The sequence below is a fragment of the Balaenoptera ricei genome, chromosome 3 (genome assembly GCF_028023285.1).
Source record: "Balaenoptera ricei isolate mBalRic1 chromosome 3, mBalRic1.hap2, whole genome shotgun sequence".
Classification (NCBI taxonomy): domain Eukaryota; kingdom Metazoa; phylum Chordata; class Mammalia; order Artiodactyla; family Balaenopteridae; genus Balaenoptera; species Balaenoptera ricei.
In genome coordinates, this window is record NC_082641.1 from 152467350 (window position 1) to 152611528 (window position 144179).

Consider the following 144179-nt stretch of genomic DNA (forward strand, 5'->3'; position numbering starts at 1 on the left):
CTCTAATGAGGGTGCTGGCTCCTGGTCCCAGCTGTTCACCACCAGACACTCAATGTGCTCCCTGACCTATCAGAGCACGTGTTCCTCCGGTGAGGACGCAGGAGCGATTTCCTCACCAGGGGAAGAACTGATGGCCTTGTGTTTGTTCGACTGATGGAACCAGTTACGCCCGCTTTGTTAGTGAGAAGTAAAAGCCTGGGGGCGGAGGGTGGTGGGAAGGAGTGTTCACTTTTGTTGACTATAACACACAATCACACAATCACACACACACACACACACACACACCCTGAACCTGTCAAGAGTTAAGGCCCAAATCTATTAATAAGAGATTCCACCGTAATCTAGTAATTCTTGTCTTTCTCACCCTGTTGTGCCTGCCAACCAGCGTGCAGCTTGTCGGCTATGCAAATAAATCCTCCGCTCTGAAGTCCCCTGATAAAGGGATTTATTTATCGGCCCGACCTGAGTGTCCCATTTGTTCCTGCAAATTTGCTCCTCCCTGCTCTTGCGCACTCTGATTTAGAGCCATGGACGCAGGTTCGCCTGGTTGATCAGGAGCCGGGACAATCTCCCCACCCCCTCGAAACCCCAGGTCCGGCTTTGAACCCGAATCCTCTTGCGCCTCTGGTCTGCGGAACTGCTCTGGCCTCACCCAGCAGGACGGCGGAGTGGGGGAGCGGCGGGGGCCCGGAGTCGCGCTGGCCTTCCCGTGACACACTGGAGCAGGGTCCAGCCGCATTCTTTCTGTCCAGCCCTGGTGCCAGCCTGCCGAGGACTCCGCCCGGGGACATCCTGATGTGGCACATTTTCCAGCCAGGCGCTGCTTTTGTGTTTTAAAGGAGGACGCTTCCTCTTCTGTTTTTTTGTTTTGTTTTGTTTTTCTCCCGTTTGTTTTCAAAACTTTTATTCTAGGAGCTATTTTTTTAAAATTGAAGTATAGTTAATTTACAATGTTGTGTTAGTTTCAAGTGTACAGCAAAGTGATTCAGTTATATACATAAATTTATTTTTTTCAGATTTTTTCCATTATAGGTTATTATAAGATATTGAGTAGAGTTCCCTGTGCTCTACAGTAGGTCCTTGTTGTTTACCTATTTTATATACAGTAGTGTGTATATGTTACTCCAAGCTCCTAATTTATCATGCTCATTGTAGAAAAGTTAGGAAAAACAGAAAACTCGCCATTAAAAAAATCTAAATCCCACTGCCAAGAGACAACCAGCTTGTATACTTCCGTTTGGGGTATTTCCTTCTGATCCTCTGTACCTGTGGCAGAACGGGGTCTCTCAGCCAGTGAGAGCAGTCTGGCTTCCTCTACTTGTGAAGCAAGTGCTAAAGCAGGATGGAAAAAAACTGTGCTGTATTTTAAATATTTACAGGCAACAATCAGAGTCACATGATATTAGCAAGAGTATATCTGTGACTATGTGCGAGTATTCAGAGTATCCCTGTGATTATTTATAGAACTGCATTTAGAGATGATGTCAAAAATCTAAATCTGAGACCTTAGGTGGACATGAGGCGCAGTCAAATAGCTCTCCTGGGTCCCTTACCCCACCCCCATGGGTCTTGTGTATGTGCATTTGTGCTTATACCATATTTGAGATCATTCTACCTTCACCTTTTTATATTAATATGACTTTGGTCACATTTTTACAAGTCAACAAAATTCTTCTGCAACAGGTTTTGATGGCTACTCAGCATTCCATTATGCAAACTTACCATTTAAGCTTTCAGCCATTACTGTACATTTCAGATGATTACCTTTTTTTTTTCACTCTGATAAATAATACTGCATTGAACACCTTTATATGAAAATCTTTGCAACTCTCGGGGGTTATTTCCTTTGGCTGGACTCCCAAGAGGAAAATTACTGGGTCATAGGGTAGGAACATTTTAGTGTCTTGTTTCATGTTGCTCAGTTCGATTCTGAATAAGTGGTACTGATTTACCCTGAAAGAACATTTTCACCGTTTTAGTTAACCTTTAATTGCAGAAGTCATTCACAGCATACACGCTCCTTGTAAAAAGATTTAAAAGGTAAGGCCTGTATCTCTTATCACCACTTCCTCCAATCTCTGAACCCCTCAAAGGCAGCCACCGTTTTCAGTTAAAAAGCCCTTAATCAATGCATTTAATTAGTTATCTGTGTGCTTATGTAAAATGTATATCTATGAACTAATAAGAACTCTCATATCTCTGTAACTATAGAAAACATGGTGGATTTTGTGTGTGGAATTTTTTTACGTGAATGGTATCATATTGTATGCGTATTATGTGACTTTTTCCCTCAGCTATCTGTCTCATAGCCTTTACTGTGTATATATAAATCAACCTTACTCTTTCTAACTTTCCATACATTTCTATGGGATAGATTCAGCCTAGTTTTGACAGCCGTTCATCTATGCATAAATATTTGGGTTGATCCCCACTGTTTTTCATTTTGACAAAAAGTGCTGCAATATACACCCTTTTACACAAGCAAGTGATTTGAACAGGTTTTGTCTCTACAGTAGGAACCAAGAAGTAGAATTTCTGGGTCATGGGATATGCACACTTTTTATTTTAATAGATATTGCCAAATTGTAGAGGACATTTTAAATTACTTTAACTAGGGATCTTCTAGAATGCCTTGGATTTGAGCTTAATTATCAGGATGTAGTTCTGAAGTATCCTATCAGGTAGGATGTCACCCGAAGGTCTCTTCATGTATTCATTCACTAGCCTAGCCATTTCTGTCTTCTGAGGACCCAGCATGGCCCCTGATACATAGTGCAGAGTCATTAAATGTTGGTTAGGTCCTCTCCTGTGCACCAGCCACACCCTCAAGGGGCCTCAACCCGACACCCGATTCCTTTCCGCAGCTGCCAACCCCCAGCTCAGCTTTCCAGACAGCTCTCAAATATCCCCTCTTCTTGGAAGCCCTCCCTGGAGCTCAGGCTGAGTAAGGCAGCTTCTCTTCCGTGTCCCCATGGCACCCTTATTTATTGGCTTGTCATGCTTATTGCAATTTGGCATTTAGTCACCTCTCCCCTGTTATACTGGATAGTCTCAGGATTTCAGTGGTGCATGGTATTTAGGCATCACCTGATCAGTGTCTGTGGACCGCTGGCAGCACAGCAAGCATGTGTGCACGGCAGTCTGTTGGCTCTGAAAGAGAGGGGGCCAAGTGTGTGCAGCAGTCTTCATATCGAGCTTAACAGAAAAAGGCTGTAAAAAATTAGGTGGCAAATATTTGACCCTTGACAGTGATTATGATGTTGATAAAAACGATGAATGATCGGTAAGTAGGGTAAATCACAGACTCTCGCACGCACAAAAATTTAGAACCACATCATTCACCTCTTGGGAAAATGTTTGTAATGCTCGTCACCAATATTTCTCCATGAAGTCTAGAAGTTTCTTATGGAATTTATCTTTTAAAATGCATCACGGGGAGTGACAAACAGCAGCCAGAAAGCTGCTCAGATTTTGGAACATGGCAGCTTATTGTCATCAGTCTCTGGGTAGGATTTCAACTCTGAAAAGAAACATATGAAAAAAGACTGAAATAAATATATCAAAATGTTAATAATGGCTTTACCAGTGGAATTAGAGTGATATGTGATGTTCTTTTCTTCTTCTTTTTACTTTTTCTAAAAAACCTTTCGGATTATGTTACCGTGTACATAAATTCATTTTACATCAAAAAAGCAGAAATAACCAAAATCATTTCTAGCAATTAATGAAGTTGCTAAGGAGACAATTTTAAATTATCTGTGATGTGTGGACATCTATGACAGAAGATAATTCCAAGGGGACTAACCTGAACTATCAACTCTCAGGTTAGACAGTCACTCACTCAGTATGAATTGGGTACCACAGCCGAGGACTGTGCTAGGGGTGAGGGGATAAAGTGTAAACATCAGGTACACTTCCCACCCTCACGAAGCTCACAGGCTACGGGGAACCACAAACTCAGCACTAATGGGGGTCAGGCAGCAGGGAGAAAGGAGTGAAATCCACCAGCAGGCCCACTCCTCATATTTTGCAGGCCCTGGGAAAAAGTTGAAATGGAAGTCCATCTACCAGATCCCTAAATACTTTTCAAGCTATAAATCGAGTTAACAAATTGAAGTAACTTCTAGTCTCCTACCCTGACAAATGTACCTTTATAATGACCTGGAAGGCCAAGTTCAATGTAGAATTCTCAGACTCCTCAGGGTTCCTTACCTGAAGATGATGGGGAGAACTGGTCCCCAGGCCAAGGGCTTCCCCACCCCGCTCAGCACACCGTCTGCTCTTCTTCTCTTCCCATGCCTGACTCCATCCCCCACAGCAAGGAACTCTGTACAGGTGGATGGACACCAGGGCCTGCACATTCAAGCTTCAGTCCCTTCCCTCCCTCCAGCTTTGTCTTGGCCACCCCTTGGGCATGGGGTATACTCCCTAGCAGTGCTATTCGCCCTTGGGAGAACTCACTGGGAAAGAAGTCTCTGCAGGCTCTCGAAGCAGGCTTGGGTCACGTGGTCAGGGAATTCCAGGGCCCAGCAGCATGGTCTAGAAGAGGCAGTGCAGGCATCCCTTGGTTGCATGGGGTCAAGGGCAGGGGCCCCACTTGCCGGAGTCTTAGGGCAGCACCGTCGCCTTGGGAGTGTTGTAGAGCAAATGCCCCATCTTACAACAACAGCACCTACTCAATGCCAGCCCTAACTTGCCATATGTGGGGAATGGATTCAGATGGCTACATCTTCCACTTTTTTTAAACAGAGAACACAGATCTGGGTTTTCCTATGCAACTGCATAATTTTTACATTAGCAAGTAATAATAATAATGAAAAAAACACAAAAATCATCCAGCTGGCCAAATTAAAAAATATCTGTGAATCACTGTGACCACTATGAAAGGAAAGAAAATTAAAATTCGATTTACAAGTTGCCTGATCACCATTTAGTTTTGAAAATGATATTCACCAATTCATTAATGTCACTTAAGCCCATAAGTAAATGGTATGTCTCCACTGCTGTATATACGTCTCAATTTCATGCACTTTCTCCTCCCCAGCAGAAATTCAATTTACTTGGTACCTCCTAGTACTGATGCATGTCCCCCATAAGCTATCAGGAAAGGCCTGATTTGGGGATCTGCACATTCTTCTTCCCTGACACTGACTTTCATCATGTTCTCCTCTGGCCTGCCATAATAACCTGGGAACCTACCTCTCACTGCACTTCCCATGTACCACTGTCATTCACTCTGTACACGTCTGTCACTTCAAGAATTACCTCCATGTCCCCAGGGCCTACCACAGAGCCTGTCATATGGTAGACACCTAGCACATTTTGTTTGTTCTGGACTGAATTTGTTGGTGGTTGGTTCTCTGTGATGACCCACATCTCCCCAGTCACAAATGACTAATAATCATAGGTGACATTTCTTGGATGCTTGCTATAGGTAGGCACCATCCTAAGAACTTTACATGTATTACCTATATAATCCTCTCAACTAACTGCTCAACAATATTCTATCCCCGTTTTCCAGATGCAGAAACTGTGGCTCAGAGAGACAAAAAGACCTGCTCATGAGTCATTCAGCTGGCAAATGTCAGAGGTGGGACTTGAACAAATCTTGCCTGATTCAAAAGGTACGTATTACTCAACCAGTAAGCCAGGCTTCCCTAAAAGTGCCACCGATGGTAAAGACACCGAGATGTCTTTAGATGGCACAGAAGAACTCTTATTTCTATTACTAGGCATTTGCTTGACTCATTTATTTTAGTGTGGGTTAGGAAAAAATAAATGACAGCATCCATTTATAGCATGGTGTATTGATTTTTCTATTTACATTAGTGATAACAGAATTTTTCTTTCCAACTTATTTAGTTAAGTTCTAAAAAATTGGGTCCATTTACAAATAATGTTGGGTGGATAATAAATAAGATAGGTCATACAACAATAAAGCAAAAATTATGTGTCTGAGATAACAAAAAGAACTAGAATTTGAAAAACACTGCCTCATCAATTGCCATATATGGATTAAAAAGACATACACACACACAATGAAACTAATTTTTAAACTCACTTGCTTAAAAAAACACATCCCAGAGCCTGCCTAAGAGGACTCCAACTAGCCTCTAAACTTCTAAATTTGAAGCGTGTTTCTTCTTCCTCTTTCTATTTTTGGAATTTAAATAGCCAAATGGATTTTTAAAAAAAACAAAAAAACCCCCTGCCTCTAAATAAGAAATGAGCTAGGGGCCTGGAGCTCTCCTCTGCCTCATTTCAACTCCAAGCAAATGGTGAATTACAACACCCCTGGACATAGTGGTTTATAACTACCAAGCTGCCAGGCTTTTAAATAAGAGCAGCACAGAAGTGCGGCCATAATGCTACCTATTTCCCTTGCTAAATTATTTATGCATTTATTATACTTTACATGGGCTGTTGAACCTGAAGGTACTTCTGTGGGGGCCAGGTCATTTCAAGAAACCCATTACTGAGAATTAACTCAGCTATGCTAGAAACTGGCACATCCAATTGTATGTGATATTGCTCGTTAATATTACATAATTACTGCCTCTGCCATTGTTTTCAGGTGGTGATAACTTTGTGTGTGTGTATGTGTACGTGTGTGTATGTGCACTATTCAATGGCTTCAAGGCAATCCACTTCATTAACAGGCTGTTTAACACTGAGGGTATATCAATAAAGACTAGCTTTATGCAATCGTGGAACTGCACCTAAGATGACTTGGCCAAATGAAGCTATTACCCTGTACAGTGTGTTTTACACAAGACTGAAAGGGTTTACTAAGTTTATAAAGCCACTTGCCAGGATTTACAGTGACTAATTGGCCAAAAGATCAGCAGTGTGGTAGAAGTTTTATGCTATGCCAATAGAAACTTGATGTACGCTATTAGGAGATTCCCCAAATTTTCCAAGGCTTGTTGTTAAAGTCAACCTACCATTTATTACTTCGACTTCCTTATGACTTGTATATCAAGAGGAAAGAAAACTGATTAATTCACCCTTAATTCAACAAACACTCATTAAAGGCCTACTGTGTGCTGGGCATAGTGCCGGGCTTAGGGGATACACAACAGAAAAGTGCCTGACCCGGAGGAGCAACTCCACTGGGTGGATCTAAATAGCCAATTACATAAATAATCAGTTATGTGGCCAAGTGTCTGTGCCAACCTGGGAGAAGATGCCCACCTCTGCTGGGGGGTCAGAGAAGGCAGTGAGGGTGCTTGAGTCCGAGCTCCCCTGGCAAACGAGATAGTTGTTCTTGGCAGACAGACATACACTGAAAGGCCTAAGAAAGTTGTGTGGTGAGCATAGGACACACTTGCTGATTCCTCCAAAGACTTTCCTGCTCCTTCGCTAGCAGAATTCTGATTCTGCTTGTTTCACATTGGGGTCCTTTGGTCTCAGGGAAGGTGGGCCCAGGTCTCGTCTAGATCAAGGCATGTGACCCCATCCTGAGCAAAAAGATATAACAGGAAGTGTGCTTGGAGGGTCCTTGAGGAAGACCTTTCCTCCCTGATCAGAGGAAAGCTCGTGCTCAGAAACTCTCAGCTCTTTGAATCCCTCTGTGTCTTGCTTCTGAATGTCATGGTGTGATGACTGGGGCTGTGGCAGACATCTTAAGACCCTGAAGGTGAGGCCAAGAACATCCAGAGATTCCAACCCACAGCCCTGTCGTACTTGACCGGCCAGCATCAGCAACTGCTCACCTCTAGACTTCTTGATGTGTGAGAAAAATCACCACTTACTGTTTGTCACTCTTACTCATGCATCCTGTTACTTCCAGCAAATAGCATTCATGACATTGTAAGTTCTTGGAACCTTAAGTTTTTCAGAATGGTCGGAACAGTGCTGTCAGAGAGTGGCAGGAGATGATGCTAAAACGTTAGGCAAGTGCCAGTTCATCAGGTGCATGGGGTACCACATTCAGGAGTCTGGCAGTGCTTTCCAGACAATGTGTCCCTTCCCAGTGGGGTATATGAGATACTTGTAGGTGGTACACAGACAAGACAGTATATAATCTTGAATCACACAATGAGAAATTTCGCTCCTTTTCCATTCTTTTTCAGGCCTTCTCATTATGTAAGGATGACCTTTCCAGGTTGGGCTAGTGTCTTTAGCACCTCTCTCTAACCTTATTAATCTTCCTTTTTAACAAAGAGAAAGAAAGCCTCAGACTTAGGGCCTGTGATATACTTACAGGATCCAGGAGCAATTCAATACCATAATTTTGTTTTCATTATTTTAAATGTGATAATTACCTTTTGGTTATAGCATTTCAGGTGGCTAATCAAGTTGTCTTGACTGCATATTTATTTGTTTGTTTTTAAAAGATAAACCAGTTTATAAAAAATGTTAAAGGAATGACAATGCAGGAACTACATCTATATGGCAAAAACTGGGATGCTGGAATGAAAATCACTCAAGTTTGAAAAATAGAGTTGAATACATAAGGAAGCCACTTGAAAGTATTTAAGCAATGGAGTAAGGTCTTTAGATTCTCTATTTAAAAAACTTCAGTGAGCAAGTCCAGGAAGGAAATCCAAAAAAGAGGGATATGTGTACGTATAGCTGAACAGCTGATTCACTTTGCTGTACAGTAGAAACTAACACAATATGATAAAGCAACTATACCCCAATAAAAATTTAAAAAAATAAAAGTAATAGGGCAATGAAAGAAAGAAAAAAAAAAGAAAGAAAGGAAAATTCTTGGCTCTACCCCATACCTATTCAATCAGAAATTCTGGTTTAAATAGTCTTCCAGGTGATTCTGATGCTTGCTAAAATTTGAGGACCACCGAGTAGAGGGAAGAGTTTTGAGTCAAGATACCTGGGCAAAATAACTGAGTTATTTTAGACAAGGCCCTTCCCTGGGGCCTTGAGTTGAGTTTCCTCAACTGCAAAATGAGGGCATTGACTTGGCTATTAGACCTCAGGTAGTCATGAAACCTCTCTGGTCTACATGCCCCACCCCCAATATCCACCTCCCTTTGCTTCTTTGATAATAGAATATCCATTTTTAGCTTAATACATAAAGCATGAAATAAAGACTATACTTCCCAACTTCTTTTGCCATTAGGTGTGCCCATATGGCCAAATTCTGGCCAATGAGAAGAGAACGAAAGTGACGTGTATGTCTTCTGAAGTTCCCTCAAAGAACGGTTGTGTCCTTCTTCATCTTTTTCTATTTCCTGTGGTCTGGAATACAGACGTGATAGCTGGAGCTAGATCAACTATCTTAGATCCTAGGTAGAAGTTGAATTCTGAGGAGGGAAAAGCAATGAAATAAAAGGAAACTTGGTTTCTGATGACTTCTTGAAACTACCCCACCAGCGCTATATGGACTCTTGCAAACTTCTTTCATGTGAGAAAGGCACTTTTTTAGGCATCTTTCATTTGGATTTTCTGTGCTTTTGCATTATTATGAGAAAATCTTTAGTACCTTATAACTTTATGAGAAAATACTATGAGAAAACAATCAGAATATCATGGGGGCAGGGTCTGGGAATTTGCGTTTGATGGGCTCCCATGGGGACTGCATGCTAAAGTTTGAGGTTGGATGCTTACGAATCAACTCTTATAATTGTTCTTTAGTTATATATATATATACTCCAAGAATAGGGGAGCAAGAAATTTGGACATAAAAGGAAAGGACCATCTTTAGTGTTTTTTTATATAGATGACTTTCTTTGAAACTTTATTGCTTACGGGTTCCAAAGTGAAACTCCTTTGGCAGTAAAAATTCTGGCTGAAAGGAAATCATCGGACAAACTGGACCAGTGCCTGTGAGTTCAAGGCTATGTTGGGGCTAAAATTTTGGTCTCTGACTCCCAGATCTCTGATCTCTGGACTCTGCAGCTTCCCTGTGAGCTCCAAAAAGCTCTTCTTTTTCCAGCATCGCAGGTGAAGATCCTCTAGTCTAGCCACAGAGTGTGAGATGGCAGCTGTTTGGCAGCCTGGCCATGGTTTTGATACAGGGAAGTGCAGTGTGTCCAATCAAAACAGCCAGGGGTAATCTAGGTCAACAGCCCATCCACATATGTGGCTGGAACCACAAAAGAATCCAAGTCATCCCATGTGATACATGTCACAGTTTGGAAGGTCAACCCTCCATTCCAGCTCACCTAAATCTTTGCCGGGATATGGCGAAATCAAGTGAAGCACGTCTCTGTCCTGGACCTTTCCAGACCTTTTGTTCAGTGACATTGCGTTGGAAGAACTGACTTCACTGCTCCCCACCAAAATGGGTTGTTAACTATGGACTCCATGTTAATGACAACACCTTAAGTGGGAAAGCAGGAAGAAAACAGTATTTAAAATGCAGAGGGCTTGTGCAGGTTATAAACAACAAACAAAAGGAGAAAATGTAACCCAGCAATTAACTGTAAAAAAAACCCAATGGTGCTTTCTAAGTAAATGTGCCTGCTTTCCAACACTGAAACAGGGTGAAGATCAGAGGTGGGTTTAATGAAACCTGCCTTCAGGACGTGGTTCTGTTTCTGTCTGTCTTGCCTTCTGGTAGTGAGCTTTCGGGTAGTTTTGGAAAAGAGGATATTCCAAAAGTAATTCCATCTTTCTCTCTTCCCCTACCTTCACAAGACCTGCTTTTGAATATTAATATTATATTTTTTTCGTTTCAGTAACATATATATTCCTCTACTATATTAGAATTCTTATTAACGCTGCTAAGCAAAATAACTGCTGGGTATTAATCTCTTAGGGGACTGGACCATGTACTTGCCTGGACTTGTCTTCTCACTACAGCTCCCCACCCAAAACAACACCAAGGACACGGTGTCCTTCAGTTCCATTACAGAAAGCTCCTGGGCCACCAAATCTAAAAAGACCAACTGCTTTACATATTTCTCCATGTGATGAGCATGTGTTCATGTAATTTATGGTAGTACCTGGTGGCTTTGTGTATGAGTGTCATATTTCCATAATGTGCCTCGGTGTCTCATGGAAATGAACTAAAGCAGGGCCACTGCATTGTGCAACAGGGGGATGGGCATTCACATCATAGTCTGTGGTGCCTTATGGAGTTGCACAGTGTACAACCTGGGCAACGTTGGGTGGTGGCCCTGATTGCTAAAGTCATTAGACAGGCCCCTGGGGAGCTTGGGTGTGTGCTGTTGGGAGAAGACAGTGTGCTTCAAGGGCAGTGGTGGAGGACATTAGCTAGCGAGGGGAAGAGTTCACTCTGTGTGATTATGGGGTGAGATTTATATCGCCTGCCAAGCTTTAAGAGAGGCTGATGAAGGAAATATTAGGGCCCTGCTTCCTGGGAGGCTCCGACTTTGGGGTGTGGTTGACCTCAAACCCCAGAGGGGGCTGGGCTGTAGCCAGCAGTGTCCATTCACTAGCCTACAACTTTTCTGAAGGTGTGTCAGCCCTTAATGGACAGGGAGGGAGGGTTTTTAAAAAAATCTTTTTAATTAAAAAAAAATCTGGTAGCACCTTAACGTTCAGGGAGAGCTTGCTTTCTCTGCAACCTGAAAGCTTCCCAGTGAGCATGTTTCATGGGAGGCGCTCTCTTCTGCCAGCAAAGTGTTCAAGCCAGCACTCATCTGCAACTGTTGATCTCTTTGGAAATCCTAAATAGAGCTGCTGAATTGTTGTCATGGTTACCTGGGACAGTTTCTGAGGCCAGAATGTTTTCAAGGAGGGCAGCCCTAAGCTGGGTATCCTGGGTTTCTGAGTAGGCAACTGACTCAAGAGAATTGCTTCCTGCTTCCTTCTCCCATGCTCCTAATCCCTAGCCAGGAACCTGATGTCTGCAGAGATCATTTTAGCTTCAGCCCAGCCCAAACCTACTGCCCATGCTTGATTTAGCCTTAAAAGATCAGGCTGACCTAGCAGCACCCTGACTATGGCTCTGGTGTGTCTCCTCCCTCTACAAACCAACATAGGTTCCTGGATTCACTCATGCATGCAGCTTCTAGGCAAAAGACACTTGAGAAGTGCTTCTCTGCGCTTCATATATTAATAAGGAACTGACATTTTTGAAAACCTCTTATGAGCCCAGCACTTCACTTGTATCTCATGTAATTTACCACCTCCTAGCCAGGGAGGAATATCATTCACATTTTATCTATGAGGAACCAGGGGCTTGTAGAGGTGATGCCCAGAGCTCTACAACTAGGAAGTAGCAGATCTGGGATTCAAATTACCTGTTTGGTTCTAAAGATAGCCCTCTTTCCTTCAAATACGGCAGCCATTTTAGTCACTAAGAATTGGCAGCCCCAAAAGACTCTCAACCATCTACTGTGCATTGAAGATTCATTCATTCATTTATTCAGTAAACATGTCCTGAGTCTGCTCTGTGCCAGACCCTCTGATGGCCACTGGGGACACACAGATAAATCAGACACAAGCTCTGCTTGCGAAAAAACTAACTCACTGACAACCAGCAGTGAGTAAATGAGAGGAATCTATAAGATGCTACAAAAAGGAGCAGTCAGGGAAATCATTTTGGAGGAAGTGACACCTAACTGAACCAGCTAAGTCTCAAGGTATGTCCAGTTGTGGGGAATAAACAGCAGAATCAGACCCAATCCCTAACACTTAAGGAACTCAAAGTAGAGTTACAGAGACAAGACTCATGTTCATGACACAACGAAAGACAAAAAAATCATCGATTAAGGTCCCAAACAGGTGTTCTACATGGAAGTATGGGAGGATTGATAAACTCAGGCAGCAGAAGTTGGGGCATTGAGGAAAGGCTAGGGAAATGAAATGGAAGCCACCTTTTTTCATGAGATTCTTCTTAAAAGCCTTTGATCTCTCCCTTTTTTATTCCCTACTCTTGCCATAGTCACTTGTGGCTCTCCTCTGATTTCTTTTCATTTCTCATTTTCTACTAAAGGAAAACACTCACTTATTCAACATCTTTAGAGCGAGTGCTGAGAGCAAGGCATTAATCTAGGTCCTGATGGTGGTCATAGTGGTGAGAATGTACAAATATGAACAAGACATGGAGCCCTTGAGCAGCAAATGAATAACCTAAATGATTAAAGTTTGAGAGATGTGAGTCCCAAACCAAATGGCATAAGGAATGAAATTACGCAGATTTGGAAAAGGGACTGTCGTTCAGGAAAGATTTCATTGTAGTTGGTTTGTTCACTCATTTCTTCAGCATTCATTCACTGATGACTCCTATCTACAAGGTTCTCTCCTCAAAGAGCCCACAGTTGACAACAGGTCCAGGAGACATAAGCAACCATTACAATAGAGGGTGATAAAGAAGCATGAGACGTGCACTGGGCCATGGATGTTCGCAAGAGGGAACTCGGAAGACAGAGTTGGTAGCTTTTGAACCGATTCCTAAAACTAAATAGGAGTTTACCAGGTGGAGAAGAGAGGAAAGGGAAGGTAAAAAGGCGCTGAGATTATATTTGGAGCACCTTGGTGTGTGGCGGTTGGAGGGAGACGAGGTGTTAAGATATACTGCCCCCAGAGTGGAAAAGCCTTGAACACCAGACTAAAAAGTTTGGTCTTTTTCAAGGAGGTAGTGGGCAATCGCAGAGACATCTGAGCAGGTGAGGACCCTGACAAGCTTTTCGTTTTGGAAATGTTCCTCTAGTAAGCGGGAAGGGTGCACTAGAGCCGGATGGGGATGAGGGCTCAACCACGGACGTTTACAGCAGCTGTATCTTTGTGCCTGAGACTGCACCAGATGAGAGCCTAAACCAAGCAGGAGGAGTGGGGGTGGGGGAGTGGAAGGTGAAGGCAGAGTCCCGCGTGAGGGCTACATTCAGGACAAGGACATACGCAAATCCAGGCACCGCACAGCTGCCGGGAAAACCCGCCTCCTCTTCCAGATCCCTCTGGGGAGGAGCTCCGGTCAAAGCACGTGATGCCTGGGGAACCACGTTTACTATGGGCAGTCCTCCCGTTCATCAGCGGTTTCAGGGGTTGCCCCACCGATCTCCCACACCTGGACTCTTTACCGCAGTGCTAGAGGAATCCGTTCTCTTCCACGCGTCCCGCTATACTCCTCCTGCAGAGCGTGGTTAGGTGAGATAAACAGCGCAGGAGTCCTTTGCCCATACTAAAGATGGCGACCAGTTGCGCTCACTCTGGGTCGGGGGAGCGGGTTCCAGGCGCCAGGCCTCACTGGGCGAGGCGCAGACGGAAGGGGCGTCTCTCGAGATAACTTTTCGACCTTCCTGGGAGGGCGCCTGAGCCGAGGGGCGTGGCCTCATCTGAATTCTAGCATCTGATTGGCCTTTCGGCAGGTGGGCGGGGTGTCTGCCCTAACCCACCCCTCCCTCTTCGAACCGGAAGTGTCTCTCGGTCTTTCCAGCTGGTTGTCATTTCACTCGGCTCGGTCCTGAGGAGAAGGACTCAGCCGCGGCTGCTGAACCCGGGCACCGGGAGGCGGTGGCAGCGGCGGCGGCGGCGGCGGCAGCGGCGACAGCAGAGGAGGAAGGAGGAGAGAAGAAGAGCCAGGCGGAGTCCGCAACTACGACAGCGGGGACTGCGGGACCGGGGTAAAGCGACGGCGGCGGCGACGACGGCCCAGCAACCGTGAGGAGAAACAAAAGCCTTCTAAATTACAGTTTTTAAAAAAATCTGGGGGAAAAAAAGAGAGAGAGCGAGCAAAGGGGGGAAGGCCCTTCTCTTTTAGAGTAACTACGCTGGTGGGGTTTTCCTATTTTTCCTCTTTTTTCCCCCCTGCGGAGAATCGAACTGAGAGAACTGAACAAACCGCCCCTGGGTCCCATGAGGGAAAAAAACCCCGGAGCCGCAGAGAGGGGTAGAGGCCGAAACCGCAGGACCTTCCAGGTCGCCCCCTTGGTCCCCGCACCCCGGGGCCGCCAGCTTGTCCTCGTCGAGTCTCGCTAATCCGTCCTGATCGCGACACCCCCAAGAGGGAGAAACGGGTGTTTCCAACCCATTTCATGGGGGAGAGGAGGCCGGGGGGAGCCCCAGGAACAGCGACCGCAGCAAGATCTGCACCCAGAGCTTCAGGAACAGCCCCAGAGGCCAAAACTGCACCCCGTGAAAGATCAGAAACAGGACCAGGAACAGCAGAAACTTCCCTGCAATCATCTTTCCATTAGTCCATGCTGATTTCCTCTCCCGCAACCAGGAATTCGCCTCCCACCCCAAATAACCTAATATAATCTATATATATAAATATATAATATATAATGTTCTTAAATTATTCCTGAATTTTTTTAACCAAGCTGCCAAGAAAAGAACGTATTCTCCCCTTAGCCCTATTCTAATTTTTATGTGAGTGAATCTAAACTGCTGAAGAAGACCATATGTGATTGTTAAATTATATATATATATATTTTTACTCCGCGCAATGCTTATTCTTCTACATCCATAGATGCTTGAGAAGCTGTGTTTTTGTCATTCATGTACGTTTTCCTTTGGAAAAAGAAAGCGCCTATTTTACTAACCAAAGACTTGATTTTTACCCTCTTCGTTTTTATTCCCTCCTAGAATAAGTTGGATTCATGTCAATGTTTTAAGACATTTTTTTTTTTTTTTTTAGTTTTTTTCTTTTTTCTTTCAGAGACCAGAATTCCAAATCTGAACTATTTAGGGTGATAAGCTGCGATCTTTGAGCTAGCTAAAAATAAGACGTTTCAAACAAACAACTTAAATTTGGGGTAGAGGATACAAAGGCGTGAGACATCAGGTTGTTGTTTTTTTTTTAATCATAAGATTCTGGGCCTAAAAATAATAAATGGGGGATTACGGGTTTGGAGTGCTAGTGCAAAGCAATACTGGGAATAAATCTGCTTTTCCAGTCAGATTCCATCCACATCTGCAGCCTCCACACCATCACCAAAATGCCACCCCCAGCCCCGCTGCTTTTATAAATAATAACACAGCTGCCAATGGCAGCAGTGCCGGGTCAGCTTGGCTCTTTCCTGCCCCGGCTACCCATAACATTCAGGATGAGATCTTGGGATCAGAAAAGGCAAAAAGTCAGCAACAGGAACAGCAAGACCCTTTAGAAAAGCAGCAGCTCTCCCCCAGTCCAGGTCAGGAAGCTGGAATACTGCCTGAAACTGAGAAGGCAAAATCTGAAGAAAATCAAGGGGACAATTCTTCAGAAAATGGCAACGGGAAGGAGAAAATAAGAATCGAGTCACCAGTGTTGACAGGGTTTGATTATCAAGAAGCCACGGGGCTAGGTACTTCAACCCAACCCTTGACATCTAGCGCATCGTCTCTTACTGGTTTCAGTAACTGGTCAGCAGCGATAGCGCCTTCTTCCTCTACAATCATCAATGAAGATGCAAGTTTCTTTCACCAGGGAGGGGTCCCGGCTGCTTCGGCTAATAACGGTGCTCTGTTGTTTCAAAATTTTCCCCATCATGTCAGCCCTGGCTTTGGAGGCAGTTTCTCTCCTCAGATCGGGCCTCTCTCACAGCACCACCCTCATCACCCTCATTTCCAGCATCATCACAGCCAGCATCAGCAGCAAAGGAGGTCTCCTGCCAGTCCCCATCCCCCACCTTTCACACATAGAAATGCTGCTTTTAACCAGCTGCCTCATTTGGCGAATAATCTTAACAAGCCCCCCTCTCCATGGAGCAGCTACCAGAGTCCCTCTCCTACACCGTCTTCTTCCTGGAGCCCAGGAGGTGGTGGATATGGTGGCTGGGGAGGTTCCCAAGGCCGAGATCACCGCAGAGGGCTGAATGGAGGAATAACGCCCCTGAACTCCATCTCGCCTTTGAAGAAAAATTTTGCAAGCAATCATATTCAGCTCCAGAAGTACGCTCGCCCCAGCTCTGCCTTTGCTCCTAAATCCTGGATGGAAGATAGCTTGAACAGGGCAGACAACATTTTTCCTTTTCCGGTAAGATTATGTTCCATTAATAGATTAAGATGAAATAAGGAAACAGCAGGGTGTAATATCTATGTAACGAAGAGAGTTTGAATTGTCTGTATTCATATCAGAGCTCTTCTTAGAAAATTACCAGACATTATTTTGGCAGGAGAGGAGTATAATTTGGAACAAAATAGTCAGCTTTTTTTTTTTTTTTTTTTTTTTTGGTAAATTTCTAATTGTTATCTTCCCTTAGATAATCGTATAAATTAGCATAATTATGAATACCAGGTAGCTAGTGATGTCATGATTATTAACCATAATACCTTTCCAGCCTGCCAAGAGAATCGTGGTTGGTTTTTCCCTACTTATTTAAGTGAGAATAAATAATGTAGATATAAATATATTTCATTGTGGAAACTGATGAGCATTTTCTACCCATTTGCATAACTATATAACCTCGCAAATTAATTTTTCTCCACTGTAAGGTAGTGATTCACTGAAAACCAGCTATTGAATTATAGTTTTCTCACTGGTTATATTTTAAACCTGAAACCTCTCTGAACCCTGCGGCCTGAACAGTTTGAATTCATCAATTCGGCAATTCCTGTTAAACCTTTTTGCAAATTCTGGCCTGCCTTGTGTCAGTAAGGACTGCTAGAGAAATGATCTAAATATTTTCTTCATCCCCAATTATTTTTGAATACTATGAAACTGTTGATCTCAGAGTGACTCTTTTATGATGCCTTTCACCCATTTGTTTATTTTCCAGTGTTAACACTGGGGGTGTAGATAATTAAACCATTCCTAAAAATAGATCCAGGGAAAGATCACTTGTCTTTCTTGCCACCAGTGTATCCTTATTCTGCAAGAGTCACATTGTTTCATGTTTTTTAATTAATGAGCAGCCAGTCTAGTTGATAGACATAGGATAAAGGGAATTTCATAGTTAATTGAACATCAGATGCCCCACTAAATTTGTATACTTTGGGGGTATGATCATTTATATGTGTTTAGGAAATTTATATGGGTTATAAGCTAACATTGAATCAGTCCTTAGAACAAACCCCACAAGATAAGTTCTATTATTATCCCCATTTTAGAGATGAGAAAATTGAGTATCAGCAAGATACAATAACTTGCCCAAGAGCACACAGCTGGTAAGAGTACAAACTCTAGGTTAAAAAGCAAGGATTAAAAAAATGCTACATACATGTGTACACATACACATGTGCTATATCTAGAGGGTTATTTTAGAGATCTTTCGGCAAAGGCTCAAACAGATTTCAAAATAAGTGCAATGTCTCCATATATGATGTCAACATAAGTAGAATTATCTGTTTTAATTAATAATTTGCTCAGAGGGAGGGGAAGTTTGCTAAGAGAACCCTGTGTCATTCCAAGGAATTAAATATCCCTTCTCTAAGGATTCAGGTATAATGATTAGGATGTATCTTAAAATATTTGGTGAAATCTAGTTTAAAAAAAATTTTTTTAATAACTTTTTTGCCCAGGTGTAAAAAAAGCTGTTGGCTTTTGTTTTTAGAAAGGGTTTCTACTCAAACTGAAGAGAGCAGTTCTCATGCTTTAGTGGTCAGGTGAAAGGCTGTTGAAGACATTGGCAATCCCATGAAGTCTATTTTTAAAAAGTTGGTTTTGATATTCCTTTGAACATAAATTTAAGGGAAATTTAATGCAAAGGTAACTTTTATGAATTATTTATATATTCCTAATTGAAAAAAATCTAAGACGGCATTCTCAACATTTTAACTGGGTTAAGATTGGCTCAGAATTAAAAATACTTTTCTTTTTTATTTTGCTACTTATAAAGTGACAGAATGAATTTATGTGACCTCATAGTTTGTTTTCCATTCTCAGTTTACTGACTTTTGATAAAGGTTTGCTTTGGGAAAAATAAAAATTTCAGAAAATGAATAAACTATATGTATATGCACATTATTAATATTTTTATGGAGCTAATGGGATGTGTTTAACATGTGAAATTTTTTTAACCAGATGGTTTCTTAGAGAATAAGCTGGTGTATGAAATAATAGTAGACTAAGGTTGATACTAAAAGATACTGTTACAAACTAACTCTTCCCTTAGAATTGTTGTCTATTACACTGAGGATGGAAAATGGATGAGTCAATATACCTGGCTCAAATTTGGTAGGATTAGAAACTAAGTTGTTGATTTCTGTTCACCATCCCCACCATTTTTAGGAGAGTGTGTATATTTCTGTGTGTGAGAGAGTGAAGAGAGAGAAAAAGAGAGGTTGGGAGGTAGGGAGCTGAGAGCAAGCATTGGGTTGAGTTGAAAGTCACAATAAAAATAAGTGATTTGAAAATAATCTTTATGACAAGAAATTCCTAATAGGGTTTTGAAAATATAAGAAGTCAGTTAACTGAGTACCGTGGTGCTTACTTAAATGAATGCAGTTCTCTCTGTGTTTGTGTGTGTGTGTGTGTGTGTGTGTGTGTTTTAGAGACTTATTCTTTTGAATAATTTTTTGGCAAAAATACTGTTTTGAGTTGATATGAGTTACTTGGTTAAATCTGATATGAAAAGATTTGAAGAAACATTTATTTGACTGGGAGCCCAGACACCTAGGTTGTGGGCTTGGCTCTATCAGTGTCATAGCATTTGGGGACCTCAGTTTCTTCATAAAATTGGGGGTGGTGGTGACCTAGGTGATTCCTAAATTCCTTATGATTCTAAAGCAAGCTACTGTGAAATTTAAACTGCTGCAATCACAGTCCATACTTTTTTCTAAACACTGCTATCTTATTTAAATTTATTACCTTAAACACTATTAATTTTAGGAAAGACATTTTATAGATTAGTAATTCAATTTCCCTTGCTTTTAGAAAGAATTCCTTAGTTGTTATAGAGGGATCTTAAAATTTACCACAGAAATTACAGGATAGAATTTACATGGCTATATTATAATATTGGTATTAAATCAAAGGCTAGCATGGAATTATTATATTAAAAGGAAATAATTTACCTGAAATGTAACTAATACTGGGCAGTGTTTATTTTAATTTGAAATGAATCAGAATGGTTTTTACATTTGTTTAATACAGGTTTGGGTACATACAGTGAATTAAAATTCATGATGACATTTTAAATTAATTTTGGGGGCCAATCTTAACCTTCTCTTTTATCCATGTTTATGGAGCAGGAGCAAAGATTCCAAATATGTGAATAATCCTCTAAATAACTGATATGACAGGCATTATATTTTGGGATTTTCTTTGTATTAAAATTTGTTTTTAAATTATTTTTGCTTAGCTTGAAGTTTTCATTATGTGAATGCAGATAACATGCCTGAAATCCAGTTTTCAGATACAAGTAAACTAATATGTATTTAATAATAGCTAACATGCCTATGATAGTCTAAGTGTTTTACATGTATTAACTCATTTAATTCATTCAACAATCCTATGAAGTAGAAATTATTATTATTATTGTTATTATTACTATTCACACATGAGATTTGGCTTTTAACCATTATACTACAGTGTCTTTTCACATAGACATGTTACAGATGGGGGGTGGTAAATGCCTTCTGGAAGCATGTAAGATGAGAGAAAAATTTTTACAGTGAATCATTGATACCTGATGATCAAAAGCTGATTATAAAGTTTTAAAAGTGGAAACTAATAGAATATATTTATCAACTTTAAAATATTAAACAAATAATATTCAAATCAATATTTTTTTGTTTTATTTTAGTACGTACTATATACTAGGTAGTGAGCTAGGTGCTTTCACATATGTTATCTCACTTCGTGTATAGGATTTCTCAACCCTATGAGGCTTAGTTTTATTGTCTTAATTTCAAAATGAAGAAACAAGGGCCACGTTTATGTGACTAAAGGCATGATTTGACCCTTACATTAAGGGGAGAAAAATCCTACCCATCCTGCCAAACACATCCTGGAATCCTGATGTCCAAACCAAATAATATATTGGGGCACCTGCCAATAATTAATTTGAATATAGCATTTCTTTGGAGGGGTGCCTAGATCTTCTGTCCTTACAGGAATGTAAAGGAGAATTGTATGCTATATATCCTAGTACTCTCTTATATTCAGCTCAGTTACGCCCCCATCTCCATTAGCTAAGAACCAAGAAGTAGACCAAAAAGAAAAAAAAAAAAAAAGAAAAGAAAAAGGAAAGGGGGGAGACAAAATCTGTTACAAAGATGATCCTAAAACTTGATTGATAGGGAGGCATTTTAGGATTTGGAGCCCATTTGCTCTTACTTGGTCACCATGGATTTGCTAAGTTGTCTTAACCAGGCAAATAATTTGTTACTTTAATAACTCTCCTTGTGTTTTCAGTTTATTGATCCTCAAAATTATATATGGCATCTTATATCTGAAAACAGAAAGTTACTGCATGGCTTCAGGTCTGAAAGTAATGGTGAATTATCAGTATTAAAATTATCTAAAGTGCAACGTTATTACATTTTTTGTTTTTTTCATATAGTCCCAAGAGGGATATAGGAAACATTTTCTTTGACTTTGTATTAATCTATGTTAGAAGACGGGAAACTAATTTTTTTTAACTGTAAAGTATGGGTTGGATGGTTCTGGCTCCAGCAGAATTGAAATATTGGAAAAGTTTGGGAAAAGGCTACCAGATACCATTTTACACCTTTTTGTAGAAAGCCTTTTAACTAGGTTTAATTGCTTTTCTGATGGAATTGAAACTTGGGCAGGGTAGTTTTTTGATTTTTTTTTTTTTTTTTTTTTTTTTTTTTAAATTATTATTTATTTATTTATTCATTCTTGGCTGTGTTGGGTCTTCGTTTCTGTGCGAGGGCTTTCTCCAGTTGTGGCAAGAGGGGCCACTCTTCATCGCGGTGCGCGGGCCTCTCACTGTCGTGGCCTCTCTTGTTGCGGAGCACAGGCTCCAGACGCGCAGGCTCAGTAGCTGTGGCTCACGGGCCTAGTTGCTCCGTGGCATGTGGGATCTTCCCAGACCAGGGCTCGAACCCTTGTCCCCTGCATCGGCAGGCAGGTTCTCAACCACTGTGCCACCAGGGAAGCCCTTGATTATTTTTTGATGTGTCTTCAGGGAAGCCATGGAATATGATCAACACACTGTTCCAACATCTTTCAGGAAAAACCTGGTTATTGCAAGCCTAGTGAATGCGCTTGTTGCTAGTTGCAACTAGAAAGATGCTGTTTAGTTCATGAGTTTATGCTTTTGAGAATAATTTTTGTTGGTGTTCATGAGAAAGAAATGGAAAAGTAGTCTTAAAGTTAACATATGCCTATTTTGAATTTTACAGTCTAAATCTATTTTCCTTACGACTTTCTTGCTCTTTCTATTAAGGAAAATAAGCTTGAGGTTCCATTATCACATTTTTTCAGCACTATAGTTTACCTCAGTTTTTGGTCCCATCACAGATGAGATAATGTATATAATGCATTTCTCTTTAAGGCAGGGAGCTTGTAACATGAGCATTCATTTTAATTTTTCCTGACAAAAGTCATTTTGTACTTAATTGTTCGAAGAAAATTGTTCTTGCGGAAATTAAAGTATATTTTTAACCATGATAAATTTATAGCAGTATAGAATTTTTTACTTCAAAGTTAGCGTAGATTCTCATCATATTGTATAATATGAAACAGAAGGACTTACACTTTCAGGTTTTCAGAAAATTCTCAATAGAAAGATAAAGGATCTATAGATCCTGTTTTTAATCAGTTTCTGAAGCTGACACTTGGATAATTACTGAGAAAGGCTATTATTGTGTGAGGCCAAAAATATAGTAGACTGAAGCACAGGCCCTGGATCCAAACAGACTTAAGTTTGATCTGAACTCTAGTTAGCTGTGTGACCTTGAGCAAGTCACTTAAATTTGAGAACACAGACCTAGCAGTGAAGGGTTATTGTAAGGTACTTTAAGTATGTGGCCGTATTAGGTAGCTTACATTTTTTTGTTTAATTTAAAATAAAATTAAAATCTCTAATATTGAGTAAAATCAGGAAATTAAAATAACTACAAAAAGCTTGGGTATCTATGAAAGATTTTGAGCAGTCCTTAGTTTTGCTTATCATCATATATGCTCCACTTCTCAGAGTACTACTTTTAAATAAGCTAGATGCAACCCAGGACAGATAAAACATTTAGCAGAATTATCAGTTTTCTTGAAGAGAAGTTTTATAATTGTTTATATACCTAAACTTTTATTAGCATTGGCAGCCTGCATCTTTCAGTAGTTTGAAAGATTTTGTCTATTTTTAAGAAATTTAGAACATTTGATTGTTTTTGTATACATTAAAGGAGACTGTACTTTTTTTTTTAACATCTTTATTGGAGTATAATTGCTTTACAATGTGTGTTAGTTTCTGCTTTATAACAAAGTGAATCAGCTATACATATACATATATCCCCATATCTCCTCTCTCTTGCGTCTCCCTCCCACCCTCCCTATCCCACCCCTCTAGGTGGTCACAGAGCACCAAGCTGATCTCCCTGTGCTATGCGGCTGCTTCCCTCTAGTTATCTGTTTTACATTTGGTAGTGTATATATGTCCATGCCACTCTCTCACTTCGTCCCAGCTTACCCTTCCCCCTCCCTGTGTCCTCAAGTCCATTCTCTACGTCTGCGTCTTTATTCCTGTCCTGCCCCTAGGTTCTTCAGAACCATTTTTTTTTGTTTTTTTTTTTTAGATTCCATATATATGTGTTAGCATACGGTATTTGTTTTTCTCTTTCTGACTAACTTCACTCTGTATGACAGACTCTGGGTCCATCCACCTCACTACAAATAACTCAATTTCATTTCTTTTTATGGCTGAGTAATATTCCATTGTATATATGTGCCACATCTTCTTTATCCATTCATCTGTCGATGGACACTTAGAAGGAGACTGTACTTTAATGAAGAATTTATGATTTTGTTGGTTAAAAGACAGGAAAAGGTACCATAGATTTGAATTGAATATATTTTAGCTTTTATCCTGGAATTAAGTTCTGTTTTTTATATTTTAATTAAGTTATTTAGCATATATTTATTGAGCACCTGCTATGTTATGGACTAGGCATAGGTAGATATCTCATAAAAATTGTTTTGATTTGATTCATAATGTATTTCTGACCTGTGCTAATCTTTGAATGATACTGAACATGCATTTTTTATCATTGTAAACAAATTAGCAACTAGCCCAATAGTTATATTTCATTTTAATCCATGAGCTGTTTAAACTTCAAGGCAAACTAACAGGTTCAACTTTAGGTATAACAGAAACAGTGTGTAAATGACAGTTCCAAATATTTTATTAATGGTCACTTTTATAAATATACACCTGTACACAACATGTGCTTTTCTAAGTTCTGTGACAAAATGGTACTACAAAAGGCAAACTTTAGCCTGTGGGTCGCAGAATTTAGGTCTCATTACATGTCAAGGAAAAAAACTCCATCAGTCACTTACAGGTCCTCCCTCATGTTTGCAAACTGAATTTTTAAAGTTTAAAGCCTTAAGCTAAAGAAGTACTTCTCATATTATAGAGTATTTAAATTGGGCAATTTCTATTTGCTGCATATTTACCAGATATATCCCAGTCATTGCTTTCTTTTAGCTCTAAAATAAGTTATAGTTAATTCCTCAGTATTATACATTTTAAAGCCATATTTATATTTAAATGTTATGCAACATACTTTTAATAATAGTTTTCCCAGGTGTTTTTGAGGAATGTATCTCGTGCTAGTCAGTAAAATAACTGCTGTAGCCTTACTGTCTGTAAGAACCTTAAAAAGAACCAAACAATGTAAGAACAGTTGCTACTCAGAAAAACCTCCTAATTATCATATGGAAGTCAGATGATCTGAGTTGATCTGAGTTTCAGCGATGGCTCTGCCACTTACTAGCTGTGTGACCTAAGGCAAGCTCCTCAACTTTCCTAATCCTTCATTTTCACATTTCTTTTGTCCAGTGTTTTTGAAGTAAAATGAAATATGCCTAATATTTGGCTTCCAAAAGATTCTGTTGGTATAAGAAAGTCATCAAATAGAAATATTAATTCAAAATTTTGCAAATAGCACAGATTCTTAAAAGGTGCAAACCATTGTGTAACTGGTGTATGGTAATTTGAGTTTAACTCTAAAGAGGAATTTTATAAGCTCAACTATAATTTTGTTTAATAAACTCAGTGTACTTAATAGTGGGAATCAGCCTAGATGATGCTCCCATTTTCTTGAACATTGCTGGAAAATTTAGTGACCAACTGGTTTTTTTGTTTGTTTGTTTGTTTCCTCTTTGGATAAAGGTTTTCCCCCCAGGTCTTTTTCATTTCTTATTATGGAAAAATTTAAACATATTCAATAATAGAGTAGTGTATAGCAAACTCCCATGTACATACACGTCACCTGGCTTCTAACAATGGTCTGCTTCTGGACAGTCCTCTTTCATCTATCTTCCTAACTGTCTCTTCCTGCTTTCATGTTATTTTGAAGCATTTCCCAGGTATTGTATCATTTCATCTGTAAATGGTTTAGTATATGTCTCTAAAAGATAGTCTTTTTTCCCCCTTAAAAACATACAAAAATATCTTCTAGTTGTTTTTTAAAGAAAGATAGTGAGAAATTGAAGCAAGGCCCACATTTCTGTTGTACCTGCTCAGCCTGTTTCACCACTCAACCTGGTGCTAATCTCTAAAGAAACCACTATTGGCCGCATCTCCCTTCTAGGTCAAGAAGGGTGCTGGTGGTCACATGGCCGTCAAAAAAAAAAAAAAAAAGAGAGATCCAACGAGACACCAAAACATCAGCTGATGACCACAAATTTGGGAGGAGATTGTTCAGTTTTCCTCTCTTCATTTCAGCCTTCTCCTGGGTTCAGGCTTCTGTGGACTTGGGGCAAGGCTCTCCAAAAGGAGAGAGAACAGGACAGGACTGAGAGCGTTTTGGTTGTATTTTTGTTTGTTAATGTGTTTTTGTTTTTCCGAAGGGGAATTTAAAGGTTTGGGGTCTTTTGCAGGCCTTTGGGCTGCATCACACTTTTTTTCATCTCTTGCTCTTTTTCAACCCACAAATGTTTGATGCTTTCAATGGACCGTGTGCTAGGAGTACATGACCAAGGCAGACATGCTGCTCCTCGTGAACTGTACAGTCCGGTGACCTCTCGCTCTGTACCTGCGTGTTGAGAAGTGCCTTCTGCACTGGAGACTCTGGAGAGCTAAGGATGTGGGGGCGGGAGCTGTGAGGGCCCAGAGGCTGACACTGGGCACAGGCTGCCTTTTGATGTTGCTGTCAAGGCTCATGAAAGAGAAGAGACATTATGGATGTTATGGGTTACAAGATACAAGCCTCAGTTTAAGAATAAAGAGTGTGTATTTGGGTGACCGTTCTCTCTGCTGACTCCGGACCCTGATCAGGCCCAGCAGACGTATAGCAGAGGACTGCTGACTGCCAGTAAGCAGCCAAAGATAGAGGAATGGCCAGAGGGTCTAAATGACTTCATTCCTTAGGGCCTAGTTTTCGTAGCTCTTCCCACTTTCCTGAACTAATGACCTCTTGCCCCGAATAGCTTATTAGGTAGGAAATATCTTTTTTTTCCCCTTTTTTGTTTCTCTATGAAAATGAGCTACAGGAAATAGCACAGAACAGCTGAATTATTCAGATACAAACAATACCTAATTTAATATGTTAGTTTTGGGCTCTTTTGCCATTTCACCAGAGAGAGAAAGGGCAGAGGGAATGTTTATTGAGAGGATCTCCTAACTGGCGGGCGTGGTGCGTACCTTGTCTCATTTCTCCTCACCCCAGTTTTATAAGGGAGGTGCAATCCTTATTTCCATGATGAAATCAAGGTTCAGAGACAATGCAGTGTCAAGATCAGTTGTCTCCTAAGTGGTGATTTAAATGCAGGTCTTGGACTAGATTTTAATTATTTCCCTCTGCCAGGCAAGGTGAAAATGAACACATAGTTAACAAGAGGAAGGGGTCTATTGATTTAGGAACTGACTAATCAAGTCTAGAATGCCAAGTTGTGTTTTTAATACAGTCAAGTGGTGACAAAAAATATTTACCACTTTAAGGATTGCTAATGGTGAACATGAATGTGGTTTATTTAGTGAAGGTGGGGTAAAAGAAAATTTTCTCAAAGGCTTTCTGGAGAGATCAGATTCATCAGTTCATGTGGAAGAAAATGGAGCTATTGATCTAGTCAGGGTAGTACCCCAAAGACATTGATTCATTTTGTTACAGTTTATTATTCTATTAGGAAGCACTTGGTAGCCCAAGATCTGGAAGACTCTTTGCCTCATTATAAAGCAGTCATAATGAGAAAGCACTGACTGAAGAGGGATCCTGCTAAGAAATATGAGATGCTATTAAATGTGGTTTCTCCCACTTCAGGTAATTACCTCTTTCACTTTAACCTCTGACACTTGTTCTCTGCATTCAGACCCTGTATACAGTGAAGGATTTCATACCTTGCAAGTGTTGATAGATTGGAATTTCTAGGTCATGACAAAGCTCATTTAAATGGACCACTTTTCTGAGCTTCTGCTCTGAAGTCAGACTCCACCACTTACTTGGTGACTTTGAGGGCAGGTAGTTAACTTCTCAGAACTCATTTGCCTAAAATGGGGGTGATAATTGTATCCACTTTACACGATGGTTGTGAGGAACTAATGTACATAAATCATACATCATTCATCTGAGACACAACACAGAGCCAGGAGGGACATGTTAGCCACTTTAATGATGATGGTAACGATGATGAGGGACTTAGTGTACGCTGCACAGTTGCTACAGTCTGTGGCTGTGGAGGTGAGTGGAGCTCGCAGTCCAGTGGCGGAGGGGGTGGGTAGCTGTAACAGAACTTGTCAGTATCATGTGGGCTGTCAGCGTGCTAGGGGGATATGGGGAAAAAGGGACTTTCGCCTGCACAGGGATGGAAGGGTCATCTGGTAGTGGAATCTTGAAAGCTGACTATATTGCCAACTTTTGATATCTGTGGCCTTAAATACTTAATCCAAGAAAAATATTTACATTTTGGCAAATTTTGGATTAAAACTCCCAGAGTTACCTTTGATTAATTATGGGCTCTGCTGGCATCTCAAACTTCCTGTTTATTTTGGCAGCTGATACACTGGCATAGACTTTGCCTTTCAAACCAAAATATTTTCCTTTCCCTTCTTCACCAGGGAAAGTTTATGCCGGAAAGAGAAACTTCCATAAGCTGATACAGATACCTAGCAGTCCGAGAAGTGATGCTCACAGTAATGTATGTCTTTATAGGAAGACAATGAGTAAAGGGAGTAGCTGAATTTTGGCTTTGGTTCTTAATAATGTGGGCATGTTCAATTTAGTACATTTTGTGTTTTAGACCAGGTCTAGTAATGCTAAAACATACTAACTCAAGTATAAGAAGACAGGAACAATTAATGGAGTGGTCAAGGTGGTGGTTCTGTTGAAATTGAACTGAACTGTAATCTTTTTTCCAATTTATGCATCTTAGAGCTTGGAAGAGAGGGCTTTGATTTGGGTTTTGAGAGCAAAGCCCTTCTCTTCATAAGGAAACCTTAAAATGGTTGATGTAGAATGTTTTAAGCTGGACTGCATCACAGCTGTCAACAGGATGTAAGCTACAACTCACCCCCCCAAGTATCTAATGAAGTTAACCTGTGGAATGGAATTGCTTAACTCAGTGGTTCTCAAAGTGTGGTCCCTGTCTTCACTTGGAAACTTGTTAGAAATGTGACTTCTTGGACCCTACCCAAACCTACTGAATGAGAAACTTGACGGGTTGACCCAGTAGTCTATGTTTTGACAGGACCTCCAGATGATTCTGATACACTCTTAAGTATGAGAAACACTGGCTTACATTATCCATCTGGATTTTTTTTAAAAAGCTACAAAATGATAATTTTGGTTTGTGGCATAATTGCAATCTGGTTGTTCATCCTGATTGTAATAGACCAACAGGTTCACGTGCTTCTTGTGACTACTCTGGGATGTTATAAAAAGACGTGTCATCAGTTCTTTGCTGATGTAGGTCTTCCTATTTTGCTGTGGCAGTCAGGATTATTCAGGTGTATATTAAAAGGACAGGTCCTGCTCTTTGAAATACTAATTTGTTTTGTCAGAAGGTTATTTTTATCAACTTTGATTTTCATAGCGGCTTGTGTGGTTTTTCCTTTAGAAATTGTCCTGTGAAGTAGAGATGATAGAAACTGAAACCAACAAGTTACAACTCAATATATTAAATACAATTAATTTTTACAAAATAAAAAGAGGTCTGCACATTGTAATCAAGTTTGCTTTGCTGAGCCTTGAAAATAATTGGTGGTCTTTTATTTTCATTCATGATTATTAAGCTCACATGTTCTAGAGTCAGAAGGCCTGGGTTCAAATTCTGCCTTCTCCATTACCTGACGTTGGTAAAGTTACTTAATCATGCTAAGGTTCACTTTTTTCATCTGTGAAATGGAATAATAACTTAACACTTAATTGTATAGGATTTTTGTGAGGAATAAATGAGATTATGCATGTAAAGCATTAGAGCTTGTTAAACGTTAGCTGCTGGTACTATTATTATTGCTATTACTACCACTTCTGCTCCTGTGGTTGGCCGTAGTTAACCTAGAGATGCATTTGTGTTAGGTCTTTAATTTGTGGACCACATCTATCTGTCATCTCAACAGGAAGAAGGAAGATAAGGCTTCTTTATCTCTTCTTATGTTTTTAGTATCTCCGATATTATCCTATATTACTCTTATACATACATTTTGTTCTTTCTTTCATTTATTGAGTTATATTTGAGTGCCTACTGTTTGCCAGGTACTAGCCAGCACATTCCTGCCCCTAGGACCCTTATGGCAGAGTATCTCATTTATTCTAATATATATCTTAATTAGTGTGGTCTTTTGACTGCCATGACCATTACTTTACCCAAGGCAGCCCATTTGCTTTTGGGTGAAACTTGGGCTTGCATCCTGACTAAGCTGCTGAACTAGGCAGTAACCTGTCTGTGCAGTAAACTGTGGATTTTCTCTAGTCTTAGTTTTTGTCATTAAAATGAGAATAATACAATCTAACTTAAAAGGAGATTTGAACATTAATTAAGACAGTATTTAAACAGTACCTAGAATAATGTCAGGTACTCAGTAGATGCTCAATAAAGGGTAGCTCTGCTTTTCTGCTTTTTATCTCTGTAGTCTTCCAAGAGAAACTGGCAGCAGTGGGTTGAAGCAGATGGAGTGTTTTTTTGTTTTATAATAGAGTCTTTGAACTTTTATTGGAAATCAGGACATCCCCCTTCAACAAATTGTTTTAAGTAAGTTTTTTGGAAAATGCTTGTTATTTTGCATTATGTTTAGCATAATGAAAACGCAGTGACTGTCCTTTTAAGACTCTATAAGAGTTCATTTTCTTATTAATCAGTCATTGACCCCCCCCACCTTTTTGTGGGCAAGAAGTCATAAACTTTGATCAGTCATTCTTGTTCACATCTTTGATTCCTTCCATACTCATCATAATTTAAACTGCAAATCTTGAAAGAGCACAGACTATCTTAGGATATCGGAAAGCTAGAATACAAGTGTATTTTGTTTCTGGGAAAGGAATATTAGAGATCTAATCAAACTCTTTCCTTTTTCGGATCAGGAAGAGGGTCTAGAGGATGAAAATGTCAAGCTCACATGACACTCCAGGCTTCCTAGTGCCTAATGCTCGGTTCCACTGATTTAGGCTGATGTTCATATTTTGATAATCAGCTCAAGTTCAATCAAGAAGAGCTGTCACTTAACAAGGTTTCTATTTTATAGTTAGTTTACTTTCTGGGAAATGGATTCTAGAAAATAGGTAAGTGGTTATGATATTTGGCCCAATTAGCAAGCCAAAAAGGAAAAATCGAAGAATGAAATATAGAAATCAAAGCACTCTTGACTTGACACTTTGGTTCTTGGGCAGGAAAACCAACATTGTTTGTGCTGTTCTTATTCCTTGGGTTTATTTGTGTCTGTACCCCTCCACCTACTTCTGAATGACACAGACATTTACATTTTGGTCCTTTTTGTAAAATTAGATACTTAAAATAGACAGAAAAATGTCAGTGAGGGAGTAATCAAGAATAATAAACTTTGGACCCTCTCTGAGAACAGAATGTTTACTTGACAAAATATGTGGCTTGGAACTCTGAATTACCATAGCATCATAAGAAACAAAGTGTTATACAAATGTAAAGTAGTTTATAATAATTGTAATTGCGAATAAGGTTGGATCGTGTGGAGGAGTACATATTAGACCAGGGTTGGCAAAAATGTGGTGCTTGTGCCATTGGGTCTGTATCTTGCACTTACAAATGTCTGTTGAGACACTGTTTTCTTCTAATTCCATTCAGAGCCTGAAAATTCTTCTCAACACATTGCATCTGAGAGTCAGTACCAGTTGATCAGAGTTTGTATATTGGTATTTATTTATCATCCTTGTATTAAATCGTGACAAATGAAAGGAAAGCTAGTATAAGTGTAAAAAGGATAGAGGGTTTTTTGTTTGTTTGCTTTTTAATCCCACAAAGCATTACTGAAAATTTAAATATTCATTTAGGATTTTAGTTTTAATGTACTGTACCAATTAGAAGTCAGTGGTTATTTTAGCAAAAATCTTTATATTCTAGGCAATAGGCTGGGGGGGCGGTATGAAGTGGCTTCGCTAAATTATAGGTGAAAAGGAGGCTTCTTACTGGAAACAGCTGTCATAAAACAAACAAAAACACTGTATAATATTCTTTATCGACTGATTCTCTTGGGTGCTCTTGTCATTCAGTGATTGGCAAAATGCAAGTTCTGGAAGTTCACAGGTTGCTTACTACTTTAGTTGCATTAAAAAAAAAAAAAAAAAGGCTGAGGTCTCCTCTTCCATCTCTCCCCACCACCATTACAGTTATTTTGACCCAAAAAACCCCCTACAACTCTATAGCCGGAAAGGGGATGTATAAAAACAAACCTCAAGATAAGGAAATAGGAGAAAAGAAATATTTTCAATATTTAAAATAAATTACTTGAAGGAATTCATTCATTCCTCAATTGAGGAAACATATGCAGGCTTTCTAAGCTGCCAGGCCCTGTGTGAGGCACAGTGATAACAGATATGTGGAACAAGGCTTCTCAACCTGTTTCACATCATGGCACGCATAGAAAATGATAATATAGAAATAGAAATCATCTGCCAGGGAGTTCCTGCCACATCAGGCCCTCTGGGCAGTCCTGTGGGTTGAGGAGATGATATCTTGGCACACCATCACCCTTTGGGAGTTATAAACATTGGGAACTTTTGATGTAAGACATACTTCCTACCCTTGGGAAACTGACAGAGAACATAGGCAAGGGAACAGACACTGAGCATTAGTGTCTCCAAGACTGGTTTTGTTGTGGAGAAGAGATAGTGGCTGGGCTGATTTTGAGTGTGGTGCATAGATTGTTGGAGGGAGGACAAATCCAGCTACTGCAGAATGAGATAGCGGAATTTTGTCTTAACTTGTTTCTCTGGTTATGCCTCAAATCCACGTGGCTTCCGAAAGAATGTGCAATAAAGTTTTGATTTAATTCAGGGCTTGAGATGAGGAAGGATAAAAACAGAAGAGTTTTTCCTTTTTGTGAACACTAACCTTAGAAATTCTCATTCTGGCCACCTGTCCTCCTGCCTCTCTATGGACCGTATTGAGAAGATGAGGACAATGAGGAAAGGATCAGGAGGAAAAGTGGGAAAGATATTCTGGAAGAGCCATACCAGTTTGGAGCCGAAGAGCATGTTAAGGCATCTACTCCCCTCCTGTCTTCATCCCCCACCACCCTGGGGAAAAAAACCTCTAATACTCTCTACTTTAAATGTGGATTGTATCCCAGTGTAACTGCCCTTGGACCCCTCAGGTTGCAGAAGTAAAAAAAAGTTTGTATCCTAAAACAATTCAGTGAATATTACTGGATATCTGTGTGGTGGGTGGGGTCAGGAGGAGTGGTCCCTATTTCATGGAAGGATAATAATAGTACAGGGTGAGTAGTGTTATGGAAGGACAAAGGAGAAATGTCAGGATGAACGAAAGATAGAGGACATGCCCTATCAGCCTTAAAGTGCTAGAGAAGCTGGAAGGTGGAAAAATGAGATCCCAACAAGTGTGGAAAAAAAAAATAAGGGATAAAATGAGGCGAATCCTTTTACAAAGCCAAAGCTTTGAGTTAAAAAGTAATGAGAGAGAAAATATAATAAAGAGGGCTTTGGAAGCCCCCTTTTCTTTAATACCCTTGCTGTGGTCTTTATATGTGTTATGTGTTTGTTTATTCTTAAGGTGGGTCAGAAACATGTATTACTTCTTCCCCTTCAGTATTTAATTTGAAAACTTTTTCATCTACTTTTCATTATCAAGCTAAACTTTAATTTTAGTTATCTCTAGTACTTTTTATCCTGAAGAATGCCCCAGCAGTTGGGGTGGTTTTATATTTTCAGATTCCTCACCCACTCATGAAGTGCATTTCGTTAAGCCGGGGTTTAGACCAGCAGTGTTCTCCACACCCTGTCTTTCCTTTAATGGCAGAAAAATCAAGAATACTTTGCCACTTAGTGGTCTTTCAGACATTTGATGACTATTTTCAGATCTTGGCTTATAAGTAAATATAGCTATTCTGAATAGCACATGTAGATGCCACCTTAGTAGATTACTGCTGGAACAAGTTTGGGAAGCTTTGCCACATGACTGCAATCTTAAGTGACAGAGAAAGATTATGAATTCTATTTTTACATTTATTTAATATTCTTAACCATATGAAAATTAGTTTGTTTTTGCTTTGTTCATGAAAGTTATGCTTTTATTGAAATTATTATTAGAAATCAAATCAATCTTTGCTGAGCCCTGGGTACCTAACTTTTGTGGTTTTGGTGTTTTGTAAGTGTTAAAAATAAAATGTAGTAATAATGTGCCTTATACAGAGAGGGAGGAAAATTGCCACTTTTTGATGTGTCCCATCAAATACAGCTTATTATCCTCTTTTATAATTAAATGCTGTTTTAAAAGTGGTTTGTGGCTGTTTGTGTTTACAGGATCGTCCCAGGACTTTTGACATGCACTCACTGGAGAGTTCACTCATTGACATAATGAGAGCTGAAAATGATTCGATTAAAGGTAATTTTCCAAATGTAACTATTTGATTTTAGTAAATAGTTTAAAATGTGTATTATCTATGTAACATGATGAGCAATATGGCAAATATTATAGATTCATATTTTATATCCAGTCAGTTCCATCAATTTTATACATGTACCTCTTTTTGTTCAAAAACAGACATATTTTATGTGCATCCACTGTAAGGCCTTCACAATACCAATTAAGGGAACTACCTACAAGAGTTACTAATTGCTAAGGGAGGGCAGTTAACTGGAAAGATAGGAACCATACTCCTAATTTTTTTTTATCTCTCAGGCAAAACCTGCTAAGTGCTGCAGAACCTTCATGTCTGTTCACCAATGACAGTGCCTGTACACTAGGAAGAGTTCAAATGTTGATAGATTTTTTGGCCTAGTTTCATGTTTTTTAAAATGGCCAACAGTTTCAAAGTTAAAATGAAGCTTTGTAGTTCTTGAAATACTTTTTCTGTATTATGTTAAAAAAAAATAGTGCTATTCCCACTTGGATTCTGGTCTCAATTCTTTTACCCTGAATAAGATATTGCAGTTTGACTAGGCCTCAATTTCTTCATCTTTAATAGGGGACTTAGAACCACTCTTATGATAAGGGACTTAATAATGGGAAGCTTTAAAAATACAGGTGCCTGGGCCCCATCCCAGGTGTGGGGTGGGGCTTATGATATTTTTTAGTGTCTCACGTGATGTTCATGTGTAGCCAGAGTTGAGAATGAACAGATTAGATGTTCTCTAAGGGCCATTCTAGCTCTGATTTTGTGAAAACTACCCCACAAAATAAAATATTTTTCTGCAAAAAATCTCGTTTTACTAGACTGAAGAGTTTTTTTGTTTTTTTTTTTAAAGACATTTGGGTTGTTTGGTATATTTGGTCCTGTCACAAGTTGTTTGTTCGTTTGTTCATTCATTCATTCATCCAATGTTTCTGAGCCTGCTTTGTGCCAACACAGCTTTGCGCTGGGATCAAAGGTGGCAAAGAGCCTGTGACTTCAAGTGGTAACCAGCTTGGCCTAGTTTTCCTTTGAGTTTGGTTTATCATATTACTGATGCAGTAAAACTATTTTTCAGCAAACCTATAACAATAAATTTTTTTATGAGGCATTTTTTTGAGGTCTGGAGAGATGAAAAATAATATGTGAAAAAATATGTGTCCATCTGATGAACTAACTTTGAAGTGGGATTATTTTGAAGGTCTTTACTGAATTCCTCAGGGAATTCTGATGGCCTCTAATCTGATTGCATACTTTGTTTCTGAGGAAAGAGGATCTCTCAGAATTGGCTTTTTTTTTTTTTGGTCACTTTTTAGCACTCTGACTTTGGCTAGTCCTTCAGCCTCTTCGAACCTTTGTTTTCCCATCAGAAAAATTAGGAGAGTCTAAGGCCCTTTCTAGCACCAGAAAAACTGCACACTTTAAAATAAAGTAGCTAAAGGAGAAATCTGAATAAAGTCTGTGAATTATACAGTCTCACTTTCCTGGTTTTGTACTATAGTTATGTAAGATGTTCCCAGTTGAGGACACTGGAAAAAGGGTACACAGAATCTCTCTGTACTACTCTTTGTAACTTGATGTGAATCTATGATTGTTTCAGAATTAAAAGTTAAGTACAGAAAAAGTTTCTAAAGGACATTTTTTTTCCTTAATTGATTTCCTCAGCAACTTTTTTTTTTTTTGAGAGCCTCTTCTCTTACGTACTAGATAATAGGGATAATAATTAGAACTCATTTTCATGATAAGTGCCTATGTCTTTTATCAGAGAAAACAGTTTACAAGTGGCAGCAGTATAAACACTTTATTATGTGATGCTTCTAAGAAGTAAGCTTCTAGCTAGTATTTATGTAAGAGTTTGCACACATTATTCTAATAGGATTAACAACATTTCCTTGGTTTATCGGATACAGTGAGGACAACTCAGGTTTATTTTTTCTCTTCTAGTTTGCTAAGTGGCTCATTGTGTAAACTTCTGCCTTTATTCTGTATTCCCTTTTAAATTTCTTCTTACCAATTTTTACCTAAATTAGGTTTCTTTAGGCTGATTCTGTAGAGATAATTAAAAGTTGAGTCTGGTGACAGAAAAAATTAACTCTGATTGACCTAACGTGGGAACACAAATGTTTTGTGAAATTGTAACATATAAGAGGAAGTGTGGCAGGATGGAAAGAACATGGATTTTGGAGTCACACAGACCTGGATTTAAATTGCCATTCTGCCACTACAGTTTTGTGGTAGTTCATGAGGATTAAATGATATCATGTGTCTATAAAATCCAGCATACTGCCAGTTCATTGAGAAGACACTCAATAAATGGTATCGAGTATTACTAAACATCTATTAAGTCTGTTTTCTTGCTTATCAAATGAGAAAACCGGTTTCAATATGACTGCCAAGGTGACTAAAGCATATTAAATAAACTTTGTGTATTTTTTTCATTCTAAGAGAAGTAAGGAATTCACAGATGAGTTCATGGTCCTAAAATGCCAGACTGCAGTTATGCTTGATTTTTTTTTTTAAACCAAGATGATGAACTTTATACCATTGTAGTCTATCGCAATGCAGTTTTGCTCAGGGGAATACTTTATTTCTTGTCAAACTCTCCTCTGATTTAGATAGCTATTTTAGGAAAACTATGTTTGATTTTAACAGTGGTTCTATTGTGAAATTTTGTTTAAAGGTGATAATAAAAGCTGAATATCTTTAAAAAGTCTAACACATTGTCCTTTTAAAGTAAGTATATAAAACTGCCTGTCCATTTTGAAAATGAATAAATAGCCTCTTCATGTGCTCTGCTTCCTTAGAAACAGATAAAACAGAAAATGGGCATTATTTCTATGAGACTAGTATAGAATAACATGCCTTTCAAAAAATTAATTTGAAAATTGTTTTTAAAAAACTATCATATGGAGGCAGATTTTATATTTGGGTTCATTTTATCTTAAAAATAACTTTATAAAATATATTATGAATGACTTCATTTATTTTTATTTTCATTTGCAATTCCTCATAGATATGTGGTTTGTGTGTATGTGTTTAAATAATGAAGCCTAAAATTGATACAAGACCTGTCAATTGAATGGAGTCGTTAAGGCTGTATTATTTATTTAAATTAAAAAAAAAAAACCCAAAATTGAATTTGCCTTTTCCTTTTGGGAAAAAAAAAAAATCTCCCTTAATGAAGTGGGTTTAAAATTTTATTTTATTTTTGCCATCAACAGACAAGATGTTAATATGCCTAGGAACTTTCAAATATAATTTTTGAGTTTATTTTTTATGAATGTGCTGTTGATTCCAGTTGGCTTGTTTAGCAACCTTTTTTTTTTTTTAAAGAAATGTGCAAACAGAATAGCTAGCCTTCATTTCATAATTTATATATATATTTTTTTACAGTTCATTTAAAAATAGTTTTTCTAAGAATTTTAAGGCTACTGTCATTTTCTCCATGTAGAGAGGTTTACCTCTTTGAGAAGAAAAGGGTCCTCCCTCTGCCTTATCTCCATGTCCTTTCACTGATGAGCTGGCATGTCTGTCTGTAGTATTTTTATCCACGAAATTATGTATTGCCTTCTCCATAACTAACACCAGTGACAGTCTGTAGCACTTCTTCCCCAGAGAACGATTTCATTTTCCTCACTGCACACCCGGTCTTACAAGCTAAGAGCCTGCTCTGTAGACCAATCTTTGAATTTTGATCTCTGAGACGGCAGCTTGTGCATTGCTACTATAATTGTTAGGCTTATCAAGTATTTTCTTCACCTGGACAGGAAAATCTTTTACTATTGTAGATGCTGAGATGATTATTTGGGAAGTATTGTATCTTACTGTTATTTATGTTTTTTCCTGCCTGTGAAATTGGTACTTATTGTTTAGAAATGGAGCAGCATGAAATAGATTAAAAACACGTGCGAGTGCATCTGTTTTCAGCCCTTATGAAGCATAGTTTGGACACAGTGAAATAAAGATTCATGAAGTGGTATTACATACAGTGTACAGTAGGAGAGACCTCTAAAAATTAAGGAGACTTTTTAAATTTTCTTTCCTGTATGTGAAGGGAATAAAGGAATATATGTATAAACCAAGAAGCAGTAGTTCATTGAATGGAAGCAGAGGGAGACAGCACTGGAATAAAGAGACAAAAACTAGTATTTGAAAATTATCAGATGTCAGAGTAGAACAATTCACAGTTTCATAGTAGTGGTTGAGTGTTTTAAATCCTATATATGAAAACAATTTAATATCCAGTTTGCTTCATTTCACTAGAAAGCCAAATGAGACAGCAAAATTATTGAGAGAACAAAGGCAATCTGTAAATTGTCAAAACATTATATAGTTGTTCTTCAGATATTAATTAACTAAATTATGAATCAGAATATCATTTTATTTTTCCTCAGAATACTGTGAAATTAGAGTCTTCCATTCTTCATATTGTTATAGGAAGTATCTTGCTTCCAGTTTTTGGAAGGGGAAGCTCAGCATATCTACCCCAGTCCCTCTGAGTTTCAGGCATTTTAAATACTTAATTTGCATGTGGGCAATGATGATTGCATTCAGAAATGCAAGTTGTTTAAAGTGCCAGTCTTTTACATATTCCCGTGGTGCCCGAGAAACCTATTGCATATGTCAGTCAAGTAAGTAGTGGGAGTGTGTTAGACCTTACTGCCTCACTTGCCTCATGCATTAATTTAATAAGAACTTATTTTAAGAGCTGGACCTACTCCAAAAATGCTATGCATTTAATTCCAGACTGCTGAAGGTACTGTGACCTTGCATTTTAAAATACTTCTGAGATTTTTCTTTCCTTATCTACACATTAAATTAGGGGCCCTCCCCAAACTATTTTTCATGGCTGTGAATTTGTTTGAAACAAATGCTTCAGCGAGTGGGCAAGTGATGATTCCATCTGTGCCTCTTTTCTTTGCTGCTAAGCAGAACCATTTATTATAATCTCTCTAGAAGAAAATCATGAAACTCAGTTGAAAGTTTAGTACATAAAGCCAGTTTTGTTAATTTTCTGTAAGATTTTTTATGTCACTGTGGGAGAGAGTGACTGTTGGGATAATTATTTATATTCTGTATCTTTACAGCAGGGGGAAGGAATAAAGTTAGTGCTGCTTTAAAAAGATATCATAAATAATAAGCAGAAAACCTTAAATTTTCCTTCGATCCACAATTCTTTTAATATTCCTATACTCCAAATTGCAGTCACTTAGCTCAGTATTTTCAAGAACAGATGTTGTATACCGATACAGATGTTTTGAACAGATATTGTATACTGACTTTGTGTACACCGAGATAGCTCTGGAAACCTTCCATGAGAGTTGCTGACAATAGGACTAAATTTAATATCATTCAGTTATAAATTTGAGTTTCAGAGTAAATACAGTTTTAAAAAATGAAAGGGACTTTTACCGAATAAGTTCTCTTGCTATAATATTATTTAAATGATTTATTTGAAATAGTTGTGGGGAGATGTAATCTCTTACAGTATTTAACCTTTTTCTATTTAAATCAGTTTGCCTGTGGCAATTTGAAGAAAGACAACGATGCACTGCTCTGCACCCCACTCCCCAGTCACCTTTTTAAAGGATTAGATGGACGTTTTTCTTCAAGGGATATTTAATGGGCCATGATACAAAGTACCATAAAGAAGACACGGATAAAGCAAAACGGCTAAATTTTACTTGGATTCATAATCAAATTTCTCCTTCCTAGCAAATTACCATTATGTGGTATCAAATGTCTTCTGGTGAATTGGGGGATCTTTAAATATTACAAGTGTTGAAGATTCCGAGTCGTCCAGGCAGCTGCCCTGCAAACCTGGCTGGAGCCTTCCTGAACTCGGCTGGTTCTTTCTTGCTCTGCTTGGATGATACCAAGTAATTCAAAGCAGCATAGCAGGGGAGTGGCTGAGGTCTCTGGGGAGCAGAAAATTGCCTTACTTCTAGAAGCTTCATGAGTAATGGAGTAAGGCACACAGCAAAGAATACAGTTCATAAACTTGGCTACAGTTGAACTTCGCGTGTGGCTATTAGAAGTGAAGTGGTTTCCTCTCCTTCCGCACTCTCCCTTTCCTGACTTCTGAAATGGAACATCCTAAACAGTCTTTCTCTTTTGCTTGGCTTAGTTGTGCCGTAGGATGGGACCTGGGCTTCTGTGCTGAGGTAACTTCCTTTGTGAGGAAGAAGGGGGCAAAGTGGTGGGGCTTGATTTTCTGTGTATTACTGGTGCAGGGTGTATTCGTAATTCGGACCCACTGTCTCCTTTCTGGTTTACTGTTGGTCAGGATTTTTCTGATTCCTCACAGCACAGTGTAGGCAGAGTTTACAGAGGTGTCGGTTTCAAACTGTGTGACTACTTTTCCACGTTGAGGATTGCTGTTGTTTTTGGTTTTGTTTTATTTTGTTTTAAATTTTTCAAGGGGAGGAGGGGAAAGGGAAATGCCTGGGAGGACAAAATGTGATGTTTGTGAACACGGATGTGCTCGTAGCCTTGGATTGAAGTCTTCCTTACTCTAGGCTCTGAAGTGAAACCAACTTGGTTGATACTAAATGCTCCTGTGCCTTGGCCAGATCCTCATCTGCCCGATTTTTTATATAATATGTACCGGTAAGTACAAAGTAGTGACCCTCTGTCCTCTGCCCTCCATGTGTTTGTGATAGAATATTGACCCTTGTTCTTATTTGTTCCGAAAATCACACGAGCAGTTGTCACAAAGGGGGAATTTGTCTTTTGCCATCCGTGATGTGGGCCCATAATTACTCAAGCAGTCCCTTATCTTAATCCTGAACATTGAGCACAAAGAGTCTTGAGCCCAGGAAAATTGAGTAGGCATCTTAAAACATTGTTGCAACTCTGCTTGTACCTGGGTGAGAGATGAGGGTACAGGGGGGCAGAGGGGAAAGTGACAGTAAACTTTTTATGCTATTAGAAGGTTGAAGAGCCTAACCATTTCTTTCAAAGATGCTTTTAACTCATTAACTTTTTTTTTTTCCTTTACAACTGTATTAAGGCTCACGTACTTTATGGCTGTTGTAACTTGATTTTGTTAGACTCACATTCAGGGCAGGGATTGGGAAAGGAATAAACTATATGTGACAGTTAACACTTAAAAATACCAAATCAAAAAACAAGCAGCAGTCAGGTAGCAAATTAGTGAGTGCTTTTCAGTAATCTTGTACATTTTCACACTAAGTACTGTGTACAACTTAGTAAGTATAGATATTACCATGTGGACAGGCAATAACAATATTATTTTCCATTCAGAAGTGAAATCTGAATAAATTTAAGTAGTAAGGTTTTCAGATTTTGTCAACAGTTTGTCAGTGTCAAATATTAGGGCCCTCCCTATTGTGTAAAAAAGTAGAAGGAGGTCCAGAACATTTATAGAGATCCGTTTTGTTCATGCACCATGTCCAAATTAATAATATATTGTACCTTTTGATAGTGTCACTTATTATTTTTCTGTTTTTTCCTTCTATATTATAAAATTCTGTAGAGAGGTGACTTGCTGTTTCATTTCCTGACAGCTACTAGAACAGCCCTATATGCTAATAATTTGCATAATGAAAGCCCTTTTGATTATGGAGTAATACAATGGTGAGTTGTCTGTGAAGGTCTTAAGACTTTCTTTAATCCTGTTATATAATCCTGGAATATGTTATTTGCTGACTTTAAGGGAGTTGAAGCAATGCCACCTGATTCATAGCTGTCATAAAAATATGCAGGATTCTCTTTGCATTCAATTTAACAACAGGAAGCAGAATAGTTGCACAATTGTGCCACAAAATTATTTCTTCCTGACAGGCATGGAATTTCTACCTGAATATTGTAGGCAGTTGATTCACTTAGCAGCTGTGTATACCTGATTTGTGAATTTCTTTATTCACTACTCCTTATTTTTTTCCCCTCATGTTGCCACTATCCTCATTACCTAAGTTACAGGAGGGAAAAGAGAAAAAACTTGATGAATTTGTTGCTGTTCAGCAGTAAAAATTTGCAAAAGGAATACCTTTTAGCTAGTTTTAAACTAGTTACTACTTTTTGAATCAGATATGGAGATGACTAGGCTGCCTCTGGGCTTCATTATCTTGTCTGATAGACTGAGTCTGAATTCAGCCCCACACTAGCACACTCTGTTCTAAAAGCAAGGCTTTGTTTTATTCTGGGTGTTACCTGGTAACCAGTCAATTAAGAACATTAGTGGAACTCTGAAGGGAAAGCAGTTCCATAATCTCTTTGGAATCCAGTTGGGCTGATGCCAGTTGTTATACATTGGGTAAGAGAAGGAGGAATCAACCAATTAGAGGACCCTTTTTTAATTCTTGAGAAACCAGCACTAAAGTGCAGATCTTCATTCTGAAGAGCAGCCATGATTAATTAGTGTTAATTAGTATAAAGAATCTAAAAAAGAAAAAAAAAAAATCTAACTTCTACTGGCTATAGTATTCCAAATAATAAATGTCTGGCATGGTTAATTAAATGGAGATATTTAAATCAGCCACTTGGTCTCTTTATTGTAAAAGATCAGAAGTTGTTAGCTTATAATAGACTTTCCCAAATTGTTAGAAATAAAGAGAAGCATTTAGGAGTGTATTAAGACCTGGTTTTGCCATTAACAGTTACATGGCTTAAGTCAGTCACTTCCCTCTAGATCCTGGTTTCTCTACCTGCAGGAGGAAATGGAGGGATTGAACTTAGTGATCTTTAAGTTGCTATCAGCAATTCCACGCAGTCTCTCTGGCATGGTATTTCTCAGTGACAAAGTTGAAGGTTTTTATAGTTGAATGACTGAAAGTAACATACGGATTTCGTGTGAGTTGAGGTGTGGCAGCATTTAATATTGAGTAGCTTGTAAGAAGGGCTATAACCAGAAATCAATCAAATTTTTTCAGTTGAGTGAAGGCTTTGTTTCTAGACTGCATTTTTTCTTTTTGAGATAGGCCTAAAAATACTATGTCAAGGAAGCAGTTGTTTAAACTTGGCTTGATGTAATGTTTCTGTTCTCAGTTTGTGGACTACGGGCCTCTTCAGCCATGGGAATTATTTGATGGGGTCTAGGAACCTATTAGAACCAAGCATTCTAGTTAGATGATAGATTTGTCATGTATGTGTTGCATGATTATCTTCCAGAAGCACGTGGATGCTGATGTAATACAATGAAAATATATTTAAAGGTGTTGCTGAATTCATAGTAGCCTTTCATTATTAAGGGTTTTTGTTGTGGTTGTTTTACTTGTAGTATCCACTGGCGTGGGGCTTGAGGGCTTCAGGTGTTATGGTGGGGAGCCTCTCTGAAATATTTTGATTGAAGTAGGTCTTAATAATCACGGAAGGTTATGAAACACTGCTGTAGAGAACTTCTCTAATTGTTCCACTTTAAACTCCTACCATTAGAATGTTCCCCATAACCAAAAAAGAACATAACAAAAAAAGGAATTTAATAGAGGAAATAGTGAGGACGAGGACAGAGAGGAGTGAGGAGGAGTCACTTACCCCATCCTAGATTATCATCTCCACCAAATAGCATTTTGGAATGTTGTCTCTGGCATCTGAAGCCATCTTTTTGCCTTTTGAGGCATGTCTAGGAGTGTGGACTTGTCAGGCTATATCTGGCACAGTGCCAGGGGGCAGGGGGAGCCCTGTGACAGGAGGGGTGCACCCTGGAGTGGGGTAACATGGTAGCCCTTGTTAGGAGGGGGAGATGGCTTTCTTCAAGCCACATGGCTTGGAAGTACCTTACATTTTAGCTTCTGCTTATCTTCCAGCTCCACACACATTTGAGTGTATTCCATGTCCCGAGTAGTAGTAGACCACAGGACACATTTGATGCTGAGCTCCATATTTCTTTTTTGAGGTGGACCTGGACATTCTGTATAGGAAGCAGTGTTAACAGCCAGTTTCAAGTGAAAGGGCAGTTACTTCTGATACCATTTCTCTGGCTTTTATTCTTTGCCCCTTCTGAGAATTATCTCTAATTTAAATCCTTATAATAACCTTCCATGTGAGTTTTGTGATCTCCAATTTACGGCTGCAGAAACTGCAGTTCAGAGAGATACAACCGCTTTTGTAAAGTCACTCGACTAACTGGTGCCTAGAGAATCAAGATAGGAACACATAGCCTCTGGCTTCTGGTTCAATAGCTTAGGTATTTATTGTGTAGCATTTGTGAGGGAAACAAACATTAAAAAAGTTTGTCTTAGTATACTTTAGACAGAGAGCAGGCATTCAGGTTTCTTAATTTCTCTGTAGGAGACTGGGGACAGAATTTAAAATCTGTATTTTATCATAATCTTCTGTAAAAGATTCAGCTCTCACACCTGCTGATTTCTTATTGAAGGGGGCCTTTTGGCGGGTGGAGGTCAAAATAGAATCACTTGAGGGAACTTTTCCAAGCTGGCTTATTCTTTTCGCTGATTCTGATTCACCAGGTCTGTCATGAGACTTAAGCATATGTATTCTGGAAGTGATTCAGATAGACTCTCTCCCTCCTCACCCCTAGCCTCACTCTACTTTGAGAACCACTTTAGATACATATGTAAAGTCTGAAGCTGTGGGAGGTTGTTCTTAAAACAAATAAATATCAAGCACTATTTTAGGCTGTTGGGATATATCAGGAACTAAAAACTAAGACTCTTGGCCTCATGCAACTTATCCTCCAAATAATTTGCAGATATCTTTGAACAGCCTGTTTTTTAGTTTTGAGGGCTAATTAATAAGAGGAAGACTCAGTGCCTTTAGTATTGATAAAGGAAAATAAGAACTGGCCTTTTGAGACAACAAAAGATGAAATCAGATTAGGTATGAAATCCAAGTGCATTCTTCATGAAGGTTCAATAAAATCATCAGAATTTATATTAAGTAAGTGATTAGGGTTGATGATAGGTATGTATGCAGAAAGCCAACTATTGACTTTGCTGATTGCTTTTAGGGGTTTGGACTTAAGTAACCAGCGTTAAGAATGGCTTATCTCATCTCTAAAGTTCTCAATCATTTGCAAGCAACTCAGTTTATAGTACCTAAGGATTTCTTAAGTTCGTCTTGGTCTTCTTCATGTCAGTACAGAGAGCCATTTCTCAACATCATCTTTACCTTCTGGCCAGTTCTACAATTATTTATTTTTATTCACTGGTTCTTTTAAAATATGTCTCTTATAACACATGCTTCTTTTTTTTTTTTTTAATTTATTTATTTTTATTTACTTATGGCTGTGTTGGGTCTTCGTTTCCGCGCAAGGGCTTTCTCTAGTTGTGGCAAGCGGGGGCCACTCTTCATCGCGGTGCGCAGGCCTCTCACTATCGCGGCCTCTCCTGTTGCGGAGCACAGGCTCCAGACGCGCAGGCTCAGTAATTGTGGCTCACGGGCCCAGTCGCTCCGCGGCATGTGGGATCCTCCCAGACCAGGGCTCGAACCCGTGTCCCCTGCACTGGCAGGCAGACTCTCAACCACTGCGCCACCAGGGAAGCCCACACATGCTTCTTTTGATCAAACTTTTTGCAAGGTAGAATTTTAATTTACTGCCTTGGCTTTGTTTCTGGATTACTTAAAGCTTTTCTGCTATCCATTGGTCTGTTTTTCCACTTTTCTTTCCATTATATTATCTTTCTTTTTTTTTTAACTGGCTTTGGCTGGTTTACTGTGGATAAAAACTATGCCTAATTTTTTAAAGCTTAAAATATTGCCATTAATCACTGGTATCATAACATCCTCTTAAGGCAAGTTATCTTGTTGCTCTGTCCTCTAAATGTAGCATCCAGAGTCAGAAGGCCTCTGGCAGGGATAAAAATAGCCTTCCTGCTTGCTGGTTTGTTGTTAGATTTACTGGCAGTAGGAAATCTTTCAAATTCCTTAATTCGGTCAGCTCTTTGCTAGTGTCTCTGTAGACATTCCCCTCTGCCTGAAATTCTTAGATGCTTTTAGATCTTCCATCTTTGCACCTGCCCTGAGTTATAGTCAAAGCAAACCTTCTTTTATTATGAAACCTTCTTTTATTATGAACCCTTCCTCAACCTGTAGAAACATATCCCATTGACTTTACTTACCTTAAAGATAGAAGTTCTTTTCTTTTTTTTTTGGCCACTATACATTCTGGTTTTCAGCTATCATATCACAATTGAAAAATTAGATCTAAGCTATTGGTACAGAAGAGAGATCCTCCTTGGGTTTTGTTAAAAGGAACACTTTTAAGTTCCTTTGAATTTTCAAAGTTTTCATTTCCTAAAATACTTCTGCTACTTTGCCTGTTTGGCTATCATAAAAGTAAAGAGTTAGGTTTTTTCTCTTCTCTCCCCCAGAGAAGAATGATATCCTTGTTTGTAACTCAGAACATTAGCAAACTCTCATTTCTCTGAAGCCAAAAATCCCACAGATAGCCACTCCCTTCTCCAAGGTTCCAGTTTGGGTCTTATTTGGCTAAGAGGAATCCTTCCTCTTTCTTTCTCTCACAAATAGAAAACTGTTGGTTATCTGTGGCTTATAAGTTAGTGAGGGAAAAGGAATTAATATTAATTGAGCACATACTCTATACTGGGAGAGTTTTCTGGGCATTCTGCAAAAATTATCTCATGAATTTGTCACATGTAACTAGAAATATCTCTGTTTTACTTCAGAGAAACTAAGTAGTAATTTGACCTAGCTTACAAGATGGGATTGGTCCAACTGTACACTTTTCACTGGGTGTTTCATGGCAGAGAGACCACCAGCTGCTAGCTTTGTTTTATTCACTTATTCAACAGCTATTTATTGAGTACCTTTCTCTGCTCTAAGTTCTGGGATGCAAGACGCAAAATCTATCCTCAAAGATTTTGTTGCTCTAGACTAGGAAGAGAGTTTAGAGATAGGTGATTTAAATATAGTATAATAAGTGTAAAGCGTGTTGTATGGAGCCCATAAGGCTGTCTGAACCGGGGAGCAGGTGGCTTGAGGCAGGGACTTTCCGTAGGATGTGAGGCCTAAGAATGAAGCTACCTGGACAGAAGGGCGGAGGCTTGAGTGGTGAAACACTGGGGGCAGAGAGAAAGGAAGGCATTTCAGATGGAGGGAGGGACCCAGAAGTAAAAGTTAATGGGCTAGTAGTTCTGAACGTGCAGAGTACCTCATGTGGGAAGGGAAATGGCAGTGTGAGAGATGAACCTAGAGAGGTAAGCAAGAGAATTCAAGTATTTTTTTACAAGCCCCGGTCTTTAAACTGAAAGCCAAATCTGTCCTGGAGAGGGGTTTTGTGTAGCCTAAACTGTGTGTGTGTGTAATTTAAATGGCTCTTTTGGAGGGGACAAGACTCTCCATCCAGTTGATGTCAGTCCCAGCCAGTGTCTCCTTCATAATTTTGACTGGAAACGTCTTTACTGGAAGTCGGTTGTATCACAGATAGGTCAGGGGGTAGAATAAGGTTACTGATTATGATTTGGGGAGTTACTTTTAGGTCATTGGAAGAAATTATTAAAAACGATTATCCTTGTATCATTAAATGATAGAACATAATGAACACATTTTTATTCGTTCATATTGATACATGTTCTGCGTTTGTGTAAGTATAAAGCTGGTATTCAGAAATTGAATTTATTCCACATTTCTTGTACCTTGCTTGCGTCATCCAGGCCCCCACAGCGCCATCTTGCTGCAAGTCTCAGGCAGTGTTGGTAAAAACAGCAGATGCAGAAAGGCAGTTACAGCACCTCCTTTAAAAAATTATTTATGGCAGTATAGCTTTGGATTACTTAGATATGAACTAAATAAAATTAGCAGGAGCAGAATCAGGAGAAACATCTCTAGTTAAACAATAACAAATAATGTATATGTGTGTATGTATGTACGTGTGTGTGTGTGTGTTGTGTCGTGTGCATAAACCTTTTAATCTGTTTTAGAAATGGACCTAAGTCCATGCCTATCCTTTCCCTATGAGAAATTTTTAACGATGTCCACTGAAAACCTCTCCTTTTTCGTTGGAGTATCTAGGTTTTTATACTGTGAGTCAATAAAAATACTAACCCAGAATTTCATGCTTCTTGTCACTTCTTTGGACTGCATGGCTCTATTTTAGACAACCTTGCAGTTATCCCCTGTTATCATTCCTTGGCCTGTACCATGACCCCAACAATGCTGGCATGACTGAAAAAGAGAAGGCCATAGCATGAAATCTAATAGCACTATAGTCCATTTGATATTTTTCATTGCTTGTGTGTTTGAAATGGCAACATTTATTGTATCATTTCCTGCTGAATCATCAGTAGCAATAGTATCTGGGTTAATTTTTAGAAAACAACTTACTTTACCTAATTTTGAAAATTATGGAAACATATTAGAGTATTTCTTTCTGGTCTTTTCTCCTTTCATCTCATTAACTCGGTTACTTTCGTTAGTGTCTTAAAAGAATATGATAATACACACTGTTCTTTTGAGCACCTCCTCCCCCCAGCAATTCTTAGTCATTCTGGTTGATGAATATTGGTTCTTTCCAACTCGCAAATACTTAGCACAGAATTGCCTAGTTCGAGTCTGAATCTTTTCTAGGCTGTAGAATTTGGTAGTGTAGTTCCCCAGAGTCACACTGTATCAGTTGCCTATATTTGGCTAGGTTGAGTCATGTCACCAAATATAGTCTATGCCTTCTGCATGATGTATGCCAGGCTTCTGGCTCCAAATGCCACAGCTGGCCTCCAGGGATGACTGCTTTTCCTGTCATTGCGTCCCTTAAGGTTAGGACTGCTGATCTGGCAGTATTTCTTTGCATTTATAACACAATCAATACCAAGAGCCTCCAAAGATTGAATTTTATCCACTAAATAGGTTCACTTGCCTGAAATCCTAATGCCTCCCTTCTCCCTTGAGGAATTCAATTCTAAATGTGCCCAAACCTGAGTTATGTTTATAGATAGATGAGTTATCAAAAAAACCAATGAAATAAACCCCACAAACACTGGGTTATATTCATATTTAGATATCTCAGGGATTTTTATTTTACTTCACTTTATTCATTTGTGAAGTGCTGGTGTTTTTTTTTTTTTTTTTTTTTTTGGCTGTGTTGGGTCTTCGTTTCTGTGCGAGGGCTTTCTCTAGTTGCAGCAAGCGGGGGCCACTCTTCATCGCGGTGCGCGGGCCTCTCACTATCGCGGCCTCTCTTGTTGCGGAGCACAGGCTCCAGACGTGCAGGCTCAGTAGTTGTGGCTCACGGGTCTAGTTGCTCCGCGGCATGTGGGATCTTCCCAGACCAGGGCTCGAACCCGTGTCCCCTGCATTGGCAGGCAGATTCTCAACCACTGCGCCACCAGGGAAGCCCAGTGCTGGTGTTTTAAGTTCAGGAGAATGAACTAATTGAATGCTTACCTGGTGCCCAAACAGGAAACTCGAAGTACCTACATTTAAAAAAAAAAAAAAAAAAGCTCTTGGGAGTTCCCTGGTGGCCTAGTGGTTAGGATTCTGGGCTTTCACTGCCGTGGCCCAGGTTCAATCCCTGGTTGGGGAACTGAGATCCCACAAGCTGCGTGGCCGGGAAAAAAAAAAAAAAAAAAGCTCTAGTTCCTAAAGGGGGCTATTACTTAAAAGAGATAAGAAAGTTAGCCAGTAGCTGAAATGATTACGTGAGAAGGTTGGCTGTTGCAATATAGATAGAAATAAAATCTGGTGAGTTAATATAACAAGGGGGTTTCCTTTTGGGGAAAGGCACCCTGGAAAAAAATTTGAAAAACAAACAAGCAAACAAAAAAAGATTTGAAAATATCCTCCATTGGAAACAAAGAAAGAGGACCACTGTCTCAGAGGGAGGGAGGCGGTTGTCAGTAATCTAGCCATGGAATAGAAAATGCAAAAATGCCGGTGAAAATTAGCATCTGTAGAGCAGAGAGAATATTAGAGCAGAAATAAAAGGGGTACAAGGAGAAGGTGAAAGGCTTGTAGAAGACAAGGCACTTGTCCCATGGCACTTATAAATGGGAGCTTTCAGAGAATTTCCAGAAAGGAAGTGATATATGTTCTCCATAATAGATGTCATGAGTGGATGACTCTAGATATTTTAATTACAGAAAAAATTTATAGAAGGAAAGGGCAGGTAGGATGGGAAGCATTATGAAAGTTTTTTTCAAAGGTTTTTTAATGTCACTGCTAATATTTAAAAATTGAACTAGAAAGCATTGCTGCTGGTTTAACAAAATATTATAGGTATCTTTACTACTCAGAGGCCAGAACTGATTCCAGCCTGAACAGGACTCATAAGAACAGGTCGAAAAATAAAAACAAGTATCACTTTGAGAGTTAAGCTGTGAATTTTGCCACTCATTCTTCAGTGCTCTATTGTCTTAGCTGAAGGTTAGAACTACTGTATTTAGAAGTCTAAGGATCAGAAAAAGTCTCAAAGGTTACCTACCTTGCGGGTGGAGGGTGGCATCTCTTTAGGAGGTGTGTGTTGAGGCAGACTCTGAGAGAACTGAGTTAAGGGATATTTTTGTGCCTGTCAAGTTGAAATATTCTTATCTCTCTCTCCTTAAAAGGTACCCCAAAGGTGAGTTTCTGATAAGGTGGAACTTGATTTGTTAAACTGGGCCAGCTAGTTTGGGAATTTTGTTTTCTGGATCCTCATCGTTAATTATCCTTCCTTAGTATCAAGTAAGAAGCATTATAGTTCATATGGAACAGCCCTGGTTTCAATTGGAATGTTAGAGTATCTTCAATTAGATACTCAATTAGAGTATCTTCTTAGAAATAGCAAAACATTTTCTTAACTTCAGTTAATATTGTTAAATATTTTTGTTTCTGTGTTGATTTATATCGTCTTTTTAAAAAATGTTTTATGATAAATAAAAATGGTATGAGTGATAGCTGTTAATTCATTTACCAGAGGATTTTACAGCTACAAAATTAATGCAAATGTTCCATCATGGAAAATCAGCTGCTACTTTGAGTTAAGTGATTCAGAAACAGCACTCCCTCCCTCCCTCCCAAGTTTTTAACAGTTAAGGTCATGTTCTTGTTCCAGCAACTCAAGTCTATGCTTTTTTAAAGATAATACTTGTGACAGGTCATATGATCTGGGCTTGTAGTTAAAGCAGTTCAGCTGGAATTCACTGGATTTGGATACTTGACTGTGTGTATATGAGCATTAAATAATGAAGCCAATTTTTAGGAAGAAATTGAAATATCAAAATTAATTTTCACCTCCTCCTTGCCCGTCTTCATCCCTATCTCTCCTCCCTAAATAGGAACATGGTGAAATTTTAAGTGGAGCAATTAACAACTTAATTTTTTAAATCCTTGTATTTGGTTTTAAATGGTAGAAAAATTAAGTTCAGATTTTGTTTCACATGAGACTCCAAGGTTTGCACGTGGATTAATTAAAGCTGTTAGCAACAGAGAACAGTTTTCTCTTTTCATGGCATGAGTTTATTTCTGTGGAGACTATTTCAAAGAAGTAGGATTTTGAGAGACTGCAGGATAGTTGTGGTCTAAAGTTCCTTTTTAAAGAGTTGTAAATGTGTGGCTGGTGGATTGATAGGACCACATATTAGCTCTGGCTCCCACAGTGTTCACTGGAACTAGGTGGAGTCTTCCTGGCATCTTGAAAGGCTTGCCCCAGCCTCCAGGCCTGGGAGAGCCTCTGCTTACCCACCTTTTCATTGTCTTACAGAGTCTGTTGTGGTTCTGTGGAGTCAGAGTTTAGACTGCTGTTTCCTAATTGGAATGTTTGTAATTCTGAGTCAATTTTAAATTCTCACACTACTCCTGATGTGCAGAGTGCTAGATAGTGGTGGGTAATTAACAGTGAAGTTCCCCTGTCCATTCCTTAGATGAATAAGACTTGAGGGTTCTCCACCATTCTTATGAAGGGCATGGGGAATATGGAGACATGAAAATGTTGTCATAGTGAGTTTTGTAACTTACAGCATAGAACTAGTTACATGGTGTGTGGTCTAGCTACCTCAACTTGCATGTAGAAACTCTTCCAAAACAGAAATGCATTTCCCCCCCTTTATTTGTGGCTACCAATTTGGAAGATGGAGCATCCTCCCAAAACTTTAGACTTTCACAAACCCTTTTCTCGAGGGTATCTTGGGTGCCCATTTTAGGTTCAAAATTCGAAGGAAATTAACCCAGCATTTATTGAATGCTACTGTGCCTCTGGGCATTGTGCTGTGTGCTTTGATATTTTCTTCATGTGTAAGTACAATGAAATGTGTCTCTTTACCTTCTGTACTTATTCCCCGAAATTTGCATTTAAACCCATTAGTGTGTCTGTACATGTAGGCATAAGACTGGCACTTTTGTTATGAATTATATAAAAAAATGCTACTGCTAACTACATACTTCTAAAAAGCTATGAAAAACTGCACATGAAAGAAAAATTGCACATTTATGGGGAAAAAATATGAAGATTGTTATTATGAGTTGGTATTAGAACATAATGGTATAAAAAATTTCCTTTGGATGGGGATTTGGAAATTAGAATAACCGAATAGTTAAAAATGTAAGGGATATTTTATTTTCCCACTTTGAAACTTTCCCTTTTTGAATGTTTGTGAACATGCTGTTTTGATATGTCAACTGACTCTTTGTGTTTATTAGCACAGCTAAGTTTTATTTCATAATATGGCTTTTTAAATACCTATTAAGCAATTAATTCAGCTTTGTTGCTGAATACATTTAAACCATCTATGAAAAAAAATAAATTTAGTAACGGCCTTCTTTTACCCTCAGGTCGTCTAAACTATTCATATCCAGGATCCGAAAGCTCTCTGCTTATTAATGGTAAGTGATAATTGATTCACCTTAGTGAAGTTCATAGAACTGTAACAAGTTAGTACTGGGTAGAAAATACAGTAGTTAAGCTTCAGCAGGTGGAGAAATGACATTAGTTTGCTCTGTAATGAATATGCAAGTTGCTATTAATCTATCACCTATTTTATGAATAATTATTATTCCTGCAAATTAGAGCAGGAACTTTTTTTAAACTTTGAGAGCCAGCTAATTTGCTGTCTTGAAACTGGTGACAATGAGAATAAATGAGACTCCCATAATGACACATAAAGAATGGCTTAATCCAATGTTAGCTTCTGTAGCACTCTACAGAAGACCTTTGAAATGTCAACATAAAAACCATTTCCATGTAGCTGGAATAGTGTTCCAGGAGAAAGGGAAGGTAATCAGAGATCGAAAGTCAGACAAAACAGCCTGAGACCACAGGGCTTGACACTGCAAAGGACAAGGTCATTCACTGTTTGCTGTCTAATGACAACAAGAAAAATGAAGTTTTATTAGCCTTTGCAGTGCCTTCTGTAAATTCTCCTTGCCTATTCTAAATATTACCACTGCGCTGTTGAGTTCTCTTTTTATGTGCGTATTTTGAAGCAAACTAAATTTCACACGGAAGGAGGGGCCATCTACTCACAGAAGGAATTAAAGAATTAAAAATTGTCTTTTTTGTAGTACTATAGTTTAAAATAATTGGGTGGAATACAGAAGTCTTGTTTACTTCTTTACCACTCTTTTACTGTTGAATATGGATTTCAAATTTGTGTGTTCATAATGCCTTCCATTTGCCAAAACTCATTTTAAGTCCCACCACTTCTATGAATTATTCTTGACCAAATAACTATATTCTGCTCATTCCCAAAACAAAGCAAAACCAAAAAATCCTACTCCTTGTCCATGCTATAGTATGAATGAGGAATTAAAAATTGCTTTTATGACTGGATTTCTTTTTGGTTAGTGTTTAAAATCAGTGTTCTGTAGAATGTAAGACTGTTGAGCCAAGAAATGTTAGAAGGAGATTTGATTTATGAGAGTTACTGGGTGCATTAGATCCTCTGGAGACTATATGGTTTGTAAAAACCTCACTTGTTCATTAGTCTTTCGTCTTTTCATGCTACATTTGCCAGAAATAGTGCCAAAATATAATATTTCAGCATAAATGTGTGTAGACCGAAAACCAAACACAGTGGTGACAGTGACATCAGGATAAGGGGGAGTAATATAAGGCTTGCCATTGTAGCATGGTTTCATCTTTTCCTGTGGAACGAGTTCCAGAGTCAAGTGCTGGAAATTGCAGCAAACCAAGATTTGAGATACTGTTGTGTGATCTTAGGCAAAGTGATCAACTCTTTGTTGTCCCAGTTGCTTCATGAAGTCGCTAAATTAGACCAGTTGCCCCTGGGGTCATCTTTGTTGAGATGAGAAAAAGAAACACTCTCTAGTGGGTTTTCCTTAAAGCCCAATTCACTTCATTTTTTTTGAGTCTTTTATGAGATTCTTTCCTTTTACCTCCCCCCCCCCCCACCCCCATTAATATCCTTTCTTTTAAGAATAGATTATTTTTTAACAACCCTTACTTGGCAAAGAAAAAAGAAAGATAACTTTCCCCTCTGAATGTTTATGTTTTGAAATTTTATTGGCCCATAGATTCTAGAAGGAGACTAGATGGTTTTTACTGTTGTAGACATGGAAATTTTGTTATAGAAGTATACTGACTGAGGTTAACATTACCTCAGACTGAAAGATAGGATGATAAAGAACAAAAAGATGTCAAAGAGGGGAAACTTGCTGGCTCCTCAGGCAAGACCCAGAATATGGGGTTATGGCTGCCATGCTCTCAGATCCAGTATTCAGCTTTGCAAGGTCCCGGAACTTGATTTTGTCAGATTTGATCAAGTGCTAGTTCTTAATAACAAGCCAACTAGGACCGGATGCCAATTTATGCATTCATAATGAGGAGTACAACTTCTGGGTAGACCAGATGCTAGAATTTACTGATAGACCCATTCTCTGATAGCAAAGTCCAGGTTTTGGAAGACTGCTTAAAAATCTTGAAATTAAAGCAAGGTGGGGGTGGAGGGATGTTAAGACAATTCTTTAGTCACCTTGATTTAGGCTTAGGCATTGCCCATTCTCTTCAGTCAAATTTATGAACCATCTTCTATGGTGGATTGCTTCTATAGATAAATTGATCTCATTCATATGTTGATTCTTAGTAGCTTTGTTCTCAGTATAGCTCAGGTTTTGGGGGTCCCCATATTGAAAATCTAGTGTGATCCATTAATTGTGTTTAATGAAGATAAACTCAAAAATCACAAATGCTACCCATTTCATAGGACTGTGGTGGAGATTTAAGTGCATGTACAATCATTTAGCATAGCACCTGGCATGTAGTCAAATTAAATAATTAGAATGTCATTTTGGGGGGATTGGGAATATTAGTGCTAAAAATTTACAAGGGAAAAAAACACAAAACAAGGGATTATGATTGTCTATGAATGAACATGCTTTCTTTGTCTATTATTAAGAGCGATAACCTGAAACTTTATTTACTTTTAAATACAGTCCCTTTGCATCTTACATCTGTTCAGCTTTTTCTTAAAACTGAAAATAAAAGCCTAATATGTTGTGTTGCTTTATATTCATTATTCCATTTTAAGACTTTAAGGAACCATCAGGAGCTGTTCTTTCCTGTCCACCTAAATAGTCTACTCAGCCTTTTAAAAACCTTTAGAAAGGTGATTATATAGCTATACTCTACTTTGCTTCAACTATAAGTTTCAGAGCTTTTTCTTCCAAGCCTCTATTGAGTTGAGAACCATTTCTTGCTTTGTTTGAATAAAAATGTGAAAGAGCTATTTCTTCTCTTTCTCACATGCACATTTGAATTTTGACATGATTTTTATTGTATAACTTGTTTTGAAAATTTCAAGCAATCACAAAGCTTTTTGGAAAGAAGTGGGGTTTAAATCCTAAATAAATTAAAAGAAAAAAAGATTCAGAGTAGTTAGTCTACTAGCTTCAGCAGTTTATATTGGAATAATATTGGAATTTGCATGTACAAAGATAAAAAGAGCTTACTTATCCAGTGGATCAGATTCAGATTGCTTTCTTTTTTCCCCTTGGCTATGCTCAGTCATCAGTTTTCAGATTATGCAGTTACCTTCATATTACCACTCATGACTTTTAAAAGACACTGCCAGTATAATTCAACAAATAATAATTGCATGTTCTAGGGAATTATTATTGTTGCTATTAGTCATAGAGATATTTTTGAGGGGCATTCTTGGGGAAAATCCTTGGATTTTAAATGTATTAAAAAAAAAAAAAAGCAATTTTCTAGCTGCTTTTTGGATACGGTATTAGTTTGCTAGGACTGCCGTTAACAAGTACCACAGACTGAGTGGCTTAGACAGAAATTTATTTCCAGTCTTGGAGGCTGGAAGTCTGAGATCAAAGTGTCAGCAAGGTTGATTTCTTCTGAGGCCTCTCTCCTTGGCTTGTAGGATAGCTGTCTTTTCCTTGTCTTTACATGATTTTCCCCTGTGTGCAAGTCTGTGTCCTAATCTCTTGTAAGGACACCAGTCATATTGGATCAGGGCCAACCCCGGTGACCTCATTTAACCTTAACCACCTCTTTAAAGGCCCTGTTTTAAGTACAGTCACATTCTGAGGTTCTGGGGTTCAGGACTTCAGCGTATGAATTTTGAGGAGGGAACACTATTCATCCCGTAACAGATGCCGTTTCCTAGTTAATCTTATACATAGTAGGAAGATAGTTAGAGTATCCATTTTATGTTATGATAAGCAAGGCTGAAACTTGCTCAGTTTCTCAGCTAAGTCCGAAAGGAGTGCTAAGCATAGGCCAGACTCACCCTATATTCCTCTGGTGTGTCTTGGTTTAGCTCTGAGATAGATATCAGATTAAATGATTAATATTCTTTTTACCCAACCTGAAGCTTTATTTTGTCCAAGAAAACTAACATTTAACCACCACTACCTCTGTATAAAAGTGCTCGTGCATGGTACTTTTTTCCCTAACCTCCCATTTCACTGCTTTAGCCCTTAGGATTAGCTGCTTCAAAAATGAACCTTGTGGCAGGGAAAGTTATAGAACAGCAAAATATTGGGTTGGCCAAAAAGTTCATTCAGTCAGTGAACACGTTGTTCAATAAAGTTCTTCGTGAAAATGAAAAACGCATCTTTCATTTTTACTTAAAACTGAACGAACTTTTTGGCCAAGCCAGTAAATTAGTTTCGAACAGATGCATGTATGTATGTATTTCCTAGCCTCTGTGGATGTCTCTCCCTTAGAAGCATCAGCTAAAATATTTGCTCGTCCCAGAAGAGAAGATTAGTAAAGGTTAGCGTAGAACAACACCTCTTAATTATAGTTCTTTGGAAGGAAAGGGAGAAGATTGTTTGCTTAAAGGGGACGGGGGACAGAAATCTATGAAAAGGGAGGGGAAAATTTACCCAGGAGAAATGTAGATTATAGTCACTTGCTGAAAATGTATATAATATGGTTCTAGTTGCTACAGTAAGGAGCATGTTGAGAGATCCCTTCTTGAAAAAGACAATATGAAAACATACTGTAAACTCTAAAGTGCTCTACAGTTGTTAGCCTTGGAATAGTAGTGGAAAGCTGAAAGTAACTGTTGAACACTAATCTAAGAATTTATACATATGAGTTTACTTTTGAGGAAGAAAATTATTATTTACTGAGCGTCTGTCTGACTGTCTGACCATCATATATACATGTGGTATCTTTTGTGATTCTCTCTTCATTTCTCCATTTTTATAAGTAAGAAACTGAGGATTAGGGATATACAGAAACTAGAATTACATTCATACGCTGCCCTTCTGTAAGATAGCTCTTTATAAATAATCCTCTCGTATCTTTATTATACCTTATCAACATTTTTTGAATATTGTTAATGCCAGCAGGCTAGTATAAACAGAAGCCAATGTGACATAGGAAATTCTCTTAAGCATATATCTAAAGTAATGTTGTGACCATGAGCCCATTAATAAATTAGGAGGTGATTTATAAAATCATTTAAAATGATTCTTCGCATCTTTGTTGAATTGTATGCTTTGGTCTTTGTAATGATTGTCTGCTTTTGGGTTCTACCACCTTTATTCTTTTGTTAACAGATCAACTCCTTTTAGCTTCCAGCCTTTGATTTATATCTTTTTAACTGACTTACTAATTTGATTCCCCCACATACTTTTTTTTTTTTTTTTGGTTCCACTGGAAAAATCAGTTATTTGATAACATCTTTTAATCTGAGCCCTCTCCCCTTGTTTTTCCAAGTAGCATTGCTATCTGCCTTCTCAACATGGGGGCAGTGAGAGGTAGATGGAGAGCCTGAGGTAGGCCAGAGGTAGTGTGAATAGGATCAGTCTTTCATTGCCCACTAAAAGCTAGTCATATGTTACTCCTTATGGCCTAAAGTCCTATTATTTACAGAGTTGATTAGATGCCCTCGTGTAGGAAAGGATGCTTTTCTTTAATATATCATTTGTTTGTTTTTAATGTAAGTACCAAGAAGAAAACCCAAAAGGGTCCATTAGCAAATATAGTAATATAGTGTACACAGTAGTAATACAGTGTACACAGTAGTAATAAATTTAAATAGTGCAGAAAAGGATAAAACAAGAAGTGGAATCATTCCTTCTTTCCCCATCCCAGTCCCTATCCTCAAAGGTTTTTGTGGTTGTTTCTAGAAAAAACATTTGTGTATATTCCCACATATCTGTTTATATTTCCTTTATTTTTAAGTTCACGTAATAAGAATCATACAATACACACTTTGGCACCTCATGCAAACTACATTTTAGAGAGCTTTAATATGAACACATGAATATTTTTTAAATGGCTGCATTTTTTGTTATGAATATATCACTATGATGGATAATTTGTTCCTTTTGTGACTAACAAATGTTATAACATGAGAAAAAGATACTTTTAAAGAGACAAATAAATGATATTTTCATTTTTATAATGAAATATATATATATAATGTGTATTGAAAAAGACCCGGTCAGTCTTTCTGTACCTTTTTGCAAGTCTAGAATGCCAGACTACTGGAATTTTACTAGAGGGAATTTACTGATGAATATAGGGCATTTTTAAGCAATCTTGTAAAGACACTTTGGAAATAAAGTATTTATCATAGATCTAATAACAACATGCATCCAGAAGTTATAAAAATTTATAGCCATAATGTTTCCAGCCCATTTAAAAAATTCTTGAATCATTTTAATACTGAACATTAAATTATATAAATCAAAACTAAGTAATAAATATAAAAGATAAACATATAAATAGTATTAATCTTAACTCTGATGGGAACTAGAAGATTTTTATTCAATAATAGTATGCATTTTTGAAAACTTTTAACAGTGTATACTCTTTGGTAATTCAAGAAAAATTCTAAGCAGGGTTTATTTCAGCTGACTTAGCCAGAAGTTTTTCAAAATATAGATTTCTTTAAACATATTTAAAGTGATTTTTTTTTTAACTGCCGCTTCCTCCAGTATTTGAAAAACATCAAATAATGTGCAACACTTGATAATCATGAGATTGGAAATCTGACATTTTCCTCAGGGAAGTGGTGAAGCTCTGTATTATAACTATTTCATCATAATATGCTTCCCCAAGTATAATTTGAAATAGGTGAGAGAATTGTGCTTAAGTACCTCTTTTGTACATAGATGAAGTGGCACCACTTACCATTCTGTTAATATCTGGGTTCTGGTTACATAGGTGTGTTCATGTTATGGAAAGTTCATTGAACTGTACACTTATGATTTGTCTACTTTCCTGTATATATGTCATATGTCAAAATCTATATTAAAATAATGTATAGCATTATAATAAGTGGAAATAAAAAATTTAAACATTCTCATTTTCTGTGCTCCAGAATGTCATTGTTTTTATTTTTTGGTACTACTTTATATTAATTTGCCTATTTGATTAGGCAGTTTTTGTAGCTATAAGCATTGTACACCTGTAACCTGTTTTCCCTAAATGTGGGAAAATGTTTCTAAATATAGTTTTTAGAATTTAATCGTGGAATTTGATCATGAATTCTTTTATATTAACCAGCTTAATTTTGTGGTACAGAATCAAAGTTTGAAAGTACATGTTTGAAGACTTTGAGAGTATTTGATTTTTGCTTTTGATCTATAGCCTTTACTGTTCCTGAAACTGTACTTACTATTGAAATAGCGGAAGCTATGAGATTTTTTAATGTTAATTTTGTAGCTTTTAAAAGCCCACTCTTTTCAAATATCTGTTTTCTCAGAAATCCAAGCAGCATCAATCAACTTTTTAAGATTGACAGAACCAAGATATTCAAATCATTAATTTCCCCAAACTCCCTTGTCTTTGAAGCAGTTGTATGAATAGAATGTTCTTAAACAACTACTTCTGTGACATCTTTGTCTTTCTAACCTCTGTCAGGTTCACTAAGTGAGAAAATACGTCCACCCCCACCCCAAATTTAAGAACTACTAAAGTGAAAATCTAACAGCTGAGGGAGATTTTACTGGTTTTAATCCATTTGCCTAAGTACTTTGGTGAAATTCAATGTTATCTAGTAATGATAGACATTATTTTGGTATGAGACATAATTTTATTTTGGAAAATAGGTACATGGTACTTCTAAGTTATATTTGTAACTCAGTTATAACTGAGCTGTACTTACTTAGCATTTATCGAGAAGGCTAAGAATGAAAACCCTGACCAGTTCGTGTAGTGATCTCTTAAAATGTGCTATAATTTCTAACTGGAAAACCTATCCCAGCTTCCTGTTTAAACTTCCTCTCCAGTCAAGAGACCTCACTTGTTGCATATGTTGCTGTTCTCGGCATCTTTCCTTGAGCATTACAGCACCCCTATTCATGCCATTGCCAGGTCTTGCAGTGCCTTTTCTCTGTTTTCTCTTTAAGGTCCATCTCAGAGCCATACCCTCCCCTCTCTGTCTCTTTAATCAGAACGAGTTTCTCCTCCTCCTCTGCTTCTGTTGCACCTAACACTTAACATGCCTATTGCTGTAATGGTTACATTACCGTTATTTGCTTATGTGGCCACCTGGCCTTTAAGTTCCATGTAGTCAGACCCATGTGCTTAGCAAGCACATGTGCTTAGCAAGATCAGGCATGCATTCAAGAAATGTTTGTTGAATAGAATTAGGGTATTTGGCCAAACTGCACATACAAGTTCCAGTTTGTTTGAGGGAAGACATTTTCTCAAAAGTTTTCTGATTTGAAATTTATACTGCCATTTTCTGAGTATTCAAGTATATACATATAATAATTATATAAGTCTATATTATATTGTATTATACTATATTATATTATATTGTTTTTCTTCTCTTCTTGGTTGGAACCTACTTTGTGATAAAATGCCAAACTTTTTACTTTTCAACATTTGGGCCACGGTGGAAGATTTGATTAGGGACAAGAAACTGGCTAAAAGGAAGTTTATAAATTTCCTAAAGACTTCATTTGTTATGAGTTTCTTTATTAGGGAATAATTGAGAAATAGTATAAAACTGCTGTTTATCCTGTAGTGGCAAAAAAGTCATGAATTAAATATTGAAATATCTACTGAATGGCTAGTTAGCAGGGAATTCTGGGAGAAATTAAGATCAATATGGTAGGAGTTGGTTTAGATCATGTTACATATCCCTTAGTTTCATACTAGTTTGGACCTTGGGTGACAGAGCAGGAAGCTTCCCTTAAAACAAGTAAGGCTCAATACACTTTTTACAGTGTCTTTGAAGAACTTAAAAAAAAAATAATGCAGTAAATTGACCTCTCACCATCCAAATTCCATATTTTTTTGAGATGCTTACCAGGAAATGAGGAATATAGCCAATTTTTTTCAGTTTCTAAAGCTGGTAGATGAAATCACAGTTGATTCTTTTGACAATGTTTGAAAGGTTGTTTTTTTGTTTTTTTTGTTTTCTCATTTGACATGCAGCAAGGACATATGGGCGAAGGAGAGGTAACATTATTGTTTCTAACTTTTGAATGTATCAGTTGTATTTGGAGAGGACCCAAGTTTGCTCAATTTCTAACCCTTGTTGGGAAGCGGGTAGGGGGAATGAAACATAGCTGTGATCAATACATACTTTATGTGTTATAGTTAACGTTATAGACATTCTAATTTGAAGGAGTCAGAATGGTAGGATTTGGATTTGAATTGAAATAATTTCAAACTCACCTTATTTATATCTGAAGATTTGTTTCCCTTTTTTCCTTTGTGAAAGGAATTTCTTAGGAGAACAAAATTAAGAATCTTTAAAAAGGAAAATATAGTATGACTGGTCCCAAAATACCTGATTATATTGGAGGTTCAGTTATGCTTGAATAGCTTAAATCTACTTTCAAAAATTTTTATATATTTGTCTATTTATTACTGAGCATAATACTGCATTTTGTTTAAAATGAGACTAAATAGATGACTAATCCTATAAATTTCAAACATTGATGGGGGGGTAAAGCTCTACACAGTTTAGAGAATTTCAAAGAATCATTTCCTAGAGTGTCTGCCTGAATAAACTTTATTTTTGCCTCCTGTACTATAGTTTTGCCTTTTTATAAGAAAGTAAGTTAGACAGTTAAATAACGTAGCTTTAAAATATAAGTGACTTTTGAAGATCCAGAAACAACCTCCAATTTTAGAGTCATTTTTTATCTTCATTATATAACTCTTTTGAACTGTGGTTTTATAGGGTAAATTCATAACAAATATACTGTCAATTGTGTTTAATAATGAAAGTTGAAAGGAAGACAAGTGTGGTGACAAAAGGATATTGGAATGTTTCAGTAAAGGAAGAGCACTTAAGATACGTTTCTGCAGAATCCATTAACGAATTCCTTATGTAGTACCTAGAAGTAAATTGGCAGCCTGAAAAGTGACAAAACAGTGCTTGAGAGATTCTACAGTTCTTTGTAGCTCTTTGCTTTGTTTATGATTTATAAGTTCATATTTTACTGGCAGGTAAGTATGGGAAGAATATTAACCACATTGGCATCTCTGGTCTTTTCTGTTTTTATATTCTGAATGATAGGATTTTTTAACAGCAAACGTAATGACTAGTTTTTAGAATTAGACACTACCTGTACCAGCTGATAATTACTCAACTAAAAGAAAATTTATCTTTAGCATGCCTAAAAATCTTAAATTCTGTAAGACTGGCCAACAAAATTGGATAACAGCATCAAGTGGATTTTGATGGCATCCCATTAGTTAAGGTAAACTGAGTGCTCACTTTAAAAATCAACTTGTTCATTTTAGGGACATTCTTAGAGGAAATTGGGCAGGCTATATTATATGATGTTTTAAAGAAATTTAAGTGATCTAGCATCTGATAGTCAAATTTAATACTTAGTGTACATGTGTAGGTTGCCAGTGGCCATGGGGCCCTGCCAAGGTGGTGCAGTCTGCTGCCAACTGCTTTCAAAAGAGTGCTCCCTCCTATTGTACTTTCACCTCGCTCAAGTTTCTGGATCCCAGTGGGATGGTTGAGCAGCCCTCTATTTAACCATGTACTTTCTCCCTGACTCAATTGGGACCTTAAGGTGATGGAAATTCAAGAGCATATCTAAGTGATTTGTTGTTCAGTGAGAAAAATAAAAGCAGCAGTTTTATTGGATCTGCTGTTTTCCTTGTTTCTCGTGTAAGATAATCAGTGGCAAGGAACATTTTCTGTTAGCTTTTTTTTTCCTGCTTTCTGTTCCAGGTCAGTCTTCACTGTTTCCAATGGAAGATGGATTCTTGGATGATGGCCGTGGGGATCAACCTCTTCATAGTGGCCTGGGTTCACCTCACTGCTTCACTCACCAGAATGGAGAAAGAGTAGAACGATATTCTCGCAAGGTGTTTGTGGGCGGATTACCTCCTGACATCGATGAAGGTATATTTAGAAAGAGCCGTTTATAACGTGGTGCCCAGACTGTGGCGCATAGTAGGTAATGCATAGGTAATGGTTGCTGTCATTATAATAACAGTCTTATCTGGCTCCAAGTGTTCAGTTGTGATTGCATTGTTCTCTTGTCCTGTCTTCCTAACACAGCATGTAAGGTTAGTTCACAGAAGGAAAGGGAGCGGGACTTTGGGAACCAGCTGAAGCAAGTGGCTGGACTAAATCAAAAAGAGTTAAACATCATTGGGAAAACTTCTCAAGGATTCTGTTGTGGGCAAACACAGACGCTAACTGCATTTTTGTCTGTGTGTCCTTCCTTGGCCAAATTCAATTATTCATTTTCCTATTTTCTACCTTTTATGAGTGCTCTGTAAATGTACAGTTAATTGTTGAAAAGTTTAAAATCTTAGAATAAGCCTGAACTTTTGAAAAATATAGCCTAGAGTCTTAGGGAATCTTAAGAGTTATATCATTTTCTGAGTATTTTTTCACTTGTCAAATATTTACATGCTTTCTGAACGTTATAAACTGTTTTTAGGATTGTTTAGAGTAGTAAACAAGATAGAAAGCCCCTGCTCGCATAGAGTTGATATTCTAGTGGGGGAAGGGAGATAAAAAATGTGTGAAAATATTAGAGAATAAGTACTGAAAAGAAAACAGGTTGATGTGGTATAGTGAAGTCTCAGAAGGGAGACTTGTGAGATTAGGTGGTTAAAGAAATCCTCTTTGAGGACGTGATATTTGAGCTGAGACCTGAATAAGGAGCCAGTCATGCAAAAAGACATAGAGGACTATTGTCCAGAAGTATTTTATTCACCTGTGGGTCTAAGTGACCCTGACAAAAATCAAAGTAGCGACCATATAGCAACCACATATCCTTGCTTGCTTTTTTTTCCTAATCTATTTTGTCTTGGTTTCCTGAATGGAAATGGAAAGAAATGTTACGGAGGATAGAAGAGTTTTCTCTAAAAATCTATAAGGTCTAATAATGAGGTTTAATAACTTCCCATTTAGATTGAGATTAAACTTACTGAGCCACTACATTTTCCTTAAGATGATCAGTCTTCTGGAAGGTTGAGACAAAAATGGCTTCAAAACAGCCAAAGATTGAAATAAACACGGGGTTGTTTTTTTTTTTTTTTTTTTTGTCTATGATAAAACGTCCCGGAGGAAGCTGTGCTGAAATTTCAGGCCAGACTGGCTCAATCTCCGTTCTGTCGTCAGAAGGCATAGCTTCTGCTCAAAGTGTTCATCCTGGGCTAAACACCTCAGCATGATGTTGTTCACTCCAGTAAGCTCCTGGGTGTGACCTTTTCTTTTCTCTAGCTGGAATCCTCACTTTCCTTAGCATTATGGATTCTAGGTTTTATGAGCCTTTAGAGGTCAAATCTTTAACACTCCTGAGCCCTGGATGGACTTCAATGAGGAAATTATATGCTTATATACAGACAGAGAAGACTGAATTTTATCTGACCTTGCTTGGGATAAGTTCCTTCTCTGGCCTAGTTAGTCTGTATCTTTTAGGAAAATTACTAAGCAATCTTAAATGTATCGTTCCTAAAATTCTTAGAGGCACAGGTAAATTTGACCAAGTTGGCAAAGGAGGTGGTTTACACTGAGCAAAATTAATGGGAATTGTGTTAGTCATCTTGCTTTATCCTCAAGACCACGTATGATGATAAGTCGGTAGCAATTTAGGCAGGCAGCCCTTTCTATTAAAATGTGAAATATGTATTCCTGAAGAATACTGTGTTCTGCAGAATTGTGCACTAAGAATCACAGGGTTTATGGGGCAAAAGGGGCTAGAGGCAGATCACTTAGAACCTAATGAATTTTGTACCAGAAGCACTAACAAAAAGAGAATTAGTACCTTGGAAATAACTTGCACAATTCAGGCAAGCAGCTCAGTATGGTTAGAGACTGCCTCAAGGAATATTGAAAATGCACAAAACCAATAGAGCAGAAATTCTGGCTTGCTAGCTTGGAGGCAATGCAGATGAAAGTGGACCTCTGAGTAGCTGAGGAATGCAAACTCTCAGGACATAAGAGCCCTGCAAGGCTGGGGGGACACCTCTCTGACCAGAGAGGCTTGGTTGCTGTGCTCATTTTTAGTTTTCTTATAATAGAGCTGAGGGGGCTCCTGCCTGCACATCACACAAGCTGGGGGCTTTTTCCTTTCCTGCCGAAGGTTATGGTTCTCCCACTATGCTAGCTCACCTTGCTTAGGAAAAGTCATTTGTGAACCAGTATAATGTCTAGGTTACACTGACATCATTCCCCTATTTATCTATCTCACACGAGCTAAACGGTACCGTAGCAACAGGCATCATAGCTGTCCGAACAGACTACTGTTTCACAATCTGGAGGAGATGAGAACAGTTCTACCAGACTGAAATTTGAACATGTTTCTCATCTCTCTTTTCTGTTCCTGCCCTACTCCCAGGTCTTATCTACATATGCTTACCTACTCTTTCTAGAAGTTCCCTGGAAATTTATTTTCCTATAGTCTGCTCAGTAGTTCTCCAAATATATAATATAGCATAACTGGTATCGTTTACATTAATAGGAAAATACGACCAAGTCTTCCTTGTCCATCCCATGTGCGCTTCCTTTACCTTCTTCATAAGGCTCAGAGATATTGGTGTCCAAGGAAGATGGTTGGTGAGGGGGGAGAGGGTGCCAAGCGGAGGGCGTGTGTAGGTATACACATGGAGGGGGCCTGCTCAGAGGCCTCGGCAGCAGTGTGCATGCTGCCCAGTAAATCAGGGCAATAAGGGCTAGGGTGCAGAGGTGGAAGGTAGAGGAGACTGCCAGGGCAGCTGGCTGAAAGATGGGTTACGTTGAGCAAGGAAGCCAACATATTGAGGATAATGAGAACTTGGTTTCTCATAGCGAGAAGGGAATTTACAAACATGGGAAGGGGGGAAGGCTAGAAAAAAACATGAGATGTTGGAGTGGACTTGCAGTTACCAGTATGAACTCATTTTTATAAATGTACACAGATATAGAAACAGTTATAAATATATCTGTGTGTATATTCATATATTTCCCAGCTTTGTCCTCTGAGAAGTCTTAGAAATAATAAATATCCACTAGCAATGACTATATGGAATACCTAAATCTTAGTTTCTAAATACCGTTTGTCACTGAAAGGAATGAGGATTTCTTGGGCAGGGGCAGTGGGCGAGGGGTGAGAAACGGCTAATTCTAAGGGTAGGGCAGAGAAAGAACAAGATGAAAGCCTGGAGTATCTTCTTGGGCCAGGAAGTATGGAAGCCCTTGAAGGATGATGGGGGGATAGGTCAAAAGGACATAGGAACCCCCTCTGGCCAAATCAGGGACAATTTTGAGGACAAATTGAACATCAAAATAAATGAGGAGAGAATCAGATTACAACCCATTGAATAAAATAGGTCCATACTGATATAAATAAATACATGACTAAATAAATGGGGGAGAAGGGAAAACTCTTCCTTATTGTATAATACTAACTAGTAAATGTAGAAGGATTGATAGAAATAGGTAATCAGCATTTGGCAGTAATCATTGTGGTAGCTGATATAGGTAGGAGTCTTCAATGGATGCCAAGTCTAATGAGGGAACAGGATATTGATGGATAACGCAATATTCCCCCACAAAATACTAATCAAATTCAAAGGGGAAAATGGTTTCTTTTTGGTGGAGAAACTAGGCAGGTGTCAATTTGACCAGCTGATCAACATTAACATACCTAGTGAAAGGACAGGATGACAGCATCATTATGGTGGTTTTCCTGTTTGGAATGCATAGGTCATGCGGAAACAGTACCGACCCAGCTTGAGAGCCATCCTGCAGAATGAATGGTCTGTATATTTTAAAGCTACTAAGCGTGTAAAAGACAGGAAAGAATGAGGAACTACTGTAAACTGAAAAAGACTGATGACCTGGGACATGACATCTAAATGTAACTTGGTTCTGGATAGGATTCTGGATCAGAAAGGAAAAAAGAGATATATTGTGATAGTTTAAAATTGGGATGGAGTCTGTGAATTGGGAAAGAGTGTTGTATCAATGTTGATTTCCTGATTGGAAGCGGCGTTGTTTGGTGGTACATAAGGGAGTGACCTTGCTTTGAGCAGGTGCCAGTAGTTGTGTTTGGGGGTAATAGAGCATCATGTCAGAAAAAGATGATAGATAGATAGATAGATAGATAGATAGATAGATAGATAGATTCGTGCATAGATAGAAGGGGAAGAGGCGGAAGACAAACGCACAAAATGTTAACAGTAAGGGGAATCCAGATGAAGGAGATGTGGGAGGTCTTGGTGTACTATTCTTGTAAATAGTAGATTGGAAACTTTTTTCTAAACTATTTCCCAAAAATGAACATAAAAATATTTAAATCTACTTTTTTGGTTTGTTGTTCATTAGATGAGATCACAGCTAGTTTTCGTCGCTTTGGCCCTTTGATTGTGGATTGGCCTCATAAAGCAGAGAGCAAATCCTATTTTCCTCCTAAAGGTAATTTTCAATATTCAATATACATGCATAGTTTATCCTTATGTTCTTTTCATAAATGTTTACCTTCACTGTACAGTTTTTCATTGTTAAACTTACATTTTCCTAAATATGTCTTTAAAATTTGTATTTAGTATGTACTTTCAATTCAGATTTAATTTTACTCTAAAAGAGGTTTCAAGATAATACCAAACTGAACTTAATGTTGATATTATCAGATTTAGGGTGAGGTTTAAGTTTTAGAGGTTTCTGTTTGTTTGTTTGTTTTCATTTTTTTCTACACCTTTTCCCTTCCTTAGTTTTATGCTTCCTTTCCCTCGAAGAATTATTTTAAAAATAGGAAAAATATAAGCCTTTCAAAAATTTTTTTATTAGGCTATGCATTCCTGCTCTTTCAAGATGAAAGCTCTGTTCAGGCTCTCATTGATGCATGTATTGAAGAAGATGGAAAACTCTACCTGTGTGTATCAAGTCCCACTATCAAAGACAAGCCAGTAAGTGCAGTCTAGCATGAAAATAACTTCTCATTTTTGCCTCTATTTGTTAGCTCTGAAAAACCCACAGACATCTTAATGTTTCTGTTAATTGACACGTTTGTAAGTAGAATCGAAATGAAAAAGTTTTGTTTCTGTCAGGTTCCTAACATTGACATTCTGTATATTTGTGCACATTATTTTGACATTGAATTTTTGGTTAGTTAAAATATTGATGAATCTTTCTATTAAAAGACTTTACCTGGTAATGCATTTGATAAATATAAAGTAGCTGAATTTCCTCTGAATAATAGAACTCAAATCACAAATAGGTCTTTCTCTTTCCTCTCTTTGATCAAGATTTTACCCAATACTATCCTTAACTTTTTGCATATGGTACTCGCCAAGTAAAATGAATTATGTATATACATAAATGTACATTGCATATTGTTTCATTTTGAAGAAGTTTTTCTTTATTATAAAATTTAGTCTTTAGGAATAGCAGCAACTAGCCTGTTTTGACAAATCTGGCAAACCAACAATCTTTTATCGCTCAGCCAGTACCTAGTGATGGGGTCCAGTTCAGAATGGAGGCGCCAGTGGGCTCAGCTCAAACAGTGATTTGTGGAGCTCCTCTTAGTGTCTTAGGGTTGTCCCAGAATTCTTATGTGGCTAGTCTCTATTTGACTTGCTTGTTCCCTGCCGGTCCCTAAATTTAGGTATTTAAATTTGGGACATTCTGGCCTTGGGACTTGGTTTGGTGTACCTGTTGGGAATACCCCACTATCAACCCGTTAGCCTTTGGTGTGGGCATTGGTAACAGTTAATACACGCAAACAATTGAATTGAGGTACTTGATCCTTGGTTGTTGTAATGGACACACTGATGTGTTTTATCATAAAAAGCTTACTGCAGATATCATCAATATTTTTATTTTGAAATGCTTTTTGAAACAATGTAACAGATTGGTTAGTATCAGGAGTAGTTTGCATTTCCTGGACATAGGACTGGACACACAGTGCTAGTTCACATAGCACTGAATACTGATCAACATCCAATACCGTGCTAAATTTAAATTATATGGCTACTGGGATGTTGCGTAGGAGAGGGGCCCAAATAAGCTGTAAAATAGTTAATTAACTTACAGATAATTAAAGGCATGTTAATGTTAAGTGATTTGGGTTACAATAGGCAATTAAATTGAACTTTCCACCTTGGTTAGTTTACTCTTAAATATGAAATGAAAGGTTGGAATATGCTACTTGTAAATCTTTTCTAGTTTTCCAATTCTCTTGATTTGTAATGACGTGGATTATTGCTTTTAAAAGTAAAATACTCTGTAATAATTTTAAACTTCCTTTCTCCATAAATTTTCTGTGTTGAGAATGAGACATTTTGGTTTGCACACTCTCTAGGTACAGATTCGGCCTTGGAATCTCAGTGACAGTGACTTTGTGATGGATGGTTCACAGCCTCTTGACCCACGAAAAACTATATTTGTTGGTGGTGTTCCCCGACCATTGCGAGCTGGTATGATTAAACAAAGAAAGAAACAAACAAAAAAAACCCTATTTATCCGTTAGCATAAGAAATATACAGATTTTTCAGGATAGATTCTCCATAAGCATTTGAGTTCATGTCTAGGAGCGAGAGTTCTGGAATCCAAGTGTCTGGGCTTGAATTCATGTGCTCTGCTTCCAGTTAATAGCTGAGTAACCCTGCTCAAATTAATTTCTCTAATTCTCCATTTCCTCATCTGTCAAGTGGAGTTATAAGTGTGTCCTTTATGGAGAGTTGTTTTGAGGATTAGATGAGATTGTGGATGCCTAGTGCTTAGTGCACGGTCTCGTAATGCTAATGCTCATCACTCCCATCATCGTCTGAGAGAAAAAAACCCTTCAGGGATGGGTTAGGTATCGAGATGTTCGCTGTTTGTTTCCCACGTCCCCATGTGCTCAACAGCTGCTTACTGAGCTCTGAAATACAGCAGCGTTCTCAGCAGTGCATTGTGTTTTCAGAGCAGTGCTTACAGAAGAAATTTCATCCCCAACTTCAAATAATTTGAGGTTTAATAGTATAAGTGAGATAAAGAACATAAAATGAACATGAATGCAGTTTCAAAATTGTAACATTTCATGGAGAAGAAGATACATTTATTACTTCAAGTTTCTTTTTTTTTTAATTGATTTATTTTTTACTTATTTAATTTTGACCGCGTTGGGTCTTTGTTGCTGCGCGCAGGCTTTCTCTAGTTGCAGCGAGGGGGGCTACTCTTCGCTGTGGTGCATGGGCTTCTCACTGTGGTGGCTTTTCTTGTTGTGGAGCACGGGCTCCAGGCGCACGGGCTTCAGTAGTTGTGGTACGCAGGCTTGGTAGTTGTGGCTTGCGGGCTCTAGGGCACGGGTTCAGTAGTTGTGGTACACGGGCTTAGTTGCTCCGCGGCATGTGGGATCTTCCAGGACCAGGGCTCGAACCCGTGTCCCCTGCATTGGCAGGCAGATTGTTAACCACTGCGCCACCAGGGAAGCCCTACTTGAAGCTTCTATGTGAAAAATTGGCAAATAGCTACACGGTAAGGAAAGGTAAAAAGGATTTTGTTGGAAATATGCTCTAAGGACCCCCAAAGAGCCTGCCAATCAGCTTTCTAGTATTCAAATGATTATTTATATTAAGCAGTACATTGTTAACTGGTAAATATATGGTGCATTGTGGCGTAGAGCAGATAGACCAGGGTGCCAAGTGCAGTACAATCACTTAACTACCCATGACCTTGCGCAGATTAATCATCCTCTCTGTGCCTCGGTTTCCCCAGAAAATTACTACCTACTTCATAGGGTTGTTGTGTAGATTAAAAGTGAACATATGTGAAATACTCAGCAGAGTCCCTGCCCTTAGTTACAGTAGGTTAAAGACGAACACATGGACAATTGGTTATAATAACTAGTTTCATTTTAATAATTATTGTAATGACAGGCAGATGAACTGCTTTTGATGTAAGAGCCAGATGAATTTTCCTGATTTGGTGAGCCAGATGAATTTTCCTGATTTCAAATGTCCTATTTGCTCCTTCCGTATGTAGTGGAGCTTGCCATGATAATGGACCGGCTGTATGGAGGCGTGTGCTATGCTGGGATTGATACCGACCCTGAGCTGAAATACCCAAAAGGAGCTGGGCGAGTCGCATTCTCTAATCAACAGAGTTACATAGCTGCTATCAGTGCCCGCTTCGTGCAGCTGCAGCATGGAGAGATAGATAAACGGGTAAGTCCTGGACTACATTCTGGGAAGTTCTAGAAATGGCCGTCTATGTCATTACCAAGCTTGGAGTGGGGGAATTTTATGTGACAATAAATTGACAGCTGATAGTTATTCCTGTAGGACCCATTAGATGCATGCTCTAGAACACATCTAAGAGCTTCATATGAATTTCTTCTGTCTCTTAGTTTTCTGAATAGCCTAACCAGAACATTACAGTCACTTTGCTTGAGTCCATTTAATCTTTCCTAAGGTATCACCTCCATCCATTCACTTATTCAGTTAGTCATTCAGTGCATATTTACCGAATCCTTTGTACTATGTTATATCAACTATACAAACATGAACACCCTTGAGATCTCCTCACGGTTTTTTCTTAAACCTGGGGTATCAAAAATACCTCAGCAAGCCCTATTTTCCTATGTAACAAATGATTGAGTAAATTCATTTCTAGGACGGCATGTCTAAGCAATATTTCATTGTAACAGATTAAGTAGAAGAACTCAGAATCCTTTCATCTGTAATCTATTTTACTGCCTGAAATTAGGTAGTAGTTGATTAACATTATTTTCACAGTTTATATTCCTCTTTGTTGTGTTTATCCTCTGAATCAAAAGGCTGGAAAAAAACCCTCAAAGTTAACTCTTCTGTTTTTTAATCTATTGTATTTGAGACTGTGTGTTCCATTATATGTCTTTTTTCTTTGCATTCACGAATTTCTTATCTTTGTGTTTCATGCATTCAACAAACATTTTAGTGCCTAGGGCAAGAAATCCCTGTCCTCATGGATTTATGTTCTGGTGGATGGAACTCTATCCTACACCAGTACTACTCAAAATGCGGCTTGTGAACCGACTGCCAGTTGGTAAATGGTTTGTTAGGAGTTTGTGGTGAGATAGGAGTTTACACCAGAATGTGAATCTGCTGCATTAGTAAGCACAGTGTTTATAGTTCAGTTGAGATTTTTTCATAGAAAGACCTTCTTGATGAAGAAAGCAATGTGTTGATTTACATTCTGGTGTCAGCTCCTCATTTCATGGCAGACTGGCACTTTCATTAGGGCTGACTTAGATATCCAACACTCCAAGGCATTGTGCTCAGAAAAGTCTTTGTTGATTGACTGTATTGTGCCTTTCTCAATTCAGTATGTAGAAACTATCAGGTCACTAGTGGTTTACACTTACTGCTTATGTTCCATTTCATGTATATTCCACATCAGTGGCAGCTGAAAATTTCCCATGGTAGTGGTCATCATACTGTGAATATATTAAGGAGAAAGGTGTAGATTCTACTGTAAACATGGAGGAAGGGGGCAGGATTAGTTGCAGTATATGTTAGCATGCCTCCTTGTTTTTTATTCACACGAAAAAATATGTACATCTGAGTAAACGGACACTCCTGCCTCATCACTTCATTCCATCATATCGGTTTCAGAGTTGTAAGGTTAGCCATTAGAAATTCAGACTTAATTTGTTTTCCTCTACGATCCAGTTCTTTGACCGGTGTTCCTGCCGTTCTGTAGATGTTATGGAATGGCCTCGGGGCCAGAAGCCTAATCCTCTGATTACGTCTGCTCTTCCTGCCTTCCGTATCACTCTTCTCTTTTTGTTCACAGCTAACCTTTGTTCAGGATTCCTTGTCAGAAGTGGATGGCACCAGTGGTAGTCATAGCCTGGTGTAAGGGAGTTTCAATCATGAGTCTCTCCAAGACTAAAAATAACCAACTCTTTTCTCACTGGAGAATTAATAGCCAGGTTATTTTTAATGCTTGAGAGGCTCAAATGACATTGGCCTATTGAACACTGGAACAGACCCCGTTTTATAAATTCACCTCTGACTTGTAGACTGAAGTAAGCCATTCTTCCTGCCAAAGAGCAAAGCAGGGTTTTAGATTATGAGTACTGTGGCTGCATCTTGTTTTCCTGGAGTTCGAGGTCTGTGATTATAACCCAAGATGTGTACACTGTAAATAGAAACCATGACCCAAACCTTATTACAGCTCAGAGGCTTGTGATGCAGAAGTCAGGCAGCTTCCCTCTGATTTGTACATTGAAGTGCTATTTTGTGGCACTGGGAATCTCTTAGTTGGTCTTGTGTAAATTATAATTCCACATATGACAAGAATCCCGATCCACTAATTAAAGTGACGGTTTGTGTCTGTGAAAACTCTCCTGTGGGTTTAACCTCATAATGTTCTTAAACGTTAAGTTGGCTTCACTCTTAACTTTCTGCTGGGATCTTGCTTTTCATTTGAAAACTGTTTATTTAATAAGACAAAAATGTAAAACAGTGGGCATAAAAGCCTTACCAGTTTCTTAAAAGATGATAGCTAATTTCAGTAAAAGAGTTATTGACCCTTCCTTTGGGGTACCTTGGCACGGACTCATTCAGACAGTGGATGGAAACGTACATACACGGTATAAGAGTTGCCTGGTCCATTCACTGAGAAATGTAAACACCCTTGTTTTATTTTTGATTGCAGGTGGAAGTTAAGCCATATGTCTTGGACGATCAGCTGTGTGATGAATGTCAGGGGGCCCGTTGTGGGGGAAAATTTGCTCCATTTTTCTGTGCTAATGTTACCTGTCTGCAGTATTACTGTGAATATTGCTGGGCTGCTATTCATTCTCGCGCTGGCAGGGAATTCCACAAGCCCCTGGTGAAGGAAGGCGGTGACCGTCCTCGACATATTTCATTCCGCTGGAACTAATGGATAACTACAGTGCTCATTTTCAGGCCTCAGAATAAGTGCACTCTTCTGTTAATTCTGCCCCCTTCCTCAACCTCTTCATGCTGGCATGTCCTTTTGTGCAGTCTGTAGCTTAACAATAAGTCTAACGGAAAGAATGACCTATAATATAGGCGTTTTGTAGATTCTTGTGTCACTGAAAACAATATGTATGAACTCCTTTTTCGTATTGCCATCATGTTGCATGGAAGTTTCATTCTCTTGTTTTGCTGGAGACCAAGAGAATCCAAACTTCCCGCAACATTTTCTTAGAGGAGAGAGAGAAATATTAAAAGAGAAATGAAACAATAGAGTATTTTGGGTTTTTAATTAAATTATTGTTAATAATGTAACAGATAAGAATACTTTTATTAAAATAACCACATAACAATAACACTATCAATCTCTCCTGACGCGGGGTTTCCCCCAGGGAAGTGCTTTTGCCTTTCTCTTTCTTTTCTTTCATATTTTTTGCCTCTCTCTTTTTTTCCGTCCCCTTTTTATTCTTTTAACAGCAGTGGAAGAAGTTAACAATTATTAACAGGAAAGAGCGTGTTAAAGCAAACACAAATGCATGAGCAAGATTGAAGCAGCATTATAACTAATTTTAAGGGTTTAGAGGCGGAATGTAATTTCATTATGCCGCAAAGTTACTACCACATCAGAAAAAAAAAAAATAGTAAAGTAGGCAGAGCTAGGTTTATTTTCTTTTAAACAGGTTTTTAAATTTAGAATATAAAAATTGGGTACATTTACTTCTGAGGGGAGTGCGCTTATTTATTTTTAAACTTTTACTTATCTGGTCACAGCCCCAGGAAACCTACCAAAGCTAGAGTTAATGACAACTGGTGGGAAAACTAGCATTTCCTCTCCTAAAGAACAAATATATAAATTTTATTTTTGATGTTATATATAAACTCTATATCCTAATTTACTAACACTCATCAGGTGTCAGCCTTTGCTCTCCATTTTGACGTTAAAAAAAAACAGATCTAGAGATACCTCAAGGATATCATTTTTGATTTTGTGTTAGACTACCATGTGTAGCCAAAACTGGAAGACAAAAACCAATATTCAAATTGGCTGCTGATTGGCTTTACTTTTAGATTTAAAGTTACTTTGGGTATCCTGTAATTTAGTTGTAACATAGAAAATGAAAAAAAAAAAGTTAAAAAAAAAGTTAAGTAGTTGCAAAGTGTTTTGCACTGTTGAACTAAGTAACTGTGTAAATCTGTGCAAAGGTACGTATGTTTATCTTACTCTTCCTATAAAATAAAATAACATTACAGTTTCAGAACTTAGCATGGGACATAGTCAGTGTTTGAAGTGCCAACTTCATCAAGTAATGCATGCTTTATTATAAATAAAACTAGCTTTTGAAAGGCGTTATGATGTGTTGAACAGTATGCTTCAGGGGTAAATTGAAAATAGTCTCTTGAAGCCCTGGTCATGGAAGTAACTTTTATTTTAATGGACATTCTCTTATGAAATGCCCTATCCACCATGAAAAGGATTATCATCAGTGTGCAAAACATTAAAAAAAAAAAAAAATCTAATGGCAATCTTGCTAGTTGTGCTACCTAACAGTACCATCTTGGATCCTTCAAAACCAAAGACTTGCCCCAGCAGTGCGGTGGAACCACCTGGCTGATGACCCCTACTCATCACCTTTAGGAAAAGCAGTCCTTTATTTTTAATCCGGGCTTTAATGAACTATATACCTGTTAAGTTCCAAAGGTCAAAATGGAGGCATTTGCTGTCTAATAGATACAGAAAGGGAGCTGCTTTTAAAGAATCCCCTGCAAATATTGAAAGCGGTCATGTGAATGGAGGGTGCTCTTGCGTAGCTGGTCAGGGACTTTGTTTTCTTTTCTCCTGAATGACGTAATTCTAATTGGAATGTTCATTTGCCTCTTTTTATTCTTTTCAGTGCTTGTAGGTGGCTTGGGGTGTGCTATCGTGCTGTTCCTACCCAGTAAACAGGTGTGATGAGCTAACAAGAAATAAGAACTAGCTTTGAATAATAATTTTTCCCTTTGTACATGACCTGCTGAATTTCGGTACAGTGTTTTTGTAGCTAACTTATTTTGTCATGCACATAATGTATATTTGTTATGCACTACTTTTGTATATCTTGTTTTTCCAACAGTGAACATTTTTAGGCACACTTTTCACTGACGGGATATCTCTTTATGCAATACCTCAATTTTTCATATTGCAAAGAGTAGCTTTTTGTACTTTTATTACTGAGAGATCTTCATATACTTCATTTTTTAATATAAATAATTTTAATAAATTTTATTTTCTTATATTCTGCTTTTTATACATTTCAGTGCTCTGCATACATTTTAAATTATGAATGTTGTGCACTGGCAATGCTATTTTAGAGTCTGCAGAGAAGAGAAAGCATGTTGCTTAAACATCCTTCCCCAGCACCAGCTATTGGTGTACCTATAATTTAAGAAATAGTCTATGTAAAGTCACAAATTAATGAAAAAAAATTCGCATGAAAATGACAGATAACACTGTAGTTCCTAAAAAAAAAAAAAAAAAATTAAATGCATAAGCATAGGGTAGAAATTTAAAATAACAAAATTGTCTACAGCTTCTTACTAAGTTTTTAAAATTATTCATAACGCAGACATTTTTGGTGAATGTTTAGCCATTTTTAATATTAATAAATTGGTGTTAAGTGTTTGATTCAGAGATGTCTGCTCTTTTAAATTATATATAAAGAAAAAAAAATAGCCTGCCGTGGGACAGGTGTGTAATGTTAGTATGCATGACTAATGTAAGAAATTGTTATTCTACTAATATTTACTTGTGATTGTGTGACAAGCGTGTTTACAGATTATTTGGTTACACTTCAATTTACAGGGCATAAACAATTATTATCTATTACTCTGGACTTTATTGATTACATGTCCTTCAGATTACATGGGATTGTAGTTGGGAGTTACCATGTAACTCAAAACATAATTAACATGTAATTAGTTTACAGATTTTAGGGTATCACTTCAATGTACCAAGCATGTAGTTCTAGCGCACTAGCATGGCACCAGCCATGTACTTACAATGTAGTTACAGAGTAATTACATGGTTATTTTTGCAATGTAAAATAAAGTGTTTCTGATTATTTTCTATGTAAAGGAACCCTCTCCCTTCCCCTTCTGGTCCCCAAGCTTTGGTAAAATATATATACTTCTCCATACACAGACCTCTGCAGAATGCAAAATAAAACTTGCAGTGAATGAATTTAGCATTTTATGAGAGTGCTGTTGGAAAGACTTGATAATTCACCCTTTTTGTTTTGAAGAGTTGAATCTTCTGTTAAAAGGTGATTTAAAACTTGAATGTGATGAATTGTGGCAAGTTAACTTCAAGTTATGTGCAATACTTATTTCAAACTTTTGAAAGATCTTTGCAGTGTAATTCTTTGTTTTTAATTACAGACATTTAAAAATGTCATTTTCTACTGTTAAGAGTAATCCTCTTTCTTGCTGGTGTTTCTAAAGAAAAGAATCAGAACTCAATCTTTCTACTAATGTAAATTTGAGATTATTTTTAAAAATGGAATAAAAGAGGTTTTGGTCATTTGCTTTATTTTATTATCTTATTTTAAAGCTACTGTGATTGATAGCATTGTAAGAATTGGGACAATATTGTATTCAACTGTTTTATTTTTTATATTTTTAAAATTTAAAGTATAATTAGTTTTTATAATTTTCATCAGATTTTTGTTATATTTTTTGGAAGTGAAACTTTTAGCAAGTGGGTGTCTAGTTTTTACTAATCCCTAATTTCTTTTTTTCCAGTGTATTGCTCATATTATCAGAAGGAAAAGTTATTTAAGTATGTCAGTTAATTGTACTACTTGGCTGAATTTCCATATAGTTTTTACTGTGTATGGGGAGGTTGTAGTATTTATTATAGCATTTTAAATAAGGGTAATTCATTTTTTATTAAAGTCATTTTCACGTTAAGTTCCTATTTTTGTATGTTCTACTCTTAAGTTATATAACACAGTTCCTTTTTTAAAAGAGTTCATTTGTTGAAGTGCTAGTGGAAAATTAATGTTATTAAATAGTTTGCAAATGACTATTTATACCAGTATGCATATAATTTTTAAATATTTGTAATGTGAGATGTTGAATGAATAAAACTTTTAACTCAGCTTTCTTTTAATATACTTATTTATTTTCAACATAAGTAGATTATGCTTCCATGGTTGGGGATATAACATTTAAAAAATATGAGGAATGTATTCTTTGGCCAAAGCAGAAGAAACTGAAATGAAAAGATGTCCGGTCATATAAGTACTCCTGGCAAGTGTGCCTTGCTTATGTAAACCCATAAATGTCAGTGGTGGTCGTCTTTGGCCTGCACTGTTAGTTCACACGCTGCCCTGCAGAGGTCTTTTCATTTGTAGCCTTCAGCATGTGTGTGAGGCCTAAGCCCAGGATCCGAGCGTTCGGTCATCTGCTTTAAGGCCAAATGTCCAATGAAAGTAAGGGAACACATGTTTACTTAATAGGAAAGGTCAGTATTTGAGAGGTTTGGTTTTGGGTCTTTGTCAGTGAAGAAACTTGATTTCTGGCCACTCTAACAAGAGGATCTGGGTTGTTAACAAGTCTCTCTGGAATTTTAACCACCCGGTTCCTCCCTAGATCCTGACATCACAGGATGTGGCCTCTGGGATTATAATCAGTAGAGCATGTGAATTGAAAGTATTATCTTTGGGTTGGTCCATAAATCATGTGGACTACTGAATACTGTGATGTGTTAGTCATTTGTATTTTAGAGTGCATTTTCAAGTTTTTAAGGGTTTATTATAGCATAAAACATAACACTGAATATATCCTGTTTTGTCAAATTTAATTTCTGCTCTTTCCTACCTTGGGTATAGTATTCCTAAGACTAGAAGAAACAGTTCTTGTCCTGAGACAAACGGACTCTGGAGGTCTTTTGCTTCTAAGTTGTCTAAATATTCCCAATATACAACTCTTCCAACTGTAGGGGTTTCTGAGAGTTCAGGCTGAACCAGCAGTGCATAGGACCCCCCAGGAGTAACAGGTCACAGAAGCTTTGGCTGGCAGTAGCCAAAACTTAAGTTCAGAGTTCAGTGAAGGGCCCCTGAGAAAGCCCCAAGGACATAGGAGATGTGGGTGACATTTGGTTGCCACCTCTGCTATATCCCTGGGCATGCTGGCATGGTTTCAGCACTGTAGGAGAGGGGGAAAAAAAAAAAAAAACATGAGTAGATTTAGTTTCTTTATTTGAGGAAATATTTATTTTAGGCAAGTGATATGTCAACTATAAGTGATGTAACAATGGTATCTTGAAATAATATGTAGGTGCAGTACTTCTGGTGTCTTAAGTCATGGAATGGTGAATCTGGAAAGGTTGTGTGAGGTTATAAGGGCTGCATTTTCTTATTTTATTCACTGGTAGCTTACCTAAACCCACCCAACAAGGAAAGCTCTTTACTCCGTTCTTAACGGTCCTTAACAATGAAGTTATTTCATAACTTCTTTTGGTAATGGGTTTGTATTCATACACAGTTCAGAAGGAAAATAAGTCTTTTTTTTTTTTTTTAAGTTGGAGGAATACTTGAAGTCAGAGAGAAAGAAAGTCATTGGGAAAATAAGTTCCTGATTTTAAAAATTAAGGAACATTGAAGGTGTCAATGAAGTGAGTTAAACACATTGAAAGGGTAATTATTTTTCTGAAGTATGTAATGACAGAATAATAAACAAGAAACTCTTAATATTTGTTTCCCAGATTCTCATCTTCAGAGCACTAAGATAGTCCTTACCACGAGAAAAGGACAAAAAATAAAAAGTTCTGTCATTAAATTAGCATTGAAAATAAAGCATCCTGTTTCTTGGAAAATAGGCAATTGACTTATTAAGGCTTTGAGAAGTTCTACAGTGAAGAAACCTATTTGCTTTGTTTCAAGTGTTTTCCCCCTGAGTTGCTTTGACCGTAGACTCTGTTTCCAGGTAATGCAGGATCCCATATGGCACATACTTTTGGGGTGCACTGCTCTACTTGTTAGTACGTTTGCTGGTGTCAGCCTCAGAGCCCCACTTTGGATTGTATTCTGCAAGGGCTCCTGTTCCTGCCCCGCCTGAGTCATATCCTGGGCTGTTGCCATGGTCTGCATTGAACTTGGGTTTGACATACTTGCCTAGCCTCTAACCCCTGTCCCATTTCCAGTTCACCTCCTTTCTTCCCTCCTCCCTCTGCTCCCACCCCAGGAGAAAAAGAGGCGTTTACTCTGCAGCAGAAACTATCACCTTGCAATGCTGTTTTCATTATGCTCCTCGCTGACTCAGATCGGCCCTTATTTCTCACGAGTGCCACAAATACCACGTCACCCAAGCGACCTGTGCTCTGAATCTGCCTTCTGTGGTGCACTGTCTACCTTTCTGATAACGCATATCATTTCCCTCCTTCAAAAATTTCCTTTGCCCACCTCCCCCAGCACACACCCGACACCCCATGCTCTGAGAATAGGGACCACAGGCTTCAAATAAACTAAGAATTCAGAAAACGAATATTTCTACCCTACTATGAGCCCCTTATCTAGCAGTACCCATTCAGTCTCTTTTATTAGAGAACGTTTTGTTTTAGCTTGCCTGAGTCTTGGTGTATTTTAACTTGGAATCTTTTTCTAGTCAAATTGGGTGTCATTGTTTTGTCTTATTGTGATTCACTGTGGTGACCAGAGTTGGCAAAGTACTGTTTGTTTCAAGGAAGTTAAAAATGAACAGCAGTGTCAAAATCCAATGTGTGCCCAAACCCGCAGTGTTTTCTATTGCGGATAATCTGATTAAGCGTCGGTAAAAACCTGCTTGTGGGTAGGTGGGAGGCGGAGGGTGGTGAATCAGTGAATACAATGCCAGAAGCTCAGCCTGCGCTTTCTTCATCCTTTTCATTGCAGTTCTATTTCAGTAAGCAGGGCTTTGACACCATCAAAATGTCACTGCGATCAAAGCAGATGTCACCATTTTTAAAGAGACTATTTTCAACGCTTCTCCGACCCTACTCCCAACACCAAAAGAGAGAAGAACCAAACATATCCAGGAAGGATCCCCACTAAACACAGGAGGGCATTTAAAACTTGTTAGCAAGAAGGGAACTGGCAGTAACCTGAGTCTGTGAAACCATAAAAGGTTTTAGACAGAATCCAGGAAAGACCTGAGCCTCGAGCCTCCTTATTTGAACGAATGGAGGCATAATTCACCTCTCATATTGGAGGGAAAAGACAAGTGGCCCCTTGTGTGTTTAACTTCGGGGGGTGGGGGAGGGGATGTGGAATGGCTTCATGACCGCGAGGGCGATCGATGGTTTGGTTCTGGAAGAGGAAGCTAGCGACTGCTGATGGACTGTGGTGCATCAGGCACTTACGTACTTTGGCAGGTTAACCCCCATTCCCCCCCTCCCCCCGCGAGGCACTGAACAGAATACAGAACTGTGTCCTGTCCCAGAGCAGTTGGGTGACCTGGAAGCTTACACAGCTAGTATGTGGTGAAGCCTGGACTCCAATCCCCACCTACCACATCCCTTCTTCCCCTATAAACCTCACTGCCCCTGGAATAGCAATGGACAGGTTTTTTTTTTTTTTAAGTTAGGTTTGTTTTCAGAACAAAAAATTTCATTCCCAAACCTAACCCGGGTGCAAGCTCTCGTATTTGAAAGTATAGAGATAGGGTGATGAAGCAATTCACTAGAGAGAAGGTGAGTTTTGACTGGAGTCCACACATGAGGTCACTTGCTCCCCAAGAACTGGTTCTTGGTTAAAGGATTTTGCTCAAGGTCATATAGGTGGGTAGGGGAGGCCAGGTAAGGAGGCCAAAGCTCTTCCCTCTGTGAGGCCAAGGGGGGCTCCCGTTTACCTCTACAATTCTTGTCTGCTCCACTGGCCTCCCTTAAATGTGTGTCTGTGATTCAGCAGCCAGACTGGGGTATACATTTCCAGGAGTAGGGGCAAGGGAGTTGAAATATCATTTCTATTCACTTCAAGGAACTACAGACTCCTTAGTGCATATCCTTTCTCTTTGACTTCACCACCAGGAAAAGACACGTATCAGTTTGGGGGGCAGGAAACAAGGAAAAGGGAAGGGCCTTTTCTCTAGTACTGTGAACCCCCAGATCCCAGAAACACAAGCAGCTCTGGGAGTGAGAAGAAGAATCATGAAAATGATAACATCTACTAGCATCGATGGAGTGCTTACCAGGTGCCGGCATCGTGCCTCTCTGCCTCTGCCCACAGTCCTATGAGGCAGGGACTGTTAGCATGCCCCTTTTAAACATGGTCAAGACTCAGAAAGGTTAACCAGTTTTCAAAATCAGGGTTCACACCCAGGTGCTGTTTCTCCTCACCCCTTGTAAGTTTCCAACAAGAAAGAAATTTTAGTAAAAATTTATTCCCCGCCCCGCATTGACTAAGAGATCACCAAGACGTTATACCGAAAGGATACATACCATTCTAGAAACCCATCAAAAAATTATTTTCCTTTATTTTGTTTGACAAGGATGTCTTTAACGATAAGGTGATGGCTATTCTCTGTGGTTGTTATGTTGTCCGCTAAATTGTCCGGTGACGAAGAAGTGGTCCAACCAATCATCATCACACGGGTGCCAAGGAAGGATCTCTAGTTAGCTGGATGGATGGATGGGCAGATGGTTGGATGAACGGATGGAGAATGGATGGTTACGTGGATAGGTAGGTAGGTAAGTAGGCAGACAGACAGACAGATAGATGCAGATAAGGTATACATGTATACAACTATACATCAGATTTTCTTTTAGATTCAAGGAAAATCCCACCAAAGAGAACGGGTTTTACTTCTTTCTATAGAACTATAATTGAACAACACGTTCTATATAGAAATCAAGCCTCCTCATGAATCTCATCCTCTGAGACTCTGCACCATCTCTGTAATCAGAACAAAAATAGTCCTGAAAACCCAAAGGAGCGGGGGAGAGGCTTTCTTACTGGTGTGCCCTGTTGAATTTCAGAACAGCACTTGAATATTTTGCTTCTGGGCTGAGATGTCAGAATCGTTAAAATAGATTTCTACAGAGAATTTATGTTCCTGATTTTTATATATATGTAGAAAGAAAGAAGAAGTGTTTGCCATTTTTAGAGCACCGGAGCTCTGGAATGTAGAGCTTTGATCATTGCTGTAGCCTGAACAGCTGTTCCTGAACAGATGTGACACTGTGGAGCCTGGAAGAACCAACTTAGAATTCTGGAACATAGATTTGCAGCACAACGGTCCTTCTGAGGGAGATACTAAGGCCATAGCCAAATACAGTCATCAGTAACTTCCTTTTTATTTGCCACCCAAAGAATTCAAATCAAGGACCAAATGCAAAATTCTAAAAATTGGAAGGGATGCAAGTGGGGACTCAGATTTAGTGCCCTAAAGAGTCCGACTTAAATCCAGATCAGCAGCCCTCCTCGAGGGGTGTCAGAAAGTGGCGGGGAGGAGGGTAGGTGAAGGGGGGCGTGGAGGGAATGGGAAGGATGGGAGGAGAAGGGCAGTGGAATGCAGCTGTCAGGTGCAACTTAGTGTCCAGAAGCCACTGGCACCTCCCTCCACCCCCATACACCCCATAGCCAGGACACAGCGTCCCACACTCCTGATCGCAATCTCATCTCTCTCTCTCCCAGGGCGAGGCAATTTTGTAGTGACGCTGTAGTCCCCCATAAAGGGGGGAAATTGGAATCTTTTTTGGCTTTCCTTATACTTGTTTTATATCATAATGGTTTCTTTTCTGAATTACATATGGAGAGTGGAGCTCCATAATTCTGAAAAGTTGGATTCTAGCCACGTCTTTTTTTGATAGGAGTTAGTGCCGTGTTATCACAGAGTAAGTACTCAATCCGTTTACCTGTTATTAGTAGCATCATAATGACAGTTGTTGTGCTATTATTATTATCTACACCCTTACGAATTGCCAGTCCCTGTACTAGGTGGGGGGCAGGAGTGGGCTGCAGGGTCACTGGCAGCAGGTGGGACCCTCTGATGCTGCTTTCCCACCTCCTGCTTATTCTCACGGTTCAACCAGATCCAGCCTGGCAGAGTTGCCATGGTGACGGAGAAAGCAGAGACTCCAGGCCCAGTGCCCACTGCTGCAGTGCTCAGTTCCTGCTATCTTCCTTCCCATCTTAGGAACAGGGATCCTCCCATGGGGCGACCACACTCTGCAAAAGAGGGGCTGAGTCTGTGCTACCAACATGAGCATGAACTCCAAGGGCCTATGTCTTGGGACCCTGGTTGTCTGGAATCTTTCTCTTTAGGGAAAGAAGCAGGAAAAGAGGAGTGCGAGCTGGAAAGGAGGACTTGGGTCTCTCAGCTGACAGCTCCATTATACTGCTTTTGAGAAAATACGATTTTCAGTTCCTTGATTATTTCCCCTTTGCCCTAATGAACGGCAAACTGTAGGCAAAGTGACCCAGGCACAGAGTGGGATAGTAGAGACCACATAGGTTTTGAAGTCAGGCAAAGCTGGGCTCAAACCCCAAAGACAGGAGCCACCAGGGTTAAGGACGTGGCTCTGGGGTGAGACGCCCAGGATTTCTGTCCCTTTGCCACCGCTGGCTGAGTGACGTTGGCCACAGCAGGTAACCTCTGAGTATCTGTGGTCTCATTCATCAGAAGGGACAAATAATAATACCTCCATCATCGGGTTGAGGTGAGGATTAAATGAGGCAATCATAAACACACACACACCCCAACTATAAACATTAGAGACTCTCATTATCGTCACCATTATTGCCCCACATCTGGCCATTGCTGGCAGCAACTACCTCGGGAAGGTCCCTTCCCCTCTGCGATATTACACCCTACCCCACCCATCTCTGTACGGAGGGGATGGTGAGGAACAAGAGATGTGAACGCCCAGTGCCCCGCAGGCTGCAGCAGCGCCTCCTGGCGGCCCCTCCCCGCTGCCACACTCACCCTGCTGCAATTCTCCCCCTGCAGCTACAGTGGAACAGAAATCTGGCTTTGCCAGGCTTTGCTAAAACCCTCCAACAGCTTCCCTTGGCCCTGGGGATAAAATCCACGCTCTTCCCCAGGCCCGGGCGCCTAGCGTGTTCTAGCCCCGGCTCCCACCTCAACCTCCTCTCCTTTTTCTCTCCGTCTCCATCATGCCCTCCAGCCACGCAGCGGACGAACCTCTCTCCTTCCTCCAACGCAAGCCCCCTTTCCTCGCGCAGGGTCATCGCGCTCGTTTTTTTCCTCCTGTGAGAAATTATCCACCTGCCCTGCTCTGCCTCCTTCCGCGCTTCAGCTCAATTCAGAACAGACCAGGGTCCTCATTCACCCTTTGGGACTTAGATTAAACATCACCTCCGAGAGAACTTCCTGAATCACTCTTTCTAAAGATTCTCCCCGCCCCGACTCACCATCATCACACTTGATTTGTTATCAGAAGCGCTCCTTCTGACTAGCATTTATTACACTGTCTAATTATCACGCTATATAATTTGTGTACCTGCGTTTTTGGGTAGGGGAGACAAACGCTGTCTTAATCATATTGTGTCCTTAGGACTTGTCACGCACCTTGCACATCATAAGTGCTTAATAAATGTTTGCTGAGTGGATGACGCACAGGATCCTGACGTTAGTTCTCTTTCCCAGGCCGGCTCTCAAAACTGCCACTAAGAGGATGGCTGTGCTGCAATGGGGCCCCAAGCCTAAGGTATTTCCCAAGCAAAATAGAGATTGGAATGCTCGATAAAGGCAGCTCAGAGTCCTCAAATGCTAATGGGCGCCAAGTTCACCTGGGGATATTGCTCAAATGTGCGTTCTGGTTCAGCCCCCCTGGGAGCCTGAGACTCTGCACTTCTAACAAGTTTCTCAGATCACGCTGGAGGCTGGAGAAAGAAGCAAGTCCCTGTGGAAGCCTTGGAGTAACAAGGACAGGGATAGTGTGTGTGCTGAGAGAAGAGAGTCTGGCTGGGTTATGGAGGCAGCTTCTGGACAGGAGACTGGGGGACCCAGGCCCCCGGGGGGAGGTAGGGGGAGGAGCAAAGAGCTGGTCTCTCCTGAGGCTAGAACAGACCAGCCAGATACAGCGAGAGGCTGGGAGCTGCAATGTTTTAGAATTTGCCTCAGTCCCAGAGAGAGAATTCTGTCCAGGAGTTTGCTCATTCATTTATTCATTCATTTCGTCAACAAATATTTGCACATTATTCTGAGGATACTGTGGGGATGAGACACATAAAGTCTCTGTCCTCCTGGCATTTACATTCTGGGGACAAAGACCTGGATTTGAGCCCTCAGCTGTGTGTGTGTGTGTGTGTGTGTGTGTGTGTCTATGTGGTTTTGGTGAGTCATTTCAGTAATCTGAGCCCTAGTGAAATGTGATGCCCACACCCAGCATTGGGAGTTGTTGGGTGGATCTCAGGAGAAAATGCCTTACAAAGATAAGGTATTATAATTATTCTCAGAACCACTAATCTGAATTCTGAACTTGCTCTCTGTTAGCCAAAGGTGGCAATCTGCAAAGGAGAATCATATCAAGAAGTTTTCTTATTCATTCAATCATTCATCCAAGTGTTTGCCCTGTTTTGCCCTGTTCTATACTCTGGCGATATTATGGGGGCAAAGCCATGAAAGTCCCTATCTTGTTGGCATTTATATTCAGAAGAGGAAATCAGACAATCGCCAAGTAAGCACATATATATACAAGAAAATGTTATTACTGTTAGTGTTATGAGAAAAACGAAACTGGATAATATGGTGGAGACTGGGAAGGGGCTACTTGAACTGGGGAGATTAGAGAAGGCATCTCTGACAGGTGAGATTTAAGCTGAGATATGAATAATACGAGAAAAACTAGCCATGCCAAAATCTGAGGAAAAAGTATTCTGGGCAGGGGGAACAGCATAGGCAAAGGTCCTGAGGCAAGACTGAGCTTGATATATCAAGGCTGTGACAAGAGGGAGGGGTCATGAGATGAGCTCAGAGAGGTCAAGGGGCCAGATAAGGCAGGGCCTTGTTAGCCAGGGTAAAAACTTTGGATTTTATTTTAAATTAGATGGAGAGCCACTGAAGAGTTGCTGCAGCAGAGGGACGGGAAGTGATCAGTGATCACTCTGGCAATTGCATGGAGAATAGATTGTAGGGGAGCAAGAGTGGGAGAAGAACCATTTAGAAGGGGATGGCAGTGATCTCCGTGAGTGATGGTTGTGGATGACAGTGAATGTCAGTGGATGTCAGTGGATGACACTGGCTTGAGGAAATGTGGGGAGTGAGAAAGATATCTGAGAATGACTTGGATTTTGGCAAAATCCCACATGCTGCACTATTTTTGGAGGAGATACAATTTACCATGCAGTACTAACCCCACTCCCTTGGAACACTTCGGCAAAAGCAAAACCTTTGTGAAAGCAGGAGGAAACAAGGCCCATCCTAATGCTACCCAGATACACAGAAGCTTCAGAAAGGAGGGTATTGATTACAAAGGGCAATCTTTACCCCAGTCCCCTCCCTGTCCTCTGAAGTCTAATTGAAATGCTTGGCTTGTATGAAAGGGCACTAGAGATCCTGCTTTAACAAGTAACGAGTGGCACTTAGTGGCATTGAACAGGCTCTAATTCTGATTAAGCGTTATTCTGATTCGGAGAGGGTATATGAAAGGAAGACAAGATAGATGGAGGACATAGATAACTAATCTTAGATATCAGGCTCAAAAACCAAGAGCTGAGGCGTGTGTGTGTGTGTGTGTGTGTGTGTGTGTGTGTGTGTGTGTGTGTTGGTTTAGTGGTGGTGAGGCAGCAGGAGAGGGGGAAAGGGCTCAGTGTCCCTGCTACCAGGTCTAGAGGATTCTCTCTCAATTCCCCATAGGGTGGAGTCCTCCCATCCATTTGGTCCCAACAAACTGAGTGTTAGGCTAGGTCCCCTGGGACCCAAGATCCTCTCATTCACAAAGGGCCAAAAATGGAGACAGTTGACATTAAACAATGGCCATAGAGATCCAGTGACAAGTAGGAGAACAGAATCGAGCCATCACACACCTTTAAGCTCAGGGCCATTCCTCTGCTTGTAACACAAAGAGTCCAGTCTTAAAAGTAACTCCTGGGATTTCTTGGAGAAAAGCATAATTTTGTTACATTGTATTTTGGGGGTTAACAGCATTTATTTGTTTGATGTAAGCATTTAAAACATATCACAATTTCTTCATTTAAAAATAAAGTATACCTTTTCCCTTGCCTCCCTCCTCCTGATATGGAATGGGCCTGGGCTTCTTTCTTTCTTGAAGTCCTGGGGTTAGCTTTTGGAAAGTCAGGGTGGGCTTGGCAGCAAGAACCATTTCAGCCCCCAAACCCATTCCACTCTCAGGAACACGGTGGAAGCTGCCAGAAGCGTGTGGCAGAGCCAGTGGAGAAGGAAAGAACAACATTTCAGGCGCAGATGAGGTGGGAAGGCCCTTTTCTGACAGTCATCTGTGGCTATCTCCTCAGGGGACCATATGTCCCCATGCCTGCTGCTGGCCAAATGGAATTCAAGACTAGGAATATGCATCTTTTGCTTTTCTGCTCCTGCAGCAGTTTGATGAGGGGTGGGGGGAGGGAGGAGCAAATCATCTCTTTTGCTGGCTGAAAAGACGTCTTGCACAGTTGCTCCCGGTCTTTCTATGAAGGGCACGCCCCAGGCAGGCGCTGAACTTCTTCACCAGCCCGGCGGAGCATCCGGGGCCACGCACTCCACAGCGCCTAGGGATTAGAAACGCACTTTCTCCAAGCACCATTTTCAAAAAGCTCAACCGAAAAGAGTCGAGGTTTGAATTCAGACTATTCATTCCTTGGTAAATATAAAAATTGAGTTCTTTCGTTCTGGAAATGGGGGGAAATAAAGGGAGAGATGATTTTATCTGGGAGGTGCGACTGCCACCTGGTGGCTGATGCTGACTGAGCAACTAAAAGGGCTGCTGACTTTAATGAGTCAGCCATTCAGTCATTTCTTCCCTCTTCTCAATTGTTTTCATGCGGAGAAGCTCGGTGGAGGGGAGGAGAGGGCTGGCCACCGCACAGTGGGATAGATGTTGTGATAGGGACAGTCCTGAGTAGGGGTTAAGGGCGTGAGTGCTGGAGCCACACTGTCCAGGTTTGATTCCCTCCTGTAAGACTTTTCTGTTGTGGCTGAGCTGCTAAACCTCTTCTGTGCCTCTACTTCCTCATCTGTGAAGTGGGGCTAACACTTCCTATCTCATAGAGCGATTGTGAGACATAAACTACACACTCCATGCAAATGGTTAGCACAAATCTGGTGCACAGAAAGCATTCAGTTAAAGTTAGTTGGTGGTATGGTGTGGAGAAAAACATGGGGCTGTGAGCACCTTTGGACCTACTATGTGCTGGGCATGCTGTGGTGCATTGGGGATATGACGGTGAGCAGAAACATTGCCCTGATCTCATCAAGTTCATTGTCTGGAGGGATTCAGGCACAAGCAAGCAAATAACCACACGAGGAGCAAAATAGACATGGTCCTTACCCCCCAGGGTCTAGCTGGGGAGTTAGACCTGTAAATGGGTGATTATAATTTGTAATAACTTTATTCCAGGATGGTCCTCAGTGCCCTAGGAGCACATAAGGAGCAACTAACCCGTCTGGGGAGGGGCATGCCTTGTGAAGAAGGAGGCTGTAAGCTGAGTTCCGAAGGATGAGAAGGAGTAGCCAACTGAGGCAAGGAGAAGAGGGTTCGAGCAGAGTTAAAATGCTGCTTGCAATGGCTCACAGTGAAATCAGACTCAGTGCCTTTGAGGAACTGACAGAGGTTGGGTAGGGCTGGAGGCCAAGGGAGAGCTGGGATGAGGATGAAGATGCAGGCAGGGGCCAGCTCCGCAAGGGCCCTACGAGGCCCATGAAGGGGATTGCATTTTGTCTTCAGAGCAACGGGGAGCCATGGTGAGGTTAAGTCGGGAGAGCAAGGTCAAAAGTGGAGAATGACCTTGTCACGTCAGTGGAATAGCAGAGGTGGGACACCCTGGTACAAAGGGTTGATTATGCAGGAGGAAATGTTGGCTAGGTAAATGGTGGAATGAACGAGCACACTCTCCCCCTGTTACCAGAAGACTAAAGTCAAAGGAAGCTGGTGGAGCTGATGTGGGGAAGCTGGTGCCATCCCTTGGAAACACACTTAACGACAGGGGTGGCTTCTTTTGAAATGGCACCAACAAGGTGAGATGGAGAACAGGAGATAATTAGAGATCTGGCCTCTAATGCTAGCAGGGGAAATAAACAGCTCTTCCTCCATAGAGTTTTGACCTGTATGTAGCCACAGAAAATGAATGTTTATCTTCGCTAAGTGACTTAATAAAGAGAAACAGCTGCGCTGACAGAGAGACCCAACTGGGATTGGGACAGGCCCATCCACCCTCGTTCTTAGGACTCAAGTCCAACCACCATCCTCCCCATCAGGTAGGACAGAGCGGAGAAGGCCACTGCCTGCCTGGCGGACACCAAAGGCATTGCTTGGGATTCCAAGACACGAGAAGGGACCGAGGGATAAGCTCCTCCTGGGCAGGGTGAAGTTTTCTGAGGGAGAAGGTGAGTTCTGGGAGGTATGCAGGAGGCTGCATGCAGGGAGGGGTGGGGCTGGAAGAGAGCAAGACCCAGGAAAGGAGGAAACTTGCTCTTTGCAAAGGTCTTGTGTGGAAGAGATGGTTCCTGTGGGATTTTTGCCCTACATTCCTTCTACTCTTGCCCTTTTGTAATTTGTCTGGCCATTCATTTAGTTACAGGCAGAGCTCATTCTATTGCACTTCATTTCATTGCGCTTCACAGATATTGCTTTTTTTACAAATTGAAGGTTTGTGGCAACCTTGCTCGGACAAGTCCATCCACTCCCTTTTTTTCCAACAGCATTTGCTCATCTCCTATCTCTGTGTCACATTTTGGTAATTCTCACCATATTTCAAACTTTTTCATGATTATTATATGTTATAGTGGTCAGTGATCTTTGATGTTACTACTACAACTCGCTGAAGGCTTCAGATGATTAGCAATTTTGACCAATAAAGTATTTTTAAAGTATGTACATTTTTTAGACACAAGGCTATTGCACACTTAATGGACTACAGTATAGTGTAAACATAACTTTTATATGCGCTGGGAAACCAAAAAATTCGTGTGACTTGCTTTATTGCGGTATTCGCTTTATTGCGGTGGTCTGGAACTGAACCCACAATATCTCTGCGGTCTGCCTGTACTTCTTTATTAATACAACAAATGAAAGTGGAAGGCCTGTGTGTGTCAGGCACTGTGTTAGGCACCTGGGTACATGCTGTGGGAACAAAAGGGCCAAGGTCCTCACTTTCATGTAGCAATTGTGGGGTTGTGGGGAGAGGGTGGCACTCAATAAACAAGTAAACCACTAAATGAGAAAGACAGTTTCAGGCCATGGTGGAGACCATGTATGAGGGAGGGACTGGGGACAGGGGCTGCTTTGGACAGAGGGTCCCAGGGTGGGTGCTCTCAGGAGGGGCGTATAGGCTGAGAACTGAACGGTGAGAAGGTTCTGGCTATGTGAACCCCTTTCACCCACCAGGCTCTCTTGTCATCCTGCTGGTCGTCCCGTCAGTACCCATCCATGCTGATCTCGGGTGGAGCGCTGCGAAGGCCCCGGGTGACAGGGACAGTGACAGTGAGCTCTGTGATTGTTCCACATGAGTAGGCTCATGAGGCAGTGGCTTCAGACTTCCCTACATTTGTCTCATCCCTGTTCTGGCTTGGGGAACTAGTTTGTGTCAGATCTGTTGACTCTTCCACCAAGCAAAAGATCAAATTCTGAATGAAAAAGGAAATAAAATCTGTTCAAAAGAATTGGAAAGCTACTGAGGTGGTAAGACCTTGAGGGGCCAAGGTTCCAGGGCCAAGAAAAGCACTGCAATGACTCAATATTCAGCATAGCTTTCCCCCACCAGACATTGCTGGTTTATGAGTGGCAGCCTAGAGTCTGAGAAGTTGAGAAGAACTACAGGCAGACTTATGGGCTAAATGAACAAACCCTGGAGTCCAGGGCCAGCCAAGGAAGGTCCTAGTAAATGCCCTAGACTTTAAGTTGGGAGACCTGAAGATCTAAGCACTAAAGAGTAAGACCAAACAAGATATACACTCGCCTATGTAAAGACTGAAGCCAGGCTATAAACAACTCACTTTCTGATAGGATTAAGATGAACTCCCCCTACCTTAACTGCCTGCCAGAAACAAAAGTAAATTATAAAAGATAATATCATCCCAACCCTCCAATAAACTCTACAATTTTAATTATACAATATCTGGCATTTAGTTAAAAAAAATTCCCCATCACACCAGGATTAAAAAAAGATCAGATAACCAAAACACAAGAGAGAAAAAAGTTGTTACATTTATCATAATGGTATTGAAAATAACTCTGATCAACATTTCTAGAAAATATTCTGAAGAAATTCAGAAGAAGAAAATTCAGCAGAATGGAAATGGAAATTCTAGAAATGAAAAATATAATAATTGAAATTTAGAACTCAATAAGGGAGTTTAATGGCAGATTAGATGGTACTGAAGAGAGGATTAGTGCTATACTGATCAGTAGAAAATAACTAGACAGAAGGTTCAAGAGAAACAAGGACAGAGACTACAGACAAGAGCAAAAGAGATAAATGGAACTGAGTACAAAGATTTAACATGTGTAGTGGAGTCTCAGAAAAGAAGGGAAAGACTAGAGTAGAAGTCACCAAAACTGATAAATGATAACAAATCACATATTCAAGAAGCACTATGAAATCTAAGTAAGATAGATGCAAAGAAAATCATGCTCAGTTGTATCATAGTAAAATGTCTGAAAAGCAAAGACAAAAAGAAAATCTGAAAAACAGGCAGAGGGAAAAAGAATGTATTACTTTCAAGTGGGGCAGTAATATGACGGACAGCTGACTTCTCGATAGAAATAGTAGAAGCCATAAGACAGAATGTATCAAAGTGCTGAAAGAAAATAGCTGGCAACCTTGAATTTTATAACCAGCAATGATATTGTTTAAAAATACAGTTATAAAAAAAGACATATCAAGTAAACAAAAACTAAGTGACTTCATCTCCAGTGGAACTATACTAGTGTAATGTGTAAAGGTTGTTCTTTAGGTAGAGGGAAAATAACCCCATTTGGAAGAATGGATATGTAAGAATGAATAAAAAACAATGAAAAGTGTAAATATATCAAAATCAAAATGAGTATTGACTATATAAAACAATAATAATTTTAATGTCTCATGGTGTTTAAAATATATTCTAGAATTTTAAAAAATCTATATGCTGCTTATAATACACATTATAAACGTAAGAATGAAAAAAGGTTGAAATAAAAGAATGAAAGAGATAACACCATGATACACTAACCACAAGAATATATGACAAGAAGCAGCGTTAGAGAAAAAGAAACAGTTCCTAAAGATAAGAGAGTCAAACTACCAAAACGATTCTAAATGTGTAGGCACCTAACAACAGTTAAAGACATATAAAGTAAATATTGATAAAACCAAAATGACAAACAAATTCAGAGCCGTAGAGGGAAATTTTTAGCATACCCCTCTCAGTAACTGATAGAACAATCTGATCTATTGATAGGGCAAATAGATCAAAGAAAGATCAACAAGTATACTTGGAATAGGAAACCCAGATAAGACACTTCACAAATATGATCTAATTTTGTATATATATAACACTAGACACAACAACTACAGAATACACATACTTTACAAATGCATACAGATATTTCCCAAAAGTGGACCACGTGCTGGGTCCTAAAGCAAGTCTCAGAAAATTTCAAAGGACTGAAATCATTCAGAGTATGGTCACTAACCACTATGGAATTAAAATAAAAATAAATAACAAAAAGTAGAGAGTTCCTAAATGCTTGAAAGTGAAACAATATATTTATCATAACCCATAGGTCTTATAAAAATTATAAAAAAATATTTTGAACTGACTAGTAATGAAAATATGACATACAAAACTTGTGGGATGCAGCTAAAGCTATGTTCAGAGGAAAATGTACGGCGTTACATGCTTGCATTAGAAAAGAAGAAAGGCTTAACATCAATGATTTAAGTATCCATCACAGGATATTATAAAAATAATTAGAAAACAATAGAAGGAATCAACAAAGTCAAAGTTGATTCCTTGAAAAGATTAATAAAATTGATAACTTACTGTCGAGATCAAATTTTAAAAAAAGAGAGCATAAATTAACAGTATCAGGAATGAAAAGGGGACATCACAATGCTCCTAGAGACATTAAGAAGATAATGAAAACATATCTGAACATGTTTTTTGCCATCAAGTTTTAAAGGATAGGAGGAATGAACAAATTCATAGAACACAATTTATTGAAACCGACCCAAAAAGAAATAGAAAATCTGAATAATCTTATGATTACCAGAAACCTTACTCACAAAGAAAACTCCATGACTAGATGTCTTCAATGATGAATTCTACGAAATACGTAAGAAAGAAGCCATTCTCTCTCATGAACGTAGAAGTAAAAAATCTAAACAAAACACGAACAAATCAAATTTAGAGGTATGTCAAACATATTAATTGATGATATGTTACAAACAAGTTGGACATATTCCAAAATGCAGGTTTGGTTTAACATTAGAAATCAATCAATGTAATACATCACATTTTCAGAATAAAGAAATAAAATAATTGTCTCAATAGATTTTAGCAAAAGCATCAGATAAAATTTAACACCAATTTATTACCAAAAACTCTTGGCAAGTTAAAAGTAGAAGGGAACTTCCTTAATCTGTTAAATGATATGACAAAAAACAAACAGCAAATGTTATACTTAATAGTGAAACATTGAAACTCTCCTTTAAGATCAGAAACAAGACAAGGATGTTCGTTATCATCATTTGTATTCAATATTATGTTGGAAGTTTTAGCCTGAATCAACTGGATATACATACGGACAAATAATTAATCTTGTCCCTCTACATCATACTATTCATAAAAATCAATTCCAGGTGGATTGAGTATTTATATGTGCAGATAAAACAGTAAAACTTTTTTTTTTAACTTTTTTATTTATTGAGTTTATAAAGAGAATAAAAAGGTCAAGCATAGATGAGAAGAAAATTTGCAATACATACAACTAACAAATAGCAGATGTATAGAATATGTAAGGAACTCCTCTTAATGAATGCGAACATTATGAGAACCCCATATAGAAATAGACAAGAGGGACTTCCCTGGTGGTGCAGTGGTTAAGAATCCACCTGCCAATTCAGGGGACACGGGTTCGAGCCCTGGTCCGGGAAGATCCCACATGCCGTGGAACAACTAAGCCCGAGCGCCACAACTACTGAGCCTGTGCTCTAGAGCCCGAGAGCCACAACTACTGAGCCTGCATGCCACAACTACTGAAGCCTGCGCGCCTAGAGCCCGTGCTCTTCAACAAAAGAAGCCACCGCAATGAGAAGCCCGTGCACCGCAACTAGAGAAAAGCCTGCACACAGCAACAAAGACCCAGTGCAGCCAAAAAAACAAAGAGAAATAGGCAAGAGATTAAAATGCAAAAGATAATATCCAAATGGCCAATGAGCTCAGCTTCACACATCATCAGGAAAATGCAAATCATAAGAAAGCAATACCACATTGTGATGGTTAATTTTATGTGTCAACTTGCCTAAGCCACAGTACCCGGATATTTGGTCAAACATGCTAGGTGTGTCTGTGAAGGTATTCTTTAGATAAGATTAACATTTAAACCAGTAGATTTGGAGTAAAACAGATTACTTTCCATAATGTGGATGGACCTCATTATGGTCTCAGTTGAAGGCCTTAATAGAAAAGACAGAAAAAGAATGATGTCTCATGAAGAAGGGTGGATTCTGTTAGCGGAAGGCCTTCAGACTTGAACTGCAGCATCAACTCTTTCCTGGGTCTCCAGCCTGCTGACCTATCCTGAAGATTATGAACTTGTCTACACACACACACACACACACACACACACCCTACTGGTTCTTTTTCTCGAGAGTCCTAATGTACGCACCCATTAGAATGGCTGAAATGAAAAAGATTGACAACACCAAAGGGTGGTGAACATGTGGAGCAACTGGAATTCTCATACTTTGCTGGTGGGAGTGAAAACTGGTACAACCAATTCAGATTCCTGTCTGTCAGTAGCTGCTAAAGCTAAACATATGAATACCCTAAGCAATTCCACATTAAGGTACATATCCTATAACATATATTCAACTATATATATATATATAGTTGTTCCCAGCAGCACTATTGATTGATGATTACCCTAAATTGGAAACAACCAAATTTCCACCTACAGTGGAATGAATGAATAAATGGTAGTATATTCAAATGATGTATAAACTTATGCAATGTCTTGTATTAACGTAACGAGTAAAAGAAGGCAAACACAATGGGCACAACTAATTGATGCTGTTTATAATCAGGAAAGAAGGGAAAGGGATTGGGACTGGGCAGGGACGTGATGTGCTTCTGCAGTGCACCATTTCTTAACCTCAGCGGATACTACGTGGGTGTGTTCACTGCGTGAAAATCTATCCATATGTATACTGATGATTCGTGCACTTTTCTGCACATATTTATAATCCAATTTCTTGACGTTTAAGAGAGTATGTCTCTGTCACTGTCTATTACTTTGGGGAAGTCACTCTACATTTTGGAGCCCCAGATCCTCTGCTGTAAAATGCTGTATGGATTTAGAGATGGTCCATGGTAAAGCTACTTGACCTGGTCTCTTCTCTTTCCTTCACCTTGTTCTTGGTTCAGTTCATTTCCTCAGAGAGATCTGCCCGTCATGGTCTGCTCCCCACCCCCAAGTGATCTGGTCTCCAAACTCTAACACCACCTTTCAGATGAGTGGTCCATCATCCACCCCCCAACCAAACACCTTCTTGCTCCCCCCTCCGTGCAGAGTGGTCCAAACTCCCTTCTTCCCGCTGCCCACGGGATGACCGGTCTCTGTAGCCTCTCTCACTCCCCTACTTGTTCCCTCATCCCTCATCCCTCATCTCTCCCCAACCCACCTTCCGCCCCCCACGCCCCCAGGGGTCCTGCTCCACAGCTCGCCCCTCACCCCCTACACAGTGCACAGTGGTCCAGCCCCTCAGCTCTACCCGTCCCCCCTTCACACACACAGTGGTCTGGCCCCCAGGCGCCCCCCCCCCCTCGCTCCGCGCGTCGTCCGCCCCCAGTAGCGCTGGGCTGGCAGCTGAGGGCACCGCGCGGCGGTTGCGCGAAGAAGGCAGCGATGGTGGCGACGGGCCGGGAGCAGAGGCGGGACCGGGTGCGCTTCGTCTACGTGGCTCGCTTCGGCTCGCACCAGTGCGGCGCCGTCCTTCAGCTGGGCGGCCGCCGGGCTCAGGGTCCGTGTAGCCCCGGGCTCGAGGCCGGCCGCAGCCGGGAGGAGCCGCGGGCGGCTGTGCCGGGGGCCGCGGGCGGCGGGGAGCTGTGTCCCGGCTCCCCGCCCAGGGCCCCCGCGGCCTCCTCTCCGGCGCGGGCGTCGAGCTCGCGGAGCCGGCCTCGGCAGGAGGCACAAGCAGGTGGCGCTAAGGGCCTGGCGGGCGGGGACTCGGGAGGGGGCCCCCGGCCTGTGGAGGGTGCCGACTGGTCAGCCCGCCTTTCCGTCCTCCTCGGCAGCCGTCCTGCCTGGGGTCCGAGTCTCAGGGCGGTCGGCTTCTTAGCTCGCGGCCTCCCTGTCAGCTTCCTGTCAGCCTCCCTCCCGGTGGGCCGCTCCGGGCTCGTAGTGTCGCTCAGCGGCCGCCGCGCCCAGCCCCCGCCTGGCCGCGGGCAGTGGGCGGCCCTCCTGTCCGTCCGGGGGCCTGAGAGACAAGCCCGACCTGCGCTTCGGTGTTGCCCCGAGAGGGCGCTGAAGTGCAAGCGAAGGTCTTTTGAGTTCAGCCCGAGATCCGAATCCGAGAGGGGAGGCTCTTGGACGGAGCCACTGAAGTCCCTCAGAATGACGGGGGCCTTGGCGTGTGTGTCCATATTCCTTTCAGGACTCATTGAATTTATAAGTTAGCCTGAGGAGAACCGACATCTTTAATGATGTCACTTCCTCTTTGAAAAGAGGGGGGAGGATGGCTTTCCATTTTCACTCTACTTTTGTGTCTTTCAGGAATGTTTTATATTTAAAATTTTTCCTTCTATCGGTTTTTCATGTATCTTGTTAAATTTATTCCTAGGTATTTGATCTTCTCTGCTGTTGTAAATGGGGTTTCCTCTTCCGTAATGTCCTCCAGATGTTCATTGTTTGTGTATATAAAGCCTCTTGATTAAAACAAACAAACAAACAAACAAACAAACCCAACAACTTTCAGGAGATTTGACAAAGTTATACACCTGGTAGTACACCACCACAATCAGTATCTAGAACATTTCCATCACCTGGAAAAGTCCTACCTCTTTTTGAGGGCCCATCCCTCTACCTATGCTTAAAAAAAAAAAAAAAAAAAGTTTATTGAGACGTAATTTACAATCCGCTCAGTTTACCCATTTAAAACGGGCAATTCAATGTTTTTTTACAGTGTTGTGCAACCATCATCAAAATCAGTTTAGAACATTTTTATTACCCCCTCAAACAAACCCTGTACGCATTAGCGACTAGTCACTCACCATGCCCCCTCTCTGCCCCCAACCCCAGCCCTAAACAAGCACTAAACTACTTTCTGTCTCCATAGATTTGCCTATTCTCAATAGGCAAATTTGGAAAATACCAAATTTGCAAATTTGCAAATTTCTGGATTTGCCTATTTGCCTATTCTGCCTATTTCATATAAATGGAATCACACAATATTGGCGCTTTTGTGACTGGCTTCTTTCACTTAGCCTATTGATTTTTGTACGTTAATTTTTGATCCTAGTACTTCACTGAATTCATTTATTATTTGAGTTAGTTTTGTCATTAATGCTCATGATTTTCCAGGTATACTATCATATTATTTGTAAATAGAGATTATTTTATTTCTTTTTAACCCATTTTTATGCCTGCAATTGATTTTTTTTTTTTTTTTTTTTTTGTCTAATTGCACTGGTTAATACCATGAATAGAACGTTGAATAATAGTGGAGATAGTGAGCATTCTTGCCTTGTTCCTGATCTTAGGGGAAATCCCTCTAGTATTTCCCCATTAAATAAGGTATTGGCTTTAAGACTAAGGGGGTGTATGTTTAAAGCATTAAAATGTATTCTTCAATTTTAATTTTATTCAATGTTTTTACTAAGAATGGGTGTTGAATTTTGTCAAAGGCTTTCCTAAATCTATGGAGATAATATTTTTCCCTTAGATTTATTAACATGGTGTATGATACAAATGGATTTCCTAAGATTGAACCAACTTTGCATTCCTGAAATAAATCCCACTTGGTTATGATGTACTTTTTTCTTAATATAATGTTAGACTCTCTTTGCTAATAATTTGTTTAGGATTTTTGCATTGGAATTTGAGACAGGGTAGTTTTTCTTTCTTTGTACTTCTTCATCTGGTTTAGGTATCAGGTTATACTTAGTTCATAAAAGGAATTAGGAACTTTTCCTTCCTTTTCAGTGCTCTGGAATAATTTATAGAACATTGAGACTATCTGGTGTTTGAAGATTTGGTAGAATTATTCTGTGAAACCATCTAGATCTAGTGCTTTTTGTGGGATAATTCCTTAATAACTTTTTCTGTATCTTCTATGGAAATTGGTCTCTTTACACTTTCCAACTCTAATGGGTCAATTTTGGTAATCTGTATTTTCCTAGGAAATTATCCATTTCATCTAGGTTTCCAAATTTATTTGCATAGAGGTCTGCAAAGTAGTGTCTTATGATTTTTCAAAATTCCTTGTGTTTCAATGGTTATTTCCCCCTTTTCCTTTTTTTTTTTTGATGTATGTGCTTTCTTCCTTGTCCTTGATCAGGTTCACCAGTGTTTTGTTAATTTTTTTAAAAACACAGGATTTTGATTTGTTAATTAGGTATTTTGTTTTTCTAGTCTCTTCCTCAATAATAAAGGTAAATAATAAAAGATAAAACTTCATTATTTCCTTATGTGTACTTTCTTTTGGTTTACTTTGTTCTTTCTGTGCTTTTATTTTGAGCAAGAAATTTAATTTTTTTCTTCCTTTTTATTGATAAAAGTGTTTAGTGCAATGAGTTTTCTTCTAACCACTACTTTAAATCCCATTGATTCTAATATATAGTGGTTTTATTGTCACTATTTAAAAATATATTTTTTTGTAATTTAAGTTTGTATTATCACTTTCACTCTAGAGTTGCTTAATAGATTTAATTTTTCAAAAATTTCCAGGACTTTCTCTTTTTTTTTTTTCCCTAGTAAACTCTAGTTTTATTGCATGTGATCAGAGTGGTGTTTGTAATGTCTCCACTTTATGGATGTTACTGATGTTTTCTTTGTGACCTAATTTATGAGCTTTCCTTTTGGTTTTTTTTCTCCTCCATAAGCCAAGAGATTGGAAGACTGTCCCTTTAAGTTGTTTTTATCCCTTTAAATCATACTTGCCCCTTTAACCAAATCAGTCCCATTAAAGTGCACGTTTTTGGTGTCTGGCCCTTTAAATCGTACATTGAAATTATTTCCTGTAGTCTGTGCTGTGATCTGCCTGGTTATCTTCTAGTATTTTCAGAGTTAGGGTGGATTTCATCTTGCTGTTGGTTGCTCCAGCTCTCCCGCAGCCACCTTTTCTAGAGTCCCTCCTTTCTCTTCCTTGCTGGCCACAAAGCCCTGCTTAGGGTGAGGTTGGAGCAAATGGGATCATAGTGCCACGATGTAATGACTTTTCTCATTGGACTTACATTTATTTTGCATTTTCAGCATTCTCTGTCTTCAAGTAATGCTGAGGGTGTGGTTTTATGTAGAATTTTTGTAATGTAAAGTTCTTTGGGGAGAAATTTTGGGAAGTTGATTACTATACCCTGCTTCTCCCCACCCCGACCCCGTCACATGGTCTAGAGCTACCCAGAAGTTCTGCCTTGAAAGGTTTTGAACAAGAGGAGTAATAGGGTCAGATTTACTTAGTTCATGCTGTATAGGGGAGATCGCATTGGAGGCAGGCAAGACTGAAGCTCAAGTTGAAAAATACATAAATATTTTTTTTGGTATCCTTTCAGAACTTACTTAATTTTACTTTGATAATTTAACTTACTTAAATTTACTTTGATAATTTGGAAGTATAAAACTGTACTCTGTGTAACTTGATTGACTCCTGAGAATAAGCTTTTCAGAGATCCTTCGTCAGGGGCACTATTTTAGACTTCATGCTCCTCCAAAGGTCCCATTGCTAAAAGGCACTCAGGTTTTTTTGACCCCTGTGCTGGTGATTAAAAAATTTAGGGGTAGTATAAGACACTTTAGCACTAGGTTTCCAGCTCCTTTGAATAATAAAGACAGTTAAAAGATTTACTCTGGGAATTGGAGAGAGTATGGTGGTGGTGGTGGTGAGCTCTTCACCTTTAAAGGGGGGAGAGCAGGAAGTGAGGAAAGAATAAAATGGAACTGGTATTGCATTAGCACCAACAGATCAAAGAGACAAATAATAGTCCAGCACTAAGATAGTGGATTGGAAATGAAGAACATTGAAAAACAGATGAAGAAGCTCATGGGGGAAGGGAAAGGATGCATGAATTAGTGCTGGAGATCCCCACATAAGTCAGGTAGAAATAACAGGACGGCAAAGAGCTTAGATTGCGAAACCAGCTTTCTGCTCTTGTAACTGGTTTGTGCTGACCTAGAATGGCTTTCCTCTAGTTGGCTTCTCTTCTGGGAAACAAACAATAATGCAGTTTGTTTTGAAGTTTGGTCCTGAAATTTTGGAATTTTTTGCCATTCCTTTGTGGCAGGGGTGACATGATCAGAGCTGGAGGGAGGATAACGGGGAGGGAGTGGGATTGAGAGAGATTGGAAGCCAGAGAACAGTTTTGAGGCAGTAATAAAGTGGAAAGATAGAAGGCCTGAACTAAGACAGTGGCAATGGAGGCAGAATGGACAGGATTGATGACTGGCTGGAAGAGGGAGAAGGATGGGTTGAGGCCAAGTCTGAAGTTTACGTGCTGGGCAGCTGGGTGGATGATGGAGCCGTTAACTTTGGTGACCACTCTGCTGTGCTTGTGGAACCAAGAACAGAGTCAAGGGAAGGAGGTCCTGAGGTAGACTTACATTTCAATCAAGCCAGAAAGTGCTTAAGTGCTTAATGATTTTACTCATTAAGTAAAATGAGTAAAATCACTAAGTGCTTAATGATTTTACTCATTCTTGGATGTATTTAGTATTAACATTAAGTGGACATTCATTGCATACTTTTGTGTGGCTCTCTGTTGGAAACAAAGGTGAATTATTTATCCATTCAGTAACATTTATTTAACATCTACCATACTGTAGGCACTAGGTCAGGTGCTAGTGACACAGATAGATCAGACAAATATTTTTTTCTCAAGGGACTTATACATGAATAATGTGAATAATGGAAATATAAGCTAGTAGGCATCAGTGCTGTAAGAGAGACAACTTAGAAGGGCTTTGCTAGTTCAGGAAAAGGGAGACATAGAAGGAAGAAATCAAGGTAATGAATGGAGAAATTGCTAGTGGGACAGTGGCTATTATCAAGAGCATTGGCTTTGAAGTCAGAAAGTCATAATCTTGACTTTCTCATTTACTAGCAGTGTAATGTTGGCCAAGTTAGTTAACTATTCTGATGTTCAGTTTCCCTTTCTGTAAAATGCGGATAATAGTTCCTACCTTAATGAGTTACTGTGAAGATTAAATGAAGTAATGCATGCAGAATGCCTAGCACAGTGTTTGGTGTAGAGTTGGTGCCCAGTACATGTTGGCACACTCAGCAGAAATGGCTTAAGGGAAGAGGAGGTGATCAGCCCAGTGTCTAGCGCATAGTGCATACACTAAATATTTATTGAATGAATGAAAAATTAGTTTTGGACCACATTGTGGAATGCCTCGGGGACTCTAATTTTATAGTCACTGCAGATTTTTGAATGGTGGAGTCAAGTTATCAGAGATACAGACACTTCTGGAAGATAAGCTTTTAAGCCATTTGTGAGATGTCTTATAGTTTAGAAATCCAGGGGCAGCCAAGTCAGGTAACTCTTCTAATGTTTCAAACAAGACTAATAAGTCAAGCTGGTTCCCTGTTCTCACAGAACTTGAGAGACATACCCATAATTTATATATAGTAGAGGATGTTGAATGCTGTTGTGGAGGTACAAATAAATGCTTTGGAGGTGGTGAATAATTTGGGGATGAAGGAATCAAGGAAGGCTTCGTGGTGGTGGAAGTAGCTCCATGAGATTTACACATGTTCCTGAGATAGGAGGGGATTACAGGTAGGAAAAACATGTTAGTGAAGCACTGAGTATGGATCAGGGATGGATAATGATTTGGGAAGAAGGAGAAGTATATTTTGACTGGGTCAGAGTGTATGGAAAGAGGAGGAGAGACAGATTGGAAGCATAAGCTGGGACAAAAATCTATGGTATACACTGGAGCCATAGACTCAGTAAAATACACAAAATAAGTGGAAGAAATAATTTTGCCTTTTTTCTTTTTCCCATCCTCTATACTTCTTGACATATTTTATATTCCCAACTAATACAGATAGACGTGATGGCTCCTATCTTGACCTCAAGGAGTGTATGTCTAGGTTATGTAAGACTAACAAACAGAAAACATTTGGAAGTGATGCAGGTATAGTATTCCACAGGTTGTAGGTACTTAGAGGGAAGGATACATATGGGTATATGAAGGGCAGAGTTTCCCAAACTTAAGTTATTTTCCTATGTTATATCTGCACATCATCTACACTATCATTAACTTAATATATTTATTTAAATAGGTGCATTTTTTTCCTCCCAACTAATTTTCTTTTTAGAACACTTTACATCATTACCTCATGGAAAACATGTATCATTTTCCACAAATAGAAATTAATTAAAAACAATCTAATAAAGGTAAAACGATATTATTAAATTCTAGCCAAATAGGTTGTCTGCTGGAGGTTGCTGCAGTTATAAAGAGAGATTAGCACGTCTTAGAAAAGTCGTAATGACACACTAGTTCCAAACTCAGACTTTCTCCTAGCTGTAATCATAAGATTGAAAAAGAATTCGAAAGGGAATGAGTTTCCCACCATGTGAGTTAATATTCTTTAGTGCTATGTCTGTGCCCCACTCAGAATCAGTGGCATGTTTCTCACAAAATGGGACATGCCATTTTATTTATTTATTTTTATTTTTTTAACATCTTCATTGCAGTATAATTCCTTTACAATGGTGTGTTAGTTTCTGCTTTATAACAAAGTGAATCAGTTATACATATACACATATCCCCATATCTCTTCCCTCTTGTGTATCCCTCCCTCCCACCCTTCCTATCCCAACCCTCTAGGTGGTCAGAAAGCCTTGAGCTGATCTCCCTGTGCTATGGGGCTGCTTCCCACTAGCTATCTGTTTTACATTTGGTGGTGTATATATATGTCCATGCCACTCTCTCACTTTGTCCCAGCTTACCCTTCCCCCTCCCTGTATCCTCAGGTCCATTCTCTAGTAGGTCTGCGTCTTTATTGCCATCTTGCCCCTAGGTTCTTCATGACCTTTTTTTGTTGTTGTTTTTTAGATTCCCTATATATGTGTTAGCATACGGTATTTGTTTTTCTCTTTCTGATTTACTTCACTCTGTATGACAGACTCTAGGTCCATCCACCTCACTACAAATAACTCAGTTTCGTTTTTTTCTATGGCTGAGTAATATTCCATTGTATATATGTGCCACATCTTCTTTATCCATTCATCCGATGATGGACACTTAGGTTGCTTCCATGTCCTGGCTATTGTAAATAGAGCTGCAATGAACATTTTGGTACATGACTCTTTTTGAATTATGGTTTTCTCAGGGTATATGCCCAGTAGTGGGATTGCTGGGTCGTATGGTAGTTCTATTTTAGTTTTTTAAAGAACCTCCATACTATTCTCCATAGTGGCTGTATCAATTTACATTCCCACCAACAGTGCAAGAGGGTTCCCTTTTCTCCACACCCTCTCCAGCATTTATTGTTTGTAGATTTTTTGATGATGGCCATTCTGACCGGTGTGAGATGATATCTCATTGTAGTTTTGATTTGCATTTCTCTAATAATTAGTGATGTTGAGCGTTCTTTCATGTGTTTGTTGGTAATCTGTATATCTTCTTTGGAGAAATGTCTATTTAGGTCTTCTGCCCATTTTTGTTTTTGTTTTTGTTTTTTTCTTCTGCCCATTTATGGATTGGGTTGTTTGGTTTTTAGATATTGAGCTGCATGAGCTGCTTGTAAATTTTGGAGATTAATCCTTTGTCAGTTGCTTCATTTGCAAATATTTTCTCCCATTCTGAGGGTTGTCTTTTTATCTCGTTTATGGTTTCCTTTGCTGTGCAAAAGCTTTTAAGTTTCATTAGGTCCCATTTGTTTATTTTTGTTTTTATTTCCATTTTTCTAGGAGGTGGATCAAAAAAGATCTTGCTGTGATTTATGTCATAGAATGTTCTGCCTATGTTTTCCTCTAAGAGCTTGATAGTGTCTGGCCTTACATTTAGGTCTTTAATCCATTTTGAGTTTATTTTTGTGTATGATGTTAGGGAGTGTTCTAATTTCATGTTTTTACATGTAGCTGTCCAGTTTTCCCAGCACCACTTATTGAAGAGGCTGTCTTTTCTCCACTGTATATTCTTGCCTCCTTTATCAAAGATAAGGTGACCATATGTGCGTTGGTTTATCTGTGGGCTTTCTATCCTGTTCCATTGATCTATATTTCTGTTTTTGTGCCAGTACCATACTGTCTTGATTACTGTAGCTTTGTAGTATAGTCTGAAGTCAGGGAGCCTGATTCCTCCAGCTCCGTTTTTCTTTCTCAAGATTGCTTTGGCTATTCGGGGTCTTTTGTGTTTCCATACAAATTGTGAAATTCTTTGTTCTAGTTCTGTGAAAAATGCCAGTGGTAGTTTGACAGGGATTGCATTGAATCTGTAGATTGCTTTGGGTAGTATAGTCATTTTCACAATGTTGATTCTTCCAATCCCAGAACATGGTATATCTCTCCATCTGTTTGTATCATCTTTAATTTCTTTCATCAGTGTCTTATGATTTTCTGCATACAGGTCTTTTGTCTCCTTAGGTAGGTTTATTCCTAGATATTTTATTCATTTTGTTGCAATGGTAAATGGGAGTGTTTTCTTTTTTTTTTTTTTTTTTAATTTATTTATTTTTATTTATTTTTATGGCTGTGTTGGGTCTTGGTTTCTGTGCGAGGGCTTTCTCTAGTTGTGGTAAGCGGGGGCCACTCTTCATTGCAGTGCGTGGGCCTCTCACCATCGCGGCCTCTCTTGTTGCGGAGCACAGGCCCCAGACGCGCAGGCTCAGTAATTGTGGCTCACGGGCCCAGTTGCTCCACGGCATGTGGGATCTTCCCAGACCCGGGTTTGAACCGTGTCCCCTGCATTGGCAGGCAGATTCTCAACCACTGCGCCACCAGGGAAGCCCCGGGAGTGTTTTCTTAATTTCACTTTCAGATCTTTCATTGTTAGTGTATAGGAATGCAAGAGATTTCTGTGCATTAATTTTGTATCCTGCTACTTTACCAAATTCACTGATTAGCTCTAGTAGTTTTCTGGCAGCATCTTTAGGATTCTCTATGTGTAGTTTCATGTCATCTGCAAACAGTGATAGCTTTACTTCTTCTTTTCTGATTTGGATTCCTTTTATTTCTTTTTCTTCTCTGATTGCTGTGGCTAAAACTTCCAAAACTATGTTGAATAATAGTAGTGAGAGTGGACAACCTTGTCTCGTTCCTGATCTTAGTGGAAATGGTTTCAGTTTTTCACCATTGAGAACGATGTTGGCTGTGGGTTTGTCATATATGGCCTTTATTATGTTGAGATAAGTTCCCTCTATGTCTACTGTCTGGAGGGTTTTTATCATAAATGGGTGTTGAATTTTGTCAAAAGCTTTCTCTTTATCTATTGAGATAATCATATGGTTTTTATCCTTCAATTTGTTAATATGGTGTGTCACATTGATTGATTTGCATATATTGAAAAATCCTTGCAGTCCTGGGATAAACCACACTTGATCATGGTGTATGATCCTTTTTATGTGCTGTTGGATTCTGTTTGCTAGTATTTTGTTGAGGATTTTTGCATCTATGTTCATCAGTGATATTGGTCTGTAGTTTTCTTTCTTTGTAACATCTTTGTCTGGTTTTGGTATCAGGGTGATGGTGGCCTCATATAATGAGTTTGGGAATGTTCCTCCCTCTGCTATATTTTGGAAGAGTTTGAGAAGGGTAGGTGTTAGCTCTTCTCTAAATGTTTGATAGAATTCACCTGTGAAGCCATCTGGTCCTGGGCTTTTGTTTGTTGGAAGATTTTTAATCACAGTTTCAATTTCAGTGCTTGTGATTGGTCTGTTCATATTTTCTATTTCTTCCTGGTTCAGTCTCAGAAGGTTGTGCTTTTCTAAGAATTTGTCCATTTCTTCCAGGTTGTCCATTTTATTGACATATAGTTGCTTGTAGTAATCTCTCATGATCCTTTGTATTTTTGCAGTGTCAGTTGTTATTTCTCCTTTTTCATTTCTAATTTTATTGATTTGAGTCTTCTCCCTTTTTTTCTTGATGAGTCTGGCTAATGGTTTATCAATTTTGTTTATCTTCTCAAAGAACCAGGTTTTAGTTTTATTGATCTTTGCTACTGTTTCCTTCATTTCTTTTTCATTTATTTCTGATCTGATCTTTATGATTTCTTTCCTTCTGCTAACTTTTGGCTTTTTTTGTTTTTCTTTCTATAATTGCTTTAGGTGTAAGGTTAGGTTGTTTATTTGAGATGTTTCTTGTTTCTTAAGATAGGATTGTATTGCTATAAACTTCCCTGTTAGGACTGCTTTTGCTGCATCCCATATGTTTTGGGTCGTCGTGTTTTCATTGACATTTGTTTCTAGGTATTTTTTGATTTCCTCTTTGATTTCTTCAATGATCTCTTGGTTATTAAGTAGTGTATTGTTTAGCCTCCATGTGTTTGTATTTTTTACAGATTTTTTCCTGTAATTGATATCTAGTCTCATAGCGTTGTGGTCGGGAAAGATACTTGATACGATTTCAGTTTTCTTAAATTTACCAAGGCTTGATTTGTGACCCAAGATATGGTCTATCCTGGAGAATGTTCCATGAGCACTTGAGAAGAAAGTGTATTCTGTTGTTTTGGGATGGAATGTCCTATAAATATCAATTAAGTCCATCTTGTTTAATATATCATTTAAAGCTTGTGTTTCCTTATTTATTTTCATTTTGGATGATGTGTTCATTGGTGAAAGTGGGGTGTTAAAGTCCCCTACTATGATTGTGTTACTGTCGATTTCCCCTTTTATGGCTGTTAGTATTTGCCTTATGTATTGAGGTGCTCCTATGTTGGGTGCATAAATATTTACAATGTTATATCTTCTTCTTGGATTGATCCCTTGATCATTATGTAGTGTCCTTCTTTGTCTCTTGTAATAGTCTTTCTTTTAAAGTCTATTTTCTCTGATATGAGAATTGTTACTCCAGCTTTCTTTTGATTTCCATTTGCATGAAATATCTTTTTCTATCCCCTCACTTTCAGTCTGTATGTGTCCCTAGGTCTGAAGTGGGTCTCTTGTAGACTGCATATATATGGGTCTTGTTTTTGTATCCATTCAGCCAGTCTCTGTCTTTTGGTTGGAGAATTTAATCCACTTACATTTAAGGTAATTATCGATATGTATGTTCCTATTCCCATTTTCTTAATTGTTTTGGGTTTGTTATTGTAGGTCTTTTCCTTCTCTTGTGTTTCCTGCGTAGAGAAGTTCCTTTAGCATTTGTTGTAAAGCTGGTTTGGTGGTGCTGAATTCTCTTAGTTTTTGCTTGTCTGTAAAGGTTTTAATTTCTCCGTCAAATCTGAATGAGATCCTTGCTGGGTAGAGTAATCTTGGTTGTAGGTTTTTCCCCTTCATCACTTTAAATAGGGACATGCCATTTTAGAACATAATCTATTTCACTCAGCAAACAGCATATTTATTGTGTATATAGTTTATACAGTACTGGACCTCTAATGAAGACTAGAACATACTCCTCAAGTAAACAACATGATAAGTCCTGTGATAACTGAGCATAGGGTGCTTTGTGAAATCAGAGAAGGCCCTCCACCCCTGGAAAGCTAAATATTGGAGGAGTAGAAGAAAGCCAGGTATAGATTGGTGGTAGGGCAGGAATGAGGTGGGGAAGGGTTGGGGTACGTATGGAGTGTTACAGATGAAAGGAGACCAAATATAAAGGCTTTCAGGGAACACATGCTCATTGTTGTACGGGTTTGTCTTTGGACACACAATCCCTTAGGTTTTCTTCTCACAGTTAATATTTGGGAAGGCAGCATGGTTTAGTGAGTAGAGTCAGGAAGCTTATCACTCTGACAAACCTTTATTAGTACCTACTCTGTGTCTGGTAGCATAGATAGAAAGATGAATAAGGCACACGGTGACACTGCCCCTCCAGGAGGTCACAGCCTAGTGGAGGAAACAGTATAAACACATGCTATAAAAGTGTGCTGAGTGCTGTGAACAAAGTGTCCCTGGAACCTGTTCCTGGAACCAGTGCTGTTTGTGGGGCTGTGGGTGATTGAGGGAAGGCTGTAGAGAGGAGGTGATGTGTGGGCTGAGTCTTGAAGAGCAGGTAGACATTTGCCTGGCAGGTGTGTAGCATGTGCAAAGACTGGGAGGGGTAAAGAACAAGATCTGTTGCTGACCTTTTGGGGGCTCACCTTTCAAATCAGAAAAGGGAGATCTCCTAGGCACCGCCAAGGTAGTTTATCCTTAGTTTTCTTGTTTTATTTTTTTCCAATATAGTATTAGCTAATTGGTAAACTGGTATTATCTAGTGATCTGAAATATACCAACAAGTGTAAAAATCCCCAAAGAGAGCTCAAGAGACATTTATAATTGTCAATTCTCAGGATAGTGAATCCTTTAAAGTCTGTGCTGACCTTGATATTTTACCTTGTGGCTCTTTTTTTTTTTTTTTTAAAATTAGGTTTGACCCAGAAGAATTTAGCTAAAAAGTTTGACTTCCCCATACCTTTGAATGAAGCTTCCAAAATAATGAAGAAAAAGAAAAAGGTATATTATTGTAAAGGGGAATGAGTGGTATTTTGAATTTTAGATTAACCTGTCTAAATACAAACGTGTGAAGATACTCAAGACATTAAAAATAGTGCCATCTTTTGAAAAATTTAATTTACTGAGATGAGAAAATAAAATTAATTTAGCAGTAATGAAACTGGGTTTGGAAATATTTATTAACCATAAAGAATAGTCCTTCCAGTGTTTGAAGATATGAAACACATTTTAATCAAAATGTAGCTGACTGTGAGCTTTTTCAAAGCATGAAAATATATGTTCCATAGAATATAACAAACTCAGATATTGTTACATAAGAAAATCATGGATTTCACAGAAGAGAAAAAGGTATCTATATTGGTGTCACATTGCTCTTTTAAAGGCAAGGGGTGTACAAGTTTCTAGCAGGAAAGCTGACAAGCATGAAACTTTATGCTGAACCATTTTCATGTCCGGCTGTCCAAATGTCATGGTAACTTTGAGTGTTTTAAACATATTCAAGGGACTTCCCTGGTGGCTCAGTGGCTAAGAATCCGCCTGCAATGCAGGGGACACGGGTTCCAGCCCTGGTCCAGGAAGATCCCACATGCCGCGGAGCAACTAAGCCCGTGCGTCACAACTACTGAGCCTGCGCTCTAGAGCCCGTGAGCCACAGCTACTGAAGCCCGTGTGCCTAGAGCCCATGCTCTGCAACAAGAGAAGCCACCGCAGTGAGAAGCCCACGCACCGCAACAAAGAGTAGCCCCCGCTCGCGGCAATTAGAGAAAGCCCGCGCGCAGCAATGAAGACCCAACTCAGCCAAAAATAAATAAATAAATAAAATTAATTAAACATATTCAAGATCAGTTACTCTACTAATCTTTGTTTACCACTATATATTTTACACTTCCGTTTAAAGAAATTGTTAGTTGATAATGACACATAAAATTATATTATTTCTGAGCTTTGAGTTTGTTTGATTTCTAATACATGTATAGTATAAAATAGCATTCAAAGTGACTAATCCTTGCAGCAAGTGTATTTTGAGTTAGCATTTAATCTTCCCACTATACTAAGAAATTTTTCTTCTAAGAGCCAATTCCTCTTGGGCAATAGCCAATATTTACCTGTAACTACTTTGTGCCAGACACTGGGGTAAGTGCTTTACCTATATTTTTCATTAATTCTAATAATCCAATATTTGAAGTTATTCCTAGATGAGATTAAAACACTTGCCCAATGTCAAGCAACTGGTTAAGTGGTGAAGCCAGAATTTGAGCCTAGATCTATCTGTTTGCTTCTATAGTCTCCATTCTTCCTATTCTAGTATATTCATGTTCTCTAGTAAGTTTGCTTTGGTATGTCCTAGGAGAAATGTTTAATTATTAACTAGAATAAAATACATTAAGAATCATATCATTGTCCAGTGGTTTAGACATAGACATAGGAATAGAAATTCACTATTTTTACTACCTTTCAAAACAAAATTGAGTATGTTGAAACCATAGGACTTACTAGATATTGCCTTTGAAAGACATTGCCTTCGTCCAGGACAGTTAATTTAAATACTGCAGAGAGGAAATGCTAGGAAGTTGGGAAAAGATATCAGATAATTCACTGAATATGGGAAAACAATCATGTTTAATTTTTAGATCTCTAAGTATAATATTGCTTTATAATGATAATATCAAACTGGCATGCAACACAGTTGGCTTACTCCCAATTGCCTACATCACAATGTAGTCCAGATTCTCTGCCCAGTGTTCCTTAACTGTGCTTACCTTTTTAAGGTTTCAGTATGGAATGGAGTGTACAAAGTCATTTCTAAAATGCTTGAAGAAAATGAAAAATACAGACTTAGGCTGAAATGCCAACAATTACCTAGTGAAAGTAAGTTAACACAATTTTCACTGTATTAAAGAGAACTGGCTTCTCTAATAGTTTAGTTACCTTTGGATTACATTAGACCAGTAGTTTTCCAAATTGTCACAGTCAGTGTATAGAGCTATAGAAAAAAGGCTACCGTATTATCACTGTTCATTGTAATGAAAAGTCAAAGCATTGTAAAGCATTAAGTGTAGAGTAGACCACAGGTGTATGTGTGAGCAGAAGGTGAATGTTGACTGGAACTGACTGAGCCAAGGGAACACGCTTGTCTATTAAATTTGAATTTTAATGCCAACTTTTGTTTTAAACGCCAAATTTTTAATACAGATTACAAAACTCATCCATATTGATGAAGAAAAACATTTTAATTGTATTATAAAAGTATACATTCTGTGTTGCTTCATACAGTCACTTCCTTTTCATGATGCTGCAGTCCAATTTAATGCATTTAGCAAAATCTGCCCTTGAGTTATGGCCTTGATGTCATTATTTCATTCCTGGAAAACAGTTCGTAAATTAAACCATGTTTTAAGCTGCATCAGTGAGTTGCTATTGTGGCCAGAGCAAAATTAGATGTGATCTAGTATGTTTATTAAAGTAATTGGAAGTTCTGGATTCTCAAACAATTAAGTTGGATAAAATTTATTAACATGAATTGCTAAATCATAAGGCATTTTCTTTCCTTTACATGCATGTCCTAATACATATATTACCATGCTGAATGCTTCTATAAGTTTTTAGTATGGTCACTCAAGGACAACTTTTATTTTGACAGTCAGTAAATCTGCAGAATTTGATTTTGTGAAGAATATTTTTGTAAGATAATTAAAACAATGCCATTTTGTAAGCAGTGTAACACTGGAAACTCATTACTGTTATTGTAATATTGCATCCATAATAGCATAAATTGTTTGCAATAATGGCATATGAACTAATGTTCACATTAGTGATACTCTTTTATTTTTCTTATCCAATTAAGAAGGAGAATGAGGCAGAGGGCATTAAGAGGAAAAAAGTTGTCAGTGGTTTCTTAGGTGACAAAGATGTTTGAACAGGCAGAGAAATGTGCAAAAACCCTGGACATTGTTCTGAGTGTTAATCCAGATCCAATTACTCTAATAAACATACTAGATCACATCTAATTTTGCTCTGGCCATTACCTTGAACTTGTCGGGTTCTTTTGTGCCTCAGCAATAGGCCTTCTATTAAATATCAGGTGATCTTGTAAGGATTATTTAGCAATTTAAAATAGTGTGCTGTGTTTTCCAGAAATAGCCTCTTATAAATGAAAGGTATCCTTGTAATTCATTATTTTCATTACAATTTTAAAACTGATTATAGAAACTAATAATTATATTTTAAAAATGTATTATAATTCTTGTTCCTTATTATATATTTATTAATGGGAAAGCCAATGCCAGAGACCAACTTGAATTTTCTTTATATTTTATGTTGTTCCTAGATTCAAATTACACAAGATGAATCTTCTTGTCATCTTCTGGTAAGAATCCACTTAGATAACAATTAAAAGGTATAGACTTTTTCCTTCCCCTTTACATCCTACCATCTCCAACCTTTAGTGTATACCCATTGCTAATTCTAGCCTGTTGAAATATTTGTTGAAATTTAATAAGCTTCATTTGGACCTCATGTTCACAATGCTATTGAAACTACTCTCTCTATGGTCCAAGTTTTGTGTTTTTTCTTTTTCATAGCTCTGCTTAGTTCTCTTTTCTTTTTGAACATGCTGCCACATTTAATATTGTTTTACTACTACTTGTTCAAATTTTTCTTCTTATTATCCTGAAGACTATGTCATGGTTCTCTTTCTACCTTTCTGACCATATTTTCTATGTATTTTTTATTTGTCCCTTTTGCTACCATCTAATAACAAATGCTTCCCTAGGAGTAATTGTTGGTCCTGCTGTCTCTTTACATATTTATTCTGAGATAACTCACCCATTTTATAACTTCAGTTACTCTTTCTGGGTGTATGACCCTTAAATCTCTATCCTACTTCTGACCTCTGGTCATGTGCCTCTGAATTTCTTTAGGCTGTTCTACAGTTACTTTTAAATGCCACATGGTTTAAACTGAGCATGTCATCCCCCCACTTTTTTTTTTTCAATTGTGCCCTTATTTACTAATCATCTGGGCTCATTCAATTCTTAGGAATAGGTTACACCCAGTTTGGTGGGGTTTGGAAAGTAGTAGAAAAGGTAAGTAAGATGGGCTTTGGAAAAAAGAAATTAGACTTTTATAAGTGGGAATGTGGGGGAAGGGAGTATACTTTAAGACATGGACATGAGAAAATTCATGGAGTCACAGAAAATGTTTAGGAATATACAGCTTGATTAAAGCTTGTTTAAGGTAGTCATAGTGAAGAAAGGTATACAGTGTACTGAGACTGTATTTCAAATGGTCTCACATGGATACTTGGCCAAGGATATGTACTCAGTTCAGTAGGCAATGAAGAAACATGGAACATTTTCTTAACCCTTTATTCCAAATGATTTCAAATGTACATAGAAATCACAAGAAGAATACAAAGACCTCCAGAATACCTGTTACCTGGGTTCACCGATTTTTACATCTTGCCACTTTGCTTTATCATTATCCTACTCCCTCTCTCTCTTTCTCTGTGTGTTATGTGTATCAAGTATTGCCCCTTAATACTTTAGTGTGTATATCCTAAGAACCAGGATATCTTTTTTATCACTACACTACAGTTATCAAATTCAGGAAATTTAACATTGGTATAAAACTTTTATGTAATCTATAGTTTATATTCCAGTTTTTTCTTGTGCCAATAATGTCTTTAATGGGATTTTTTTCCTGATAGCAGGTCTGGTCCAGTGTCATGTATCGTATTTAATTGTCATGTCTCTTTAGTCTTCTTTAATCTGTAACAGTTCTTCAACCTTTCTTTGTCTTTTATGACATTGACATTTTTGAAGAATGCAGGCCAATTATTTTTCAGACTATCCCTCTGGACTTGCTGATACCTCCCATGATTTGATTCATATTTTGCATTTTTGGCTGGAACATTATATAAGTAATGTTACTTCCTTCTCAGAACATCACGTCTGGAGTCATGTGATTTTCATTTATCCCTTATTGAGGATGTTAACTTTGATCTATTGGTTAAGATGTCCATTTCTCCACTGTATATAGTTACTATTTTTCCTTTTGTAATGAATAAGTATTTTATGGAAAGATAATTAGAAACTACACAAATATCTTGTATATCATCAGTATAGAACATTTTAAAGCAGTGGGTTGATCAGATCTGCATTTTAGAAAGAATCCAGTGTCATTTTATAAAAAGGTTTGGAATAGAGGCAAGATAAGAGGTGAACAAGAAAATCTAGGAATTGCAACAGCAGTCCAAGGGAAAAGTGAAATGCAATTAATGAGAGTGGAGAGGATACAAATGACTAGATGTAGGGCAATATGAGAGATGATACTAAGGTTTGAGAACGAGCAGATAAGAAATAAGGAAGTCAAGAGAAAGAACTGGTTTTGTGAAGCTACTGAGTTTTATTTTGGCACGTACAATTTTAGACAATAGGTATTCAGCTGAAAATTGTAAGCAATTGGAAGTGTCATATCAGATCCAGTGTGATATCTATACTGCTTAAAGGTCATATGTAGTTCTAGCAGTAGATGCAGATGAAACCTCAATGTGGGGATGGAGGGAGAGGAGAGGACTTCGAACAGAATGTCAGGCAACGTCTAGGATGAAGAGGAAGTCTCAGTCCCTCGAAGAGGGATTCTAGGGGCTTAATTAGGAGTAATGAGAGAAATGATTGTGGGTTTGGGGGGATACAAATGAAGCTTGTGGGAGATCAAGGGATCAACAGTTTAAAGGAGGACAGTGAACTTGTTCAGTGAGAGTATAGGGGTACAAAAAAGTAGAGGTATAGAAGTATATGTATATCAGCTGGGAACATTTTAGGAGTTCCAGCACTTAGAAGTAAAGTAGAAGTTCCAAGTGATGACAGAGACCATCCAAGCAATGACTTTGCTTGTGAGTGGCTGAAGTGGCCTGGAGGTAAAGGCCTGTGATATAGTCTTTTTTGTGGCACAGTTCTTGTAATTGGGGCTGTTGAAGTCACCAAGGGTATTGGCAGGAGTTGGAGTGGAGAAGAAAATACGAGTTACACATTGAGTCCATCAGAAGCTTTTTATGGTCAACTAGAGAAAGTAAAAATCAAAACAGTAAAGGCAGGGAGTGGCTAACTGTTGCTTTGCAGTTTTAGAAATGTTAAAATTTTTCAGTGGCTACTGATTATGACATTTTGTATTGACAAAATTCAATTTTGTCATCTTTTATTTAGGGTTAACCTATTTTTGGATCTGTTTACCAAAGAAGATTATGAAGAGTTTAAAGATGGAACTTTAAATTGAATCATAATTATATGTTAATTTTGATGTGTTTTGTTGGAACTTTAATAGTTGAATAGAAAAAACTATGTTCTTTATCAATTAGTAGTGTTTCTTTGCAAATTAATAAAAATTTTAGTTAAATATTGTTATTATATGCATACAAGTGTTATTTTTAGAATGAATACTTATTCCATACTCATTCAAATTAATATTTTACATAAAATTTAAATTAGCATATCAGTATAATTGCATGCATTTAAAATTGCCAATTTTTCCCTTTTATTAATGAGTCTGCATCCACTGCTTTATTCATCCCTTCATATAGATTTAATTGTTTTAAGTTAAATTTGGATTCATTTAAATTATTTTTGGCTTCCTCACTTTTTCTAAATTTCTCAATTATGATAAAGACCTACCATTTACATAGCAACAATTATTTTGGGTGTTTAATAGTTATTTAAGCCATCTTTTTATCCTAGGGAAAGTTAGTAAATTTATGCAGTCTATATTATAATGTGGAGTATTTTAGGGAAATTTCTGGATAAAGATCAGAGGAGACATTCTCCTTTCCAGGCCTTTAATTAGATACATTATTTTTATATCAGTAAATGAGAGATTCAGAACTCTGAAAATAATTTAGAAGTGTTTTTCAGTGAAGTTCCTTTATTTTCTCCTCAATATTAGCAGTAATCATCTAGTACCTCCATAAGTTCTTCTGCTTTTTGCTGATGCAGTCTCTCTCCCTAAATTGTATCAAAGGCTGGAACTGAAAGTGTGGGAGGGAGGAGACAAAAGGTTTTCCCTTCATCAAGCTCCACGTGCACTCCTTGCTTCTTTCTTTGAGGTAAAGGTCCTCCTTTTTTATCCAGGATGATAACAGTGACATCCATTATTTTCGAGGGTACTGAGAAGGTGAGCCTCCTCGTTTCTCTTACAATGGCATTCATTACAGAGTGGCAATAATACAGAATTCTCATGAAATGGTACAAGATGTAAGGATTGTAAAATAATTCATAATTTTGTTTCTTCTTCTAGTTATAAGTTAACTACTTCATGAGCCTAGAACAGACTAGGGTTTGTGGTAACATGTTCTTGTGACTGTTTACCAAACCCACCTGTTTCCAGTTGAAGGACACACTGCCTGAGCGAATGGGCCCTGCTTGCCACGCAGTGTCCAAAGGTCCCCTGGCAGCGAGGGTCATGCAACTTCTTTGGAATGCACTGGGCAAATTTTCAGGCTGCTAAATTCTTGGGTAAAGCTTCAAATTTTAGCTTATACAATTTAAATCACTGTAAAATGAGACATTTACTTGTTTACACTGCCATTTATGCTGCATAAAGTGTTGTGATGAACATGAATGAGGATGTTAGGTTCGCTTCAATGTAAGTTTATATTTATGTGAGTTACAGTACTTGACATAGTGAAGTAGTCTGTTTTAATTTATCAAGTGTGTCAATATTTATTAGATTTTAAAAATGAGTCTAATGCTGGATACAAGCTTTGTCTCACTGTTCTAGAACTGTGGAGTAATGAAGACTCTTACTAAAATGAATGTTCTAGATGTTTCCTCTAAATCTTTAAAGTTTCATTTAATAATTTCTGGTAAATATATTAAATCTCTGTTCTGTTAAATAGGATATAATAAATATAATAAAGCTTTTCTTTGCTGACGCATCACTGAATATCACCTATGATATTGTGATTTATTTTTGGTCTGTAATTCCAGAAGGGGTTAATGATGCCTACATTAAATGACCTCACACTACTCTGAGGTCCTGCCTTCTCTTCATCTCCAGCGCAGAGTATCTTTTGTCTGGTCTCCAGGAGTAGGCGCACTCACTTGCCAAATGTATACCTGACTCTTCCTTTCTTCTGCTTAGACCAAAGGCATTTTATTTTCGCCCAATAGTCTAGTATTTGCAACTTCTGTCTTGGAGTCTGCAGTGAGTGTTTCATGCTTAGCTGTGCAGGGTGGGGAGGAAAGATATTTTAGTGGTTCAAATTAAGCATTTGGGTGAGTACAGAATAGAGGAGAAACGTGTCAGTACTTCAAAGTATTATTCAGCCATTTATTCCAGTCATCTGGAAGATTATAGGTGAGCTTTGGAATTATTAGGAGAAACGAATGGGATCTTTTAGCAAAGGAGCTAACTAAAATTCAACATATTTTCTCATCTAGTATAAGCTGAAGAAAGGTTAAAATTTGGGGAAAGTTTTGGGTAACCTAGGAGTCTTTGAGAGTCGGCTTATAATACAATGATGAGAGACCAGTCTTGAATTTGGGAGCCAGCCCTGTGGGAGTGGAGGTGGAAACACACTAGTACATCATTAATTAAAGGGAGAATGCTTGGCTGGGAAGTGGTATGCCACTGGAGTAGCATCACAAGTTCCTAAGTCAGGGACCATATATCTATGGCAGCTATGTAAATATGCTTCTCAGATTTCCTACCACGGGGGACATAATTGACTGATGGCCCACCTGTACTGCATTGTGCATTGACTATTACATTTGTCTGAGGCCCTGCTTCCCAACTAGTTGCTCCTAGCCACTGATTAAGCATGGCAGGGATATTAAGGCAGATACATTTCTGTGAGATGAGCCTCAAAGACTCCCCATTTGCTTTGCTGAAACTTTCTTAGAACCACAGCAGAGAGAGAGAGTCTAAGACTTTTCCTACCCAACCATCTTTCCTTCTCTCTCTCCCCTGCAGAGATCAGTCCTTCGTCATGCTGGGATGGCTCTCCTAGGCTCCCCTGGCTCTGTCTCTTTTCCCTCACAGACATTTCTCCAGTAAGTACTTGCACATCTAATTCCACCTTGGCATCTGTTTCTGAGAGGACTCAAATTAACGCAAGTGATGTCAGGAGTGGTCTGATAAAGTAAGCAGCAAGATGGGGCACTGGGATGGTGTATTCACCATCCGGATGGCAACAAGACGCTTTTTGAGTGGTATGTGCAATGTGGATAGTCCCTGGCACACGGTGGTGGTCCTAATCTTAAAGATCTGAACTGAGGTCACTTGGAAAAACTTCACAGTGGAGTGGAATATCTTTACAGGTATGATGATCCAAGCATTTGAAAGATATGGGGCAAGTAATGCCTTCAAACATAGTTTAGTTGTCTGGTTACAGCTATGTTGTATTAACACTCTACAGAGAGGATAGTAAGAAACTGTATGCCCATTAACAAGCAGTTAAAGAATAAATGTGAGGACCAGAGTGTGTCTCTGGTAGTTTATTGAAAGGTCTTCATCTGTTGCAGTGGAAGAGCAGACCTTGTTAAGTGGCAGTTAGAGGGTCTAAGAGCTAAAGTTGAAGAGCTCCAGAGATGAATAAATGATCAGTTAAGGCAGGTCTGCTATGACAAAGTCAAGGCACAGGTTGGGGAAATCTGAGGCCCTGGAATGTGTAATGGCACTATCTGGATAGATTTCCCTGAAGGTGTTGGCTCTGCAGATTCCCCTGAACCCTAGGAATTTGCAAGGTAGTCCACCCTTCCCCTGTGCTGGAAGGTGTTGCAGAAGCCCCTCCCTTTCAAGGCAACAGGTGCCCTCCTCAGGAGCTGCCCTTATCGCCTCTCCTAGCTACTAGGCCATAACTAAGGTTAAATCCTAGGGTAACCCAACTGGAAAAGTGCTAGGCCAGATAAGGCAGGAAAGAGATTATACACAGAAAGAACTCTTAAGAATTAGCTAGCATGCAGTGTCATGAGAAAGGAGCATACCCCAGAGATTGGATTTTGAGGTGCTTGATCAAAGGGGCTGAAACGTAAGACTATAGATAATAAAGAATTCATAGACATGGAGGAACTTTCTTGGGATACATGGGAAAAGGGGAATACTCAGGATTCTTGGACACAGGTTCTGAGTTTACTTGGATATCTGGAGCCCCAAAGCATCTTCAAGGCACTCCAATTAGAGTGGGGGCATCTTGGGACCAGGTGATAAATGGAATCCTGGTTAAAGTCTGGCTCACAGTGGGCCCACTGGATCTACAAACTACTCAGTGGTCATTTCCATAGTCCCCAGGAATATACCTGGTATATAACTGGTAGTTGGAGTAATTTCCACATTGGATACTTGTCATTTGGAGTAAGGGTTCTCATAGTGGGGAAGGACAAGTGGAAATGTCTGAAACTTCCCCCTTTTCCCAACCAAGATATTAAATAAAAAAAAAACAAGATCACATTCTGTGGGATGCGGGGAGAGTGGCAGAGATTAGCACCACCATTAAAGATCTAAAGGATGCAAGGATGGTGATTCCTATCATACCTCTGTTAAATATACCACTCTTATCCCTGAGGAAACTAGATGGATCCCGGAGAATGATCGTAGACTACAGCAGACTTAACCAGTAGCCCTGTTTGCAGCTTCTGTGCTAGACAAATATCATTGGTAGAGCAGGAACATGATGTGTAGCCACTGATGTGGCAAATGCAGTCTTTTCCATCCCAATCAGAGGTCAGAGACAGTTGCATTCACGCAGGGAAGATGGTGTTCATTTAGTTTTGCCTTAGGGCTATGTTAAGTCTCCTGCCTTTCATCATAGTGTAGTCCAAAGAGATCTGGCCTGCTTGGTCATCCCACAGAACATCACAGTGATCCATTACATTAATAATGCTGATCAGGTAAGTCAAACAAGAGATGGCTAGTACTCTGAAAGCCTCGATAATGCACATGTTCTCCAGAGGGTGTGAGAGATAAACTGCAAAGTTTCAAAGACCTGCTTGAATTTTTAGTGAAATTTTAGGATTCCAATGAAGAAAACTTCAGTGATGTTTTTAGGGTCCAGTGGTCAGGAATATGCCAGGATATCCCCTCCAAAGTAAAAAAAAAAAAAAAAAAAAAGGCATGCATCCTGATTCCCTTACCACAGAAACTGAAGCACATGCATGGTGGACATCTCTGATTCTAGAAAAAAATACATTTCTCACCTAGGAATATTGAACTGGTCCATTTATTAGGTGACATAGAAGGTTGCCACCTTTGAGTGGGACCCAGTGCAGGAAAGAGATCTGCAATAGGTCCAGGCTGTGGTGTAAGCAGTCCTGCTGCCTGGCATAAGATTTGGAAGACCCTTTGGTGTTGGAGATATCAATAGTGGGAAAAGATGTAGTGTGAAGCTTATGAGAAGCTTAACACAGTCTCCATAATAGAATTATAAATCATAGTAGAATTATAAATTTATGTCTACATCAAGAAATAAAATGCCTTTTGAAAAACAGCTCCAACATGTTTTGGGGCTCTGGTAGAGACAGATTGCTTGGTCATGAGGTACCAAGTGACTGTGAATCTGAAACTTCACTTTATGAAAAGAATTCTGTTGAATCCATCTAGTCAAGAAATTGGAGTACCTGCAGCAGACTATCATAAAATGGAAATAGCACATCTGGGAAGGAAGATTAAGCAGGACTAGAGAACACAAATAAGCCACATGAACAGGTAGATCACCTGCATCATTTGTACTAGCTACCCTCACCCTGCTTGCACTTATGGGCAGTCTCATACAACCAGCTGAAAGAGCAGGAAAAGTCTGAGCTCTGGTTTTTGGATGGATTGGCTTGATCATGGATGCAAGCCAATATATATGGTGGCAGCATGACAGTCATGTTCCAGAGTGGCCCTGAAAGATACTGGAAAGGGAAAAGAGCAGAGTTGAAAGCCGCACACCTGATCATCCACTTATTATAGAAGTGACTCACAGTGAGAATCTATATGAATTCCTGGGCTGTAAGCAAGGGCCTGGCCATCTGATCTGGGGCCTCTTAGGAAAGACTGGAAGATTGGAGACAAGAAGGTCTGGGATAGAGGCTTATGGTTAGACATATGGGAAGGGGCACAAAGTATGAAGATTTTTGTATTACATACTAACACTCACCAGAAAGCATCCGTTCTGTGTGTTTGTTGCTTCACAGCAAATTATCCACAAATTTAGTCTAACACTCACCAGAAAGCATCCATTCTGTGTGTTTGTTGCTTCACAGCAAATTATCCACAAATTTAGTCTAACACTCACCAGAAAGCATCCATTCTGTGTGTTTGTTGCTTCACAGCAAATTATCCACAAATTTAGTGGCTTAAAAAGACACACATTTATTATCTCACAATTTCTATGAACCAGGAATACAGGCACAGCTATACTGAATGCTCCGCTTCATGGTCTCTCTCAAGGCTGCAAAGTATCAGCTCAGCGTGTGTGGTCTTATCTGAAGGCTCAACTGGAGAAAGACCTACTTCCAAGTTCACTCATTGGTTATTGGCAGCATTTGTTTCCTAGCGGTTAGCTTATGGCCACCCTCAGTTCTTTGCCATGTGGGCCTCTTCAAAATAGTGAAAGTATTGCCTTCACTTTTATCAAGTTATATTAGTTTGAAGCAAGTCACTATGTTTCTTCTGTATTCAAGGGGAAGCAATTACATGAGGATGTGAATACCAAACGTGGAGATCATTAGTGACCACCTTAGAAGTGTACCTACCACAGCTTTTTACTTATTAACTCTTAAGAAGATTTAGTGGTCTCTTCAGGGTTTTCAATATACATCTTAAATTATTCAGCCTACCTTCAAATAATCTTTTAGAGCAATTAAAAATAATAAAAATGTGAAGTATATATTTACACTCATGCCATTTCTAGTGATTTTCATTTATTTATGTTTATTCAAATTTCTGTCTGCTTTCATCCTGACTGAAGAACTTCCTTTAACACTTCTTGTAGTGCATGTCTGATGGTAATGATTAGTCTTATTTTTTGTTTTTCTGAAAAAATTCTTTATTTTGTTTTCATTTTTGGAGAATATTTTCCCTGTTTAGAACTCTGGGCTAACTTTTCTTTTTAAGCACTTTATGGATGACACTCCATTACCTTCCAGATTGCATAGTTTCTGATGAGAAATCTGCTGTTTTTCTGTCTTTGTTCCTTTGTGTGTAAAGTTTCTTTTGTCTCTGGCTGCCATCAAGAGTTTCCTTCTATTTTTGGTTTTCAGTGGTTTGAATATGATGTGTCTAGGTTGTGGTAGTTTGTTTTTTCTTTTTATCCTTCTTGGTGTCCTCTTTTTGGATATTTCCTTTGGTGTTACTACTTTTGGGCAATTCTGGCCATTATCTCTTCAATATTTCTTCCATTTCATCCTTTCTTTCTTCTTTTGGTATCCAAATTATACATATTAGACATTTGATATTGTCTCACAGCTTGTGGATGCTCTGTTCTATTTTTTTTTCATTCTTTTGTATCTTTGTTTTTCAGTTTGGGCAATTTCTATTGATTTATTTTCACGTTCATTGATTCTTTCCACCACTGTGTCAAGTCTACTGATGAGCCTTCAGAAGGCATTCTTCATCTCTGTTACTAGCATTACATTACATTACTAGCATTACAAATTTTTAATTCCAGCATTTTTTTATTCCTAGCATTTCCACTTGAAAATGGAAATAAAAGCTTGAAGTTTTTATTTTTCTGATGAAATTCCTTATCTGGCCAATGCATATTGGCAATCTTTTCCACTAGAGACTTTGTTATATTTATCAGACTTATTTTAAATTCCCTGTCTGTTAACTCCAACATCAGCATCACATATGAATCTTTTTTTTGGATTGCTTTGTGTGTTGAATTTTTGTCCTTGCTTCCTCATGTGTCTCTTAATTTTTGGATACATCATCAGTACTTAATTCTTTTGCTTTTAGGGGAGATAGGGAAGAAAGATCTGAACAGGATTTTGTGCCTTTCTTTCAGTGCTGCTATTTTCCTATCCAAGTTCTACACTATAAGTGAGGCTGTCTGGGGTCTCTGTTCTGTCTGAGGTCTTTCTTGTGAGCACCTGGGAAGATATGTGCAGAAGACTTGTGAATAGGTGAAAATTCTCATGTCTGTGGTTCCAGGGGATTTATTCTATACTTTCACACTGGCTCACATTAAGCTTTTAGCAATCCATCAAAATTTTAAGCTGAATTGTTCTTACCAACTTGTACAATGTCTGGCATTTACCCTAGGTAAGCAAATGCTAGCACCTTGTTTCTTCTTGGAGGTGCCTGTCTTTCCTTAAATTTCAAGTAAATTGTTTGCACTGCTCCCTCAGCAATCTGATGGATTAAAGAAAAACTGTGACTTTGCAGATATCCAGCTTTCTTTTTGTTAGGGTGGGAGTGATGCTCTTTCCAGTTTGGCACATACTAAGCTGAATTCAGAAATTTGGTCCATTTACTCTTAATTGATTATGATTAATTTCATGCTGTCATGTCATTATAGCTACTTTGTCTCTCCCCTGTCAAATTTATGGATCTCAAGAATAGAGATTGGATTAATCACTAATCCTTGGTTCATGGCATTCTAATTGATCAGTGCATGGTCTGTTTTTATTTAGTTATTTTTAATAGTTATATTTAATTATATTTAACTATAATATTAATTATATTTAATTTATATTTTATATAATTATATATTATATAGATATAATTTTATATATTCATATAATTTATATAATTATATATTTATATATTTTATATAATTATAGTTTTAAATTAATTATATTAATTATATTTAATTGTTATTTATTTATATAAATTTAATTATTTTTAATAATGCAAGAAGCAATTGTGAACCTACTCTCAAAATAATATCTTGAAAATAACATACTAATCATATTGCCCAATACCTCCCAACCCATTCTTCTTGCTTTTTCTACTCAAGATAACTATCATACTGAATCCATGCATATGATTTCTTTATTTTGCTTTTTATATAGTTTTATTGCAATTATATGTCTTTTTAAAACTTCATTATAAATCTAGGTGTTTAATTTTCTTTTTTTTTTTTTTAAACATCTTTATTGGAGTATAATTGCTTTACAATGGTGTGTTAGTTTCTGCTTTATAACAAAGTGAATCAGTTATACATATGTTCCCATATCTCTTCCCTCTTGCATCTCCCTATCCCACCCCTCTAGGTGGTCACAAAGCACCGAGCTGATCTCCCTGTGCTATGCGGCTGCTTCCCACTAGCTATCTATTTTACATTTGGTAGTGTATATATGTCCATGCCACTCTCTCACCCTGTCACATCTCACCCCTCCCCCTCCCCGTATCCTCAAGTCCATTCTCTAGTAGGTCTGCGTCTTTATTCCCATCTTGCCGCTAGGTTTTTCATGACCTTTTTTTGTTGCTGTTTTTTAGATTCCATATATATGTGTTAGCATACGGTATTTGTTTTTCTCTTTCTGACTTACTTCACTCTGTATGACAGACTCTAACTCCATCCACCTCACTACAAATACCTCCATTTCATTTCTTTTTATGGCGGAGTAATATTCCATTGTGTATATGTGCCACATCTTCTTTATCCATTCATCCGATGATGGACACTTAGGTTGCTTCCATGTCCTGGCTATTGTAAATAGAGCTGCAATGAACATTTTGGTACATGACTCTTTTTGAACTATGGTTTTCTCAGGGTATATGCCCAGTAGTGGGATTGCTGGGTCGTATGGTAGTTCTATTTTTCGTTTTTTAAGGAACCTCCATACTGTTCTCCATAGTGGCTGTATCAATTTACATTCCCACCAACAGTGCAAGAGTGTTCCCTTTTCTCCACACCCTCTCCAGCATTTATTGTTTCTAGATTTTTTGATGATGGCCATTCTGACCGGTGTGAGATGATATCTCATTGTAGTTTTGATTTGCATTTCTCTAATGATTAATGATGTTGAGCATTCTTTCATGTGTCTGTTGGCAATCTGTATATCTTCTTTGGAGAAATGTCTATTTAGGTCTTCTGCCCATTTGTGGATTGGGTTGTTTGTTTTTTTGTTATTGAGCTGCATGATAATTTTCTAATAAGGACATTAGGTTACATATAATCTTTTTAGATTTTTAATATTACATTAATACTACTTTTTAATATTACATTGGTAAAATTTATGCATATTGTTGACTGTCATCATGGTTCATTTGTTTTATTCAGAACTTTCTAAAAGTCAAGTAAAGTGTGAGGAAATATCCACATTCCTGGGAATAACACAGTTTGAGCCCAGATTATCCCACTTTTCCTCATGAGCATGATAAACTCATTTACCACTTGCTTAATTTGTTTACTTCTATTGATAATAAATGATAATAACCCTAAAAGAGACCTCTGATTCCTATGCTTTTAGAAATCTGATTGCATGTATAAAAACATTTTATATTCCTAGAAAAGTTACAGTATAAAATCAAATTAATATATAGACTCCTAGTTGAAAGACCTGACATGAAATATCCTCATTTACCCTATTCTCTACTTTCTAAGAATCTGAGTATGAGGGAGTTTTTTCAGGTTTCAGGACATGCTCCAATATGATCTCAAATGACTCCATTTAGTTGTCAGTTCTCATGTTGGTCTTTCCGTGACCCTAATGTGTCCTTATGGTACCTTATTATTTCAGGAATCTGGGGAAGTTTAGAGAAATATTTCAAATAGCTGGAAATAGCCTAGTTGACTATGGGTGACTCCATTCGTCCCAGTATTTTAATCTATGAATTATGTAAGTTGGTATATCTCAGAGAGGAAATATCTATCCTCTCTGAGCCTGACCTTTTATTTTCTTTTTAAAATATCACCATGAAATGGAATCTTCCGGACATCAAGAGACAAAGAGACCAACTGAAAACTGAAATTATCTCAACAAAAGGTAATACTAGGTAGTTACCAAACATGTGCTACCCACTCCTGCCTGAAGGTGGGAGTCTTCAATTATATAATGGTCTAGGGTAGAGCTTGTGGAGGAGTGGTGACATCCAGCCCTAACTTATGTGAGTCAGGTTCCAGTGGGACATTCATTCATTTACTCACTCATTTATTTATGTAATATTTATTGAGTCTATATCATGCTCCTGATTCTGTTCTAGGCCTGGGGCAACAGAAGTGAATGAAATATGATAAAAAAAAATACTATGGAGAAAAATAAAGGAGATGCAGGTATGTCAAGGGATACAGTGTTAAGTAGGGAGGTGAAGAGAAGACCTCACATAGAAGGTGACATTTAGATAAAAACCTGAAGTTTGGAAGCCAGATGTGCAGAAAGAGCATAGGAACATTCTGGGTAGAGGCCAATATCCTGAGGCTGGAGAACAGGAAAGAAAAAAAGAAGGAAGAGCTCAGGTGGAGTAAGACAGATAGAATAGTAGATGAGGTGAGAAGGTAGAGAGTGAGGTGTTCTATTTTGAGGACTTTCCTTAGATGGACAACTACTGGAAGGTTTTGAGCAGGGGATTGACATGAACTGACTAACATTTAACAGAACTACTTTGGCAACTGTTTTGAGAATGAACTGAAAGGAGACAGGCCTTTCTTACCTTATATGAGTCAGTGGGGGGCAGTTTTTCTCCCATTCTTTAACATAAACATAAAAAGTCAAGGAAGTAAAATTTCTCTACAAAAAGGGAATTTTCACAGGGAATTTGCAAATATTATAAGCTCTCACTTCTTGGTGGAGATACACAGTCCATTTTCTGGGAAGTAACACTCATATTCTGGTTGCACTTTAAGAACAGCAGGTATATGAAAAAATGCTAAACATCACTAAGCATCAAGGAAATACAAATCAAAACCACAATGAGGTATCACTTCACACCTGTTAGGATGGCTATTATCAAAAAGACAAAAGATAAAAAGTATTGGTAAGTGAGTGAAGAACTAGGAACACTTGTTCACGGTTGATGGGAATGTAAATGGGTCCAACCACTATGGAAAACAGTATGGAGGTACCTAAAAAAATAAAAAATAGAACTACCATATGATCCAGCAATACCATTTCTAGGTATATATCCAAAGGAAATGAAATCAGTATCTTGAAGTGATATCTGCATTTCCATGTTCACTGCAGATATACATACATATATGTCTGTATATATATATATATATATATATATATATATATATATATATATATATATGTCTTTTATTTTTTATTTTATTTTATTTTTTTTTCACACACACACACTGTATTTTATTTTTACAAGAGATAAATAGACTGACACCAAGCATTGTACATGGATGACCACAACAAAAGCAACACTGATTGCAATTACCAAACATGAAACACACTCATACTATGTCATAATATTGACATTCAGTCCAGTAATCCTTCACTGTAACAGCTCCTTTACTTTGCAGTGAAAATTGATTTGTATATTCTTTGCTTCTGAGTCCTTGTGGGATTTTTTTTTTTTAAAATTCAGGCAGAAAGTCACACAAATTATACTCATCCTCATCAGTTCACTCAGTCCCATGTAATTAATTTTTTTTTTTCATCTTCATCTTTTGTTAGTACTTTTATGAGTTCATCAGTTTTTCATTAGAGTTCTGAAAATGCTTATTCATTCAGTTCAGCAGTACAGTCAGTTACCAGAAACCTGTACTTGTCAGAGTCTTTTCCATGAATTTCTTGAAGATGAAACCCTTTTATAGGAACATATTTGCAAAATCATCAGAGTACACCCAGAACTGTCTGTAAATGACAAAAGACTTAAAAATGACCACGGTTAAAGATTTGATGAAAGTTCATAATAATGCAGTTGACAAGAAAATTAGTTATTTCTGAGATATACATTTTAAAGTAATAACTAGGATTATTACTTATAACATTATACCAGAACATATAAGATTTTTAGAAATTTCATGCAATGTCTGAAACATTTATATTAACATATTTCCATACATACTTCCATACAAATACAAATATAAGATTTTTAGAAATTTCATGTAATGTCTGAAACATTTATATTAACATATTTCCATACAAATAACCCAATGAAAGTTTAGTATTAGTTGTTTTGTTTGTTTTTTTATACTGCAGGTTCTTATTAGGCATCAATTTTATACACATCAGTGTATACATGTCAATCCCAATCGCCCAATTCAGCACACCACCATCCCCACCTCACCGCAGTTTTCCCCCCTTGGTGTCCATATGTCCATTCTCTACATCTGTGTCTCAACTTCTGCCCTGCAAACTGGCTCATCTGTACCATTTTTCTAGGTTCCACATACATGCATTAATATACGATATTTGTTTTTCTCTTTCTGACTTACTTCACTCTGTATGACAGTCTCTAGATCCATCCACGTCTCAACAAATGACTCAATTTCGTTCCTTTTTATGGCTGAGTAATATTCCATTGTATATATGTACCACAACTTCTTTATCCATTCATCTGTTGATGGGCATTTAGGTTGTTTCCATGACCTGGCTATTGTAAATAGTGCTGCAATGAACATTCGGGTGCATGTGTCTTTTTGAATTACGGTTTTCTCTGGGTATATGCCCAGTAGTGGGATTGCTGGGTCATATGGTAATTCTATTTTTAGTTTTTTAAGGAACCTCCATATTGTTCTCCATAGTGGCTGTATCAATTTACATTCCCACCAACAGTGCAAGAGGGTTCCCTTTTCTCCACACCCTCTCCAGCATTTGTTGTTTGTAGATTTTCTGATGATGCCCATTCTAACAGGAGTGAGGTGATACCTCATTGTAGTTTAGATTTGCATTTCTCTAATAATTAGTGATGTTGAGCATCTTTTCATGTGCTTCGTGGCCGTCTGTATGTCTTCTTTGGAGAAATGTCTATTTAGGTCTTCTGCCCATTTTTGGATTGGGGTGTTTGTTTCTTTGATATTGAGCTGAATGAGCTGTTTATATATTTTGGAGATTAATCCTTTGTCCGTTGATTCATTTGCAAATATTTTCTCCCATTCTGAGGGTTGTCTTTTCGTCTTGTTTATGGTTTCCTTTGCTGTGCAAAAGCTTTGAAGCTTCATTAGGTCCCACTTGTTTATTTTTGTTTTTATTTCCATTACTCTAGGAGGTGGATCCAAAAAGATCTTGCTGTGATCTATGTCAAAGAGTGTTCTGACTATGTTTTCCTCTAAGAGTTTTATAGTGTCCAGTCTTATATTTAGGTCTCTAATCCATTTTGAGTTTATTTTTGTGTATGGTGTTAGGGAGTATTCTAATTTCATTCTTTTACATGTAGCTGTCCAGTTTTCCCAGCACCACTTATTGAAGAGACTGTCTTTTCTCCATTGTATTTCTTTGCCTCCTTTGTCATAGATTAGTTGACCATAGGTGCGTGGGTTAATCTCTGGGCTTTCTATCTTGTTCCATTGATCTATGTTTCTGTTTTTGTGCCAGTACCATATTGTCTTGATTACTGTAGCTTTGTAGTATAGTCTGAAGTCTGGGAGTCTGATTCCTCCAGCTCCATTTTTTTGCCTCAAGACTGCTTTGGCTATTCGGGGTCTTTTGTGTCTCCATACAAATTTTAAGATGATTTGTTCTAGCTCCGTAAAAAATGCCATTGGTAATTTGATAGGGATTGCATTGAATCTGTAGATTGCTTTGGGTAGTGTACTCATTTTCACAATGTTGATTCTTCCAATCCAAGAACATGGTATATCTCTCCATCTGTTGGTATCATCTTTAATTTCTTTCATCAGTGTCTTCTAGTTTTCTGCATACAGGTCTTTTGTCTCCCTAGGTAGGTTTATTCCTAGGTATTTTATTCTTTTTGTTGCAATGGTAAATGGGAGTGTTTCCATAATTTCTCTTTCAGATTTTTCATCATTAGTGTATAGGAATGCAAGAGATTTCTGTGCATTAATTTTGTATCCTGCAACTTTACCATATTCATTAATTAGCTCTAGCAGTTTTCTGGTGGCAGTTTTAGGATTCTCTATGTATAGTATCATGTCATCCGCAAACAGTGACAGTTTTACTTCTTCTTTTCCAATTTGTATTCCTTTTATTTCTTTTTCTTCTCTGATTGCCGTGGCTAGGACTTCCAGAACTATGTTGAATAATAGTGGTGAGAGTGGACATCCTTGTCTCGTTCCTGATCTTAGAGGAAATGCTTTCAGTTTTTCACCATTGAGAATGATGTTTGCTGTGGGTTTGTCATATATGGCCTTTATTATGTTGAGGTAGGTTCCCTCTATGCCCACTTTCTGGAGAGTTTTTATCAGAAATGGGTGTTGAATTTTGTCAAAAGCTTTTTCTGCATCTATTGAGATGATCATATGGTTTTTATTCTTCAATTTGTTAATATGGTGTATCACATTGATTGATTTGCGTATATTGAAGAATCCTTGCATCCCTGGGATAAATCCCACTTGATCGTGGTGTATGATCCTTTTAATGTGTTGTTGGATTCTGTTTGCTAGTATTTTGTTGAGGATTTTTGCATCTATATTCATCAGTGATATTGGTCTGTAATTTTCTTTTTTTGTAGTGTCTTTGTCTGGTTTTGGTATCAGGGTGATGGTGGCCTCATAGAATGAGTTTGGGAGTGTTCCTTCCTCTGCAATTTTTTGGAAGAGTTTGAGAAGGATGGGTGTTAGCTCTTCTCTAAATGTTTGATAGAATTCACCTGTGAAGCCATCTGGTCCTGGACTTTTGTTTGTTGGAAGATTTTTAATCACAGTTTCAATTTCATTACTTGTGATTGGTCTGTTCATATTTTCTATTTCTTCCTGGTTCAGTCTTGGAAGGTTATACCTTTCTAAGAATTTGTCCATTTCTTCCAGGTTGTCCATTTTATTGGCATAAAGTTGCTTGTAGTAGTCTCTTAGGATGCTTTGTATTTCTGCAGTGTCTGTTGTAACTTCTCCTTTTTCATTTCTGATTTTATTGATTTGAGTCCTCTCCCTCTTTTTCTTGATGAGTCTGGCTAATGGCTTATCAATTTTGTTTATCTTCTCAAAGAACCAACTTTTAGTTTTATTGATCTTTGCTATTGTTTTCTTTGTTTCTATTTCATTTATTTCTGCTCTGATCTTTATGATTTCTTTCCTTCTGCTAACTTTGGGTTTTGTTTGTTCTTCTTTCTCTAGTTTCTTTAAGTGTAAGGTTAGATTGTTTACTTGAGCTTTTTCTTGTTTCTTTAGGTAGGCTTGTATAGCTATAAACTTCCCTCTTAGAACTGCTTTTGCTGCATCCCATAAGTTTTGGGTCGTCGTGTTTTCATTGTCATTTGTCTCTAGGTATTTTTTGATTTCCTCTTTGATTTCTTCAGTGATCTCTTGGTTATTTAGTAACGTATTGTTTAGCCTCCATGTGTTTGTCCTTTTTACGTTTTTTCCCCTGTAATTCATTTCTAATCTCATAGCATTGTGGTCAGAAAAGATGCTTGATATGATTTCAATTTTCTTAAATTTACTGAGGCTTGATTTGTGACCCAAGATGTGATCTATCCTGGAGAATGTTCCGTGCGCACTTGAGAAGAACGTGTAATCTGCTGTTTTTGGATGGAATGTCCTATATATATCAATTAAATCTATCTGGTCTATTGTGTCATTTAAAGCTTCTGTTTCCTTATTTATTTTCATTTTGGATGATCTGTCCATTGGTGTAAGTGGAGTGTTAAAGTCCCCCACTATTATTGTGTTACTGTCGATTTCCTCTTTTAGAGCTGTTAGCAGTTGCCTTATGTATTGAGGTGCTCCTATGTTGGGTGCATATATATTTATAATTGTTATATCTTCTTCATGGATTGATCCCTGGATCATTATGTAGTGTCCTTCCTTGTCTCTTTTAACATTCTTTATTTTAAAATCTATTTTATCTGATATGAGTATAGCTACTCCAGCTTTCTTTTGATTTCCATTTGCATGGAATATCTTTTTCCATCCCCTCACTTTCAGTCTGTATGTGTCCCTAGGTCTAAAGTGGGTCTCTTGTAGACAGCATATATATGGGTCTTGTTTTTGTATCCATTCAGCCAGTCTATGTCTTTTGGTTGGGGCATTTAATCCATTCACGTTTAAGGTAATTATCGATATGTATGTTCCTATGACCATTTTCTTAATTGTTTTGGGTTTGTTTTTGTAGGTCCTTTTCTTCTCTTGTGTTTCCCACTTAGAGAAGTTCCTTTAGCATTTGTTGTAGAGCTGGTTTGGTGGTGCTGAATTCTCTTAGCTTTTGCTTGTCTGTAAAGCTTTTGGTGTCTCCATCAAATCTAAATGAGATCCTTGCCGGGTAGAGTAATCTTGGTTGTAGGTTCTTCCCTTTCATCACTTTAAGTATATCATGCCACTCCCTTCTGGCTTGCAGAGTTTCTGCTGAGAAATCAGCTGTTAACCTTATGGGAGTTCCCTTGTACGTTATTTGTCGTTTTTCCCTTGCTGCTTTCAATAATTTTTCTTTGTCTTTAATTTTTGCCACTTTGATTACTATGTGTCTCGGTGTGTTTCTCCTTGGGTTTATTCTGTATGGGACTCTCTGCGCTTCCTGGACTTGGGTGGCTATTTCCTTTCCCATGTTAGGGAAGTTTTCGACTATAATCTCTTCAAATATTTTCTCTGGTCCTTTCTCTCTCTCTTCTCCTTCTGGGACCCCTATAATGCGAATGTTGTTGCGTTTAATGTTGTCCCAGAGGTCTCTTAGGCTGTCTTCATTTCTTTTCATTCTTTTTTCTTTAGTCTGTTCCGCAGCAGTGAATTCCACCATTCTGTCTTCCAGGTCACTTATCCGTTCTTCTGCCTCAGTTATTCTGCTATTGATTCCTTCTACTGTAGTTTTCATTTCAGTTATTGTATTGGTCATCTCTGTTTGTTTGTTCTTTAATTCTTCTAGGTCTTTGTTAATCATTTCTTGCATCTTCTCAATCTTTGCCTCCATTCTTATTCCGAGGTCCTGGATCATCTTCACTATCATTATTCTGAATTCTTTTTCTGGAAGGTTGCCTATCTCCACTTCATTTAGTTGTTTTTCTGGGGTTTTTTCTTGTTCCTTCATCTGGTACATAGCCCTCTGCCTTTTCATCTTCTCTATCTTTCTGTAACTGTGGTTTTTGGTCCACAGGCTGCAGGATTGTAGTTTTTCTTGCTTCTGCTGTCTGCCCTCTGGTGGTTGAGGCTATCTAAGAGGCTTGATGGGAGGCTCTGGTGGTGCGTAGAGCTGACTGTTGCTGTGGCGGTCAGAGCTCAGTAAAACCTTAATCCACTTGACTGTTGATGGGTGGGGCTGGGTTCCCTCCCTGTTGGTTGTTTTGCCTGAGGCAATCCAACACTGGAGCCTACCCGTGCTCTTTGGTGGGGTTAATGGCAGTCTCTGGGAGGGCTCACGCCAAGGAGAACTTCCCAGAACCTCTGCTGCCAGTGTCCTTATCCCCACGGTGAAACAGAGCCACCACTCGCTTCTGCAGGAGACCCCCCAACACCAGCAGGTAGGTCTGGTTCAGTCTCCCCCAGGGTCACTGCTCCTTCCCCTGGGTCCCGATGCACACATTACTTTGTGTGTGCCCTCCAAGAGTGGGGTCTCTGTTTCCCCCAGTCCTGTCAAAGTCCTGCAATCAATTCCCACTAGGCTTCAAAGTCTGATTCTCTAGGAATTCCTCCTCCCGTTGCCGGACCCCCAGGTTGGGAAGCCTGACGTGGGGCTCAGAACCTTCACTCCAGTGGGTGGACTTCTGTGGTATAAGTGTTCGCCAGTCTGTGAGCCACCCACCCAGCAGTTATGGGATTTGATTTTACTCTGATTGCGCCCCTCCTACCATCTCACTGTGGCTTCTCCTCTGTCCTTGGACGTGGGGTATCCTCCTTGGTGAAGTCCAGGAGCTTCCTGTCAATGATTGTCCAGCAGCCAGTTGTGATTCTGGTGCTCTCGCAAGAGGGAGTGAGAGCACGTCCTTCTACTCCGCCATCTTGGTTAATCTCCCCTATATATGTCTTTTAAAAAAGGGAAGTGTCTAAGTGATTAGACCAGGCACAGAAAGATAAATACTGTCTGATCTCACTTATATGTGAATCTAAAAAAGTCAAACTCATAGAAGCAGGGGTAGAATGGTAGTTGCCAGGGACTGAGGCAAGAGGGAAAAACAGGGATATGTTGGTCCAAGGGTACAAAGTTCAGTTATTCAGGATGAATACATTTTGGAGATCTAGTGTACAGCATGGTGACTACAGTCAATAATACCGTATTGTATTCTTGAATTTGCTAAGGGAGTAAATCCTAAATGTCCTCACCACACACACACACACAAATGGAAAGGTGATAATGGAAAGGTGATATATGGAAAAGTGATATATGAGGTGATGCATGTGTTAATTAGCTTGATTATGGTAATCATTTCACAATGGATACATATAGTAACACATTACATTGTACACCTTAAATACATACATGGTTTATTTGTCAAATATATCTCAATAAAGTTGGAAGAAAAACATAGATATTTATAATCCATTAATTGTCTCTGGTGTATCAGAGAGGAATAAAAGGAATTTTCCATAGGTCTTGCATAACACCCAGTGAACTTACATTCAACTAGTTGATTTCACCATGTTGACTTACTAGTCTCTCTGTAAATACACTGTTCTAAAAAATGTTTATGTTTTCTAGAACTCGGTAGTTTTTTTCTCTAGCAGGAAATTATTCATTTTTTTTCTATTGATTTAAAAATAAATAATATGCTTTGGGGAGATGAGCAAAAAGTATTAGGAAAAGAATGAAATCACCCATAAAATCATCCAGAAAAAAAGCCTATAAGCATTTTTATTTCTTATAGTCCTTTTTTAATTGAAATATATTTGACATATGACACTGTGTAAATTTAAGGTGTACAGCATGTTAACTTGATACATTTATATATTGTAATATGATTGCCATAGTAGCAATAATTAGCACCTCTATCACATTACATAATTATTTTTTCTTTTTAGTAGTTGGAATTCAGTCTTTATATTTTCACATAGTTGAGATAATGTCTATACAATTTTGATTCCTCTCTTTACTCAACATTATAAACATTTCCCATGTTATTCAATATTCTATTACATCATTTTTAAAGAGTGAATAATATCTCACCATATGGGATGAACCAAAATTCACCCATTCACCCCCTGATTGTTGATATTTAGGTTGCAAGAACTCAATCCCTACTCTCACTATACCACAGTTACATAGATAATCATATAATTTAAGAACCTGTTTAAGAACAGTTATTTCAGCATAGAGGAACAGAGTACTAAGGGAGTACAAGAGAAGCTGAATATAGTCTGGAGTCTCAGAGGAGACTTGTCTGAGGAAGTAATATTTAAATGACTCTGAAGAGTCACAAGACATTAATTAAAGGAGTGGGAAAGAGCACGTCCTCAAGAGGGAATCACAAAGGAAACATCACATGGAAAGTCACGTGGGTTGGGAAGAAGTGTGTGTTTGGAAGGTGAGGAAACCTGAAATGTAGTTGCAAGGGGAAGAGTGACAGCAGATGAAGCTTGTGGAGCAGTCAGAGGAGAAATCATAAAGAGCCTTATAGGCTAGGTTTGAGATGTTGGCCTTAACTTTTTTTTTTTTTTTTTAACATCTTTATTGGAGTAAAATTGCTTTACAATTGTGTGTTAGTTTCTGTCATAAGACAAAGTGAATCAGCTATATGTATACATATATCCCCTCCCTCTTAAGCCTCCTTCCCACCCTCCCTATCCCACCCCTCTAGGCGGTCACTGATCTCCCTGTGCTACGTGGCTGCTTCCCATTAGCTACCTATTTTACATTTGGCAGTGTATATATGTCAATGCCACTCTTTCACTTCGTCCTAGCTTACCCTTCCCTCTCCCTGTGTCCTCAAGTCCATTCTCTACGTCTGCGTCTTTATTCCTGTCCTGCCCCTAGGTTCTTCAGAACTTTTTTTTAAAATTAGATTCCATATATATGTGTTAGCATATGGTATTTGTTTTTCTCTTTTTGACTTACTTCACTCTGTATGACAGACTCTAGGTCCAACCACCTCACTACAAATAAATCAATTTCATTTCTTTTTATGGCTGAGTAATTTTCCATTGTATATATGTGCCACATCTTCTTTATCCATTCATCCGATGATGGACACTTAGGTTGCTTCCATGTCCTGGCTATTGTAAATAGAGCTGTAATGAGCATTGTGGTACATGACTGCTTTTGAATTATGGTTTTCTCAGGGTATATGCCCAGTAGTGGGATTGCTGGGTCATATGGTAGTTGTATTTTTAGTTTTTTAAGGAACCTCCATACTGTTCTCCAGAGTCCCACCAACAGTGCAAGAAGGTTCCCTTTTCTCTACACCCTCTCCAGCATTTATTGTTTATAGATTTTTTTGATGGTGGCCATTCTGACCGGTGTGAGGTGATACCTCATTGCAGTTTTGATTTGCATTTCTCTGATGATTAGTGATATTGAGCATCCTTTCATGTGTTTGTTGGCAATCTGTATATCTTCTTTGGAGAAATGTCTATTTAGGGCTTCTGCCCATTTTTGGATTGGGTTGTTTGTTTTTTTGATATTGAGCCGCATGACCTGCTTGTATATATTGGAGATTAATCCTTTGTCAGTTGCTACGTTTGCAAATATTTTCTCCCATTCTGAGGGTTGTCTTTTCGTCTCGTTTACGGTTTCCTTTGCTGTGCAAAAGCTTTTAAGTTTCATTAGGTCCCATTTGTTTATTTTTGTTTTTATTTCCATTTCTCTAGGATGTGGGTCAAAAGGATCTTGCTGTGATTTATGTCATAGAATGTTCTGCTTATGTTTTCCTCTAAGAGTTTTATAGTGTCTGGCCTCACATTTAGGTCTTTAATCCATTTTGAGTTTATTTTTGTGTATGGTGTTAGGGAGTATTCTAATTTCATTTTTTTACATGTAGCTGTCCAGTTTTCCCAGCACCACTTATTGAAGAGGCTGTCTTTTCTCCACTGTATATTCTTGCCTCCTTTATCAAAGATAAGGTGACCATATGTGCGTGGGTTTATCTGTGGGCTTTCTATCCTGTTCCATTGATCTATATTTCTGTTTTTGTGCCAGTACCATACTGTCTTGATTACTGTAGTTTTGTAATATAGTCTGAAGTCAGGGAGCTTGATTCCTCCAGCTCCGTTTTTCTTTCTCAAGATTGTTTTGGCTACCTGGGGTCCTTTGCGTTTCCATAAAAATTGTGAAATTTTTTGTTCTAGTTCTGTGAAAAATGCCATTGGTACTTTGATAGGGATTGCACTGAATCTGTGGATTGCTTTGGGTAGTATAGTCATTTTCACAATGTTGATTCTTCTAATGCAAGAACATGGTATATCTCTCCATCTGTTTTGTATCGTCTTTAATTTCTTTCATCAGTGTCTTATAGTTTTCTGCATACAGGTCTTTTGTCTCCTAAGGTAGGTTTATTCCTAGGTATTTTATTCTTTTTGTTGCAATGCTAAATGGGAGTGTTTCTTTAATTTCTCTTTCAGATTTTTAATCATTAGTGTATAGGAATGCAAGAGATTTCTGTGCATTAATTTTGTATCCTGCTACTTTACCAAATTCATTGATTAGCTCTAGAATTTTTCTGGTAGCATCTTTAGGATTCTCTATGTATAGTATCATGTCATCTGCAAACAGTGACAGTTTTACTTCTTCTTTTCCGATTTGTATTCCTTTTATTTCTTTTTCTTCTCTGATTGCTGTGGCTAAAACTTCCAAAACTATGTTGAATAATAGTGGTGAGAGTGGGCAACCTTGTCTTGTTCCTGATCTTAGAGTAAATGGTTTCAGTTTTTCACCATTTATAACAATGTTAGCTGTGGGTTTGTCATATATGGCCTTCATTATATTGAGGTAAGTTCCCTCTATGCCTACTTTTGAGAGGGTTTTTATCATAAATGGGTGTTGAATTTTGTTGTAAGATTTTTCTGCATCTATTGAGATTATTGTATGGTTGTTATCCTTCAATTTGTTAATATGGTGTATCGCATTGATTGATTTGCGTATATGGAAGAATCCTTGCATTCCTGGGATAAACCACACTTTATCATGGTGTATGATCCTTTAAATGTGCTGTTGGGTTCTGTTTGCTAGTATTTTGTTGAAGATTTTAGCATCTATGTTCATCAGTGATATAGGTCTGTAGTTTTCTTTCTTTGTGACAACTTTGTCTGGTTTTGGTATCAGGGTAATGGTGGCCTCATAGAATGAGTTTGGGAGTGTTCTTCCCTATGCTATATTTTGGAAGATTTTGAGAAGGATAGGTGTTAGCTCTTCTCTGAATGTTTGATAGAATTCGCCTGTGAAGCCATCTGGTCCTGGGCTTTTGTTTGTTGGAAGATTTTTAATCACAGTTTCAATTTCAGTGCTTGTGATTGTCAGTTTATTATTTTCTATTTCTTCCTGGTTCAGTCTCAGAAGGTTGTGCATTTCTAAGAATTTGTCCATTTCTTCCAGGTTGTCCATTTTATTAGCATATAGTTGCTTGTAGTAATCTCTCATGATCCTTTGTATTTCTTCAGTGTCAGTTGTTACTTCTCCTTTTTCATTTCTAATTTTATTGATTTGAGTCCTCTTCCTCTTTTTCTTGATGAGTCTGGCTAATGGTTTATCAATTTTGTTTATATTCTCAAAGAACCAGAGTTTAGTTTTATTGATCTTTGTTATTGTTTCCTTCATTTCTTTTTCATTTATTTCTAATGTGATCTTTATGATTTCTTTCCTTCTGCTAATTTTGGGGGGTTTTTTTTGTTCTTCTTTCTCTAATTGCTTTTGGTGTAAGGTTAGGTGTTTTATTTGGGATTTTTCTTGTTTCTTGAGGTAGGATTGTATTGCTATAAACTTCCCTCTTAGAACTGCTTTTGCTGCATCCCATATGTTTTGGGTCATCGTGTTTTCATTGACATTTGTTTCTAGGTATTTTTTGATTTCCTCTCTGATTTCTTCAGTGATCTCCTGGTTATTTAGTAGCATATTGTTTAGCCTCCATATGTTTGTATTTTTTACAGTTCTTTTTCCTGTAATTGATATCTAGTCTCATAGTGTTATGGTCAGAAAAGATACTTGATACAATTTCAATTTTGTTAAATTTACCAAGGCTTGATTTGTGACACAAGATACAATCTATCCTGGAGAATATTCCATGAGCACTTGAGAATAAAGTGTATTTTGTTGTTTTTGGATGGAATGCCCTATAAATATCAGTTAAATCTATCTTGTCTATTGTGTCATTTAAAGCTTGTGTTTCCATATTTATTTTCATTTTGGATGATCTGTCCATTGGTGAAAGTGGGGTGTTACAGTCCCCTACTATTATTGTGTTACTGTCAATTTCCCCTTTTATGGCTGTTAGCATTTACCTTATGTATTGAGGTGCTCCTATGTTGGTGCATAAATATTTAGAATTGTTATATCTTCTTCTTGGATTGATCCCTTCATCATTATGTAGTGTCCTTTTTTGTCTCTTGTAATAGTTTTTATTTTAAAGTCTATTTTGTCTGATATGAGAATTGCTACTCTAGCTTTCTTTTGATTTCCATTTGCATGGAATATCTTTTTCCACCCCCTCACTTTCAGTCTGTATGTGTCCCTAGGTCTGAAATGGGTCTCTTATAGACAGCATATATACGGGTCTTGTTTTTGTATCCATCCAGCCAGTCTGTGTCTTTTAGTTGGAGCATTTAATCCATTTAAATTTAAGGTAATTATCAATATGCATGTTCCTATTACCATTTTCTTAATTGTTTTCGGTTTGTTTTTGTTGGTCTTTTCCTTCTCCTGTGTTTCCTGCCTAGAGAAGTTCCTTTAGCATTTGTTGTAAAGCTGGTTTGGTGGTGCTGAATTCTCTTTGCTTGAATGTAAAGGTTTTAATTTCTCTCTCAAATCTGAGTGAGATCCTTGATGGGTAGAGTAATCTTAGTTGTAGGCTTTTCCCTTTCATCACTTTAAATACGTCCTGCCAGTCCCTTCTGGCTTGCAGAGTTTCTGCTGAAAGATCAGCTGTTAACCTTATGGGGATTCCCTTGTATGTTATTTGTTGCTTTTCCCTTGCTGCTTTTAATATTCTTTCTTTGTATTTAATTTTTGATAGTTAGATTAATATGTGTCCTGGCGTGTTTCTCCTTGGATTTATCCTGTATGGGACTTTCTGCACTTCCTGGACTTGATTGACTATTTCCTTTCCCGTGTTAGGGAAATTTTCAACTATAATCTCTTCAAATATTTTCTCAGTCCCTTTCTTTTTCTCTTCTTCTTCTGGGACCCCTATAATTCGAATGTTGGTAGGTTTAATGTTGTCCCAGAGGTCTCTGAGACTGTCTTCAATTCTTTTCATTATTTTTCTTTATTCTGCTCTGCAGTAGTTATTTCCACTATTTTATCTTCCAGGTCTCTTTTCCATTCTTCTGCCTCAGTTATTCTGCTATTGACTCCTTCTAGAGTAATTTTAACTTCATTTGTTTTGTGTTCATCATTGTTTTTTCGCTCTTTAGTTCTTCTAGTTCCTTGTTAAACATTTCTTGTATTTTCTCCATTCTATTTCCAAGATTTTGGATCATCTTTACTATCATTACTCTGAATTCTTTTTTAGGTAGACTGCCTATTTCCTCTTCATTTGTTTGGTCTGGTGGGTTTTTACCTTGCTCCTTCATCTGCTGCATATTTCTCTGTATTCTCATTTTTTTTTTTTTAAATTACTGTGTTTGGGGTCTCCTTTTTGCAGGCTGCAGGTTCGTAGTTCCTGTTGTTTTTGGTGTCTATCCCCAGTACGTGATGTTGGTTCAGTGGCTTGTGTAGGCTTCCTGGTGGAGGGGACTGGTGCATGTGTTCTGGTGGGTTGGGCTGGATCTTGTCTTTCTGGTGGGTAGGGCCACATCTGGTTGTGTGTTTTGCGGTGTCTGTGAACTTAGTATGATTTTAGGCAGCCTCTCTGCTAATAGGTGGGGTTGTATTCCTGTCTTGCTATTTGTTTGGCATTGGGCATCCAGCACTGGAGTTTGCTGGCCGTTGGGTGGAGTTGTGAGATGGTGTTGAGATGGAGATCTTAGTGTTGAGATGGAGATCTCTGGGAGAGCTCTCGCTGATTGATATTATGTGGGGCTGGGAGGTTTCTGGTGGTCCAATATCCTGAACTTGGCTCTCCCACCTCAGAGGCTCAGGCTTGACCCCAGGCTGGAGCACCAAGACCCTGTCAGCCCCATGGCTCTGAAGAAAATGGAGAAGAAAAGAAAGAAAAATATTTTTTTAATAATTAAAAAATAATAATAATTAAAAAAGGAAGAGAGCAACCAAATCAATAAACAAATCCACCAATGATAACAAGCTCTAAAAACTAAACTAAGATAAACATAAAACCAGAAAAAAATTAGATGCAGAAAGCAAACCCCAGGTCTACATTTGCTCCCAAAGTCCACCACCTCAATTTTGGGATGATTCGTTGTCTATTCAGGTATTCAACAGATGCAGGCACATCAAGTTGATTGTGGAGATTTAATCCACTGCTCCTGAGGCTGCTGAGAGAGATTTCCCTTTCTCTTCTTTGTTTGCACAGCTCCTGGGGTTCAGCTTTGGATTTGGCCCCGCCTCTGCGTGTAGGTCACCACCAGGCATCTGTTCCCCACCCAGAGAGGAAGGGATTAAAGCAGCGGCTAACTAGGGGGCTCTTGCTCATTCAGGCTGGGGCAGGAAGGGGTATGGTAGTTATAATTGGAATGCGGGGTGAGCCTGTGGTGGCAGAGGCCAGCATGACGTTGAAATAGCCTGAGGCGCGTCGTGTGTTCTCCCGGGGAAATTGTCCCTGGATCACCGGACCCTGGCAGTGGCGGGCTGCACAGGCTCCCCGGGGGTGGGCGGGTGGTGTGTGTGTGTGTGTGTGTGTGTGTGGTGTGGATAGTGACCTGTGCTTGCACACAGCATTCTTGGTGGCCGCAGCAACAGCGTTGGCGTTTCATTCCCGTCTCTGGGGTCTGAGCTGATTGCCACAGCTCATGCCCATCTCTGGAGCTCGTTTAGGCGGTGCTCTGAATCCCCTCTCCTCACGCACCCCAAAACAATGGTCTCTTGCCTCTTAGGCAGGTCCAGACTTTTCCCTGGACTCCCTCCCAGCTAGCTGTGGCACACTAGCCCCCTTCAGGCTGTGTTCATGCAGCCAACCCTAGTCCTCTCCCTGGAATCTGACCTCCGAAGCCCGAGCCTCAGCTCCCAGCCCCCGCCCGCCCCGGCGGGTGAGCAGACAAGCCTCTCGGGCTGGTGAGTGCTGGTCGTCACCGATCCTCTGTGTGGGAATCTCTCCGCTTTGCCCTCTGCACCCCTGTGGCTGCGCTCGCCTCCGTGGCTCCAAAGCTCCCCCAACCATACCCCGTCTCCACCAGTGAAGGGGCTTCCTAGTGTGTGGAAA

At 38.7% G+C, this 144179-nt stretch overlaps 2 protein-coding genes across 3 annotated transcripts; both read left to right on the forward strand.

Annotated features, from left to right (window-relative positions):
• Positions 1-14321: 14321 nt before the first annotated feature.
• On the forward strand, positions 14322-78578 carry CPEB4 (cytoplasmic polyadenylation element binding protein 4). 2 transcript variants are annotated; one of them, XM_059917695.1, is made up of 10 exons: positions 14322-16834; positions 33871-33952; positions 52641-52691; positions 61690-61713; positions 63455-63628; positions 68048-68137; positions 68510-68628; positions 70023-70137; positions 71687-71868; positions 74345-78578. In XM_059917695.1, the coding sequence occupies exons 1-10, from the start codon at positions 15710-15712 to the stop codon at positions 74570-74572; spliced, it is 2190 nt and encodes a 729-aa protein (XP_059773678.1). In that variant the 5' UTR covers positions 14322-15709; the 3' UTR covers positions 74573-78578. The 2 variants fall into 2 exon arrangements, with proteins under 2 accessions (XP_059773678.1, XP_059773679.1); XM_059917696.1 differs by lacking the exon at positions 61690-61713.
• Positions 78579-97882: 19304 nt separating this feature from the next.
• On the forward strand, positions 97883-114146 carry C3H5orf47 (chromosome 3 C5orf47 homolog). Its single transcript, XM_059919648.1, has 4 exons — positions 97883-98177; positions 110713-110798; positions 112568-112667; positions 114127-114146. The coding sequence occupies exons 1-4, from the start codon at positions 97886-97888 to the stop codon at positions 114144-114146; spliced, it is 498 nt and encodes a 165-aa protein (XP_059775631.1). The 5' UTR covers positions 97883-97885.
• The last annotated feature ends 30033 nt before the right edge of the window (positions 114147-144179 follow it).

Coding starts and splice junctions, on each gene's coding strand:
- CPEB4 (XM_059917695.1), top strand. CDS start 15,710: ATGGGGGATTACGGGTTTGGAGTGCTAGTGCAAAGCAATACTGGGAAT. Junction 68,629..70,022: donor CCACTATCAAAGACAAGCCA/GTAAGTGCAGTC, acceptor CACACTCTCTAG/GTACAGATTCGGCCTTGGAA. Junction 71,869..74,344: donor ATGGAGAGATAGATAAACGG/GTAAGTCCTGGA, acceptor TTTTGATTGCAG/GTGGAAGTTAAGCCATATGT.
- C3H5orf47 (XM_059919648.1), top strand. CDS start 97,886: ATGGTGGCGACGGGCCGGGAGCAGAGGCGGGACCGGGTGCGCTTCGTC. Junction 98,178..110,712: donor TCGGCAGGAGGCACAAGCAG/GTGGCGCTAAGG, acceptor TTTTAAAATTAG/GTTTGACCCAGAAGAATTTA. Junction 112,668..114,126: donor CCAACAATTACCTAGTGAAA/GTAAGTTAACAC, acceptor TGTTGTTCCTAG/ATTCAAATTACACAAGATGA.